Source organism: Candoia aspera, chromosome 1, assembly GCF_035149785.1.
Source record: "Candoia aspera isolate rCanAsp1 chromosome 1, rCanAsp1.hap2, whole genome shotgun sequence".
NCBI classification, from domain to species: Eukaryota; Metazoa; Chordata; class Lepidosauria; order Squamata; family Boidae; genus Candoia; species Candoia aspera.
Genome location: NC_086153.1, coordinates 223,710,806 through 223,844,183, shown reverse-complemented (window position 1 = coordinate 223,844,183; position 133,378 = coordinate 223,710,806). Strand labels below are relative to the sequence as shown.

The window sequence follows — 133,378 nt, the reverse complement described above, 5'->3', positions numbered from 1 at the left end:
AGTAAAACTTCCTTACAGCAGTACTATTTCAAGTTATCTAAAAACTAAAATTGCCATAGGGAAGTTACAGAAAGAGTCCTATTTTTTAAAAATACAATCTTTAAAACTGATGTTACCTTCTTTGGCCAATTAAATGATTTATTTTAAAAATATTAAGGGCATATCTGAAATGGCTCTCGGTTATCAGGCAGTAGAAAACATCACTAACTTAGCTCATCTGACTTAAAGAAAATACTAATAAACATAGCTTGTTCAGAGGGAGAAAGAAAATACATATGCTGAAAATATGCTCTGTGCTCCTTCACTTCAATCATGTTTTCACACAACCATTTTTTTCTGTATTCTGCAAATTGCAGCTACAATCATGCATGCTACAAGAAGCAGGGAAAAAATGGGCAAAGAAGTAATTGGAGCAGAAAGACAGGAATGCTATTTCCACATAGACTGTTTTTCATTGGCTCTCAGCTTTAACACAGCTATCATTCTGCTGGTCTTAACACCCTAAAGCTCAGTTGCTTTCAGATTTCTTGATCTAGGGATCTTTTACCAGTGTATCATCATTTGTTATCAGGAAGATGCTGTGTATAATATACTTGTCATAAAATTCCTATCCCCGTATGTCTGATATGGACAATGAAAGTAGGAATGCAGAAAACAAATGTATCTTGTGTCCACAATTAATATGGTATCTGCTAATATGGGGGGAAATATAGTAGCTTAATCTTTTCAGTTCCAGTGAAACTTGCACATCTTTTTCTAAAAATTTCACAGGTACATCCCTAGGCATCTTCATTTACATTCACAGTTCAGGAAGCTGCTTAAGAAATCATGACCATGTATCTATTTAAAACAAAACATGACTATTTGTTTTTAATTTTAAAAATCCTATAAAACATGTGTTTAGAATAAGCATAGATGTCTATCTTGGCTTTTGATTTTTTAGGAAAAGTGGGAACATATTTCTGTAAAATAACAATGATGTACAGGTAGTCCTTGGCTTACAACCATTTGTTCAGTGACTGTTCAACCGTACGACAGCTTTACAACTGGTTACAACTGATCCTCAGAGTTCTGTCCGTCCCAGAACCCCTGCGGTCATGTGATTGCAATCTGGGTGCTTGGCAACTGGCTCGCACTTACAACCAGTTGCAGTACCCCACAATCACATGATTGCCATTTGTGACCTTCCATGCCGGCTTCCCCAGAAAGTCAATGGGGAAGCTGGCAGGGAAGGCCGCAAGCCGCTGGGGTAAGTCTCCAGCACCCATGCAGCCTCCCCCAGCCCCTTGCACTGTGCTGGCCACTCACCCCGCCCCCCCACACACCCTCCCTGAGCCTCCCTGTGCCTCCCTCCCACCTTCATGCACCCCTTCGCTCCCTCCCCTACCTGGCAGCAACCACCCCAAACCACACTGCACTTGTACTGCACTGCTCCAGCCACCTGTGCATGCCCTCCCCCACCCGGCAGCAGCCATTTACCTGCCAGCTGGCCTGCTTGTGAGCCACCTGGGACTCACAACTTTCTGCTGGCTTCCGCACTGACTTTGGTTGTCAGTCCTTGCCTAATGATCCCTGCAATTCACTTAACGATGGCAATAGGTACTTCAGGGATGTTTATATGAATAAATGTAACTGTTACAACTCTAATGAGAAAGAGGTCTATAACCTCAAAAATGAACAGAACTCAAATCTGCAAGAACCAATAGTCTAGTATAGCCTTCCCCAACATACTTCTCTTTGGTCCTGTTGGGCCACAGTTCCCTGTTCATTGGTTGTGGTATGGCTGAGGATGATGTGACATTTAGTCAAACATCTGTAGAAGATCAGGTTGGATACAGGTGGTCTATAACTTCCTTATGCATTTGGAACTATTCAAACTAAGCTGCATGCAGCTATCAAAGCTAAGCTGGGACTTTTAAGGGTATGTGTCAATCCTTCGAGGTAGTCCAGACCAGGAAACCAAAATCACAAATGCTAATACTACTTTTATTGTAAGATTACAGTAACAGAATCTTGCAAGTCTGAAAGCACTTCCCCCCCTCCCCTGCCTTTATGTTCCAAAGAAGTAGGGAAGGTCAGTTCTGAGATGCTTTCTCAAATTACATTTCTGGTTTGGGCTCAGATTTAATTTATCAGACTGTTGTCTAGGCTGCAGCTCTCCCTCCTGTCTCTCAAGGTTATTCTCACAGCCCATTACAGTATACTATGGTGATCGTGCCAGATTGTGTGGGTGGGCTGATATATAGTATAACACCAGATAAAGAAAGGAAAGAGAGTGTTGCATTCAGTGATTGTCTAGGCTGCTCTCAGATCAGAGTAACCCAACAATAAGACCATCATTAGTCACCCAAATCAAAGCATCTTGTATGTGGGTAGGATGTGTATGATGATAACTCCTTAATTATACCATTTGTTCCACCTCATTGTCTCAAGCTGTCAGATTAATTGGTATGCCAGAGCTTGTGGACTGCTTTAGTTAACTGATTTGTTTTAGCAACTGATTTTTTTATAATGGTAAAAGTGAATTAATTCTTTATCGATCCATTTCAATTCCTGATAAGCAGCCCTCAACCAAACTATTTCCAAAACCCTTGATCACACCTCCAAACCAGATCAGAGGACCTCTTCCTACTTCTTGGTTTGAGTTTTGGCCCTTGCATCTCCTCATAGATTCCGTAGAAAACATTCCTGAGGTACAATGACATCTCAAGTAAGGCAAGCTTCTGAGATCCCTGTCAGAGCAACACACACACACACACACGACTAATTGAATACTTTCCCCCTCTAATGAGGGAATTTGGCTACATTCCTAGGTAAACATAATCCCTTTCCCCCCTTGAGATTAACAAGCCAGGAAGAGCTTTCAGGAGTCTTCCCAAGGGAAACAGATGAGACAGAGCCTACTCCAGATTAGCTGGAGTGAGAAATTTCCAGGATTCAGGAAAGAATCATGAGCAGACTTCTAAAATCAGTAAATTATCAGATTATGCTGAAAATTTTGATTTTATTTTGGATGTTCCTAAAACTTTGCCTGACTACTTTCATGGCAATTTTTCCCATGAGGCTCAATTTCCATCTTGGATGAGCTTTTTTTTTTCTTTTTGCATACACTTTACTATTTGTACATTTACTCTTTCTTCTCTAACCCCAACACCCATCTGTGCTTCTTTTTCCTGTTGTGTGCTTGTTGCGCTTGCAGTTTCCTTGCTTGCCAGAAATGCTTGAGGAAGAGATGCTCTTTGTCACACACAGTCAGATTACCTCAGCTCTTCCCTCTGTAGGAGATAGAAAAAACTTTGATCATTTTAACTCTCTAGGCATAAATTAGGCAGAAACTGCACACTGAGGTTGGGGAAAACAGTGGGACTCTTTCCATCTCCCCAACTGCCCAGGTTAAATTGTAGAATTCACAACAGAAAAGGAAGGTATAGGTAAAGAAAGCTGGGAATCTGCTTCAAGAAAAATGGCTATTTCTAAATAAATAAATACATACATACATACATACATAAATATGTTCTAGCCAAATGTGTTTTTGTTGCTTTTTTATTTCTGTGTTCTATGCTAAAGCCTCAGTGTCTTTATTTCTCTGTACAAGATAGTGGATTATGTTTTAATTTTTATTCATAGTTTAGGTTGTGTTCATAGTTTTTGTTTTAAAATCATTACATCATAGGTTCTTTGCAAAATACCCTAGGGATCTGTAATATTTTAACAGAGAAAATCTTGTTTTGTGGCAGACCAGCATTATCTTGTCATTTGCTTAGAAACTTACATTTTTCCCCCATTTTCTTTTCTTAACACAGCATTTTCTTCTGCAACTCTGAATGTGTGTGTTTTGAGTGTTTAAAATTAAAACAATTTTATATTGTTTTTCTTTTTTCTAATAAAGTTTGATTTTTTTCTCTTATGAGATTGGCATTTGTTTAAAAGAAAGGCTAAAACTTCATAGTGAGGGTTTTTTGTTTTGTTTTGTTTGCATTTTGATTTCATAATTGCTAGAAAGACAGCACAGGTTGTAGAAGCCATATTTCTTTCACACCCTGAGGTTCCTGGTTGGATGCCAAGTAAGATTTCCCCTGGAAGATTTGAGGTGGCAGTGGGAATTACCAAGATGCTACCCCAAAGCAGGAGGAAGGGCCAGGATGTAAAGATCTCCAGCTTTCTACCCTACAAGCCTACATGTCTGCTACACAGTGATACAAGTAGGATTAATTGGACAGAAGGGGAAAGCCACAATAAAAAAAAATTTTGGGGGGGGAAGGATATTGTTGTTTTACGCCTAGCACACAAGCAGATGTTTGACCTGGGGTGGCTACATGAGCATTTAAATTTTTTTTCTTCTTTTTTGCAGATTATTTTTAACAGAGAAATAAATCATATTTGCAACTTTGACAGGACAAGTAGGTTAGTGTTAGGGGACAGAGCTCTCTTGTATTCTCTGGAGAAGTGGGCATCTTTATCCAGCCAGCAGAAGAGATGTTGAGGGACAGCCTATTGGAGAAATCACATTAGAGGCCAGGGCAGCCAAGCCAGTCATCCCAAGGGAACTCATTGACCCAGCTGAGCAAAAGAATTTGAAAATCCAAGCCCACAGAGAATTTAAAAAACTGAAACCAGTACAAGAGAGAATTTGGAAAGCATTGGAACCGGAGAAAGAGAAAGGAGTGAACTTAGTTAGATCTCAAGAGGAAAAGCAGAGTGTCTTCTAGTGTGACAGTCCAACATTCCTAGTACTTCATTCTAAAAAAAGAGACAATATTATACCTCCTCTGTTGAGTCACACTTTGTTGAAATTCATTTTGTAAAATGAAGTATTCCAATTATTAGTAAACTCATTTTTAAGCCAGGAATTGCAGAGGCAACTTTATTAGGTAAACTCAAGATTGTAGTTGATAATTGGAATTTTCCTCTAATCCACTTCTGATATGTATGTTTTTATATGCCACACATTTTATATTTGTCTTATAATTTTAATTCAAAAAGCAGTTGATGGTGCTTTATAATCCTGGAGATTTTAGCTTCAGTTTTATGTTCCTGAAGACTAGAAGTCTTTAAATATTGATTCATTCATGAAAACATTGGCCTGGTTCACACATTACAGTACACTCAACCATAATGAATATGTTCTTCATCTTTCCAACTGAAGACCAAACCAATAGTATTATGGCTAAGCATAAACCAAGCTGCCATCAAAATGAAGATATTGTTGAACTGTACTGATTCTCACAAATTTTCATCATGATATGGTATATGGCGTTATAACAGCAAAAGTAATAAATACATACTAAAATGAAAGTGATGAATTATTCCACCAATTTGAACAGAGTAGATATACTCTATTGACTATACGTGAAAGCAGTTATACTGTAAAATGCTTGGTACGCAGTAGATTTGTATCTGTGGCTGGAATTTATTTAAAAGTACTCTCTCTCTCTGGTACGTACTTCAAATAGCATTGAATAGCCAACCGGCTCCCATTATTGATACATTCTTCCTATTAGTTATTTGTTACCTTCCTGATATTTGGTCTGCCAGAAGCTGCTACAATATTGCACAAAAATATTAAGTCTTGACAGGCTGGGAAAAGTGAATGGTTAACTCTAGCCATTGATTAGTGCTATTCCAGTTTTATCTGCTTGTAACCCTGACTGGGGAATTGTTTATGCAGCAGCCATTTCCAACAGCAATTCCCATAGAGCTAAATAATATGGAGGCAGACAATGATTGCTCTTTGTGTTTGCCATCACTTAGCCCAGAGCATGTCTGGCAATCCAGCATAGCTGTTTCATGAAAAACAAATAATCAACAAAACAGGAGACTGATTCACTCGGAATTAGAAGTTCCTAATCTAATATTTCACAATTTTGCTGGTACTTCCATTTCTACCTTCCTCATAGCAGTCCTGGAATGAGCTGTACTATTTGTCACTGAAGCAGATGACTCATGATTTTAGTTTTGCCAGTCTGCTTCTTTTCTTTTATCATAATACATTGCTCAGTTTTGAATTCACACCCTCACACTAGTTACTGGACAACGCCCCACAAAAACTAGATGCCTTGATAAAAAAAGCACCTTTTTGTTTTTACTGTATATTGAATGTTCATCAACATTTACCCCTACTAATATTTCAGTTGGGGTTAGGGGCATGTTGCTGGCATACTTCACATCCCAATGGTTCATTACTTATTTTCCAGAGCTTTCTCAAAATAATGTTATCAAACACACTGCACTGGCCATTTGAGTTCAAAGATTGTGCTGAGAACAGAAAATGTGGAATCTACAGGAGACAGCCCAGTATTAATAACTGAACAGATGCTACTCATAGAAGACTGGAGAACGAACAAATATTAAATTATGTCATGTTATAAAGTTTATTTATTTATTTATCTATCATATTTGTCACCGCCCATCTCTTCTCACTGGAGGGACTCTGGGTGGTTTACAACAGAATACTCAATAAAACAATAAATACATAAAGTGCATTATAAAATTACATATTGTTAATAATATAAATAAAAGTAAAATCCAGATGGCTGTATCTCATTCAGTCTTCGCGTGGAAGGGGTACTTCAAGGCACTAGCCAACCCCAGGCATGACTCTTCTCCTCCCTGCCCCAGGCCAGGTGGCGGAGCCAGGTCTTCAAGTTTCTCCGAAAGGCCAGGAGTGATGGGGCTAGCCTCACCTCTGGGGGCAAGATGTTCCAAAGGGCAGGCGCTACTGCAGAGAAGGCCTGCCTCCTGGACCCCGCCAGATGGAATTCTCTTCCCGATGGGGTCCTCAGCATGCCCTCTCTGCAAGATTGGGTGGGACGGGCTGATGAAACGGGGAAGAGGTGGTCCCTCAGGTAACCTGACCCCATACCAGTAGTAATTTGATTACTACTTATTTGTTCCTTTCCCTTCTTTTGGAATATAACACAGACATGTACAAACAGATCTTCTAAACTGATTCCTAACCTAAGAAGTTTCCTCACCAACAGATCTGAATGGTATCTCCTATCAACTTAAAAGATTCCTTTGATTTCCCTCCTTCAGTCTGGATATACCTCAAGTCAACAATTTACACAAACATTGTACCAAATACAAGGCACTAAAAGAGTCAGGACATAATGTCTCTGTGTGATATCATTGTGGCTCCTGACAGACCAACCTATGCCAAGCAGGTAACTCATTAATAACTGGAATCTCTTAATAATGGGTGTTAAGAAATAGGCCTTTCATTCTGAGGCTTGGTGAATTAATATTTCTCACTGCTGATGGATCAGCCAGAAACTTTAGTTCTTCATCTATTGTAGTTGCTGCTTTTTCACAAAAACAAATACAGAATGGATGCATGCACAAAATGATGGGCACGCATCATAAACATTAATATGATATACAAATTTTACAGTATTGTCATAGGAAAATAAAATTAAAAACCAGTTGTAATTACATACCTATTTCATTAATTGACCATGTATAATAAAGTAACTCAACTGAGTGTAAGATTTAAAATACCCCATAGACACCCTCCCTTCCTTTTTCCAAACAACAAATTGATGTAAATGTGCATCATTTCTCAGGGCTACCTATTTACAACTCTTGGAGATGTGCTCCTGCGTAATTACACTGGAAGCAACATCTTTACTTTCTCTAAGGCTTAAGCTTGGAATCCTGTATCAGCTTTCCTGTGAGCAAGTATTCGGTATTTTCCTTCTTATCAGTTGTGTTTGGAAAGACAGAATTGATACAGAAAGGATGTGGATTTCGAGCTTTTGTTGCATCAAGCTTTGATTTTGTTCTTATTAGGCATGATTTGTCGGGAAATTGCAGCCTTTTGGCATTCAGCCCAAAATTGTCATAACATAAATGGATGGGGTAACTTGAAATCTGGCTTTTTGGTCTCTCCACTTTAAACTATAGTATATAGTATATAATATAAACCTAAATTATCAAGATATTCCTATAAATATCTGGTCTCCATTTTATTGTATGTCATGGTGTGGAGATGCAGTTAACCCAACTGTTGTTATGGAGACTAGTGTTTTAACCAGTACAGTTTCTAGATGACAGTCTTCTTTTGCACTTTTCAAGTACATTGTCTTAGCTCTTTGGGTCTGTGTGTCTGTGTGACTGTGTGTATTGATATGCCTAATTTGGTAACCTTTCATTTTTACTAACTGCATTATTTTAGAAAGGGAAGGGTTATAAATGGAAGAAAGCTAAGCAGGGTTGCTTATGGTTAAGGCTTGGATCAACTGACAAGTTCAGAACTATAGGCTGGACTGGAAGTCAAAAATATATTTCAGAAGAAGGCAGTGGCAAATGATTTCCATATGATATCAAGAAAACTGTGCAGATGTGTCCATGAAATCACCAGGAGATGAACACTTTTGGAAGACTTTACTTTTATTTTTAATCAGGTGTCCTCCAGACATATTTATACTTTTTTCTTTATTGTCATAATGTTCTGCCTTTTCTCAGAGAATGCAAGGTGACTTTCTTGGGGGAGGAGGGAAATCTGCCCTATTTTATCCCCATAAGAAGAGAGTGACTGGCCTATATTAGCCCAATGTGCGCTGTGGCTAAGCAGGACAGGAACCAGAGTCTTTTCAGTCCTTTAAACATTCCTGTACACTGACAACTAGGACTCTCAGAATACCCATGCAGTAAAACAAAGACACTGGTTCAATGCATTGCTCTCTGGTGCTGATGGGTCCACATGCCATAAGTTGGCAAACAAAACTTAAAGCTGATTCCTGCTTTTAATCCTATTATGTTGATACTTGGTAAGCAGTTCAAAATTTCTGGAAATGGAGTGGCATACAAGCTGGAATAATTAATATGTGAGTAAATAAATTGCTAAATAAATAAATAAGAAAGAAAGCTGCCTCTTTGCTACAAGAGGACATCTTGTATCAGTGCCAGTATTCTACTAAAACAGATTTTTCTTTTAAATCTATTCAAACAAGTCTGATTCTCGGAGATTGCCTAGACAAGTGCCTGTAGTTTTCTTGGCAAGATTTTCAGCAGTGGTTTGCCCTTGCCTGCTTCCTAGGGCCGAGAGAGAGAGACTGGCCCAAGGACACCCAGCTGGCTTTGTGCCCAAGGTGGGACTAGAACTCCCAGTCTCATCATTTCTAGTCTGGTGCCTTAACCACTACACCACACTGGCTCTCACTAAAACAGATAGCATGTCCCTGAACAGCAGCTGATGAGAACACAAATAGGAGAATGGGAGTTTTGTAGGTTGGTTTCCCAGAGACCCTGGACTGGAGGCCACTGGGAGAGCAAAATGATGGATTAAATAGTCTTTTGACTAATGCAGAACAGCACTTCTGCTTTCTAACTTCCTCCACACTGTTACAGATTAGTAATGTATAGATTGGTCCAAACTAAGCCATAGCTTGTTAAACCATAATTTATTGAATCAATCACAATTGATAGTTGATACAAGACAGTGAGCTAGGGTAGGTAATCACTGACCTTCAAACTCCTGTTTTGTGGCCTTTGGAACCTAACTTAGGATAATGTGTTAACTTGGAAACACTCAAAGGCTGGTAAAAGACAATTGGATGACTTTCAATGCAAATAAAGTGCTATAGACTTTTTAACACCTTTTGATGAGGGCTTGAGTGTGAGGCAGCAACTTCATGACAAAAGCTATCCCACCCAGCATTCTACAATCTGGGTATGCTCCAGATGTGTGGGCTACATTCTCCAGCAGCATGACCACTGCTGGCAGTTTTGAAAGTTGAAGACTACACATCAAGATGGTACCAAGGAAGGGAGGTTGGCTTATTCCATAGTCATCCACAGCTAGCCACAGTGAGGAAAACATGTTGACACATGCACAAAGATTTCATGATCTGCCCTTTTGTGCCTGCATCCTGATGTCATAGCCTGTTTTGTCACTTGCTCCTTCTTGCCCTCCATTTGGCCTGTTTTCTCCCTGCATAAGCTACACCAGAACACAATAAAAAATAATGAATGGGCAGGATCTGGAACTGCCTATCTGGAGGAACCCAAGATCAATACATGTTTCCTTGAGATGAAATTTTTGCATTTCATTTCTGAGAGATTGTATTCAGTAAGACTGAGAAGCAGGGTTCTCTGTCTCTGCAAATGTAAAATGGCCTGGATTTCACCCACTTACCTGCTAAAAACCCTCACTGTGCTCATTGCGTTTTTTTCTGACTATACAGCCAGTTGGGTGTAGTGGTTAAGGCACCAGGCTAGAAACCAGGAGACTGTGAGTGCTAGTCCTGCCTTAGGCATGAAGCCAGCTGGGTGACCTTGGGCCAGTCACTCTCTCTCAGCCCTAGGAAGAAGGCAATGGCAAACCACTTCTGAAAAACCTTGTCAAGAAAACTGCAGGGACTTGTCCAGGCAGTCTCCAAGAATCAGACATGATTGAATGAATTAAAAAGAAAATACAGACTTACATGGGAGTTTAACTAGATGAAGTATAAGACTTACTGAGTAAACTTGCATAGGACTGGACTGCATGATTGACAAAAATAATGAAAAAGCAGCCCTCCAGATTTTCCAGGATGATGATTTTCCATAGTAGTGAATTTCACTAATGTTCTTCATTTCAAACTGAAATTAAACATTTGTACTTATTTTATGGGGAGCTGGGGGTGTTGATGACCGACAGGAAGCTCTGGCGTGGGCTGGTCCATGAAGTCACGAAGAGTCGGAAGAGACTAAATGAATAAACAACAACAACTTATTTTATAAGTACATTATTGTAATATATGTATACATTTTAAGAGTATGAATAATTAGGGAATATGCTGCAGCCAGTTGTTCGTTTTTTAAAAGCTAGATCAGAGCTTTTGAGGTGTAGAAGCTATGATGTGTAATTTCAGATTTTGTGAGAACTAGTGCTTAGGGTTAAATGACATTCTGTATTTTGTCAAACACTATATTTCAGGATCTGGTGCTGAAAACTGTTACTAGAGCTTGTCAAATAAAAGCTTTAAAGAAGTCCCTGATGTTTGCTGCCATCATCCTTTGCCTTCCGCTGTCCTTCCCATTTAGAACATTCTTGTGACAGATATTTGCCCCTGTATTTTGTTGGTTAAGTACCATACATTTTGACTACATCATAACTCTAGGTGATTGCCAGGAGTCAAAAATGACTTGATGGCACATAGTCAATCAACCAACCAACTGACATAACTCAAGATTTTTGTGATAATAATAAGTCTTTGGTTTTCGATAGGGGGCCCTGCCTATTCAGACCTCGTGTTCAGTCTGGGGTTCTCTTGGACTCACAGCTCCTGTTTGAAGAGCAGGTGGTAGCTGTGGCCAGGCGTGCTTTGCACGATTGTGTCTTGTGTGCCAGTTGCACCCTGTCCTGGACCCGGAAGCCCTGCTCATGGTTGTTCATGCCTTACTGTAGTCACTTCCCGACTGGACTGTTGCAACACACGATAGATAGATACAGAGATAGATAGATTCCTTAAATTCTTCTTAAAATTTAAGAATTTTTAAGATCTCTATTTTAAAAAAGCCTAATCATATGTCAATAGGTTTGTCAGTAGTCAGTCAGATCGTTGGAAAATTTTTAAATGATACCGGATCCTGATTCTCCGGTTGATTTTTTATCCCGTATCGACCATATCCCATTTCACAGACAGGAAGCTTCCTGCGCAGTCCTGCTCAAACTAGGGTGCTCTGTTCCTTTAAGACGCTGCCGTGCCTGTGTTGTACTGTCTCTTTAAAAGGCTGTATCCTCTTGGTCCTAAGCTTTTGAGAAGGGCTATGGCCATTGTTTCGGTCCTAGTCTTTCTTCCCTTCCTCTTAGTCTGATTAATTTTACCACCGTCGTACAGATTTTTTTTTAAAAAAAGGACGGCAAGATGGCTGAGATGGGCAAGGGAGTCACCGCAGGGAAAATAGCCAGCAACATGCAGAAGAAGCTGACCAGGGCCCAAGAGAAGGTAACGATGGGGCAGGCAGGGGCGAAAAATCCGGAAAAAATAACGGGGAAGGTTCTCGGAGGCTAATCCAACCCGAGCCTTTGCGGGGTCACTCCCTCACCCCCGAGCGAAAAAAAAATGGGGGGGGGGGTGCTGTTGCAATTGCTGTGATTAAGTGCTCTGTGAGAGAGGGGTGCAACGTAATGCACCATTCTCCAACCCCCCCGCCCCCCATATGCTTCCTTTCGTTGACATTGACAGCTCAGCCACGTTGTCTGTCTGTCTGCACGTTCCACCGCGTTATCCCCGTCTTTCCCGCGGGTGTTTTGCACTCGCTTTGCGGTCCTGGTGCTCGGCAGAGTGGGAAGGAGGAAATTTCCGTGGACGGAAAGCCCCTGCACCCGTGTTCGCAAAGCAAGCCGCCCCGACGGAGACTGGGGACTTCTCTCCAAATCAGTGTCGGGGAGGTTGCGACCAAATCGCAAGATGGAGGGGCCGGGAGCGTGATGGGAGTTGTAGTCTAACACATCTGGAAGGCACCAGGTTGGGGATATGAGGTGGATTTTGATGATTGCGATTACAGTATTGTCTTTTTCCGCCCCCTGTTAAATTCTCGGCAGAGGGGCGGAGCGGTGAAGGTTATTATAGGCACCCGCTTTTCTGCACGCTGTTGTATGGATCAAGAGATAATCCTGATCATCCGATCCCTCTTTTATTTTTTTAGCCCTGTTTTATTGCGCGCGGGGTCGGCAGCTGGGGAAGGCTCCGGCCCCCCTTCATCTTGGCTGCCGACAACCCCTGGCTGTGCCTCGCCTTTGGCGTCCAGCGCTCGGAGCGAGGCGAATCTTACGGAGAGAAGCCCGCGCGCTGCCTGAGGCAGGACAGCGACTATTTATGGCTGCTCCAGTCGAAGCGAGAGAATGAATGCGGGATCGTGTTTAGGACGGCGAGCTCAGCTACCGATTTTGGTCTAAATCTCAAACTAGTTAGCTGACGAGGCCTTGGCACGGGTTAGGAACGGGCTGGCCGGAGGAAAAAGGGCGTGTTTTGTGATTGGCCGCCGGTGTCGCCTCCAATACTTCCGAACTCTGCTTCTTGCACATGGGGCTGACCTGCAAGAGATCACCGATCTTTTGAGGGTTAAAAACGGATCGGCCGCGGCTAAAATTACGTCAGATGAAATGCGGGCGAGATTTCCCTTTCCCGTCCTCCTTCAGTAGAGGCGAGCTTGTCAGTCTCTTCCACCCCTCCCTCTCCTTCAAGGTAAAGAGGCTTCAGTTGCAAATTCTCCCTCGGGAATTTCGCCTGGAAGTGACTCTGGAGCGGCTTCTGCCGTAGGACTGCCGGCTCCACCCCCGGGGCTCTCTTCGCCCACACTAATCGCGTGTTAGTCCGGCTTCTCACGACCCTTCCTGGCTTTGAGACACGGGGACGGGGAAAGCTCCATTCCCTGTCCTTCTTAGGTGAAGGCTTTGACGCCTATGGGAAAAGCGAAGTATTCGGGGTGGCTGCCCGTAAAGCCGGCTCTTCTCTTCCCCCTCCGTTACCGTTTCTGCTTTTGGAGGTGCGGAGGTCAGGCCGCGAGAAGGGGCTTATTGTGAAAGGCGGCTTTCTGAAGAGGCTCTGCGGGGGCGGGCGAAGGTGGCTATGGGTGCCACCAGAAGCGCTCCTCCTGTGGCCGTGAAGAGGCTGTCTGCACAGGTCAGATGGAAGGACGGCAAACGTGCTGCATAACGCTTTGAAGAGGCGGAGAAATCGCTGCGCACAGTCCCGCGCTCTGTTTTGATCCGGATTGCTTGTTGTCTGTGGTTGAGTGGCAAGCTGTTTATTTTTCTGCTTCCTCGGATATGGCCGGAGACAGATGGTACTTCACCCCCCTCCCCCGACTCCCAGTAGCAGTAACAAGCTCCTAAACTGCCTTTCTTACACACCCTAGATTTTGCCCCTGTGGAAAGTAATTTAATACAGCATATTCAATAAGGGCAGAGTATGTATTTCACCACTGGAGCTCTCCCAGACCTTCAGGATTAATAAATGGGAGAATGTGATTTAATTCACCACCCTGCGTGTCTCTCTCTATGGCAGCCTTTCTCAGCTTTTTGACCCTGGAAGAACCTTTGAAATATTTTTCAGGCCTTGGGGAACCCCTGCACATTCAGGCTCAAATAATATGCCAGAAGTTACAAAATTATTATATTCGTTTCATGTGTAGGCCTGTATATATGTACTAACAGTGTTCTTAAACTGAAAATAAATAATGAAACTTACCTCTTTAATGTGAAGTTGCCCAAATTTGAAATAATTTTTTAAACAAATCATGATCTCCCAGGGAATCCCTAGTGACCTCTTTTGGAACCCTAGGGTTGCATGGAACCCTGGTTGAGAAACCTGGTCTATGGTACCAGCTGCTGCTGTATAGGCTAAGGACTGGGAGATCCATGTTCAAATGTGCAACTACAGTATCTGCAGAGTTCACTGGATGACTTGGAGCTATCTGTTTTTTGACTTCCCCAACTGCTGTGGTGAAGTGATAAACACTAAGCACTAATCCTGGAGTTGGTTGATCCTTATCCTGTTTTTGTTCCCAGTCATTTGACTGCCCTGGCAAAGCCTAATGGACACCTTGAAGCTGTCTCTGGATGGCAGAATAAGGGGCAGAATAAGGGGGCAGAATAAAGGGGGAAATCATTCCTTTAACACCTGCCTTGCATGGGTTGGGGATGAGATAAAGACAATATCATGGGGACATGGTAGAAAAAAGATATGACTGGGGTGTATTTGTGCAGTGTTTAGGTGCAGGGAGAAGAAAGGCCCTCTTCTCAGAGTAACTGGTTAAAAGTACAACAGAGGGAAGGCTCTTGTGCCCCACCAAGGAAAAAAAGTAAGATAATAGCTCTCTCTGTGAGCTATTGAGCAATGGAACAGCCTGCCTCCTGAAGTTGTGGGTACTCCATCATTGAAGGGTTTCAAGAAAAGACTGGATAGCCATTTGTCGAGAATGGTATGAGCATTCCTGCAGTGGGCAGGGGATTGGACTAGAAGACCTCTAGGGGTCCTTCCAACCTTGATTCTATGATCTAAAAATATATAATAGATAAACTATAATAGGTGAGGAGTTAAGTATTTGGATGCAGTTCTACATTTATATGACCCACAGGTTCAAGCACATCAGCCCCAGCGGAAGCGCATTTACAATGCTGAACACAGATGGTTCTTTAAATCACCTGGTCCAACTGGTTTGCAGCAGAAGCTGGCTGCAAGAAAACGTTGATTGGCTAGTGCCAATCAACCTTTTTCAATTGAAGATTGTCTTCATTCTTGTGCAGTGGGTAAGGATTTGGTTGCAAAAGCCAGATGAAGCTAATCAAAAGCAGGGATGGGGCAAAGGGAGGAAGCTAGCATAAGCTGGATCAAAAAAGGGCAGAAGATGTTCACTTCTTTCTTATTAAAAAGAATACTGAAGACTACAATTTATTATTTTATTTTTATCCCGCCTTTATTTATTTATTTAATAAATAACTCAAGGCAGTAATACTCCTTCCTCCTCCTATTTTCCTCACAACAGCAGCCCTGTGAGGTAAGTTAGGCTGAGAGAAAGTGACTGGCCCAAGGTCACCCAGCCGGCTTTCATGCCTCAGGCAGGACTAGAACTCACAGACTCCTGGTTTCTAGCCCAGCACCTTAACCACAAGACCAAACTGGCTATTCTTATACTATCTGTACGATACTATCTGTACACTAGTTTGGGGAATCCGAGGTAAGCTGGAGGCATTGATTTCTTAACTAAATCAATAGTCGCAGCCTGCATATTACTTTTTGCATCCTTATGCAGGATGTAAAGAGTGAAACACACACACAGTGGTTTCGTAGAATGGAGGCTGTAGTCTGAATGTAGAACTACTGAGTCATAACTGTTTCGGGTATTAATCTAGTGTGATTTTCTTTTCTTTTGGGTGTTCCATCACACCACCCCCATCCCCTAGGCACCAGTAATGTGTTCAGTGTGTGACCCTGCAAGGCTTCTTGGGGCCTGCTGAGGATGGCCAGTGTTTCCTTCCTGGAGGTTTTCCCTGGTCTGGGAAGGCGATAACAGGAACTTTCTTAATTTCACTGTGCAAATGTTCAGATGGTGAGGAACTGATTTCATCACTGGAGAAAGACCTTTGCCAAATTTCCATCCATGATTTCATGCCTCACTTCCATTCTCTGACTGCAATGGGGACAGGACTCCAAACATGGATGAAGAGAAAATGTATGTTCATAGGAATCTGGGGGAGGGAGGGGGGAGGGAGGGCCAGGGGGAAGTGGTGACACATGTGTCATGACCTCATTGTGCAAATGACATAAACCACATCATTTATGCAATGATATTGTGACATGCATTATATCATCATAGCTTGTGTTGGACTCCTATTTGTATATTTGGACTTTTGCAAGGGAGTGATCTGTGTAAGTGCTAATTGTCAAACAGTTGTCCTTGCAGATAGCTGGCAGTTCCAGCACACCTGCTTGTCCTGCAGAGGAGTTTTGCATATCCACCCTCAGCAGATGGGCTAATCCAGTATATGGGAAGCTAAATATTAGGAGAAAGGTTCTATTACTGCGTCTTCTAGTCCAAGATGATTAAACTGAACCGTGTTTCTAAATGAGGCAGGTCTATTTACAGCAGAAGTCTTTGCCTGTGTGGTGAGTTGCTCCACACTGCCCAAAGTCATTTTACCCTTAAAAAATATGGCACAACTCTACGATTGGTTTCTGGTGGTAGATAAATCACATAAACAAACAAATTTTACTGCTCCATTGCTGTTTTGCAGTAAATAGTCCTTAATTTGTCTCTTCTTCCTACCTTGAGAATAGAACTCGTTAGTTTAGCTAAGGGGTTGTTACCATCATTTAAACTTGAATCCTATATGTCTTTTTGATATGTCCCTTAGCCCCAACTCTGGACTGGGCTGCCTCTTCTCACACCCACAGAACTCTTCCCCTGCCTGCTTCCCGCAGTCTCCCACAAGTCTATACTTATAAACCCTCCATATATTGCTGAAGTACAGTTCCCTGTATCCTTTACCTTTGGAAAAGAGGGGTGGGCGGGACTTCTGGGAAATGTAATTTAACAACAGCTGGAGGGCCATAGATTGTCTGGCCCTATTGTCAGCAGTATAGGGGTGTTGGAAATTACAGTTACATTGTGAAAGGTATATACCAGGCATCTTGTATGGAAACAGTTAGGGTCTGGATGGTATAGAACAGGCTGAGGTTGAATCCTGGCAAGATGGATTGTTTGTACATCTGGTTGTCTGTCAGTTCTGGTGTTGTCTCTTGATAAGGTGATACTGCCCCTGAAAGAGCAGGTTCATGACTTGGGGGTCCTCCTGGACTCACAGCTAATGAGCTGGAGGTGCCTAATTCTGGCTGATGTGCCAATTGCAGCCCTACCTGGAGATTTTGCAACAGTGATGCATTCTCTCATCATTGTTCACTTGAACTACTGCAATGTGCTCTGCATGGAGCTGCCTTTGAAGATCACTCATAACCTTCAATTGGTCAGAAATATAGTGTCCCAGTTATTGGTTGCAATGATCACATTACTTTGGTACTTTGGGTCCTGCAATATCTTCCTCTGGCTTCTGGGTGAAATCCAAAGTGTTGGTTATTACCTATAAAACCCTATGTGGCCTGGCATGAAGATAGCTGCAGGATTGCCTTCTGCAGCCAGAATTAACCCACCCAACTTGTATGTCTTGGGAGAAACAGCTGGTGATTTCTTACTTTGCAGAGTAGTGGGGGCTGAAGTGTGCAGGTGTTGCTTTTCAGTGATGGTGCCTATGTTATGGAAATCAGGCTTGCTCCCATATTGTTAACTTTCTGAAAGTTAATTAAAATTGAAGTGTTTTGGAGGCTTTATGGAGACTCAGATGATGCCCTTGATCGATTGATTATTGGTAGTTTGATTATTATTACTGTTCTCATGGCTTATTGAATTGTTTTTATTTTGTACCCTGAATGTTTTAAAATGTAATGGCAGCAGTTATTTATGCTCTTACTTGTTGTAAACCACCAAGAGACTGGCTGATTGTGGTGGATATTAATTTAATAAAACCGACCAAATAAATATTTCAGAAGAAGACAACAGCAAACAATTTCCATTTTGTAGTGAAGAAAATGTGTTCACGCAGTTACTGGAAGTTGTGCTTGACTCAAGAGTATCTTTACTTTTTAAGTAATCTTATGTCCTCCAGATGTTTTGGACTACAATTACAGTCTCTGGCCATTGGTCATGCTGGCAGGGTCTGATGAAAGTTGATCCAAAACATCTGCTTTAAACTCTTTACTGTTTAAAGATTTATAGAGTCTTATTCTGGGACTCACCCTCCATAAAATATATTGCAAAGTAAGGAAATAATTTTATTATAGAAATACATTGTTGGCTTGCTTTTCAGAAGCTGAAATATTTAAGGATCAATCTGCAACTTGTTCACGGGGCTTAGATGGGGATCCCGCTGGTTCCTCACAAAGATATTACTTAGGTTCATACCTATTTAATGTGAATAATGCCTTAGCACTAGTTACTTCTACACCATAACCTAGTGTCTTCTAGACTGATTGGGATCCCATTGGTATTGCTGGCTGGGATTTCTGGAAGATGTAGTCCTAGTACATATGGAGACACCAGACTGGGGAAGGCTACTTTAGATTATGAACAAGTCCTTGGAATGCTGTCACTGGTTATTGTGAAATGATTTTGTAAAAGTTTTAAGAACTTTGCTTTTGGCAAGCTTTCCACAAAAACAAAGTTAAAGATGTATTTGTGCATTTTCCCCTTTTCAGCCTGTAGAGAATTCAGATACAGGGCTGCCTACCTAACTAAGGGGTAATTGAGCCTGATGTACAATTTTCTATATATCTTTACAGGTTAAGATAATGGACCTAGGATAAAACATAAATATTCCAGGTGTGCTTTTAGGATAATGGTGTTCAAACATTATTATTGTTAAAGAACATACCAATTAAATCACCTGCAAGGAATTCTGTATGCATCTACTTTGGATATTGTCATAGATATCTGCAGCAAACAGATTACATCAAAATTGTGACATTTGGAGGTATATGTGATATCATGATGCATACTCTGCTCTTGCATACTTGCTTGCTGATGTCTGATGCTTCTTTTTTCACTTGTCCCTGCTATGGATGCCAGTTGATACTGCAGAGTTCTAGTGCATGTTGCACAGCAGAGGAAGGCAGAATATAACACAGGGTTTTCTGAATATTTCTTGCTGAATAGGAATGCACAGGAACAGTTATAGGGCCTTTTGTGTGCTGTTACATCATCTGAGACTGGACTTTGAAGATGCAATATATATCCCAACAAGTTCAAGTCTAGCGATTGAGGGAGGGTGAAGAATTTTTGTCTACCATGCTTATCTCCTTAAAAAGGAACTCCAATTTCCATCTGTGCACAGTTTGAAAACCACAGCTATAGGAGCGTTTGGGCTTTCCATAACATTGTAAAGTTCACGAAAAAACTGTGGACTTAATTCTGAAAGATGATTGTATTAAACAGAAATTTGAAATAAATAAATTATAATGTGGTCTTGAAATGGGATAATGAAGTCATCTAGTGTAGTTCACAGTAACTACGTCAAAATTACTGACAGGTGGTTGAATTTTTTAGTCATCTGTGTAACAGATGCTGGAGATTTCTGCTATATTTATCCAGAAGGCAAATGTTCATTTCTGTAATTCATAGATGGTCAGTCAGGAGTCTTGTGGGAACCCAAGGCTGCTTGGAATGGATGCCTGTAATTTGGTGGCAATGAGATATATGAAATGGTGAGAGATGGAATATAAAAAATGGTATTTGATATTACAAATTGAATCTCTTGCTCCTGATTTCATGCTTTGGTTCCAGAGCGTAAAGGAAAGACGCCTGTGAGAGTTGAAGGATCTCCTGGAACAGTGTGGGATGAGAGGGAATGGACAGGTTTGCAGTAAGATAAAAAAAACCCCACACCTTCTTCAGATGAGAGCATTTACTGAGTCTCTCGGTACCTTCCAGAAAGGGATTCCTTCTGTGCATAAACAGTCAATCCTGAATTCGGTGTCTGGGTATTTGTGATCCTCTTGAAAAAAGCAAGACATGAAGTAAATAGTGGTTGGGTGTAGTGCAACAGTTCCTCATAAATTCTTACAGTTCTGCCTTATATCAAATCAGACTATTGGTCTATCTGCCATTATAATCTACAGCAGCTTTACCCAACCTTTAGATATGCTAGACTTTTGAGAATGCCGTTTGACAACTAGAATTCCCAGCCAGTATTGCCATCAGTATAAGAATTCAGGGAATTATAGTTTAACACACTTGGAGGGCATCAAATTGGGAAGACTGATATAGTCTGTACATATTTGGTATACAGCAAGAATCTGATGGATGAAGCTAATTTGGATATATGACTTTTATATCTGAAGTGTCTTTTTTCTATTTGCCAGTCATATGTTATTTTAAAAAAGGCTATTGATGATCTCTCACCTTTATTTATTTATTTATTTATTTATTGAATTTTATCACTGCCCATCCCCCCCCAAAGAGGGACTCTGGGCAGTTTACAAAAAACAAAATTTAAAATTCAATACCGTTATAAAACAATAAATATAACTATAATTATAAATATAAGTAAAAGATATAAAATATGATAGGATCCAGATGGCTAAGATTGTATCTCAGTTAGTGAGTATAAAGGGCCATAAGTTGGTTAAGCTTTAAGTTGGTTTTGTACCTCCCAAGGAAATTCTTGACTGACTTTGAATAGTCTCGTGTTCTATTTCATGATGTTATATTACAGTAAATTTTGTGTCTGCTCAGAATAACTATTGGTGTCCTGAATTAATGTTACCACAAATTAGCAGTCTCAGGCAGAAGTTTTTTTCTGCCACATAATAGATAGGTTTGGTCCTTATATTGACATTACATTTAGTTTTTTTTCTTGGTGTTGTTTATCAGTTAGGTTAGTGCAACTTTATTTAAAATCTTTGTGCAAGAGTCTTCTGAAATTTGTGTTGGATGTGTAAAACCAAATGTGTACATAAATGCTTTCTTTTACACTTAATTGCAAGTCAATATTTTTGGTATGGAATAGTGTTTTTATAAGATAATGGAATTTGCATATAGAACTGCTTTTTCCAGACCCATTAGAGTGAAGGAAATAATAGGTTCGGCATTATCATATGCTTCCACCTCTGAATATGTTTATTCATGCTGGAAGGTGTGGGTAGCACTAGTAACCCATATTTTGGAAGGCACAAGGTTCCCTCTGCATGTATGAAGTAACATTTTTTTCATTTTGTAAGTGAGGGTTCCATGGATACTGTAAGAAATAAACCGTACAACATTACTATGTTTGGAGGAGCTGTCTAATAATGATTTCATTATTCTTATATTTTCATATTACCTTTAAAAGTTGAGAGGAATAAACAGTGAATAAAACCTGTTCCACTTAAAGACATCATAAGGACTTTTTAAAAAAAAACAGTGATCTATCTGGAACAAAGTCTTTTTCTTCCTATCACTTCTCATGATAGTGTCTCTTGCACAATTGCCGTAACGTCTGTCGCACTTTCTCCAGATATTTGCCTCTTAAAAAAAAACTTTGTGCTAGCACAGTGTTTCTCAAGCTCGGCAATTTGAAGATGTGCAGACGTCAACTCCCAGAATTCCCTAGCCAGTACACTGGCTGGGGAATTCTGGGAGTTGGCGTCCGCACATCTTCAAGTTGTCGAGCTTCAGAAACACTGTGCTAGATGATTCAGTAGATTTAGTTTTGCACCTGTGAAAGATTTTGTTTTCTGCAGAGAACTCTGAGCATGATGGGATGGGATGAGATGGGGTGAGAATCTAGGTCTGTTCAACTTTTTTTTTTTAGTTCCAGAGGGACTAATAGAAGAATGCTGTCATCTGTATCATTCTGTGGAATTCTAGAAAGATTAGTAATGAGCAGGGCTAAACCTGCCTTGAGGCAGAAACCTGTCTTAGGCATTAGGCAGTGGCGGTCACGCTAGCTCTTTCTATCTGTTGAAAGAAGTTTGGGTACCACATGGTCTGGCCTATGTTCCCTAAATTAGCCTGCTGGGGTCCTGTTTGGTGAAAGCACCATGCCTTTCTCAGCGTAGAAGTTTTGAATAAAATCAGTTGATTATAGGAAGGCATTCTGCCTCTCAGTTGATGAATCATTAGCCTTATTTTCAAAAGAGAAGTTGGGGCTTCTGTTACTACAATAATTTATAAAACAAGAAAATGGTCCTTCTGTCTCTCTTAAGAGAAAAATTGAGCTGAATTGCACATCCACCCACTGCTCTGATTTGTATTGCTCTTTGTAAGGCATCAACTCTAGCAACTAAATGTGTGGAATTAAGAATTTTAACAATTCACAGGACTTGGTCTGAATCAGGAAGCAGAAGAATAATTGAATACTGTTTTATAGCTCAGTATCATGATTCAGAAAAGTGTATGGTCAGAGCAGAAGCCATTTATCAAATACAGAATTACACTTTATATAAGAGAAGAGCAAGAAATAAATTGCCAGCTGTATGTAGGGATTTTGGATATACTAAAATAGTCCATGGTGATGTCAGTAGAGCAAAGGGAATTGAAAGTTCAAGTGGGCTGCTTATTGTACAAAAACAAGGGGAGGAATTGTTAATCTTATCTCAAATCTTCAAAAAACGTCATTGTTAAGGGAGGATATGTTTTATATGCTGGTTTCTATTTGTTTGCTATGATATATAAGTGAATTATAATATTTTACTTAATATATAAGTGAAAATGGAGCCAGAAGTGTTTACAGAAGAGAATAGCAAGAAAGAAATGTATTTAATGAGTTTTGGCAATAGAAACATGTCCTTAACTGGGAAAAATGATTTCTCCCCCTCAAATATATTGCCTTTGTGATATTTTTATAACTGGACCACTCAGGAAAAAAAGAGGAAGATTTCCAACTTCAGAAATGTTTATAATCTATGAGTTTAATGCTGTAGTGATTGAGTTTTCTTTCTAGCTGCCATTTGCTATCCTGATGCAAAACCGAGAGACTGATAGAAACTGGCCTTCCTGCACAAAAGTGGGGAGCAGCCTGTTAAATAGGGTAAGAAAGAGAAACAGGTGCAGAAGAATATTTATTTATTTATTTATTGTATTTATATGGCTGCCCATCTCATGTGATGTGACACTGGGCGGCATACAAATATAGTATTATTTATTTGATTTGATTTAGGTACTGCCCTGGGCTTGCTCTTAAAATACAGAGGTCACAGGAAGTATTTCCTTATTTATTTATTTGATTTGCACCTGGCACAACAGAAGACTCTCAGAGATTCATAGCACATAAAAAAGCATCAATGTTATTAAAGAATGATCAAATTATCAAATAAAAAGGCAAGTTTAGCCTATCCAAGTGGTTACTAGTAAGATGTGATCCTGCAAAGGGTCTGTGAAATAACCCACTTTTTAACAGCTCACAATGTGGGAGTCAACTGAGTCTCTGGGAGAATGTTCCATGGTGCTGGCACCCCCCCTTTTCTTCAAGTTGTTGGATTCTAGTGAGTTTGCCTAATCAGTTTCATTCTACCTTTTTGAGTGAAGCCTGACAGGGAGGTATGTAAAATAAGCGTTTTGAATTCTGTCCCATTCTGTTACTCAGAACAGATTCCTGGGATCAGAATTATTTAATTTTTATTATAAATATTTTGTATCTGAATCTGGGTAATGAATCTTTTATGAGTTCTAATAAATAACAAAATAGTTCCCACAAGTCTGAAGATAGACCACCTTCATGTAGAAAGAGATCTGACGTACTGCATCCTGGTCATGCACTTGCATCTTGTTTTCATAATCCTATTGAGACTTTTAATCTAAAGATTCCAGAACCTTTGGTTGCCTGAGGATATAGCAGTCTCTTAACCGATGTCATGTGTTACGTTACTCTTTATGCCTGAACTTTGTCTCTAGGCTGCATTCTCAACAGTGCAGATCTAAGCTCCAGAGTCATTGTATGTAGATGATCCTTCTTAGATGTCCTTCCTAGTTGTGTCCAGAAACCATGAATTATAAATGTGTCCAAAGAAATGGCAAATATTAAATAAATTTGTGTATGTATGTGTGTGTGTGTGTATACAAATATATTGTGTATACAGTATACGTACACACAGAAATATTTATATAAATACATTGCACTTACTCTTTCTGTATATTGTATTTTGTGTAATTATTTGTCACCTTTCCCTTTTGTTTCTTATCTTTGTATAACTCTTTGCAGTTATTTTGTTCGTAGTTACAAATATCTAAACTTTTAAAAAAAAATTACTATTTATATGCAAGTTGACTCTTGCTATTTTCTAATAGTGAGATTTTTAGTGGCTTAGCTTTCAATAGAATTAACATTAGAACTCTATCAGAACCTCACTTTAGTATTCAAAAAAATCAGAGTTCTTTTTTGGAAATTATCGGTAGTAGTCAATATTTTTTGTTTGTTTGTGTTGGTAAAGTGCTGTTTCATTTTTAATTGATGAATTTTATTGTTTATTGTTGTATTTTAAAGATAACCATAGCTATTGGAATGGGGTGATATATATACACAATCGTTATATCTTGACAGTGAATTATTACAGTCAGCAAAGTATCTCAAGTACACTAATTTTAGAACTATAAAAGTCTTAGAGTTCTGTAGCTTGCAGATATTTAACACAACAATAATCTGATTGTGATCCCTATTTATTTATGTATTTTAGAATTTTATAAGGCCACCCATGTCTCTAAAGACTCTGGGTGGTGTACAGTAGAATATAATTAAAACAACAGCAAAAACCCCACCCAAACTCCAGGAGAAAAGCAATCATTAGAAGACAGACACACTGCCTACTCTTCTGAACACAGCCATGGTGGGGGCCAGACGTATTTCGAGGGGGATGGTGTTTCAGTGGGCAAGTGCTGCAGCAGGGAAGGGATACTTCCTAGATCCCATCAGGTGACACTGCTTAATGGATGGGACTTGGAGCACGCCAAATCTGCCTGATAGTCCAGGCCAGGCAGAAGCCACAGAAGACAGATGGTCCTTTAATTAACCAGCTCCTGTGCCATGAAGGGCTTGGCACAGGATAGGCAATCGGCACCTTGAATTGCATTCAGAAGCCTATTGGTAATCTCTCTATACAGTAAGATTTGGTAAAAAGGACTGTCAATGGAAAATGTGAATTTGGGTCATGGGAAACCTAGACTTCAGTATTAGTTTACAATGAGCAAATCAGATTACAATGGGTCAACAACATCTCTTTTTGAATGCCATGGAGAAGTGAGTTGCTATTGAGTATAGAAGAAAATAAAATAAATGAAGAAATCTCTTCAGACCAGCAAAAAATAATTTCAGAGAGAGAGTTGCTAGAAATGACACCACATGCTTTGACTTCTCCTGAGAAAAATGGATTTAAAGGCAGAACACTCATTATTTTTAAAATCTGTTCCCAATAAATATGTTTGAAGATATTAAACTGAACAAGCATTTGGATAATATTCCTATAAAACTAATGAACTTTAAAAAAAGTCAAACAGGGAGCAGTTGGAGCCCACAAAGCAGGACTATTTAATAACAATACACTTGACAATTCTGAAACAACCTGCTCCTTCTCTCTTACTGTATTTACCACATTGCTGTGTTTGCTCAAATATAAGGCACATATTTTAAATACTGTGGATAGTATGTTCATTGTCATGAACACTGCCTCACATAAAGGAACTTCAGTGCAGATCCTGTCTTCTTTTCTTACATGCTATAAAACAGGTATGTACTTAACATTAAAAAAATCCATTTAAGTTTTAAATTAAAGTAGTGACACCTAGACTGACCATTCTTTTTTGGAAAAAAACATGTCAGAAAATAGATGAGCTGTTAACAAATTAATATTGCTCTGTTTCTTTTAAGGCTTATCATGAATCTTAAGAGCTGTGGTGAAACAAAAATATTTTTTTATTCCTTATATTTGAAGATGCTCTCAGTTCTTCCTGGGCTTCACAGCTCAATGGAACATAATAACATCTGTTATTGAGAATACAGTGCTGAAGTTCTCTGTGGCAGCTTAATGTTAACCCTACAGTATTCTGCAGAACTGTCCATGAAGGAGAAACAGTGCTGATTCCCTCCTATTGTCCTGTCTTTACTTTATATTTTTGGCAAATTTGGAAGACTTTTCCCCCCTTAGAAATGTTGTTAATGTTAATTGCTAGAGTTGGAATTTTGATTTTAAGCTGAGAACCCTAATGCACATGTTTTTATATGCACAGTAGGCACACCTAGGTCTTTCCCCATCCTTGAATTGGCAGAAAATTATACCAGAATGAACTGGTATAATTGTTGATCCCTGTCCAGCCCCTATATGTTTCTTCTAACTTGCTGCTGAAAGTTGATGCCCTGTTTTAGAAGTACTAGGCATGACAGTCAAAGTGGTTGACTGGTTCCTTGGGCTTTTCTGCTCTGTATCTTCTGTACATCGCCCGCCAGAGAACAAACCCTCACCAATTATAACACTGCAGCAGGAATGGGGCAAGCCTGGTGGCAGAACTTTATCCATCTTCTCTTGACCCCTTTCTATGCTGCTGCTACTGCTCTTTCCCCCACCCCATTGTATAGGTGAATAAAGTTAAGATCAAAAAATTGGAGCCATGAAGGGAGTTGAGTCATAATGAGCATTTTTATTGAGAATCTCTCTCCTCTTCCTTTCTTTTCTTGTATATGGAATAAATGCTGACTTCCAGATTCTCTGTGTTCTGGTCAGGACGGAGCGGGCGAGAGGGTTGGTCCCATCGTCCCACTCTTTTGCTGTTACAGCCTGGAGCAAAAGTGGTAAGGTCCATAGAGTTAAAGCGCTTTCTTTACCGGACTGCAGAACACAGCATTTTAGTGCTATTACTGTACACAGTTCTGACAGACCACCAAGAGGGGGCTGCTATGTCCTATCTTCTAAAGAAACAGCAGAATGGTAGCAGATGAACCTGAGAAGGGAACAGAGAAGGGAGGATGTGTCTACGTCAGCCTGAAATGGCTAATGAATGTCATTCAGATCCCACCAGGTCACTTGACGTTGCCTCTGATGTAATGGATGGCAGAGCGTAACAGATTTTACGCATCTTGTGGTTACCTTTGGTTGATATCAGCCTAAGGGAGGAAACACTACTTTTACACCAGTACAGCAGAGGACGTAGGCAACATCATGAAGACACTGCAGGAAAAAGATGCATGTTTGTACTTTGGTTATGTGCAAGAAGAGAAAGGCCCATTACCTGCAGTTTCATACTTAACTGAGAAAATTCATTCTAAATAATTGCATATCATAAGATACCCTATTCTACCCTCTGTGCATTGCTGTAACTGTGGGACAGACTGTTGCTGAGTAAATGAATGCATCACATGGAATCTTCAGAAGTGAATAATATTAGGGTGGAGAACGCTCATACAAAGCTGTTGATGAAAAGCAACAGCCCTGATTCATCTATGAAATATTTTAAAGGAGAGAGGACTGAAATTTTGTCAGTAATAAGACAGTTATTCAAAGGACCTTGAGATGGTTGAGAAAAGGTCTCCATGACCAGGAATTTAAAAGGAAAATATTATGTAATTTAAAAACAGTACAGTAAAATGCAGCAATCTAAAAGTGCAACTGTACAAAAACCAGTGCAATAGAAATATAAATGTAAATGCCAAAGCCAATTTTAAATAAATACAGTAAAATAAAATTTAAATAATCCAAATAATAAATGAGGAATTAGAACCATCAACTTTTCTCTATCCATTACATGTATGATTTTATGTGCCTCTATTACATCTTTCCTTTTTCTTCAAGCTAAAAAATCCTAATGTCTGTGATATTTCCATTTTTTTGTGGTTGCTCTTTCTTTTTTTTTAAATATATATAATTTTTATTAAAAAAGTTTTTCCACAGAGTAAAAACAATACAAATTTTAAGTTAAATATAAGAGAAATAGAGAAAAGTAATAAAAAATTAAAAAGAAATAAAAACAGAAAAGAGATAGAGAAGAAGGAAAATGAAAAAAAGAATAATAAAGAAGTGGTTTCCAATCTTCTTAACAGCAGTTATAAGTACATTTATATTTTACCCTTCTTCTCTAAAGTTACATCAAAATTACCTTCTTACCATAATCTACTCTTTCTAATCATCAAATCCATAAATCACCAGTTCATTTTTTTCTTTTTTAAACAAAAAATCCACTCACTAATAATAATTGATCCTTCTCTAAGCAAACACGCTTGGCTATCTCTGCTAGTTCCATCATCTTCACCAACTATTCCTCCGTTGAGGGTATTTCAGAATCTTTCCATTTTTGTGCAAGTAGTTGTCTCGCAGCAGTGATCATATATAAAATAACCTTCCATGGCTTTTTTCTAGTTGTATGTCTGTGCACACAACTAGACTTTTATGTCTTTGCTCTAACCTTCTAATACTTTTCTTTACCTTTTCTTGCATCTTCTGCAACTTTACAATATCCTTTTTATAATGTGGTAACCTGAATTATACATAGTATCTTAAGCTGAGCTCACCTTAGAGCTATACAAGGGCAGCATTATATTTTATTTTTATATATGTTAGATTTATATCACATTTTCCTTCAGGAGCTCAGTGCTCTTTCCTGCTATTTTTCCCACAACAGTAAGGTTCAGCTGAGAGAGGATGAGTGTCCCAAAGTCAGCCAGTGAGTTTCTGTGTCTGAGAGTGGACTTTAACTTGGGTCTCAGCTCCTAGCCCAATACCTCAACCACTACAACACTCTAATTCTCAGTTTTATATCAATAGATTTATCCAAATTTTCTTTCCTAATGATTCCAAGTATGGAGTTTGACTTCTTATGCTTTACAACTCAGTATTTTAATGCTTTTTATTTTTTTCCATCCCCGTGGAATGTTGGAATGAAATTATGTAAAGGGGTATGGGATTCTGTCAATCTGTCCAGCTCTCTGTTTGCCAGCACAGTAACGCTCTGAAAACTGAACAGAATGGGACCATATATTAATATGGTTAATATTAATATTAATTAATAAATATATTAATTGTGTGGGGGAAGAAGCCAGCTAAAGACACACTGAGTTTGAGAAAGACATGCTAGATCTGTCTTCTGTGGAGAAGAGTCCTGAAAAACTTCTACAGTGCATCCCTATGGGAGAGACAGTGGCTTGGAATATTGCCATCATGCCTCTTTCCTGGTCATGTGTCACACAGCACAGCATGTACAGCCCACGCTGTCCTTCCTAGTGCATACATAGTCATAAACACATATAAACGCAACATGACAGGAGAGCAGAAAAATGTACACACACAGGTACTAAACTTCATTACCCAGAAAAAAATAGTGGTGCTTCCTATAGCCCCTGCTGGTAAAGGGATTGGAAAGAATTCCAGAATCCATGTTCTGCATGCTTTTGCTACCTTGTTTTAAACAGTCATGTGGGGTTGACATTTTCATTGAGCTGTCTAATATAACTTCAGGATCCCTTTCCTGATCACTCATTGCCAGCTGAATTCCCATTAATGTATATATGCGAAGCTTGGACATTTGGTGCCAATGTGTATCACTTTGCACTTGCTTAGAGTGAACTGTATTGTACATTTTAAGGCCAAGTTGCCTACTTTGGAAAAATCCTTTTAGAGCAGTTCAGAATCTCTTTGATTTGACTCCTGGAAAAATGTGGTAGCATCAACAAATTCTACTCACTTTGTTGATGCTCAACTTTAAGTCCAGATTGTTTGTAAATGAATTAAACACATGGGATCCAACACTGTGTGGAACCCCACTTAACATTGCTCTGCAATATGAAAATATTCCATTCCATTTCTACTTTCTGCTTCTGTACTTTAGTTTGGAGTTGACTGAGGGTCACTCCTGTTCTGCCTAGACTCTTATTTTCTGTTCCAATTCTGCCTCTTTGCACTTGTGACTATCTCACTCTGAAGCTCTGAAGAATCAAACAGGATTATGTGTATATATAATTTGCAAAGAGATAAAGGATTTAATGGACTGTTCTTCTTCCCCTAAAAGCAGGGATGTGGAGTCTGTGCAAGCTGCACTATTTTTTGCTTGTAGTGCTCTTGCTAGGGTTACAGCTAGCTATAGATAGTGTTTCACTAAGCCATGTTAAATGCTACCCAAATGCCAGAGACTTACAATGTTGTGGAGTTACAGGGCATGGAATGTGACATTGATGCAAGCTGAATTAAATGATGCTATTTTGGCCCCGTTGGTTAAAACGGTTAATATTCTAGTTTCCTGATTATCTGTGGAGTTGGCTTCAGCTTCTGAAAACCTTTGAAAGCCTGAATAGGATATATGTTGGGGATAACTTTTTCTTCCAAGTTTGCTACTGGATCTTACCCTATTTTGAATTAATGATTATTATTTCATATTGGTCCTTGCTTTGAACCTTTGTCCTTCTAAAGCTTCATTAGATATAATGGTTGTTAATTGTTAATAAATATGTAACTATAAATAGAATCAAGCTTGAAGTAGGAGTCCTCCTTCTATTAAGCAGCCTGACATGGATAAAATAAGCAAGTGAAGATTTCCTGGGAAAGAGAAACATAGGAGGAAGTGGGAGAAATTTGGAACATTGGAATGGGAGAGTATCCAAAACTCCTCTCATTTGCTAAATTTGTAGGTATTAGGATGTTAACTAAAGATGTCCCACCAGGATGGTCATCATGCACAACAGACACAAGGCATACTTCTGTGCTGCAAAAGTCTGGATGACTACAATATGGCAGCAAAGAATTAGAGATAATTATTACTTTGCTGTCATCTAATGTCCTTTGGATTTTTGCAACTGGGCCTGGTAATCAAAATGCCATTCGTTGAAACAGTTTCAGAAGGTGGCAGAACAGTTATGAAAATACACTTACAAATCCCTTCCTTACCCTCTGAATACACTGGACAGACCACCTATTTAAATACCAGATTATGGATCACCATTTCATTAAGGTCTTGATGTCTGATCTCAGTCTTTTACATTTCTCCTCTATTTTCTTTTCCTTGGTTGTCTTGTCTTCTTTGTAAACCTGAGGACAGAGTCTGCCTCATTTTCTTTAAACTGATGTAAAACGATTTGGAAGTTAGTAACTGTCTAAAAAATTGGATAAAATTACAATTAATAATAAAATGTCTGCAGGCTGGGTGTCCACTGTCCACACTGCTGGAAATGGAATACTGAAATAAATACCAATTTCTTCAGATTTTTTTTTAAATATAAATTTTATAGAATTAAAAAAGTGTGATTGATAACTATTTGCAACAAACATATGTAGGAACTATTATAGAAAAAAACTACATTGTTAAAACAACTAAGTAAAGCTAATTAAATAAAAAAGAAAAAAAGAAAAAAGAATATAAAAATTTTAAAAAGAAAGAAAAATTCAACCAAAAATTCCAATAATGATGATAATAATAATAATAATAATACAGAGCAGTTAAACTTTCATTATTTCATTACTTGTCTTTAGTATAAAACTTCAGTATGTGTATACAAAGCATTACAAATACACTTTAAATAATAAATTAAACCTAGACATATGGAATTCTATGGTCTGATCTTGTCTCTCCATCAAATAAAGCTGAGAATTGGCAGATTCCATTAAGCCAAAGTTTAGAATCTGGTACACAAACTTCCTTCCAGGAATACTTGATAACTTTTGTAATAGTCTAGGCATGTTATAATCAAAGTTGTTCATAAATTGACAAATTCCAGATGTTCAGAATATAATTTAGCCACACATTAATATTGTTAGAGCTTAAGTTCCTTCCAAAAACTTTTCTTACCTCAGAAAAGTAATATTTTCTTCCACTGCAGTTCAGTGATTCATATATAGTAAATTTTTGCATATTTTTTAAACCATGGGATGCTAAGAAATTATATATTAAACACTGAATCCCTGACCTGTGTTAATCTGTTTCATTTATGTTTGTTAAGCACTTCTGCGGAGTCTAATCATGTGGCACAAACCCAGTGCATACGGTTAACCAGATCTATATATATCCAGGCACCATAATAATAGTGGGAAGATATATGGTCAATTATTTCAAATATAGTAATTGTCTACATCATCAGACTTGCAAGACTGATATCAGCCCTTCAAGGTAGACCAGTCTAGGAAACCAAAGTCAAGCAGGCAAATGCTACTTTTATTTTAAGGTTATAATAACAGAATCTTGCAAGTCTGAATGTGCTTCCCCCCTCCCTCCCTTTATCTTTGTGAGAACTAAGGAGGGTCTTGTCTGGAATGCTTTCACAGATTACAGTTCTGCACTGGACTCAGATTTCTTTTATCTGACTGTTGTCTTGGTAGTGGCTCTTGCTCCTGTTCCTCAAGGCCATTCCTTCTACCCATTATCAACAGTTGGATAAGATATTGCAGTTCCTGATGCTATTAAATAAATACAATATCTAGATCAAATACTTTGTGGCATCTATATGAAGCCAAGCCATGAATCATGTTTTACAAACTACAAAGGGTGGGCTTATACAACATACTAAGGCAAAACCAAATAGGCCCCACTTTAGCTTAGTGGGATGTGTAAACCTAGTCATTGTGTCCTGGTTGAATGGATGCAAGAATTATATTACTCATCCCATTGTAATCACTTAGTGCTATCTTAAAGACATCACAATCATCTTTATACTGTATATGTGACAATTGCTGTATTATCTTAGGGCATTTTCTCTGTTCAGGAGAATTAGATGTGGGAATGGTATGGGATACCTATGCATTGGACCAGGTCTGAATGTGGCACAAGGGGAAGCTGGCCAACAATTCTGCTATTGGGCTAAAAAGTTATGAGGACTCAGCTGCATATCAGAACATAATAGATGCTAAACCAAATTATTTATTAATTAAGTAACCCTTATATAAAGTGTTGTTCAGATTTGTCTTTATGGGAAAATATTAACCTATGACTTGAGGTACGTAACTTCTGCCTTCTGAGATGTTGAACAAAAGGCCTGCTCAGTAGAACAAAAGTTCAGATTTGGGTTGCCAAGTGAAACAGGGGAGATAACTGACTTATTTTTCTGAGAGAATTAAGGTTTTTGTCATAAGACCAAATATTTATCCTGATGAGTATTATTTATTATTATTTAAATTTATTATAGCTGCCCAACTCCAATGGACTCTGGGTAGCATATAAAATGGAAAAAAAAATCCATAAATAGATAAAACCTAAAACCACATAGACAGCCTGGACTAAAACAATTTTAAAATGATACAAATCAAACAAAACAAACAGGGATCTCAAAAATATCGTAATACATTAACCTCAGACCTGGTTTTAAGAGCTTTCGAGAACACTGGAACACTGGAACACTAATTCTGGCCTGAGATAATAGAAGGAACAGCATAGCATGGGGCAGAAAGCTATCCCAGAATCATAGAGTTGGAAGGGGCCATTCAGCCCAATCTGTTGCTTGGTGGATGAATCCAAATTATAGCATCTTTGACAGATGGTTACCTAGCCTCTGCTTAAATCCATCCAGCAAAGAAGAATCAGTAGTGTTCTATGTTCTGCTGTTAATCTTAGGAACACTTCCTAAAATTCAACTGGAATCTGCTTTTCTGTAACTTAAATCCATTATTTTCTCTCTTGAACTCTGAAATAATAGAGCTTGACCCTACCTAGATTCCATTTTAAGGGAAATCTCCCACAACAGGTTAATCTTCTGTAGGTTTTATACTTACTGCTTGACAGTCTTACTAGTCTTCTACGTGTCATTTGAAAAATGGTATCATATCATATCATATCATATCATATCATATCATATCATATCATATCATATCATATCATATCATATCATGTCATTTAGTTTTCTCAAGGCTAAACATGCCCAGTCCTTCACTCTCTCTTTATAGGACTTAGTTTCTAGTTTCTGATCATGCTTCTTGCCATTCTCTCAATCTGTTCCAGTGTAAAGTCCCACAAAGTTGACAACTAGAAGGACAAACTACATGGATTGCAAAATGGCATCTTTAATGCTACTCTGGGGTAAAAACATAATCTTGAAAACTGTAAGAGACAACTCGCAACAGGCTTAGGGTGAATTAATTAAGGTGGCATCTCTGGAACATTTCCTTCCCACAGCTCTTACATCTTGGCTGTGTTACCTTTTCTCATCTGAAGTGCACTCTTCCTTCTCTGCTTTGAGGCTGGATCTCTCACATCCAGTTTCTCTGAAACCTTCTCGATGTGTGGTTCCCAGAAGTCAACACAGTACATGAGGAACTGGATTACTTTCTGTAATTAGCACCAGCATTTCTTATAGGTCATTTTTCTCTTTGTGAACCTGCATTCAGTACCTTATGGTGTGATATGGTATGGAATATAGAAATATTTTCTTCTCTATTATGTCTCAGTTCACATACTTCCCCCCTTCTTAATGGCCTCCTATAGCACCAACGTGATGGCAGAATATTTAGTGAATTGCAAGTTCAGTTTATCTCAGATGTCAGGCTGGTAGGATGGGATTTAGTTACTTTTAATGGAGATACACATGCTGCATGTAACTCTGCTCCTGTCACCTTCTTAAAGTTTAATTAGAGATAAGGATGCTAGACAGATCTTATGATTCTTTTTCAGGTTTTATCACAAATTGACTGGCATGTAAGATGAATGATTGAATGAATATCTTTATTATGGTCTTTGACCAGCCTTTACAATAAAAGAAAATAGTTTAATCCAACAATTCATTGTCAGGAAAAAGGAAAACAATAAAACAATGAAACAATATGTCTAATTAAAAGGTTTGTGGAATTGTATACCTTGATAAAAATATTTGGCCACCTGGTATGTGAGTGTAGAGTCAGCATCCCTTAAAAAGAAATAAATATAAAATCTGTCAGTATCACCCTCTAATTGGGGAGATCAGAGCACGTCTTGGGGCATCGTAAAAAGGACCCCGTAGGAGGACATGTGCAAGGGTTTCTACGTCCCTGGATCCACAAGGGAAAAGTCTCTGTGAATAAAGAGTCCCATGACTTCCCAGTGCTGAAGGGAGGGCATCAAAGCAGGCTCTGGAAATGGCCCATCTACAGTATATTTGCTTAAAGAGAGATTGTATAGATACCCTGCAGAAGGGGGTTTGCAGCTATCTAGAATCTGACCATAGAATTTGGGAGCACTGGTAATATCATTTGGGCGATCAATATCCCTAATTCTTTCTTTTACTATTGATTTGGCCTTCTCCAGGGTTAATTGGCCTAAATATTCAGGAGCGAGGACAAGACTGCAAAAGTTATTTTGTTCAAGTATGGTGCCAGTGAGATTGGTAGCTGTCTGACAACAGCAGAGGTATCAGGCCTGTAGGTCGAACATGGTTTTGAGTCCTGAAGTTAGAATCCTGATCCAAGCCTGAGCCTTAATACTTGGCACGTTAGCTTCAAGCCTCAAAACTGCATTGAGGGTGCATTTTGGGGTACCAAACAAAGACCTAAGGAAATTTGATTGGATAGTTTCATAAACCCTTAGGTCTGTGTATGGGCCAAGTTTTATTCCATATAGTAGTTGGGCAACTGTTGTGGCCATGAACAGTTTAATTGCTGCTGGGATATTAATTTGCCCCCTGTTGCCTGTAAAATTTTATTATTGCTTGTGAGCTCTTTTGGGCAGTAGGAGTGGCATAATTTACCTGGGCTGTTAATTTCCTAGAGGCCTGAAATACTATACCCAGGTATTTAAAACTTTTAACTTGTTCTAATTGGGAATGTTACATTTGAAATGATAATTGGCCCTAAAACTATGCATGATAGCTCCTTTCTAGGTGCACAGGAACTGTGGGGCTAGTTGGCTGCTCTGGGCAACAGCATTTCCCTTTTGGCAGCTGGTTTCTGTTGCTTTCCAAATGCAGTGTTTCGTGAGTCCTCCTTCCCTCCCCCTTTGTTGGCTGTTAATAGGCATCTTCTCTGCACAGAGGGCTGACGTGCGCACATACGTTGCTCCTCCGTGTATTCAGGGTAGATTCAGGCTGGTCACTTGCATCATGAGTGACCTGCTTTATTAAGACCTTACCAGGTAAACAGTAGTATTTGTGGGAGCTGTCTGCGGGTGAGGCTAGGAGGCCACCCTTGGAAAAGCATTTGGGCCGACTGTAAGATGAGAAGCACAACTTCTCACCTTAATATAGCACCAGTTGGCATATTTCACGGGTAATGTGGACTAACTGAGGAGAGGAGGAGTCTGGCTTAGAAGAGATACCTGGCCAGCAGATTTCAGTTTGCTTTTCTGTAGCATATTCAGTAACACAGAAAGGATGTTGATGAAAGCCCCCCCACCCCGCCCCTAAAAGCTACAGTATTTTCTCTTAAAGTCCATCTTCCAGTAAAGGCTCTTCCTCTGACAGCTTAATTGTGACTCATGCTTTGCTGCTTCATTCTGAGAGCATTTGTCTACTCTTCGGGACATGGCAGAAAATAGAAAGGGACATGTCCGTATGTAAATTCATTAACTTCAAATTGCGATGGATATAGGAAAGAAAAAAAGAAGAAGGAGTGAAGCAGAGTTCCTTTGTTGTACTGAATACTATTAATCCATTTACTTTGCATTCATTACATTTATATTCCCCTTTTCCTCCAGTAGCTCCAGGCAGTATACTGATGCTCCCGCATCCATTTTATCCTCACATCAACAATGTTAAGGGGTGGGAGTGACTCGCCCAAAGTCACCTACAGAGCTTCCATGATTGAGCATGGACTTGAATTTGAATTTCTCTGGGTAGGCAATAATTTTGATAATGTATATGACTCAAAAAAGCACTTCCCCCTCATGGTAGATCCATTATATTATGTGCAATTCAACATGACTTAATGGAATCAAAGAATTATGGCTGCATATATAGTCCAAGGAAGAGTTGTTACGTGTTCAGACAGAGATTGTGTGACTTCAGCCCATATATTATGAAGTGCAAGCTCAAGAACACATGAGCAAAGTTGCCACAAAGACCCAAGGTGCTTTCCTGTTATATCCCAGCTAGATACATTTGGTCGAAATTGCCAGCTCCAGGTTTCCTCACAAAACGTTTGATTTTTCTTCTTTTCAGCTACTGAAATTCATCTGTCATGTGATCCGCACAGTAATTCCTGCATAGTCTGACTCAGTTTGAGAGGTGATACTTTGGATGCTCAACAGTTGTGAGCAAAGAATCTGTATAACTTGTCCAGTGCAGCATGTGGAGTTATGTCTATTCAGCTTCAGTGTCTGAAGGACTTCCCTATGTTTAGCTTCCAGCCCTTTGCTTGCTTTTCCTGCCCAATTTTGGTGTTAATAGCAGTAGCATCCTTCTGTGCTGGAGAAAACCTAGAAATTAATTACGTTAAAACAAAGCTCCTAGTTTTCAGTAAAAAGCCATTTGAACTTTCTTGTAATTGGCAAATCAATGATAAAATTGCTGAGCAAGTTAAAGACTTAAAATAGCTAAGTACAGTATTCACTTCCAACCATCTGCTTCTTGGAATCTCCATATAAGTGAACTTTCATCAAGTGCTCAAAGAGCTTCAGTAAGATCATTAGATTTGCAAGCTATAAAGGCAATAATTATGGGCCTGCGGTAGTCAAAAGATACTAAGTTAGCTGTGATATGGTGCTCAACTATGTGTGTACAAGGACACTTCTGCCTTGGAAATAATTCAGTCTAACTTTTTGAAGGCCATTCACCATGTCCCTTAATCAACTGCAAATTCTTTGTTGGATTCTCTGTTGGAACTTGGCTGTGTCTTCCTTAAGGCCTGTCTGAGATTTTAGTATCTTAAAATTGTGGCTAAAGCAGACATTCTAGAGTGAGTCCTTGGCCTAGCTTACACTTGTCGAAAGTTGCAACTCATCTTTGAAAAAGCAAATGGACTTATTGTGGGCTATCCCCTTACCTATATGCTCTGAGTTCAGAAAAAGCTCTGGCAGATCATAAGTGGAAAATTTTGGACTTTGATATAAAAAAAAATCAAGAGTTTCGCATTTCCACTACTGCGAGCTCACATGTGCTCCTTTTTACACACCTAGATATTTTTCATCATATTATTCATGTCTCACATAGAAATGTATTCACATTGGTCACTACGGGTAGATTTCACAGTATTTCTTATCAGGATTGTCTCTGTGTGTGTGCAGGGAACAAAGCTGAGTCTATGGCACACATGTTGTTAGACTGCCCCATATATCACACCTGGCATTGTGATCTTATTGATCTACTTATTAGCAACCTTCCCACCTATCACACTTAGCAGTTACAGATCAGCTGCTGCACTGTCACTGTACTGAAACATCTAAGAAGGTTGCAAAATTCCTAACTGTAGGTATAGCCGTTAAAAACCAGTGTGTGTATTCTACATCCAGCTCAGTCTGTTTTTTTTTTTCCTCTTCATCTCTCTTTCTCAACTGTTGACTGCCTCATTCCAGGTCCTCCCACCAATTTGTGTGTACAATCCTAATACTTTTCATAACATTTTACTCCTTGCCACATTTTACTCACTCTTTGCATTGAGTTTTGTTGTGCTCCAAAGGCTGCTGCTTGTAATTACTTCTTGTAACTATTTATTTAAAATTATTTAAATTCTACTTTTTTTTTCATCTCCTATGGTCTTTGGACATTTCTGAAATTTTAAAAGTTAAACTAATTTTGGTGTTTTAATTTTTTGATTCTGCACAGTCTGTTCCCTTTTTTTGGGTGACAACATTTTCAGCATGGTAGGTGGAGTTTGGGTGTGGGTCCATTACATTCCACATAAGAGTAGTTATGTTTGTTCAGGTCAGCTTAGGTCACTTTCTTGTTGTAGAGCATCCTGCAGTTCTTAATCAACTATGCAAATTTAAGTGAGTCATTTTTTTCTGGCCTTACTGGGTCAATTTGTCTACAGCAATTGTCCCCAACCTGGGGCCCTGTAGTGGTATTAGACTTCAACTCCCATCATCTTTTGTTAGCATGTGGAGGGTGGTGTTGGTGAAGTTGTACATCAGTGTGGAACACTTAACTTGCAGATAGAGGGGACCAATTTCCATCCTGGCATGTAGTGTTAAGTGGATAGAGAACAGGTGATGGGAAAGCATTCTGCCTTTGATCTAGAGAATGCACCTGGGCTGTGAGATTTTGTCCAACCTGCTTGCTTCTTGATACTTTGGCCTATCATTGGTACCTCTAGCCATTAGCCATGTTAGCTTGGAGACTTACAGTTTTAAACAGAAAAGGCATTCTGTCTGACTGATAAAATAGGGACCTATGAATTAGGTATGCTTATATATATTTATGCAGATTTCACAAGAGAAATATGAGTTAAGGCTTCCTGAAACACACACAGACATACTGATAGATCTTGCAATGCTGCTTCACAGAAATACCAAATGACTAAGCAGTTTATGTCTCCTTGTTCCCTAATTTAGCTCCAGCTTCCTAAGCAACTGAAGTTACATAAAAGGTACATTTTGTTTTTGCTTTCTTCCACTGCAAAGAAACTAATCAATAAAATGATAAAGCAGAATGAAGAACACTCTTCCTTTTTCTTGATTTTCATATCTCCTAATTTGGAAGATTCAGACACTGCATGTGCTATAGAAATGGTATTAAAAAGAGGTGCCTGGATTCCTTGTAATAGGCTAAATATTGGAAATTTGTTTTGGTCATAGTTATACACTAGACAACCCATAACCTGCTGGGTCATCGTTTCAGAGATATTTCCTAATCAGATTCCTCAATGCCTTCAACAGTGGCAAAGCTTCTAATGTACTACCTTCACTGGAAAAGTTCTTAAAAATCCAGGGAGATATTCAGAGATGTTTGTGCCTTGAAAATAGCCCATGTCATTCATATTGAACTGTGTAGCACAGTCAAACATTAGGAGTTGACCTCAGGAAATGTTTTATGACATTTTGTATTATGATAATTTTTATGTCATAAAATGTTTTATAAAAATTGCCAATTTTCAATCCACAGGAATAGTGGGTCCCGGATTTTGGACACATTCTGCAAGTTAGCCCATTTGAGGTACCTTGGTTCAAAAATTGTTGCCCTACGATGCACCATTTTGCCCAGTTAAAGGTTACAGACAGACAAACAGGCAAGTTTTAATAGCATATAGATTGCAGTCAAGATGAATTGGCTTTCTGGATTGGCAGCTGATGTTGCCAATACTAGAAAATATGGCAAGATTCTGCGTTGTCAGATTGTGAGTTGAGAAAGGAAGTGTTAGCTTTTGGAGTGTTTTACTTTATTCCTAAATTCATTCATTACTTCTTTTATATGAGTAAAATATGAAGAAGAACTTCACATCTGTTCAGCAGACTTAAGTATTTGTTACATCTTTGCTACTACTAAAAAGTGCTAAATGAGCTCTAATCACACCAAGATTATGGGCAAATGTCAACTTTGCCTCTTAAGAATATTAGAGTTTGGAATTTGCATTGAAAGGATTGGATCATTGTTACTGGTAGTAGAGAAGCCATGTTAGGATTTGGGGTGACTTCAGACAATCACTCATACTTCTGTGCCATCTAGCCCTCTGCCTATACTGTTCTTGGGAAAAAGGTAGACCAATGGACATGCGCTAATGGCTGTTGCCCCACCTCCCCTTTTCTTCCTAGATGGAAGAAAGAGATACATGGTCTCTAATGAAAGTGTACTGTTAATTCACCAACACAGCATAGGCCTTGGAAAATGCCCAGTCAGAAAGTCCCTGGATACTTTCACTGACCAAAGTCTCTAAGTATTCAGGCGCTAGAGCTCTTTTGAAGCACATGAACAGTAAGAGATACATTAGTCCTGTAGTTGCCAGCCAGGATGAAGCTTCTGTGAGAGTCAGGGCTGCTATAAATACCAGGAACCTGGCCTTTTGCCTTTGCCTGATGTGTGGCATTCTTTACGAGCCTAAGATGAAAAAAGTAACCTTTAGATCCGGGCTTGGTGCCCCAAATCCAAATCCTGAGAGCCGCTTTAGAATAGTGGTTAAGGTGCTGGACTAGGAGTCGGGAGACTTGAGTTCTAGTCCTGCCTTAGGCATGGGAGCCAGCTGGGTGACTTTAGGCTAGTCATTCCCTCTCAGTGCTAGGAAGAAGGCAAGGGCAAGTCACTTTTGAAAAAGCTGCTTAGAAAACTGCATGGACTTGTCCAAGTAGTTGCCAGGAGTCAAATCTGACTCGAAGTCAATATATAAAATAAATTCCTAATCCTGGCCTGGCAATGCAAATCATTGTGGTCACTGTTGTTACAAAAATTGCGATATTCCAAATACTGATTTGGAAGCAGTATTGTGTAGTGTTCCTGTAGAATTCCCCCCCACTTTTTTTTTTTTTGTCTTGGCAACTCTGCAGTGGAGGAGGAACTGGAGATCTGACTGCTCAGTATAAATTAAAAAGAAGAAAGTAACATTTTCAATGAATGATGCAAGCACTGTGCAATGTTTAGAGACAATATACAATATAGAAATTAAACACAATATTCACATACAAGATGTGAAATGTGTACAAGTTGGACAATATAAAAAGATCTGCTTCTTAAATATTTTTCATCAAATCGATAGGTAGCTGACCAAACTTTAACGAAGGAAGTAAACCCCAAAAACAAAATAGTATTTTGCATTAGGATTATTTTTGGTCAGCCGGGCACATTGGGAATTTTGGAACTGCCTGCTGTGGGAAGAGAAACTTGCCCATTCACAAAATGACTATCATGAACGGCATTGTTGATCACAAAACGCGCACAGTTATCAGAAGGCAAATTGTGACATAAAAATTCATCTGGAAAACGGTGCTTTGTTTTGTAGAATATCAGCTTCCTCTTTTAATTAAAAAAAGAGAGATTTACAGTTTTAAAAAAACATTATATGTCCATGGATACAACACTGAGAATATCAGGTTTAAATGTTATTTGCCTAATTATAACTCTGGAAGACAAGAATTAAACTGCAAAGGTACAACATGATCCATGCAAAAAGAACAGATAGCTTTATCTATAACAAGATCTGAGATGGGGGCAGAGAAAGGTTTGACATAGACATTACTCCTAGTTACAGTGGGCAAATGAATTGGCATTCATTTGTGCATCTTGCGTAGGTGTAATGCCTGGGTTCCTGGGGCGTTTAGTTGCTCAGAAGGTGGTGGCTAGTAATACCTTTTTTCTTGTTAAAAAGGCCATTTTCAAAACTTCTGGGATCAAAGGGGGAATTGCCCATCACTGACTATCTCATTACTAGCAGACTTACGACTCATTTTCTTTCTACATGCCTGAACTATCTACACTGAACAAGCTTGTTTGAGGCACTGGACTGTATGATTTTTTATTGTTATACTGTAGATACTTAATTTATCATTTCAGGGAATTATGAACATCCATATTATTTTCACTTGGGCTTTGAATTTAATCTTTTAACAACAGTGACACTTGGAATTTACTAGTACTGTGTAATCCTCTGCATTTGTTGGAAATGCCCAGCCAGGTACCTTTTTAAAAAAGTTGTCCTCATTCTTAGCGGATAAATCCCCAATCATGAACCACTGTGTTTTGCAAATGCACATTCTTATAGTTTGTACTTTTGAATGCTTTCCATGTTGTATTATTCATATTTGCAAAGTCATTGGTCAGCAGCTTTTTTCCTGAACTTTCCCAGAATCCTTTGGTTCTTGCCTGTTGGCAAACACAGCTTGCACATTTTCAACACTTTTGTTCACAAGAACATCTATTTTTAATTTGTTCCCCCCAAACAACAGCTGAAATTACCAATGGGCCAATTTTGGGTTTAAGAGTCCAAATCCACTAGCACTAAAAGCACTCTTAGGGTTATTTTGATTTAGGGTATTTTGATTTAGAAGCTGTGTTCCATTGATGTCAGTGGTATTTACTCCTTGTAAGTATATTTAGAGTTGCAGCTTTAGGTTTATGGAATTGAGTTTTAGTCCTTCAAATCCATAGGTCTTTTCTGTTGTTAGCTCAGTTTTCCACCCTTAAAGCATATTTGATATCTGCAGGTCTGTAATATGGGGTGTCTTAACATGTGTGCATCCATGAACAACATCTGGGACTGGGTGTGGGAAGGTTTGCAGATGGTCTTGTGGTATTGATGATTGCAGGAACTGGGACTGCTGAGAATAGACACTTGGCTCTAAAGGCAACAGCTGACAATGGTGTCTGATATAGCAGTGCATTTCTGCTGTGCCTTTGACTGACAGAGACACATCTCCATGGTCGTCCTTGCAGTAGCTTAGACCCCATGACATTTATGCTCAGAACTATTTTCTCCAACCCAATTTTAGATACTGATAGTGTTTAAGAAATTAACGTTAAGAAATAATGGACTAAGACAAAGATAAATCTCTGTGAACTTGATATTGGAGCCAAATGTAATTTTGTAATGCAATATTGACAGCAATATATTTACTTTTTATAGTCTGTAGCTAGACTATAACTTTTGAATTTTAAATGTAATAAGTCTTTTCCCCTTGTCTGTTCTAAACAGATTATTCTATAATGTTACCTGATACAGTCCATGGTTTTTCAAGTAATATAGTCAATAAGTAAGTATCAAGAGACATCAATTTTTTGGCCACATGGCCCAGTTTTGTAAAAGTGATCTGATACATTTGGAAAATTCCTAGCACTCAGGCGTTCCTTTTTGTTAGAATATACTATACCCTGAAATTGAAAGAATATTGCCTGCAGCCCAAATACTGAGATGTTAGAAGCCAATGAGTGCTCAAAAGCAAGTCAACCAGTGCCCAAAATGAGTAAATCAAGAGTGTTCTCTTAATGGAAGAAAATTGACAGCTACATTGGGAACGGATGGTAGTGTTTAAATAACATCATGTTCTTCATAAAGGTTTACGCTGTGTGCCACTCAGCTCTTGAGAAATGTCTATTTGCACATCCTCTTCTGGTTGTATATGGGATTTACACCCAGTATTGGATGACAGCATATACTGGATTCCTGCCAAAGAGTGCCCAGGACATTCAGATGACTTTTAGGTGTACTTTTCTCAGCTGAGAGCCATTCCTGTCTTGAATGACAGTCTGGGAACAGTAGTGGGTAGGAGAGAGAGGGACAAAAAGTTAGATTTGATTTCCTTTCATTTACACTTAAATTTATTTAAATATAGTTATCTAGAGTTAATATAATTACTTTCCCAGTCATGTAGTTAATTGTTTTTCTCTTTCTGTCACATTCAAAATTAAAATTTGGTAAGAACTTTTGGAGCTATCTGGGGCTCAGTTGTGCTCCCTTGCTTTAATACAAGATATCTGACAATAAAGACTGAAATGTGACTTTAGCCTGATACTGATATGATCAAGCTTTTCCCTTTTTCAGAAGGAAAGACTGCAGGATTTGCTTGCAGTTTGTAGGCATGATGGGAATGCATATGGGTGACCTCCCCCACATATTCAGTGGTCTTCTTTAATTAAAAGTGCAATGAAACATTTTATTTTGATGCGGAGCTGGTAGAACCGTTTTTTCCCATTTTTTATTAAGAACATTATTCAATTTCAACATATATAGTTACAATACAATATAAAAAATGTAGAAAAGCAAGGAAAGATAGTTAAAGAACAAAGAAGAAACTATAAAAGAAATGAAACGAAAGATGGTTTCCCATTTCTTCCATGCAGGTTTAAATACAATTTGACATGTAATCTCTTACCCGTAATTAGACCATATTAATATTGTTCCTTTCAAAGCAAGTCACTAAAACCCACAATTAAGGCTTCATTTTTTCCATCACACACAGGTAGTCTAAAAGTGGTTGCCAAGTGGTGATGAATCTGGAGACAGTATTCTTTCTTATTAAAGCTGTTAGATGGAAGTCAGAGAAGACATAACCCAGCAACCAGACGTATACTTTGCAAGTCTAAGATCCCAGACCCTCTCTTTATCATTAAAAGAATCTCTGGCATCAGCTGTGGAAGAAGATCATCTCCCAAAAAATTGTCGCTATTCAACTAAGCCTACATAGGCCTAGATGAACTGATGTAATGTTTTGATGTAAATTAGTAACTTTGATGTTAGAAATGAGAATGGACAAATGTAATGCTTAATTTTCACATACTGTAGGATACCCTGGGCAAACCTCGTGTTGAAGAGAGGAAAACAAGACTTTAAAAGTAAGTTAGTAAAATGATGAAGCCAAAGATTAGCAGTGAAACTGTGTCCCGTCTGTCTTCAGACCTCATTACAGTTTCTGAAGTTGTCAATTAAATGAAATAAGTCGTCAGGCAACTTTAACTGTTGACCATATGTTTTATTTCCTGGTTATTGCATCAAGGTAGACACCACTGTTTCCTTTCATTCAGAGGATATCACTTTAGTCATTGTTTCCTAATGCCAAGATGCGGTTAGGAAGCTGCTACAATTCATAAGCAAGAATAAATGGAATTACCTGTGCAAACGCTTCTGTGAGAGTCAGAGGTCACAATTGGTAACACTGCAGCAGCTCATATTGCAGACTGACAAATCTTCCCCTCTGACTCCCAGGTATAATACATGTTGTTTCCAAATGCTATGCTCTTTCTTTTCTGTTTCTTATATAAGAACTTTAAACATACCTAAAGACATTCTGTGCTGCCAAATGATGTCCATCAGTACAAGGTAGCATTTGTAACTTGATGTTAGACTTGGAGGAGGAGAATTCAAGTTCATTTCAGGGCAGCACAATGCTACATCACTATTTATTTTGTTATTCTGGCAAATCCACAAGCTGGATATATTTTTGTTAATGCAAATTGGCTCTAGTCCCAAGTTACAAGAAATCCTTTGAAGCTAATCTGTGTTCCCACTTTCAAGTCTCAGATTTTCTTTTCTCATTTTTAGATCTGGATATTCTATACGTCCAGAATTCTGTAACCTCCCAAAGTAAAGGCTGGACACATTCCTGATAGCTCTAGAACAGAGGTCGTTTGGCTTATTATCAGGGAGTTGCAGAAGAGAAAGATTGCTTTCCTTCCATACAATAACAAATCTTGGTTTGTGACAAGGAAGAATAAACCTGAACCTTATTCTTATAAGCTTCTCCTTAATTTCCTCTGTGGGTGACAATAAGAATAAAAGCTCCTCCTTATAATTAACAGCAAATTTAGTTTGCTATCTAATACGAATTTGTCAGTCTATAGCTTGCTTGATCTATGCTTTATTCATAAACCAGGACTTCAACTTCTAGTTTCAGCTTCATTGGGACTATTGGTTTCTAGGTAAATAATGGTTTGAATACACAGTATTTAAACAGGTCTAGACACAATGAGTGTGCTTACACATGCACTGCAGACATCACAACAAATCATTGCCAGCAGCAATTTGCAAATCCTCCTCTCTAGATGGTATCTTATCTCTGACTTTGTAGTGGATGACAGTTGGTCATATATCTCAAAATAACAACAGCCCAGGTACGTGGTGTCATAAACAGATGGACTCATTGCATGTAGGTTGTGCAAAGGCCAGTGTTTTCCCCAGTCTCTATTTTTCTAAACATGATTTATTGAATGAAGAGATTGAATAGTACCTCCATTCTGTGGCCATTCAACTCTGTGTCTGGAGGCTACAACTTGTGAGAATGCTGCCTGGGTTTGGACAAAATGCTGAGCCATAGCATGCATAAATACATCTAAAATAGGCTGTGTTTCAGATTGTGGTTAAGGTTCTGATTCAGATTCTGGACTTCATATTTTTATCCTTCACGTCTAAGAGTAGAAAGAATGCAAGTCTAACTCAGCAAGTTCACAGTTTAGCCAGTGAATCTCCAATCTATAGTATACCTCCTGAACTGCCAGTAGCATTGACGCTAGGTGGGGAACTTCCTATTGTTGCGTTAAAGTTGAAGACAGGCCACTACGTATCTTTAGGATTTTCAAATAAATGTTCCAATCTCTCTCCAAGAAATTACGATGGAGCAACGTCCTGCTCCTCTTTGTCAATTCCTTTTTTGCCTATTCATGTGCATACACTATGCACATTTTAAAATGTTTAATATCTATATCTCTTAAGATTCCTACTCCCAAAACAGTTGTGAGTATCCTTAGTGTTTGCACAGCCGTCTTCTGCTTACACAAATGTAAATACTTCTTTCTCTATTGTTTCTCTAGCATGCCTTAAAAACCACAACTGTAATGAATGTACCCAATGATGTGGTACAGATAAAGAGCAGCCCTGCTAGAAATATCTCAGCAGAGCTCCTATTGAGCTGCAGTGGCAAAAGCTTTCCATTGTGCATCCCTGCAGCCCATCTGGCAATGACAGCTCCTGTCCTCTTATATGTAATATATTCAGCATCTGTCGCCACCCTTCGAATCCAGAACTGAGCAAATAAGGCTCCATATCCAAGCTTGGTAATCGAGCTCTTTCCCAGGGCTGACAAAAATAAAACTTGCTGAGCTTTAAATCGGTTCTGTGTTATCTGAGAACCTGAAGCATTTATAGAGAGTAGAAGTGGGTGATTCCGTAACTGGATCTGCTAAAACAAGGCAGGCAAGGAAAAGCTATTGCTGGATATTTCATATATTTCTTGGCGAAAAGTCAGTATTGAAAATATTGATTCAGAGCTATATATGTCTGGTTAAGCTGATTCTCAAAATGATTGCAGGATTATTTAAGTTTTAATAGGAATGCTGTAATAGTGGTAGATATAGCTCATCTGACCAAGGAGTCACTCTGCGCTTGAAAACCCTTAACCCTCTATGGATAATTCAAGCTCCTATCGGTAAAAGTCTTTCCTATCATTATTTCAATACTGATTTCACACACACTTAAGGAACTCTGTATTCCCAGTGTTGGATTGGGACTGGGATGGTGCTTTTGCCAAATCTATGCACTTGTAAGTGAAACTAAGTGGTCATGAAATCTTTATTGTCTGTGGGCAAGTTGTAAACAAAACAAAACAAAGGCAAGTTCTGGGGCCATTCAAAATTATGGGGCCGATGAAGATGGTAGTTGAGAGGGTGTTTTGGAAAAGTCACACTTATGTCTGTTTCCTGATGTAATTATTTTAGAATGTTATTTCAAGTCGTCACACTTCTGGACACTGTTCATTCTTGTAGGCAGCAACCTTATGTGTACTTCAGACAAGCCTGAAAGGGGAGTATGTTTTGGGTTTCTGTACGAAGTTAGACAACATTAGTGTGACTGGATACATAAAAGTTGTTTGGACAGCTGTCATAGCTTCATTAACTTCAATACTCCCCCCCCCCCCCAGGTGTTGTGATTTGATACATTTTAGTGACTGCATATTAGGGCTATGCATACTTCAAAAAGGATTCAGAAGTGGGTTAGACCTTGCGCAAGTATAGCATCTCTCTGCTATTCATTAAAGCGGCCTGAGTTTTTTTCAGGCTTCTGTATGAGCTTGAAAAAAAGATGGCACCTCCATAGAAGTCGCATGAGTTGGGCATATGAGTCTCCAAGCTTCATGGTATTTTATTCTAAGATCATGTTTCAGGCTGGGGAGAATACCGGTTAGGCTCTTAAGCACACTCTACTTTGTTCTACTGAGGGGGGAGTTTGGCTTCCTTGATAGTTTTTGCATTGGGGTGCTTGACAATGGGTGCACAGAATAATTCAGCTGAAGGCTACCTGCATGTCAACTATGCAAGAAAACAGAACAGGAAGCATCAGAGCCCCCCTATAATCTTCTCCTGTCCAGTCCCTCCATAGTTAAACTTTATAAATAGATGCAATGTGAACAGCCCTGGTAACTGAGGCTTCCCCAAGGGACTGACATTGGTTCAGAGAAATGTCAATGCCTAATTTAGAAAACCAATTGGACATAGGAATGAAGGCTTAAACAGTCTCTCCCCCCGCCCTTCCTTCTGATGATTCCATGTGCCCAGAGGTGGAAAAACAAGCCATTTTGATTGGATACTCTTCAGCCCAGCTATCACAAGGAAACCTGTTTAAGAGACCATAAGTAAAGAAGAAATCGATTTCTAATGAAATAGTTCATGTTGATAAAGCTGAGATTCCTCTTCCTAAGAAGGGCCAGTTTGGAATAAAAAAAAATGTTGAATTCTGACTTTTTGCTCTGCACCTGGAAAAAGTCATGTACTCATAGAAGGAGTTCTGTGAGTACAGCTATCCTTCCATTAGCAAAAGTTCCTTTTGTGATGAGAAAACAATTCATCTTCTATTCAGTATTTCACAGGCCTGAAATATATCCCACATCATGTTTTGTGGGCGTTACTGCATGTTTGCCCGCCTTCATAATATCCAATTAAGTAAACCTAGAACATAAAGAAGAGCCACCTTGAATCAGACCAAAGGCTGCTTTAGATTAAAGTTTATTACAGAAGAAGCTTTGTGTTCCAGAATCTTTTCAGCAGGATCCATGAAATGGACTTCTGCCACAATATGTTTGTTAGAATAAAATTTGGATGAAATCTTATAATTACAGTCAGTGGGACTTCAGTTAGTCTACTCCAAGTAAACAAAGTTTATACAATGCCACATAACTTTATTGTTTTCACCAAAATGGAGTGAATTAGCTATTTATTTACTTATTTGTTTAAAACCATTGCAATTGTGCCACTCTTGGTGGTTTATAAGGAAAATGCTTTTTTATAAGCTGTCTCCAGGAACCTGATTATCCTCCTCTCTAACTGTATGAAGGATTTTCTCCACACATCCAGGAATTTAGTTCGTTCAGAGTTTCTGGCCACATGGAGAGTTCAGGTGATTCATGAAAAGACTTACTCAGATACTGTTCTGAGTACATATGGAGATTGGCTAGGCGTTATGTTCCTCCAGCCTTAGGTCAATACCCGGATATCAGTATGACCCTGAGTGAAGCCTTTGATCTTCATGACTTCTGATGTAAACTGACCTAATCTGGATCTCCCACCATATGTTGTCAAGATAGCTAAAAAGGGAACTGGTTGATCCCTCCTCCACACTTCATCTATGTAATCTCAGTGATTACAGAAACTCCTGTCAGAAGATGCTGTGGTTTACTCTTTTGAGACCAAACCAGTAAAATTACAATTTCCGATAATGATAATCTGCTTTTGCTACTGAAAAGCAGAAGCACAATGAGGAATTTGGCATTATTAAAGTGTTAGGCATTGTAAATTCTCTACATAACCATTCAGAAATCACTTCCACTGAATTAAGCAAAGCTCTGTATTGTGACATAGATTGAGGGTCATATCCAAAATTATGATGGGAGTCTTTTTTAAAAAATTGCCTCTATATACTTGGCTCTTGGGCTTGCAGACAGCCTCAAACCTAACAGAAAGACTACCCTTCACTGTAAGCCCTAAATAAAGCACAGCAAAATTCCTATTCCTGCTATTTCTTACAGCAATATTTTTTCATGAGTTTCTTCTTATACTTCTGTAGTACTCAAAAATATACCTTACAATCAAGAATGCATTTTTTTCAGCAGGGCAGTGTAAAATATAAGTATTGAATGGCAGAAGATTGCTGTTCTTCAAGAGCACATTATTAAGCGGTTATGATTTGGAAAACCCCAGCAATTCCAAAAGACTGCAGCAAGTGCTTGACCTCTGCTATCTCCTGTTGGCTCTGGAACCAAGGTTCCAGCTTCTTGCCTTAAGAGGGAATTTGATCAAGGCATTGCTTAAAATGGTTTTGTTTTCATTTTAGGTACGTTCTTGCTTAGTGGTATGTCATTTTCCTGATAAGGACACATATGTCCCAGAAGTACAACAAGCTAGACGGTCCCACCATCCTACTGACAAACATCCTGAGTAGGCTAGGGCACTATTATTACTTAATAGTACTAGGTAATTGGTAAAAATTCTGTGCCTCTCTACCTCTCAGAGCTGTTTTGGGATGGTAAGGCTAAGTTTATTTTGCTGCAGTTTTTCAGCTCTTGGCTTTTTTAATGCAGCCATCCACAAGGCTTAACTGGTCTCCCTTGTACGCCTGGAATGGTATACTTCTGTGCTGATCCTGCAACACAACTAGGAGTCCAACTTAATACTCTGAATATGGAATCAAAACTGATGAGTCCAGTATGCATTCTTGGGCCAAACCTGACTTTTACGTTGTACGTAATTGGAGGTTCTTTAAGTCTCTTGACAATGAATGAATGGATACCAGGTTAAACACAGGTGTTGGCCCAAATGCTTCTTGCTTTAAAGAATGTAGGGTGGGGAGCTGTTGCAGAGTTACACATGCCACTTTCCTGATGCCAAACTTTCTCTGCTGAACTCTGTGGCACTGTATTTCACTATACCATTATGACTCTCCTGCCTCTAATTAACTAACTAAAACAAGCAACAGCCCTGACATAAGCAAGTCCTACTCAAAAGTGATCAAACCTCACCAGTATTGCCCTATCCACCCTGGTACCCCACTTGAGCTAGTGATCAGGAGGTCCTTCTTACCAGAAAGAGTTCTATAGAGTTTCTGCTAGAATTTGTTTAGCTAGCCTTGCTTAGAGTGGGAGAGAGAAAGGGAGGCTCAGCTTTACTGTGTGAGTGAGTCTGAAGTAATGGGTTTGCTGTTAGACTAGTTCTTGATAACATAGTATATTATATAAGCAACAGTGGTAACATACATGTGCCTTAGACATTTGTTTTAAAAAATGATACACAAAACAGCACATGCATCATTCCCAGAAGAGGTTAACATTGACAATGGTCCCTGCCAACAGACCAGACCAAAAAAATAAGATCAGAAAAGCAAGTGGTTGGTGGGTGATGGACTCTTCAATATTTAGCAAGAGCTTGCTTTTTAAACAGGTTTTGAAAATTGTTATTCTTATGTTGGAGCAACACAGTTTCTGTGCTGGTTTAGTACGAATGTCAGCAAATTGCTAGACAATTTATGCTACCCTTTCCATATCCTTGAAATCTCTGCCATGTAAAAAGTGCAAGGGGAATAGCTTAAAACTTTATTGAGATGAAATTCTTGATGACATCTAGCTGAAACCTGGAAAAATCTTTGTCCTGTAAAACACCGTCCCTACTGTTTCCATCCTGAAAATGTCTGCCGTCCCTATTACTATTACTGCCATCCCTTATCTACCCCAAAATGAAGGGGTAATAAGTGTTTTAATGCTTTTCCATTATAGTCTCTGGACTGTTCAATTGGATTTTGAACTAAACCTTGAATCAGTTTAAATCAGATCTCAAAACACAAACTCAGATTGAATCATGGCCTCCAAGTCTTCAGTTTAAATCAAATTAAGATTGCTTTGCACAGGCCAGAGGCCACATTCTGAAAAAAAAGGATGGTCAATTAGTGTTTATTAATTAAAATTACTTGCATAATCCACCTGATTTATAAAATTAACTGGTTCCTATCTGCATGTACATACACAAACCATTCTTGATCACGTCCACGCATATCTACACATGTACTTGCACACTGACATACCTCTCCCCCCCTTCCAACATATATAGCAAAATAGGAAGAAAAAGAAAACAGGAAGGAGATAGGGGAGTGAAGAGGCAACTGTACTGGGCAAGAAAGAGAAAAGGAAGGAATAAACAAGACAGAGAAAACAAGAAGTAGTTGATAGGGAGAAGCAAAGCAAAGGAAAAGAAAGACAAATCATTTGTTGGGAGCTCAACAGCTGACTGAGCTGGGCTAGGCAAGCCAAATGTATTACTTACACATTACTTACTCTGCCTTAAGTCCCACTGAGTTCAGTGGCTGTTACTCCCAATCCCTAAGTACGCTTAGGACTTCTAGTTCTGTGTAGTCCCCATGAAATCGTATAACCATCTACTCCTTTAATGGGGAACAGGATGAGAGTATGCTAGCCTAGTCTTATCTGCCCCCCTCCCAGTTGTCCCTTCATTCCCAGTGTTAATTATTTGGGAGAAAACCCTACCTTTTTCCTTTGTTAAATAGGTTCTTTTAACCTGGCTGAATGTCAGTAAAGCATCTCAATTCACAGTCTATTGATTTTGCTTCCTTGGTCCAGTTCAAGGATTGTAGTGGTGAATTTCAGGTATCATGGATAATAATCTTAGATGGGTCAATGTTCTGGACAGAAGTGCCTGGCTCTGTGGAGGTCTCATCCAAAATAATGCGCTGGCAAACAATAATCCAGCATATTAGAAAACTGAAATTCTATTTCAGCCATAGCTATAGAATTATTTAAAATTTTATGATTTGGTACAGTTCACATGTAACTTTAAATATACACTGGTGATATGTCAAGCCCTTTAACAGTATCCAAGAAAGCTAGATTTTCACAAAGACTTATTAGGCTACACTACAGAACTTTGGAATCTGGATATGTGTGTATTTTAGTCCCCTTTTTATCAGTGATTGCATTTGAGTAGTTCTCCTTGATGCCTTTAATCTTTGTAATCTCTCTTGATTTAGGGAGAAACTGAGATACAAACAGAATATATCTTCTTGTTCTGCAATGTTCTTCAAACATCCATTCTCATTCCCAGGCTCAGAGGATTTTACTACATTTTGTCTGAGCAGTGAAGAGAAAGAATGTCAGGAGAGGGGTATTGTCCTGCTTGCAAGCACCATAAATGCACATGGTTGGCTGCTGTGCAAAACAAAAAACTGGACTAAGATGGGCTTTGGCCTGATCCAGCTGGTCTGTTGTCATGTTGTTGGGGTCAGTTTCCAGCCTGTGTGTTGTTGCTGATCTTTATAATTAAACTGTTGAGCTTCACTGTGGGAAAATAAAGGTAAAAGGACAACTTCAATAGAATACATGCAACCAGATCAAAGCTTCATCCCTGTTTGCTGCATACATGTGATCTTCCCTTTTTCCTTCTTCCAGGCAGCAAATTCCTTTATCCTTTGCCCCTTAAGCCAACACCTAGAGATACATTGATTGTGTAAGGTTCTTTTCAACCCAATCTTTGCATAGGCAGATCTGCTCCATTAATACCTGTATGCAACCTGAAATTCCAGCCCATGTAATGTCTTAGATTTTTTCTGATGTCATAGAGTATGTATGACGGCGCTTTGCTGGGAGGAGAGAGAGGGCAGAACCAAGTTGCTGCAGAAGGTGTAATATCTGACATTTGTACTCCTTCAGGGAATGGGTGTTATCCTGTGGGCTCACTGTTAATTAAAGGGAAATAGGCATATTACTGATGTTGAACATTTCTATTCCCATCCGTTGCTTCAGCTAAAACATTCATGCTGAGTCCCTGTCTAAATCCAGTTTTTGATTTAAATACACATGTGTGTGTCGGATGGTTGGCTGAATTATTCAGTTGTTTTTTGTTTTGGGTTGAGTCCCACTGCAATTCCCGAAGGCTGGGAGCTGCCTGTTGTTAACATCTAACAGCATCTTCCTATCTGCTTTGATGCATTTGTATGTTTCCTGACTCAATCTTCATTGGAACTGTAAGGCTGTGTCTGAATACTGTATGTTGTGCAACTGGTCCCTTTTATGCTTTTCAGAATTAGGCTCTTCTAGAGATTTTAAATTTTAGGAAAGTATCTCCTGTAGGAGAATTTTTCACACTGAAAATTTAGTCATGGTGATCACTGGAGTATTCTTAGTAGTTTAATGCTTGCAAGGGGTTTGATGTTATCAAAGATGCAGGACATTTTGAAAAGCAAGTTTTCTCTTGCTGTCTACTTTTTAGTCACTTTCATGGAAGCCATTTCAAATATCTCCTACTTGACACAAATCTTTTCAGCACATGTAAACTATATATCTTGTGCATGTTGTTTATTCGTTCAGTCGCTTCCGACTCTTTGTGACTTCATGGACCAGCCCACGCCAGAGCTTCCTGTCAGTCGTCAACATGCCCAGCTCCCCCAGGGACGAGTCCGTCACCTCTAGAATATCATCCATCCACCTTGCCCTTGGTCGGCCCCTCTTCCTTTTGCCCTCCACTCTCCCTAGCATCAGCATCTTCTCCAGGGTGTCCTGTCTTCCCATTATGTGGCCAAAGTATTTCAGCCTTTAATATCATTCCCTCAAGTGAGCAGTCTGGCTTTATTTCCTGGAGTATGGACTGGTTTGATCTTCTTGCAGTCCAAGGCACTCTCAGAATTTTCCTCCAACACCACAGTTCAAAAGCATCGATCTTCCTTCTTTCAGCCTTCTTTATGGTCCAGCTCTTGCAGCCATATGTTACTACGGGGAACACCATTGCTTTAACTATGCGGACCTTTGTTGTCAGTGTGATGTCTCTGCTCTTAACTATTTTATCCAGATTTGTCATTGCTCTTCTCCCAAGGATTAAGCGTCTTCTGATTTCCTGACTGCAGTCAGCATCTGCAGTCATCTTCGCACCTAGAAATACAAAGTCTTTCGCTGCTTCTACATAGCCAGACTCATATCCAGTTACTATCAATATATATTCTGATCTCTGTAATCATGCAGTTTCCCCCTAGGATTCAGGTAAATTAGCATTGCAAAACCTGATTTAAAATAAATACTAGCTCAAATTTGCAGGTAAACTTAAACATTTATTTATTTGTGTATTATATTTTTATCTTCTCATTCTTCCTCCAAGTATGTACAGTACCTCAGGCTAGTGTACATAATTTTTGATTTACCTATTCATCTCAATCTCTTTCCCCATCTCCTTTTCAAATATCCTGGGAGATGCATTTAGCTGAGAAAGAGAGAAAGAGATGAGGAGAAACTTCCTCAAAGCCTCCCAGTGATATGCTGTGGAATAATGATTTAAATCTGTGTCTCTCCAAATGCTCAAGATTGTATTTGCATGACATGCTTACCCGTGGTTAACTTAACTATTTTAACCTGATTTTTTTGAGTTTATAGAATAAGCTAAAATGTGGTTGTTTTATATAAAGACGTATCACATACATCTGATTAATTCTAGACCAAGTAAAACATTATGTTCAATGTGGTTTTGCATTTAAGGGACTTTTTCAAAATGAAAATAGCTACTTGGGTGCTGTAGGGAAAGGGGAAATACAGTTAATTAAGATCATAGTAAGCAGGGAAGGGGACTTTAATCTTTTCAGCGATTTGCTCCTTCCAGGCTTCTATTTGGCAATAGAAGGAAAGCTTCTATTGGTGTCAAAGAGAACTTTTCCCAATGGGAATTGCAGCTTTGCAAGATCAGGTTTTTTTAGGACTATAGCAAAGGAGGAAAAAATTAGCTTGAATTAGCCTGCTGGAATTCAGGCAAAGGCTGATCTGTGCTTCAGATTCAGTTCCAAAAAGATGCTTCAGAGCACATGGGAAACAATGTTCTGCAACTTTTTAAAGCAACTGCTTCTTTTTCTGAGAATCACATGGCAGCTGCAGAAGGTAGCTATGCAATCTCAGGAAATGATGCTACAGCTTTAGATAGATGGCTGCAGACAGATGATATATTTGTGCTCTCATGTGCTTTGAAAAACTTTTTCTGAGTTATATCAAAAGTATTATACAGCCCTAATAATTGTGCTTTGCATTATAACAAGTACAATTATTTTATCATAGTTTGGCATTCTTGACTGTAAATTAATTCCAACAAGTATGTGCTTTCAAAGTTCTGATACTGCAGATGTGTAATGTTATTGTGTGGTTTGTGAATCCAACTGAAGTTTATAACAATCAGAGCTTAAACAAATAATCTGAGCTGTGATAAGTTATTTCTGGACTATTCCACAAATGTTTTCAACTAGTATCTTGCATTTTCTGTGTATACTATTTTTGCTGGGGAACCCTTTCAGATATTACAACATAGTCAGAATACTTGCTTGGGTTAAATGAACTTTTACCTAGTTTGAAAAACCATCATTTTACAAATACATAATTCGTTAAAAGAATCATTAGAGTATGTATTTTCTTTTTCCAGTTGAGGATATTATCCAGGAACTCAGAACTATGCAACTACTAATACTAAATGCTCAACAAAGGCTTTGGACTTTATTTTTAATGATATTCCACAGCTCTGTGCTCTGATGGGAAAAAGTCCAATTGGGCATTACTTTGGCATTCTTGGAATTTGTATATTATGGATTAATCTAGATTATTCAAAAGACCCATTTTGAATTATTTACATGTATTAAACCACTGAGTGTGGCCTTGGAAAAAGAGAGCACAGAAAACAAGCAAACAGTGTTGATACAGGTTGTCTGTTTTTTCCCCATGATCATAATACATAAACATGACATTCTAAGAACCTTTTCCTATCAGAATTGGCTTGGTTTAACTATGAAACCGAACAGTAGTTTCATTTGACCCATGTTATAAGAGAGAATGTATAGATATCTAGCTAATTGATCCAAGTTGATGAGTTTCTAAAAGGATGCCAGAAGTTGGCACAGTCTGCTGGCTCACATTTGGCATACAGTTGGAATTTGTTTCTATGAGCAGGGTTTGGTGTCTGGCCTACATTTCATGATCTCAAAAAGGCAAACGCCAAGCAGGATCAGACTTCTTTAGTTCTGGGATGGGAGGCCATCAGGACATCCCAGGTTTATAGATAAATTTGTGAAGCCAAAAACACATCCTGGAAGAAGACAGTAGCAAACCAATCAGAAATTGTTACCGAGATAATATGAATCCATCATGTATACTGTACTCTGAAACCTGCCAAAGAATAGAATGCAAGGTGGAGAACAATAAAGAGAATAAAATTCAAAACAAATAGATTGACACTGCACTTATTATACTTTTTAATTAAATGTGATTAAAATAGAGGTTAAACTTTGGGTGAAACCCAGTTTAAAATTGGGTTCTTCAAGGAAAATGCAAGTAAGAGAAACATTTGCTTTCAAAAGAGAGCTGAAGTTACAATTTAGGACAGAAACTGCACACTTTGTGCTTATGGTAGGAAGTCTGGAAGAGTAATGAAAAAGGAGAAGTCAACTGGGACTCTATCAATAAGCTCAGGAAAGACTGCCAAACGGTAACAGAATCCCAGGGTGTGAAGAATGGTTTCTGAAGAGGATGATGCTTAACTAGCCACCCACTCAGTCATTAAATACCAGCTTTAAGTGATACTCTTGTGCACTTGGATAAAATGAAACTCTGAAAACCAAGCTTTCTGTGATGCATGCTTCAGGATTACAGAGTCAGCTGTTCGCACATATGTGTGTAGGACTGAATTAAAACTTGTAGTGTAAATTGATTAGGAATTTTGATTTGTCTCTAATTATGTAATCTTTGAATCATCAATCTGTACTAGAATGGGAGGTAGGAGTTTCTTAACAGAAATGAGAGCTTGTAAGAAATGGATCATTCCTTGACCCCTTTCATGTACAATGCAAAAAGCTGGTTTCATCCTCTCTGGTAATTATCAATGCTAGGGTAAATGAGTACACTTTTATATCCACTTTTTTTTTAACCACTTCCCTATGCACTCTTGTTCTGTTCCGTATGGCAGTTTCTCAGGCCCCATAACTTTATTCCTTATTCTAATATTTGGGGGAAACATATTTTCTAAGGAAACTTCCAAATCAAGAGGAATAGAAATGAGCAAGTTCTTCTGTACTCTTTTTTGCATGAGAATGGAAGAAATCAGTAGCATGGTCTCTAATCTGCAATAATTTGTTTGCAATAAAACATGCCATAGTTTATTGCTTCTGAATACAGCCAAGCATACTTTTTCTATGGTACCATACCAATAGTTTGATGGAATAGTTGTATGTATCCACTGTCTTCGGATTGTTTTACATTTTGCTTGTTACACACACACACACACACACACACACTTACTTTATTGTTAAATGTAAACTCGACAAGTGGTCACAGCTGGTCCCAACCGTTATATGACTTACATGATGCATGATAATGCATTACTTGTTGAATTAACCAGTATTGGCTTTTGGAGTGCATGTAAAATAGATTATATGTTCACCTAAAAAAATATGTAATGTATAAAGCAGTCATCAGTGTATTTGGGGGTGGGTGGGTGAGGCAATAAAAGCCAATAACAGACACTGTGGCTACTGTTGCTTGTGTCTGTGCAGTCACTCAAGCCAGCCAGCCAGCCCTGAGTTAGCTTTTGTAGGCCACCCGCCATGGTGGCAGCACACTTGACTCCATACAAAGAACACTAATAGGAAATGGCTGATAAATGAAGTGTCTTGATTAAATTTTACTTTGCCTCAAATGGTGTGTGAACTGCATTGTTAAAAAGGGTCTCTCACTGCTAAGAGAGCCTGGCTTATTGCCAGGGTTATTCTGGTCCTTCCTGATGACAGAATGATGTCCATATGATAGGAGTCTCCTGAGGCTATTTCTAATCCTAGACAGAACTGTATTCAGTTCTTGTAAATCTAAGGGTGATAACGCTGTGCTCTGCATATGAACTTAATTCTTCTGTATTTCACAAAACAACCGTTTTGTAGGGAAAGATGCCCTGAAGTTTTTGCGGAGGAATCACTGTTGTATTGCAGAACATTGCTTTCCCATTCTTTTGACTTTTCAGTGCCATGCCTCTCTAATTAAGTTTGAGTAAATAAATTTAATTTGAAACCTGTAGCCCAAGCATTTCCCCCTTTGTGTTATAGGATGCAGAGATGAAGAAAAACCGATTGCCTTCCAGATGTTGCTGCATTAAAGCTCCCAGTGTTCTTCACTATCAGTCAGCAGGCTGGCTTCTGAAAGCAACATCTGAAGGGCCACCTGTTCTCTCCTGCTGTGGAATTTTGATGGATAAAACGAGTACGTTCTGCCCCATTGCTCTTATTGGCAATTTTCCCTTTCCCTTTAGCCGAGGATGAAGTTGGTTAAGAAAAATGCTAAACTTCTGCATTTAAAAGCAGGTTTTTCACCAACCTCTTTGAAAGGATGAGCTCAGAAGTGTGCTGAAGAGACCTCCCTCATCCTTTGAAGTTGTCTTATGCTGAATTGGGCCTTTCCATCATCTTCCCCAGGGCTCTCTTTTTCTTGTGGTGATGGCTGTCCAATCTGGCTGAAATCTTGAACTGGCCTTGGCACTGACTGTACTTGGAGCATCTGCTCTATAACTGAGTGAAACTGAAAATGCACTGCTTCCCACTTCCCATTCCTACTTTTTCTGTTATTTCTGTTTAAAGTGTATGATTGTGTGGTTTTAAAGACTCTTTTCTTGCTTCTTTTTTTTCATGTGCATTTCATAGGTCCTCCAGAAACTTGGCAAAGCTGATGAAACAAAAGATGAGCAGTTTGAACAGTGTGTGCAAAACTTTAACAAACAGCTGGTGAGTGAGTTTTAAGGATTTATTCATTTAGTTGTTCACTTATTCTTTTAGTTTATGATCTGCCTTTCTGCTTAAATGAATGCTAGCTACATAATTTTAAAAGCTCTGAACATTCTCCCATTCTTGATGACTGTTTTTTTAAGTTAATGGAGTAAGGAATAGGTTTTATTTTCAAAAAAGGGTGGGGCAAGATAACAACACTAGGAAGATGTAGTAATGCATATTCATCCATTAATTTTTTAAGTACTCTCACTATTTGGATGAACAAATGTATTATTACTATTATTACTATTCTTATTTATTAAATTTGTATGCTGCCTGACTCTGGGCAGCTCACAAGTAAAAATGTTTTTAAAAAAGCAATAAGAGACAAAAGGGAAAGAATAAAAGATGGCAAAGATGATAAGAACCAGACAGGAATGAAAAAGAAACAAAGCCACACAACTCAGGGGGCTTCACCAACCCTCGCCAAAGGCCTCAGCAAAGAGTATAAATGTATTCCATATTAATTCAGTTAAAGGTTATGAAAAATGTAACACAGTGACTAGGAACCCTAGCAGCCTTCTTCTCCTTCCTGGATCTTAACTGGTATCAAACTAATGCCAGACTGTCAGGAATGGGCTTGGGGTACAGTACTTAGGTTTCAGCCTGCTTACCTTGGTATAAGATTTTCAAGGAGTATTTGGCAAAATTTAGAGACATTGATTGATTGCTGTAACCATCCGTCCCTTCCTGTAAATAGCATAAAATATTTCAAAATTGCAGATAGCCTCTTCTTTTAAACCTCTGTGTACTTTGATGACTTCTTTAATTTGAAACAATGAAACCACTGTAACTATTAAGTTGTTTTAAAATGAGTAATAACTTATCTATCGGGGCTGCTAAATGCAAAACCCACGGTCAGAGGCAATATCCCCAAACACTAGTTGCACCAATCAGGAACTTGTGTGTGTACAAGAAAAGTAATTTGGCAATTTTGAGCAAAAACAAACAAAAAAGTCTTGTAGGTTAGGTCACCTTCTTGCTTAGTTCTAAACATCATACAAACTGATTCACTGAGGGCGGGATACAATTTTTGAAAGTTATGTGTTTTCAGCATACATTAAAGCAAAAAGCAGTTTGCCTTATAACGTACTGAAATGACAAGCTGTGTGGAGGAGTTCATCTTGCTGCTTGTTTTGATTACAGGTACTCCTTGCTTAATGACCATTTGTTTAATGACAATTCAGAGATATGCTGAGGCCAAAAAAAAGGTTAGACCTGAAGTTATGACTGTCGCACCACCCCTGCAGTCACGTGATTGCAACCTGGGCACTTGGCAACTGGCTTGCATTTAAGACTGGTTGCAGTGTCCTGCAGTCACAAGATCACAATTTGAGACCTTCCCAGCTGGCTTCTGACAAGCCAATACAATAGGGAACCATTGATTTGCTTAATGACCATGGTAAAAATGATAGTAAAATTGGGTCCAGCCACATGATGCCTTGCTTAACAACTGCATTGCTCAGTGACCAAAATTCTGGCCCCAATTGCGGTCATTAAGCAAGGACTACCTGTGCAAGCATAAAGTAGAGGAGTTCCTCAGTATTGTGTGATCAAGTGCCTCCATTAAGATAATTTTAAGCACAAATTCACAACATAGCATGGGCATGGCAGAGTGGGCAAATAATGTAATTTCAGCTAATGCCCTACAGCAATGGACATAATAGCTAGGTGAAGAATTGCTTCTGTTCAGTTGAATAAGCAGTTGTATGGTTGGTACATGGGCAATAATTCTGAGACGTATCTATCAGTGCCACAAATGAGGAAATACACTTCAGAATTTATTGTTTAAAATATTCATAATAAATGAAAACCAGCACAGCTGCGTGGACTAGTTTTAGGGAAAGCAGGTTATTTTTTTGGACCCACAGCAGCAAATGAAGAGGTTATCCTATTCCCCATATTGCATTTGTGATCCTGATTAAATTTCAGTGAAAAAACAAATGTACGCAGTGCCAAACTACTTAAAATAACATTTTCTTTGGTCCTTTGTTTGGCTTTTTGAATTCGTTATGGAACATATTTTAATGTGGAAACTCAGAATGTCTATTAGCATTGACACTGATTTCCTATACATCTTTTGTGCACAAAATTTATATATCTAAAGGGCAGATTTTGTTTCAAAAACCAACATTTCCTCATTGTCAGCAGGGCACCTAAATACGGTAATAAATATTGACTCTCCAGATACTTCACACCATGATCAGGAACTTGCTTACAGAAGAAGTTCACAGACATAACACAGCTTTATTGAACACCAGATAAAAATCATATATGTGCAAAGTTTGTATGAGTCTTTTTGCCCCACATTTTGAATTCTAAGCTTTCTTCTGTATTTTCAAGTCAACAGGAAGTTAGTCATAGGACCATTTCTGGACTTGAGATTGGCAGAGACTTGCTTAGGGTTTACAAAACTGTTCTGTCTTGCCTGAGAATCACTGATTTCCATCTTGCCAGTTTCAGCCCTTACACAGTATAAGTTTAGACCGTAAATTGAAAGGTCTTTCAGAAAACAGGATTCTTGGGGATTTTAGAGAGTCGTGTGTTTTTGTAAAGAAACACACAATTTCCTCTCTTCTCTCCCCATTATAGCATTCCATGTTTTATAACTATTTCTACTTGATAAATAAATTGGTACTTGGATTGGCATCATGGATTCCCATGATTTCCATTGCATCTTAAAAATTTCCCATGGACTCCTCTTCATGGATTTAAAATAAAAATATTTTTAAAATAAAATGAATGAAAACTTACAAATTTGCCAGCTAATATAAGCTCAAGTGATAATAACAACAGCTTATAAGATATTTTAGAAAAACATTGCAATTTCTTTAGAAGTCAGTGTTCTTGGGTGGATTCTCATGAGAATTCAGCATTCTTGCTCAGGAACATGTGAGATCAGGGTTACATTGCTGAAATCTCACAGGATTTGGTGATATCACAAGATCTTTTTTTTCCCCCTTTGGGAAAAATGTTTGATGCCAGAAAAATAAGTTGACCCTTGTATTAGAATAACAGCCTATTTGCCAATGTTAATTAAATACAGAAATAGCCTCTTTAAAAAAAGGCTTCACAACAGCAATCATATTTACTACTTATACAAAATAGATTTGTTTTGCTAAACAGTTACATTTACTTGGGACAAACATAATTTTCCTATGGACGAGCAATAGACATTTTAAAAGTAAAAATGAATAGGAGCATCTAGAGATCTACACTGTCTAACTGGTTGCCTCACGTAGAAGGAAGGATGGTGTGGTGACCAATATCTGCCACTGCAGCTTTGCATTTCCTCTTTATTGCTAGCTTGTTACTGCTGCTCTCTGGGTAGTCATGTGGGACCCTCTGGCTGTAGGGCTTTTAATTTTGTTGAGACTACCTACCTCACTGTTCATTATCCTGCCTGCTTTTGGATTATATTTGGGTCTGAGAAACCAGACTTGTGGTAGTCTATACCCATAATCATGGGATTCAAGTTAGGGAAATTTAAGTGCCAAAGGAAGTTGATCTTATGAAGCCAGAGACCTTTCTCTATTCAAGCTGGTGTCCCAGGAAGGATGGAATTGGCATCTAGGCATCTGTTAAAGAATGGACTGATTGTTTGTTGTGTTGCTGGGAAGACAAACAGACAGCTGTCTTTGCTTTGCCCTGAGCTAAGACTCTGTTTTTGTACAGTCAAAGTGGGCACAAGGTCTGCTGTGAAATGGAAGGGATATAAAATTAGCTGTCACACTCATGCACTACACTGTCAACTTTTTCTTATTCCTGAATGGGAAGGGAATCTTATTCTAAATACCTTGTATGTCCATTCAGAGATCTATGGGCATGCTTTCTTTCATCCTGCAAAAGGCACGAGATGTACCTCCCTAGTAGCTTAGAGGCTGACCTTGATATGTGTCATGTATGCCAAACATGGCTTGATTTTTTTGGCAGAGGCTCTGACATTCCAGTAATCTGAGGCACCTCTGGAGGTTGATGAACAGCACAACTGGGGCTAAGCAGAAGTCTTTCTCCTTCACTGATCTGTCCTTTGTACAGTTCCTCAGAATAATTTCTGCTTTTTACCAGGATAGATTAAAATATAAAAAAATAAAAACACAGCTAGAAGCACGCTCCCATTCACTCTTCCTATCATTTAAAAGAAAAAGCCACAACCCAGAACTGTCAAAGCAACAACAATGTTTTAATGTTTCCATTGTAAACAGCTCTCAGATATCCATTATGAACAGAAAGGTATACATGTTTAAAACAAAATAAAAAGGGATGTAGCACTGTTTTAGGGGATAGAAACATATATAAAGTATACGGAATACTTTAAATGTTCAGTATGTGTATACACACACAGCATATGAAATGCGCTTGGAAGGGAATGCTTACTGTATTGGCTAATCTTTGCATTGCTCACTGCGCTTGCTGATTTAACCAGAATATTTTTTTTCCATTATTCCTTCAACAAATGGTTACATTTGGAGCTGCTTAACTTCTTCAGCTGTAGTGGGAATCATTCTTGGTCTGTTGTCAGAGAACAGTTGCGCTGCATTTTCAGAAATTCCCACTTGTGGATATTGCTGTCTGGGAAAGTGTTGATGTTAAGAATAATTCCCAAGAAATTCTTTTGATATATCTAGGAAACTGCAATTAAATACAGAGCCTTCTGCCCCAGACAGCATCCATTTCAGCAAAGGAGAGGAAAAGGAACAAAATGCTGTGAATGATCTTGCAAAGCCCTTTAATGATAGTTAGGTTAACTTATGTAGACTAACATATTCTCTACTTATTTATTTTGATCTGAGTAAGAGCTTGTCTGTTCTCTCCTGACAGACTATTCTTCCTATTCACTTTATCTCCCATCTGTTTTATGGTATCCACTGAAGTTCTTTTAGGTATACAGAAATAATGAGCCTCAAATTCAGTGAGTTTCTCAAAAACTCAAAAAGCAAATTGTGAACTGGACGTGAAATACTCATCTGTCACATCTCTAAATAGCAAATGGACAGTGTTGGCATTAAATATACAACCTTATCTTTCCTGTTCCTTTCTGTCCTTTGTAAACACTGGGTTATAGCATTAAACATTTCATGAGGCTCAAGCCTTAATGGATGAATAATGTCAGAAAGATAGTCTTTCCTGGATTCTTATGTGCCTGAGGTCAAAGAGAAGTCCAGCTGTTCCTGATCTGTCAGGCTAAGATGTCTATCCCCCATATACTCCTAAGTTTGCAGAATAAGCTTAGCGTGTGGCTATATGTATATTTAGATTTAACTTTTCCAAACCACCTTTAATCAGACCAAAGACTGACTTACTATAGCATCCTGTTTCCCATAATGGTCAACCAGATGATTAGGGAAAGGGCACATGTAGAGTGCAGAAGAACTCTCCTGCTCATTTCACAACATTTGGATTTCAGAAGTATACTAATTTTAATGATGATTAGTAGTACATATAGACAAATCCTTTATCCTCTGTTAATCTAATTCCCATGATAATGTCCTGTGGTAGTGAATTCCATAATTTATGTGCTGTGTTAACAAAGTGCTTCTTTTCCTTTTTCTGTATATCCCATCATGCAGCTTCATTAAGTGACTCTGGATTCTAGCTCTGTGAGGGAAGGAAAAAAATATTCCTTTAGTCACTTTTTCTATGAGAGGAAAAATGCTGTGCATCTCTATCATGACCCCTTTTACTCATCTATATGACTATCTCTTATCTCATTGTAGCATTATAGCTTATACATTAGCCTTAGCTGGTAAAAGTGCTTCATGTTACAGTGGATACTTGTGCCAACAAAGGTAGATCTGGAACTGCTCCTGATCTGTGGGCTTTTAAAAACAATGACTCCAAATCAGATTGAACATCACTCAGCTAGATCCCCAACTTGACTTCTGTTTCTTAGTCCACAACCAGTGTGTTACCAGAGTCAGGCCCTTTTTCAGCACTTCCACTGAAATATTGATGGCCTCCCTGATTTTCAGCATTAAGTTTTGGCTGGGCTGCTTCTTCAAAACAGGAAAAATGAAGGAAAGAGACACATTTCAGAGTTCAACAGCTTTCAGGTTGAAAATATTTCAAAGTAACTCCAATCAATGTACAATTGTTATCTAAATAAATTATACTTTTCAATTTTTACAACAAATATACTTTTATAAGCAAACCAAGCTATACGTAATTCAAATTATAAATACTTAAGTTATTTTAACACTCCAATCAGCCTCAGAATTAAGTACTGTGTTTGATTTTTTTCCCTAAGTATTTATTTCCCTACCCCCACAAACTTCAGCAAAGGATTGTTACCTTGTCGTGGTGCTGGAGCTTGAGCACCTCAATGATGCCATGAGCTAAACCATGAAGGGCCACCCAAGACGGGAAGGTCATGACAGAGAGGTCAGACTAAATGCAATCCCTGGGGAAGATAATGGCAACCCACCCCAGTATTCTTGCCGTGAAAACTAAATGGATCAGTACAACCAGAGATATGTCGGTATACCATCGGAAGATGAGACCCCCAGGTCGGAAGATGGTCAAAATGCTACTGGGGAGGAACAGAGGATGAGTTCAACTAGCCCCTGACATGATGACGCAGCTAGCTCAAAGCCGAAAGGACGGCTAGCGGCCGACGGTGCTGGTGGTGAACAGCGAATCCGATGTTCTAAGGATCAACACACCATTGGAACCTGGAATGTAAGATCTATGAGCCAGGGCAAATTGGATGTGGTTATTGGTGAGATGTCAAGATTAAAGATAGACATTCTGGGCATCAGTGAACTGAAATGGACTGGAATGGGCCACTTCACATCAAATGACCACCAGATCTACTACTGTGGACAAGAGGACCACAGAAGAAATGGAGTAGCCTTCATAATTAATAGTAAAGTGGCTAAAGCAGTGCTTGGATACAATCCCAAAAACGACAGAATGATCTCAATTCAAATTCAGGGCAAGCCATCTAACATCACAGTGATCCAAATATACGCCCCAACCACAGATGCTGAAGAAGCTGAAGTAGAGCGGTTCTGTGAGGATCTGCAGCACCTACTGGACAACGCACCTAAAAGAGGCATTATTTTCATCACGGGAGACCAGAATGCTAAGGTGGGCAGTCAAATGACATCTGGAATTACAGGTAAGCATGGCCTGGGAGAACAAAATGAAGCAGGACATAGGCTGATAGAATTTTGCCAAGACAACTCACTCTGCATAACAAACACTCTCTTCCAACAACCTAAGAGACGGCTTTATACATGGACTTCACCAGACGGACAACATCGAAATCAGATTGACTACATCCTTTGCAGCCAAAGGTGGCGGACATCTATACAGTCGGTAAAAACAAGACCTGGAGCTGACTGTAGTTCAGATCACAAACTTCTTATTGCACAATTTAGGATCAGACTAAAGAGATTAGGGAAGACCCACAGATCAGCTAGATATGAGCTCACTAATATTCCTAAGGAATATGCAGTGGAGGTGAAGAATAGATTTAAGGGACTGGACTTAGTAGATAGGGTCCCGGAAGGACTATGGACAGAAGTTCGCAACATTGTTCAGGAGGTGGCAACAAAATACATCCCAAAGAAAGAGAAAACCAAGAAGGCAAAGTGGCTGTCTGCAGAGACACTAGAAGTAGCCCAAGAAAGAAGGAAAGCAAAAGGCAACAGTGATAGGGGGAGATATGCCCAATTAAATGCCAAATTCCAGAGGTTAGCCAGAAGAGATAAGGAATTATTTTTAAACAAGCAATGCATAGAAGTGGAAGAAGACAATAGAATAGGAAGGACAAGAGACCTCTTCCAGAAAAGTAGAAACATGGGAGGTAAATTCCAGGCCAAAATGGGTATGATCAAAAACAAAGATGGCAAGGACCTAACAGAAGAAGAAGAGATCAAGAAAAGGTGGCAAGAATATACAGAAGACCTGTATAGGAAGGATAACAATATCGGGGATAGCTTTGACGGTGTGGTCAGTGAGCTAGAGCCAGACATCCTGAAGAGTGAGGTTGAGTGGGCCTTAAGAAGCATTGCTAATAACAAGGCAGCAGGAGACGACGGCATCCCAGCTGAACTGTTCAAAATCTTGCAAGATGGTGCTGTCAAGGTAATGCATGCTATATGCCAGCAAATTTGGAAAACACAAGAATGGCCATCAGATTGGAAAAAATCAACTTATATCCCCATACCAAAAAAGGGAAACACTAAAGAATGTTCAAACTATCGAACAGTGGTGCTCATTTCACATGCCAGTAAGGTAATGCTCAAGATCCTGCAAGGTAGACTTCAGCAATTCATGGAGCGAGAATTGCCAGATGCGCAAGCTGGGTTTAGAAAAGGCAGAGGAACTAGGGACCAAATTGCCAATATCCGATGGATAATGGAAGAAGCCAGGGAGTTTCAGAAAAACATCTATTTCTGTTTTATTGACTATTCTAAAGCCTTTGACTGTGTGGACCATAACAAATTGTGGCAAGTTCTTAGTGGTACGGGGATACCAAGTCATCTTGTCTGCCTCCTGAAGAATCTGTATAACGACCAGGTAGCAACAGTAAGAACAGACCACGGAACAACGGACTGGTTTAAGATTGGGAAAGGAGTACGGCAGGGCTGTATACTCTCACCCTACCTATTCAACTTGTACGCAGAACACATCATGCAACATGCTGGGCTTGAGGAATCCAAGGCTGGAGTTAAAATCGCTGGAAGAAACATTAACAATATGCAGATGATACCACTTTGATGGCTGAAAGCGAAGAGGAACTGAGGAGCCTTATGATGAAGGTGAAAGAAGAAAGTGCAAAAGCTGGCTTGCAGCTAAACCTGAAAAAGACCAAGATTATGGCAACCAGCTTGATTGATAACTGGCAAATAGAGGGAGAAAATGTAGAAGCAGTAAAAGACTTTGTCTTTCTAGGTGCGAAGATGACTGCAGATGCTGACTGCAGTCAGGAAATCAGAAGACGCTTAATCCTTGGGAGAAGAGCAATGACAAATCTCGATAAAATAGTTAAGAGCAGAGACATCACACTGACAACAAAGGTCCACATAGTTAAAGCAATGGTGTTCCCTGTAGTAACATATGGCTGCGAGAGCTGGACCATAAGGTAGGCTGAGAGAAGGAAGATAGATGCTTTTGAACTGTGGTGTTGGAGGAAAATTCTGAGAGTGCCTTGGACTGCAAGAAGATCAAACCAGTCCATCCTCCAGAAAATAAAGCCAGACTGCTCACTTGAGGGAATGATATTAAAGGCAAAACTGAAATATGTTGGCCACAGAATGAGAAGACAGGACACCCTGGAGAAGATGCTGATGCTAGGGAGAGTGGAAGGCAAAAGGAAGAGGGGCTGACCACGGGCAAGATGGATAGATGATATTCTAGAGGTGATGGATTCGTCCCTGGGGGTGCTGGGGGTGTTGACGACAGACAGGAAGCTCTGGCGTGGGCTGGTCCATGAAGTCACGAAGAGTTGGAAGCGACTAAACGAATAAACAACAACCCCCACAAAATAACAGCAAGCCCTATTATTATTTCCACCATTGCTTCAACATTTCTAAAGTATTTTGGGAGCTTGTATTGGCACCTATGGTGATTCTGTGGAAAAATCTGTTTCTATTCAAATTTCTGTTGACATTACGGCCTCGTTGACATAGAAAGCAGCACAACCTCCAGTCTACCCCACCTTGTCATTCTAGAAACTTCATATTCAGAAAGAGTTTGCAACTCTTTCTAAAACTAAGCTAAAATTGAATGAAAAAAGATTATCCCACTCATTTTATAAGGTGTTTTCAGTACATTTGAATGCTGGGTCCCTATCAGTGTAAAAATGTTTAAAATTTTCCTGTTGCCACATCAAGAAATGGAAAACTACAGTGGAAAAGTATACCATTAGTTTGTTAATAGTTTATATTTTTTGAAGGGCAGAATTGAGCCTCAATAACATTGATATTAAGAACATGAGAAACTTAGTTGTAATTCTGGGTCCATTACAAGTTGTATATCATAAAGGCTGAAACTATGCATATGACTTGGAAATAAATCCCTCAGGCAAGTTGAATTTATTCTGAAATGAGTGTAGGGCTTCAGTCTTAACTTCCACAATCACCAAATAATTGATTTTGACTGTTTTTTTCCAATTTATCTTTGAATTCATGGAGTTTATGAAACAGAATGCAGTGTTGGTAGCAAATACTGCTTTAACCAATTTCCTTTCTGGTAAGCAAGCTTTGCTACATCAGCAGCAGAATTGGTGGACAACATATCAAAAACATAAAGTATAACTCTTGCATAATAGAAACTCTATTATAACTTCTTCTTTGTTTTAAAAGTGCAAGATAATATGAAGAGGCAAACACTTTTAGAGTAAGAATTGAGGAGGGCCATGACAGGAAACATATTCAGAGTCTGGTACCTCCTGAAACAGATGTTGTATAAGCTTCCTGTCTTTAAACTCCCCCTTTATGAAGATGAAAGGAAAGAGGAAATTCAGTCTTTGGTGCAAGCAGATGCTGCTGAATACATGCTTCTCTTTCCTGCTGCCAGTGTCCTTCCTTTTGAAAAGTCACAGCTGTTCCTATGGCCATAGAACATTCCATCCAGCTTTTGTTGATGTTAGCTGGGAAGGGACACCCTGTATGTGATCATCTCTTTTCTTTCCTTTTGTTCTTTTCTTTCTCTTTGAAGATGCACACTCTGAGGACTAAATTATCCCATATGCAGAGGTTTTGCATTATTGGAATTGTGCTAGAGATATTGGTGGTGGACTTTGAGAATTAAAATTTTAAGAAGGAGGATCAGTCCAGAAATGACCCGTATTCCAATTGTAATTCAGAGGTTCTTCCTTGACTGTCAACCCTTGATGGAGACCATATTTCAAGACATCGAGGTTGCAATTTTCAAAAGCCTTGCTCTCAAGAAGAGAAGTGCTCTGCTGAGCTGATGTATCGATATAGGAAACTTGGAGATTAGGTCACCTGATTCCAACATTGGTCATTAGATTGAAACAAATTTATTATTCAAAATGAAGAGGTTTCTTTAGTAATATTGATGTTAGGTATTCTTTGAATGTCTTCATATTTGCTAAATAGTCTCTGGATATTTGATAGCCTATAATATTTGATTTTTAATTATTTCTTACAAATGATAATTACTGTATTTATTACTATTTAGTATTTCTAAATAGTAAGTTCTATGCACATAATTGTACTTAGTAGCTGACACTATGATAGATGGAGTTCCTGCATGATAACATAGAATATCAACTATGATGTTATGTAATTCCAGATAATGTGACAATTTGTAGCTTATGAAAGTTTTGATAAACATCAGATCCAATTTAAGAAGAGATGTCAGTGAATCTAGGGCTTCATCCCTGAACGTACTTACTTTGAATTAAGTAACATTCAGTAGACAACTGTAAAATTGCAGTATGAAGTATTTACCTTTTGAAACAAAATTTCATATTCTAAATATATTTTTATTATTTTAATTTAAATATTAAAATTTTGAATATTTCAGAAAATTTGTTCATGCATGCTGCTTTGCTAAAATGAAAATAGAAGCTATTGTGGCTTAGACTGCAGAAGAAAGTTGCATCACTAACCTAAACTTTTTTATTAAGTCCCAGTTGCACAACCTGATTAGTTGAGATTGTGTTTTTCTGCTGCAACAGAAGTTTGATTTATTTATTCACTTTAAACTTTTTTCTTTGTCTGCTGAACTCTCCAAACCAGCTAAAAATACTCACTATTGAACAGATGTAAACAAAAGGAACAGATAAAATCAATAAGCCAGTAGATAATGCAATGAAGGGAGAAGTAGAGTTCAAAATATTTTTCAGCTTTTCAAATGTATAGCTGGGCTCTGATAGTATTCCTTCTTCAGTTTTTTTTAGAACAAATTACTTCTGCTTTATTCAAATTGCACAACATTATTATTTTTTTAGATTTTTTTTTATCCTGCCTTTATTATTTTTATAAACAACTCAAGGCAGCAAACATACCTAATACTCCTTCCTCTCTCCTATTTTCCTTACAACAACCCTGTGAGGTAAGTTGGGTTGAGAGAGAGGGACTGGCCCAAAGTCCTCCCGTCGGCTTTCATGCCAAAGGCAGGACTAGAACTCACAGTCCCCTGGTTACTAGCCTGGTGCCTTAACCATTAGGTAGAGCCTTAAATCAGAACTTAAACTTTGTTTTATGAGTCTGAGAACTTTATTGGAATAGGCATTCATTACAAATAGGCATCTACAACTCAACATATGTTGCTGAATTCTCTCTTAGCAGCCCAGTCAATATGGCCTGTGGTGAAAGGTGCTGGAGGTTGTGGTCCAGGAACATCTTGAAGGCCATGGATTCTTACTCCTGCCCTAACTGGCGTAGTTCCAGACTGTTCGAAAGACTGTTCCTCTTATTTGAAACTTTCTGCTTCATTTCCATAGAAGTCTGCTACTAACAATAATGACAAAAAAAAAATCAGAATGTGTTCTGGTAACACAAGGCAAACTATGTTTTCATACTTGCATTCTGACATCACACTGGATGTAAATATAGAATTTATGAGGTTTGCATCATTATGTTACAATGCATGTTTTGTCACTTCCCTTCCATGTCCCTCATGGACATCCCTACCTGTTTCCTTTTGCCTTCAGATTGAATTTGCTTAATACAGGCTTGAACTTATATCTGTACCACTCATGCTGCAGAAGTCCATACCTGACTAGTCTGATCTCTTTGTGTTTTTATATAAAATATGAAATCTTTCTTCTGTGCAAGACAATTTGTTAACTCCCTGTTTTAAATAGTTCTAATGTTCTCTACTTACTGTAAATCTGAGGAAGATAGTATATGCAGATATAAGCAATATGGAATTATATGGGGAACTGAATGAGGAGATCATTTGATAGATTAAATTAAAAGTTTTGAAAAATAAAAGCAATAGTTAATTGGGGGCCTAAAGGAAATAAATATGGCTTTCTAGAGATAAATGTTCTACAAAGAGGATGCCACAACTCAAATCTTGGCTAATATGGTGAGTTGCCTCTACAGCTAACCTTAGAGACCAGACAGGTTCATTTAAGAGAAAAACTATTCTGGCCTCCCTTTTTAGAATTTTAAAGATGAAAACCAACACTTGGAACATGGTATCAAAACAAACTATTGCAACCTGCTATTGTAATAGCTTACTCACTGATTCAGTTCACTTGGTATTTTTTTTTTTAGTCAGAAGGAACCAAGCTACAGAAGGATCTCCGGACATACCTGACTTCAATTAAAGGTAATACTTAGAATAATAGTATTTTTGTTTTTCCATAATTTTCTGTGAAGTAAATTCCATCAACCATTATTAAGGCTTGTCTTGCCTTGTCTTGTTTATTACTGCTAGGTGATAGTATCTGCATTAACTTTAGGTAAAGGTAAAGGTTTCCCTTGACATTAAGCCCAGTCGTGTCCGACTCTAGGGGGCGGTGCTCATCTCCATTTCAAAGCCGAAGAGCCGACATTTGTCCATAGACACTTCCGTGGTCATGTGGCCGGCATGACTACACGGAATGCCGTTACCTGCCCGCCGAAGGGGTACCTATTCATCTACTCACATTTGCATGTTTTCGAACTGCTAGGTTGGCAGGAGCTGGGACTAGCAACGGGAGCTCACCTCGTCACGCGGATTCGAACCGCCGACCTTCCAATCGGCAAGCTCAGCAGCTCAGTGGTTTAACCCATAGCGCCACCGCGTCCCAAAGCGTTAACTTTAGAAAGCTATAATTATGGAGCTAAGTAGCTGTTGAAATTTAGTGGTCAACAAAAATTTAGGACAGGGGCAAATGCTATTTATTTGTAGCATAACATGGAAAAGTTACAATTGCAAAGGGATGTGCTACAGGCAGATTCTACTAGTATTTTATAAATGCTTGAAGTTCTGTTTTGTGTCATAAGTTAGGATGGTGAGAGGATAATCAAGGTTGGGGGAGATACCATCATGGCTCCTGGTACTCTACAAGGTCCTATGACAGTGCAGAAAAAATGGCCACCAGGCTTGAAAGCTTGGAACTTTGGAGTGGGAAGTTTTGTCTAGTTAATAACAAGTAAATTACATATTTTATAATTTTCAGTTTCCAAGAAGCAGGAGAGAATTTTATAAGAAATCAAAGTGCAAATCTCCTCTTTCTGATGGGACCCACTCCACTCCTTTTAATTTTGTTCTTACTCCCTTAAAAAAATCCCCACACAACTTGGCCCAGACTAATTATACCAATATACAGCATTTCCTAATTTAATCTTTCATTAAAATGTGGAGGAACAGACAGAAAGAAATAATATTTTTTTTAATTTCAGCCATATTTTTGAAAATTCTTCATAAATTATATTATGTTTGGAAGTGACAAATTAGACATTTTAAAAAGAAACTTGATTTTACTTGTTTATTAAGGAAAGAAATTAAAGAAAGAATATTAAACCACAAGGCAGTTCATGTATGTAGGGTTCCCTTTTGTTCATCCTTTTTTTTTTCTTGTCTGGAAAACAAATATTACCAAGAGTTCGGGATGAGTCCTTGATAAATGAGCAAGGTGGGGTTTTTTCTTTTTTCTTTTTGTGAGTGGGAGAATAATTATTTGGGTACTACTGTGTTAATTCTTTTCTATTTCAAAGCAATGCATGAAGCCTCCAGGAAACTTGCAGAGTGTTTGCAAGAAGTATATGAACCGGATTGGCCAGGAAGGGATGACACTAACAAAATAGTAGAGGTGAGGTTTGGATAAGCATTATAAATGTATTGTGATCAATGTTCTGTGGAGCCAGCAAGTTTTATATGGTTTGTAACATAGTTATTTGGTTTGCTACATTGTTGAACCATAGTTTAGTATGACACAAATAAATGTGCTTGTATCTCAGACTTGCACACTCCATCTTCCTTTGATAACTGTCACAAGGAGAAGAATAGAAGCCATCACTTCCTCTTGATTCTGCAATTTGTTTAGAAAGGATTAATTTACTGAAAGATGCCATGATCATATGACATGATTTAATCCTGCTTTGTTTAATGAACCATGGTTTAAATTAATTACAGCTTGTCTTTGTTGTGTAGAATAACCTTTGTGGTTAGAAGATGGTGTTTCCAATCTCTTCCTTGTGCCTATAGCAGCAAAGCAGGAATGGGGGAGTATTCAAACCAAAATCTTGAGCTCACTAGTTCTTGCAATGCTTAACTATGGTTTTGTGTTATGCACAAATTGGGCCAGTGTGTTCTATGATACAAAATATCCTTTGTGTGATTCTAAAAATTCCACATGAGAACAAGAAGCAATTAACAATAGCAAGCTTCACAGCTGGCCAGTATACAACCAGACCCATAGAATTGTACTGATCTTGAGTATCTACAAATATGTAATATTTTCTAACTTAATGTGATCGTGGGGCACCTGCCGATGTAGCTGCTTAGAGAAAAACAGTGGTGAATTGATGGAATCCATATATCTCATAAAGTTCAAACTATATCAGGAACAGAAAAAAGGCATAGAAATATTTGTCATATAGCAAATATTCCAAGTAAATCTTTTCTGCCTTGAATTTCTGCATGGTAGGTTGAAATTCAACAGTTAGAGTTTTCCTTGCTGTACAGAAGTTTCATTAAAGTAGTATCTTTGTCCAAATCTTGTAAATAATTGTAGCTTTTAAAGTTGTCTAGAAAAAATACATGACAGTTGTAGGAATAGATCCCAGTGCTGTTATACATACAGATACTAAAAACGGAAGCTTCAGACATGACCAAGATTTGTGTTATAGATTCACTTATTAAGCGAGGGATGAAATGTATCTCACTGTTACTGTACATTTGCTAATATAGATGAATTTGAGCTGCATAATGCATAAAATAACCCTTGGAAACAACTCTTCCCACATTGCTCTTACTCTGTTCCAGAACAATGATCTGCTTTGGATAGACTTTCATCAGAAACTGGTAGATCAAGCACTGCTCACTATGGACACCTATCTTGGCCAGTTCCCAGACATAAAGGTGCGGGTCTCACTTTCAGTCAATCAATCAATCAATCAATCAACAGTAGTCCTAACAGATGGTAAAACTTATCAAAGACAACGTTTGTTTTAGGTGAAATAGAGTAATGGAAGTAGCTTGATTTATTTGAAATATAAAACTTACTAAAACCATAAAATATATATCACATCAGAAACTGTTATTCAGTATGATGAAAAAACCCTTCTCCCAGATTCTGAGTGGATGGTAAGTACTGTTTGGCTGTACACTATCCATTCTCTCAACATGCACAACTATTTTCTTTCCTATAGTTTTTTTCTTTCATTTTTTTTTTTTAGTAATACAGTTTTTGAAATTGAAGTTTGGTTTTTGCTGTGGAAAACAGGAGCTAGTTTTTATTGTTTTGTGGCCTTAAGCTAATGAAAAATTAGCATGATTTCGATATGATCTGTTGAGTTCTTTTTTTCCTGTTTCATCTCTCAGAGCTCCCAAAGCAAAAATGCATCAGTGACAATGACATACTTCTTTTTAACTAATTAATTAATTAAGGAGAAAAATACTTCAAAATTTAGAGCAAAGGAAATAATACGAAGTGGTTTTCTAAGTGAATTATATTTTATATACCTGAATGAGGTTTTGTTTAGGGCAGAAAGCTGCTGTTCTGTATTTCTTCTCCTCCTCCCTTCTTCCTCAACAAAGCAGAACTGCAAGGGGAAACCATTCTTGTTCTTTTCAGTCCTTCACTGCATCTATATATGGAGACTTATAGCTAACAGGGAGAACTGCAGTTCAATCCTGAGATTTTTCTCAGCTTTCTTTTCTCCAGCGCAACAAGGCAATGTGTTTGCCATACGGCAATACTTGTAATTTAGTTCCTACACGGAAACGGTCACCTTGACTCGGTGTTAGAGAAATCATTTAATTTTCTGCTGTATCCTAGAAGAATAGCAAAACTAACCTTCCCTTTTCTTGCAATTAATCCATTTTATGAAGGCAGTTATATATTTTTAATACTTATTTTCAGGTAACCACTTCAGTGCTGTTTAGTTTCATAAGCAGTCACCCACATATATAACTGCTGGCTTGGCTAGCAGCTTGCAGTGACTCTTCAGCAATGGTAGCTTAGATTAGGAGAACTATTTTGTTGAAATTGGCAACAGGTGATAGCAGTGAGATTCTGTGAGGCAGAATGCTTCTCCAGTTTGGAGCTCACCTCTACTTTTTTTGTTTTTTTGAGTTACCATATCTGGGCTGCAAAAATCTGTATGACCGCTAATTTTCAGCAAAGTGATACATAAAATTAGAGGCTTTTTGTATCAGAAACCCATTGCTCCCCAATTGTTCTGAGAGGAGGGCTTTTGGGCTCTGCCTGCCCCACCCTACCCCAGTGACCAGTTGGGGATTTTTTTTCCTCACTGTGAAAAGCAAATTCAATGAGGACAGAAGGGAGGTGGGCAGGAAGAGTCCAGGTGGCTTCCTGTGAATCTTTGTGCCCTTTCATTAGCTAGTTGGAGGCAGTGCTACCTGGGTCAGTGGAAGGATCAAGTGCAGCACTGAGGACTCTCATGTAATGGCCCAAAACAGCTGCCGAGGGTTTGAGGATCAAGGCTGGTCGTGGCTGAGTTGAAATGCCCAAAGAGAGAGAGAAATACTTGCATAAAAGTATTCAAGGTAGTAGGGTTAGTGGATCATTTTGGGGAAATGGGAAAGCTGGAAGATGAAATTGTACAAAGTCACTGCATCTCACTCCAACCTCTCTCACAAGGCTGCTCTGAAGATAAAAAAGATAACTCATTGCTGTGCTTCAACCTTCCACTCAGCCAGCTAGTATTCCATCCAACTAGCTGGTAGAAAGACACACACACAAAATGCCAACTCTCTCCTTTGGTTTCCATTGGTGCATTTGCCAATTGGGGGTGGGTGGGTGGGTGGGTGGGTGGGTGGGTGGGAGGTTGTGGGGGGTGCTGTGCATCAGAAATTTCAGCATATAGTAAAGCAGTCACATATACATTGAGAGAAAAAGGTTGAAATAATTATTTACATTGGTCTTAAACAGGTTTAAGAATCCTGACTATAAGACAGTTGCTTTTTGGTAGCATAATTGGGAGAATGCATGTACATTGGACTGTAAAAGTTGTTCATTTGTGGCTCTGGTGTTCAGTATTCAGTTCATGTCTTTCATGTTCTTTCTACATCCCCTTTCAGTCTCGCATTGCTAAACGGGGAAGGAAACTTGTAGACTATGACAGTGCCAGGCACCATTATGAATCTCTTCAAACTGCAAAGAAGAAAGATGAAGCTAAAATTGCCAAGGTAAAGAGCCCTTGTAAGAGGTGGTATGGCTAGTTTTTCTCTTTTTGTTGTTAACCAAGGAATTTAAGGTATTTGTACTGCTCTATATTTTTTTTCCTAAATGTAAAAGCATTGATTTTCAGTTGAAGAAAAATATGTGTTTCATTGCCTGGATAATGCTTTTTTGTTTTAGTATTCTACAAAACAATCAGCTTTTTGTTGTTAGGAGTCCAGAAAGCAACTTTCAGAATTCCTGACAAACATGATTTTATCTTAAAATGAAAAACAATGCAAAAACTATTATTTACAGCTGAGATGGAAAATCAGTAGGTGTGTGTCAGTGCTAAAAGGAGAGAACTAAATGAGGAAACAAGAAGTCTTACAGCTAGGTGGTGATGAAAATCAGTCCAGAAAGTGCTCTTTCCATAAGTATTCCTTTTCTCCTGAATTAATGAAGCATTTAGGGCAGCTTGAAGATGTGTGGACTTCAACTCTCAGAATTTCCCATTCAGAGTTTCTGGCTGATCCAGCCTTTTCTGATGGGACTATTTGCGTCATGGGGAAAAGTGATTTTGCTAGGGCAGATTGTCCAGGCTTTTTCAGGTGAGAGGCACCTGCCTCTTTGGACAGAGGTAACTGCTGTACATTTCTATCTGCAACCATTGCTAAGAATGCTGATGACACAAGTCATGGATATCAGCTGGAGTGATTTTGTGAACTTTGGATTAAGCATCTTCTCAATCAAGCTCTGTGAATATTGTTCCTTTTGCTCTGAAAAATCTAAACATATCACTAATGGGGGAATACTCTTCAATTCATGTAGCTCTATGTGGCCCTCATCCGCATTCTAAATGACCTGCTGTAAAATCCTGTGGATGTTTAAGGAAGTGCCATTGCATTTGATGCAACTTACTCCCACCTTAGCCTTAGAGAGTTGTCAACTGTCACAATGGAGATGGACATGAAGAAAGAAGACTAATGCTTTTTCTTCCTGAAGGAGAAAAGGGACCTAGATCTGACTTGTCAAGTGTGATGGGATATAATTTTGCTTTGTTCATCTCTCTCAGTACAACATCAGAGAAAACCCAACTGTATTATTATGGGAAATCTTTCCCCTCAATCCTCTTTAATTGGTTTACCAAAAGTTTAGTTGTGTAGAATAGTGTTAAAGTAAGATATATTTTGAGTTATAGTAATACTAATTCATTATGCTAAGATGCTCACTAATAATTAATCTGTGTCCTGAATGTGAACTCTGAGCTTAATGGTACACTAGCAGAAATTTATCTTCAATTTGAAAATCAATTCTAAAGCAGCCTGATATTATTTAAAAATCATGAAAATAATTTTAATTCATTTATTGGAACTTCTGGACAAAAAATAGTGTGACATATTGTTTAAAAGATTGAAATGTTAGGATTCAACAAAGCTGCATGGCTATATACTAAAATCTTCAGAAAATTAAAATTGTTTCAATGAGCAGAATAGTTTTGTTTCTAATTATTTCTCAGAAACAACTGTGTATGAAGAAACGGCTTGTGCTGGTAATAGTGAGTGAGCACAGAGATGTAGTAATAAGTAATTCTCTTCAGATTATGCAGGACCCAACTGTAAAAGCATATTTCCTTTTGCCTTTCTCCACAATGTACATGTATTGCTGTATTTTCGTAATAAACCCTTTTCATACTTTAACATAATCAGAGAGATGTGGGGGCAAAGTTCCTGGCTCCATATGTGTGGCCCCGATCCTGGCTCCTACATTTCTACCTTTCCAGCTTGAGTTTGGAATTCTGAGGCGAGGAACATTATGCATATAGAACTGCATGTCCAGCATTCCAAGATCTGGACATGGCTAGCATGGATGAGTCTTAAGTTTCCCTGTATCAGGCCTTCATGCAGAAACATGGATCTGAGACTAGGAATAGCTATATGACCTGAGCTAGACCTTCTAGTCACTTTAAGGCAGGGGTCCACAAACTCTTCAGCTCACTGACCCCTTCATGAAGTTTCAGATTGTTCACTAAACATTTATTATATGAAAATCATTTAATAAATACTACTTTAACTAATAGTACTATGAATAATAATAATAATAATAACAACAACAACAACCATAACATTGACCCCTTGGAGAGTCCCATCAAATCTTGGGTGTCAATAGTGACCACTTTGGAGAACCCTGCTTTAAGGCAAGTAACACATGTTGCTATTGTACTGTGTTCTTCTGACCTATGGAAGATGTTACAGGGAGCTATTTAATAATTAAGAAACCATTTCCCATCAGGCATGTCCATGCCTGTCATACTGTTAAAAGGACAAGAACCAGTTCAAGGAGCAGGCTTTTCCAGCCATTTTATAAACTGATGTTAAAATGCTACAAAATGTGAATAATCTGCATGGCTGCAACAAATGATGTTGTCTTTTAATCTTGGCTCCTCTTGAAGTTGCTTATGACTTACGGAAGGAGACGAAGTAAGGTTGGAAACTGTTGCCATCTAAATGACTAACAATTTCTTCTCTGTTGCTCTCTGCAGCTGGAGTGTTCGTAAGCTCTGCTGGCTCTGGGGTTCATTGATCATTCTGTGGACCATTAATTACTGCTAGACTTGGCATGTCATATAGGATTCACCCTTGACTTATCACTTAATACTGACTTTCTGTTTTTTTGTCGGGGGTTGTTGGTTCATCCCGGCATTTATTATTTCATTTTTCTTTAAAAAAGAGTAATTCTCAAAAGGTGTCTGTTTTCTTCTTGTTTTTGTTTTGAAACTGCTCTTGCCCAGCCTGTCTCGTTGCTTGAGAAAGCTGCGCCTCAGTGGTGCCAAGGGAAGCTACAAGCGCATCTCGTAGCTCAGACTAACCTGCTGCGGAATCAGGTGATGTCCCAGCCTCTCTTGCTGTCTAACCCTGCATGTGCTGTGTCTGGCTGAAGCCCTCTCCTATGCTTATTCCCCAGGCAGCGTTCACTCTAACCTCCCACAGAAGTATTCTTTTCTCTGGGGAGAACATTGACTTAAAATTTAGACTTCTTGAAGCCAAAACAAGTTTGAAAAAGTGATGTAATTTTTCTGATTTTGTGTACCATTTGATTAATATATGACACAATGTCCTCATCAGCAATTAAATGTACCGGTGACCAGTGAGAAGATAGGATAGAAGGTGGAGAACTGGTTCCAGTAGTTTCTGTTTAATTTCTGTGTCTCTATTGTGTGGCAGAGAGCCCGTTTGGTGTAGTGGTGAAGGCATCATGTTAGAAACCAGGAGACCGAGAGTTCTAGTCCCGCCATGAAGCCGGTTGGGTGACCTTGGGCCAGTCACTCTGTCTCAGCCCTAAAAAGCAGGCAATGGCAAACCACTTCTGAAAACATTGCCAAGAAAACTGCAGGGACTTGTCTAGGCAATCTCCAAGGACACAACTGAATGGATTAAAAAAAATATGTGGCAACTGGTATTGCTTATTTAGAAGTAGTATTTGGCTAGGAATTTATAGTTCCTGAATCATGATCCAATATTTATGGATTCTGAGATCTATACATGATAAAGAGGGGAGACAAGTGTATATCTGCATATCATACAGTAGCCTCTTCTTGTTATGTATTTAGATTCTCATACTCCTTTTATATAGGACTGAGTATCAAAGGCTTTATAGCAAGGCTTACTATTTTTAATAACTCACCAGTACCTAAAGTCCTTCACTCTCATTCAAATTTCAGACTGGTTGACCATGGTTCTTGGTCAACAGTTACTCTTCTCCTTCATTAAAATCCAGCTGTTAAATCCCAGGATCCATTTCATGTGGAAGCCCCAGAAATGATACTGTTGTTCTATTGCCATATCCCTTTCCCTAACTTCACTCTTTTACTGTAACTGTATAACAAGCAAGGAGAAAAGAATCCTTTTGTTGTTGAGTTGCCAGAACTGTGTGGGCTTCCTTGTGATTCTTAAGTTCTGTTTGTACATGATATTTCATAGATTAGCTTTTTATAAAATCCAGATTTTTAAAAAATGGGTTGAGAGCAAGCTTTAAGACAGTTTTTACAATTTTTAATGCTTGTTCTGCTTTATGATTAGAAATGTCTCTGGACAATGTAATCCTTTTTTCCTAAAATAATTTGAAGAAGATGGGGTGCCAGTAAATAAGATCCTGCCAAGAATTCTGAACATCCAAAAGCCTTATGGGAAACAATTTTCTAATAAGTGAATAAGAGTTATCAGATGTCTGTATGCCATGAGGAACAGAAATAAGGACCACCTTAGTGTATTGTGTTTTAACAATGGACACACTTGGGAACTAAGAAAGCTAAATGAAGCAAAGAATTAAATAAAAGAGAAAAAAGAGCAAATAGTGGAGGATCATAATTTATTGTCCTGAATGAAAGGAACCTATTTCCTTTTTTGTGGCTTCCCTGAACTGGTCAGTGAGTAAGTTTTATTCTTGTGCTGGCTACTTAAAACCCAGCTTCTCAAATTCCAGATGGTTTGGACTACTATCACCCCTGACCATTGACTTTTTAAATTTGGACTGATGAGAGTTTTGGGTGGTCTGTATCTGGACTGAAACATGTGTTTGGTCCAGATGTGTGTTCCAGCATTTCTGGGGGGAAAGAGTGGGACAAAACCCAAACATAATCAGTGGCTACTAAGGGAAGGTAGGAAAAATATGTTACTGGGAATATTGGGGAGAGGTGCGGGTGAGTTGGTTAGATTTGCAGCTCTTGAAGCCAAGGAAATTGGTGGTGGCGGCTAAGGGAAGATAGAAAAAAGAACATGGTAGAAAGATTAGGAAACTAGTGGGCCACTTGAATGTGCTGTGCTTGAAACCAATTAGCTTCAAATATGGCATAGCCAAGTGGCCTGCCTACCCTCCAATCTTCACAGGATCTTCCCTCCTCTACTTCCTCTTAGCCACTGCTAATGTCCTTGGAGTAGTCCACCCGGAATGGTTCATCAGAACTTTTGGATTTCAAGTTCAAAACTTTTCTGGTTTGTGCACACCCTAGTATGTGGTTCTTTTTGTAGGTGAGCTAACTTTTAATTCCTTGGTTCCTGCCATAATCTCTTGTCTTTTATCAGATAGGCAGTAAATAACATGGAAGTAGATTTACATTTTTCTATCAGAAAGATGAGGGGAGGTGTCTCAAGAGGGTAGAAATAAATTACTACTCTAGCAGTGTTCTCTTCTGGAATATATTCAATTGCTTAAGACAGCAAATTCCTGCCTTCCTACAACCCCATTGAAATGCTGACTAAAAGCACTACAGATGCTTGCTTTGTAAAACTGGCCCAGAATCAACTATGTATAAAGAAACTCTTTTTCTTTATGTTCATGAATCAGATGGGCAGCCGTTTCATCTTGCTTTTGGAATTCCTCCATGAGGATGAAAATAGATCATATTTGAATCTAGTATTTAAAAAAAATTCAAATTAAAATTTTAAAATCTGCAGAAATTGGCACTGGAAATTTCAAGTGAATCCAGATGACATAGATAGTTAAGTAGCTTTTAGGGGTGATTTTGTTAGCAAACTATATAGAGGTGGTATAATGCTAAAACACCAACTAATATGATTAGTATCTTAAAAGATTAAAAATTACTTGGATATAAAAGGTCTAGGAAATGCAGATCACTAACATTGCTTGTTCTACAGAGACCTCACCCCCCAATGTATCCATTAATTTCTGAATTATATTTCATAAGTAAAAAAAGGTGGATTAAAAGAACTATTGTGATCCAGTGAATAGTGCTTGTTTCTGGAATTGAAATGCTTGCTTGCTTATTTATTGTAGGGTTTATATATCACTTCAGTCCAAATAGCTTTGAGCAATACATATCAGAGCAACACTAACACTTTACCGATGCAAATGTTAATAAAGTTGACACATCAAATAGAAGCAATGATATAAGAACGTAATAGTTATATAAGCAATTTTTTATTTTTTTATTATTTATTCAATTTGTACAGTTGCCCATCTCAGCAAATGACCGTGGGTGGGAAACAATCTTAAAATAAATTAAAAACAAATTCTCAGTTTGTTGAGTTGAAATAAATATTCAGTTGATTTAAAATCAACCATATCAGCTGTTTCCAAAATGTATCTCTTTTTCAGGAATATTTTGAAGTGATCCTTGTTTATTGGTCAAATTCCATTTCTGCCATTTCCATACAATTTCTCAGCTGTTGTAAAAACAGAATGTAGAAAGAAGCCATGAGATTTGTGTAGCAAGGTAGAATTTGTGCATGATACTCCTGGTCAGATTTGTTTTCTATTCCCTTTTTGACTGTTCAGTTTAGTTACTATCTTTGATCATTGCTTTGTATAACTATAGCAGAGCGTATCTCAATATTTTTATATTTTATATTTATATTATTATTATTAATTACCCTTAAGATGAAGAGACAAATAATTGTCATAATAACTATTTGTTGAGGAGGATTGCCAAACTGATTCCCATGGGAAACCATAGTATTGTAATTGGATTTAAGAGCCTCTTATAATTTGTTTATAGAGTGAACGTTGCCTTGGGTATTTCTTTCTCACAATATTGGAGCAAGAGATTGCTTTTTCAGTTCCTTGAGCATGAATAATTCTGTCCGCCAAGAATGGAAAAGTAGACTAGCTCAGTAGTGAGATTCCAAGTAATAATGTAATATGCAGTTTATATGCTTCAACCCCTGACTTTGCTATTAAATTCTGACCACTGCTTAATTCAGCCATTCATCAATATCAAATCATGTGACACCCTCCCTCCATGCTTTAAAAAAAAGCCCAATCAGGCACTAAGCTACCGTTAGAGTATATATCTTCACTAGGAAAACGTATTTCTGCTTTAACTAAAGATTCTGACTTGTGTTGCACATATTAGCATCTTACATAGGGTGACTGAAGTCTTCTTAGAATTTCTTTTCAAGGACAGAGGGCTCCTTGACTTACGTGCATTCTAAGGTACAGTTATTATAGTGATATATAAGTAATCTATAAGTTGTCCTTAGGGACCTCTTGGCATTCCTGCCATTTTATTGGTATATAAACAGTTTCTGTTTTTTTCTTGCTGAATTGGTAAGAGTCCAGCTTCACTATTTACCCATATTATGGTAGACTATATATGATATAAAATGAAGCTTCTGTATATTTACTGGTTAAATATTCTATTTCATTAGTGTCTAGATACATATGTACCTACCGTTATTACTTCGTTAGGCTCTTTAAAACTTGGTGCTAGCCCTAACCACCTGGGGAGTATCAACCATTTACTTATATAAGTTTTACTTTGAACTGAATATTGCACAATTGCATTTCCATGGAATTCCAGAAGTCTGTGTATATGTCATAACTCTTACTGGTATGTAGACTGCCATTTCCCACATTTTTGTAGATGTGTTCTGAGAATGAACTAGAGTAATGTGCCTTTTGGAACTCCTAGTATTAGCCACATAAGCAGTTTCCATTCCTGCAGCTACACATGGAATTCTCACCTTTATTGGGGAGAGATGGCCATGGGGAAGTAGAAGGGCATTGCAGAACATTTCTGTCTGCTCAGGTTGCCAGCTCATATTACAGTAAATGTTTTCCAGATCATCATTGTACTACACAGAGATACTGTACTACTGTGCTACTCCTGAGCAGGCCTTGCTTTTAAACATTAAGTCAGGTAACCCAACCTTGTAGTGGTTCTGCTGTGAAGTTCTTCAACATGGTAAAGCAGGAGTCTTGCTCATGAAAACCCTTATTTTACAAATACAGTTTCAGTTATGTTAAGTCCATGGCATAGAATAACATTTAAGACATTCAAAACAATATGAGAGAGATATGAAAGAACATGAAAGCAATATATAAACTTTGTTTCTTCAATATCTATATATTCCATCCAAAACTCTCAAAGAGCATTGGGCTTCCCTATAGGGTGTCATTAAGAGTTCCTTGTATCAGACCCAGGGCATTTTTTCATTTAATTTTTATTATGGAAGACTCTTGAAACATATGGAACATACATGAACATATATAAACTCTCTCCTGAATTATATATATGGTTATATATGGGCTTGTTGATATCCCACCTCTTTTCTTCAGGCTGAAGAAGAATTAGTAAAAGCCCAGAAAGTATTTGAGGAGATGAACATTGATCTTCAGGAAGAACTGCCTTCACTATGGAATAGGTGAGCACTGGAAAAATGCTCTTTATTCTACCTATATATTTCTGGGAAGGAGAGGGGGGTCTCAGCGGAGGAATTAACAAAATCTTGATTGGTTCTTGCTCCAAGGAAGCTCAACTAAAGTATTCTGTCCATGCTATTCTGTTTCTTTTGCTAAGTGGAAATCACATGTTCCAGTCTACAAAAGAGGAATGAAGGAAATGAAAGCTGATTAACAAGTGGGGTAAAGCTGAAGGGAAAGCATCTGCCTGTATCTCCATTGACTTGTACTGTTTCATTTTCTAGCCGTGTTGGTTTCTATGTCAACACATTCCAGAATATTGCTGGCTTAGAAGAGAATTTTCATAAGGAAATGAGCAAGGTAAAGTTTCGAGGTGTTCTTCTTCCTATTGGTATGCCACACAGTTTCTCCTTCCTACTTTTTCTTATTATAAGGCAATTGTGTTAGCTGATGATGCTCAGGGATGCTGATACAGTTCTTTTTAATGTTTGATGTGTCTTTTTAACTAATAGCACTATTACTAATAGCAAAGTTGTACAGAGGTTTCACATTATTTACATTGATCACAGACCTGTGTGTGCTTTCCCATAGCTCATGGGAGCAATTTAAATAAAAAAGTGCTAGAACCAGACCACAGTAATGTTATGCTTATCAACTGTGCTGTACATTCTTCCAACACCATAGCAGTTTATCAGATGAAAACTTGGACAGGCTGTTTCTCTGGGGTAATTAGAGGTGATCCCGTTTCTCTCATTTTTCCTTGGGCAAAAGTGATGCCAGAAGATATCTGCATTTCATTAGAGTCAGAGAGATCCACTGACCACTGAGGCGCAGGGCTGCCAGCATAGATGAACTCCTTTCCTCAGGGCAAACACTGGTTTGGCCTGATGTCTATTTTAATGACAGACTGGGGTTCCATAGCAACCCAGGTGGGCAAGGTTGGCTGGCGATGGGCAGAGAGAGAAGAAGGCCGGCATTAAGTCCCAGTGAGAAACAAAGAGTCTGTATTGATGGAAGGGCCTGGAGCAGTTCAAATATGTGAAGCTGAGCCAGAGGAGGAGAAACTGAGAAAATGAAGAAACGTGAACTGAACTGTTTTTCGCTTTTTATTGTGTGTGCGTCAGTCACAGATTTTGCTCATATGGCATCTGTTTCAAAAAATGCCCCAGAGTACCTAGTGCTTTCAGTTTACTTTACTGTGATATGAAGGTGATATAAATGAACGGCATAATCCTTCACTTAGCAAAGTACCCTCTTCTTGGGATCCTCAGTGTACTTGTACGTTTCTGATAGGCTCTTTGTTATACTGACCTGTAATTTTTTTCCCCTTGTTTTGAACTTTTGTTTATTTATTGTCTCAGTTAAACCAAAACCTGAGTGATGTCCTTGTGACTCTAGAGAAAGAACATGCAACATGCACCTATCCCATTAAAGCTCAGCCAAGGTTAGTACGTGTAAACCAATGTCTATTTTTCAAGAAGAATGGAAACATCTTTTATTGTCAAAAGCTCGGCAGCACTATGTCCATCTATCTTATTCTGTGACTAGTGTCTTCTGATTACACTGATCATAACTTAGATTAAGTGTTTCTCTTTCCTTCCATCCTGGCCTCCCAGGAAACATCTCCCCAGTACTTTTCATGGTTAAATGTGCCATTTCCCTATCTGCCTCAAAACAAGGCACAGATCGAATTGTACATTAAAATGTGTGTGTGTATGTGTCTGCATGCATTTATTTAAACACATTTAAACAATATAACTACTTGAATAGCAGGAAAAAGGAAGAAATGTTGGAAAAGTGTAGGAAATGCTATATTTTCTTATGAATGGACTCTTCAGTCTTCAGCTATGGTATTTTTATCCCTAGACTGGCCCTCAGAAATTTAGCAATTGAAGCTTTTATGGAGATACAGTGATGGGAAAAGTACATTTCAGTACTTTTGGGCTAATGTTTAACTCACCAGAACTGATTCTGTTATAAAGCGGTCTTCTTGGCATAATATTCTGGTTTCCATATCTTTTTGTACGTCAGCGTTAAGTATGTCTAATAGAACTAATCACATATTCTTTTTCCATTTATCCTTGTCTCCATTTCCCTTCCCTTCCTCTGTTGTTTCCCTCTGTCAATTTTTAGATTGTAAGCTCCTTGGGGCAGGGACTTGTTCTCTTGTACTGTGTAAAATGCCATGCACATTGATGGTGCTATATAAATAATAATAAATAATAATAAACCTTATTCTCAGCTCTGGGGCTAAAGGCTGGCCCTTTGAGCTCCTTGACTCTGTTACTTATGATTTCTATTCTTAAGGGTCACAGCTCCATATCAGACACCTTTTAGCACAATTCCATAAAAAGAAATTAGGTTTACACAACAATAAATATATCTAGGATGGCATCTATAAGGTTGAATATATTAGTAAACAAGTCAGTGCAATTCTGGCATACAATTATATGCAGTGGCCACATTTAGATGATCATGTGTTTATCTGAACTGGAAAGCAGATCTACTGTATATACACTACACACATAAAGAATAATACTATAGAAGATTCATCACAATATTATATTAGTATTTTTGCTATACGATAAGGGTGCTTTTGAAATACCATAGGAAATTCAAGCAAAGCTGGTGAATGTCCTTTGATCTCCCCCCCCCCAGTATTTTAAGGTAATTATTGATGACTTTACTATTTACTGATGACTTTACTATTAAATTCAATATTTTTTTTATCAGTACTGTGAAATTCTGTGTGAAGGAATTCACTACAGATATATCTGATGAAGCCAATTCCAATTAGAGACAAGGAAAGGAAGAGGGCATGCAATCTGCCAAGATTATGAATATACAATATTTTCCCCAACCCTCAGCTCATACAGTTAAGAGGAAAGTAGGACTCACTTTTTGGAACAGATGGTTTCTGACTTTCATCCAAATATGCGAATGATGAAGCATTTTGGGAAGTCAGATTCCCAACTGCTCTGAGTCCTAGTTGCCGTATTCGCATTGATGAGATGAAATGTGCCAAGCCATCATTAGGGAAAGATTACTATGGCCTGACTGTACTTCTTTTGGAAAGCAAATGGAAGTTAACATGGTTCCTTATTTATGTGAAACTACTCCTGCACACACAGCAGAACAAAGGGAAGATGAATCTGGAAATTGAATTGGCATCGGAAAATCTAGCAGTTCCTGTATTCTTGGCAATGAGTTGAACACTTTAGGTTTTCCAAAGAGAGAGAGCATAATTTAGACCCTCTATAAACACAATTCCACCCAACACTAAATAAAACAGATCTGTGATAAAATAATGGAAAAAGATACAAGAAGAATGAAGAAAGAATGGGAGAGACTGAACAAATAAATGGAGTCAACAGTAATACTCTTATTTTATATAATAAGTTAAGATCTCCCCAAATAATACAGCAACAAGCAGAGAGAAAGAAGAGCACTGAACTGATTGATGAAGATCTGTAAACACTAACCTGGTAGTAAGCAACCAGTGGGGCTTGACTTTTGAGTAAATATGCATACGATTGCTCTCTTAAATGGATAGGAACCATGACAAGAATAATTACTTTGTTCCCTTTAAGTGAAATTTTCTTTATCCATTCTACTTGGATTAATGTAATTTCAATACTGTGATTATTTCAGTGCTATAGATTCCTTTCTATTGATACCTCATCTGAAAGGAGTTACGCCATGCTTGAACCAAGTATTTGTTTTGTTCTTTCTATGAAGTCTGTCTGAATAGCACTGGGTTAGGCATAACAGTAGAGTTGAAGCCAAAAATAAGGTTTCAGATAAAAATGCAAAATTAAAGTCCCCCGTTGGGGGAGATGGGCGGTGATACAAATTTAAGTAAATAAATAAATAAAGTGGAAACTAGGCACTATTGTATCAATTATATTTACAAGCCAAAAGTATTTCATAAAATACCTTATCTGTGTACTTTGGAAATAGCGATAGAAATAGAGGTGGAAAAAACTGTATATCACTGATAGCTTAGAAAGGGCAAGAAGGCCCATCATAAGAAAGATATTATGTGATGGTGTGAGGATACCAGTACCCCAACAGATCTGACATCTATTTTCAGCTGACATAATCCAATGTACCACAGTAGTTCAAACAATTGGGGGAGATGGGCGGTGATATAAATTTAATAAATAAATAAATAAAATAAATTTATGCTTTGTGGGAATTGATTTTTCAGGACACCCTCACCCATTCTGTACCATAATTTGGGATCTTAATGTCAAATTAGTGTCTGGTTGGGCTTGTGGATGGTATTAAGAAAATATGTAATTGACCTAATCCATGTGGCTACGGGGCTTCTGAGATCACATTAGTGCTGTAACATGATCCCACTGGAAAACGATTCCCATGTTGCTAATGTAATGTTTAAAGAAGATCAGTTTTCTCAAATTACAAGCAGACACTTTTCAAGGCTCGCAGTGTTCATTGATCTTGTGATAGACCTGGCAACATTAGTTGCCAAAACTCAGCCCTCTGCTGGAACTATTGGGTACTTCTTCTTAGCCCTCTTCCAATCATCAACATTTCTTTTCCAATACAACTTTGATGTAATCTGAGGAAAGTGGTGACAAGTATCCTGCTCTTCCTCTTTCCTCTTCCCATCCACTGGGCACTGCCATAGCACTTAATGGATGTATTTTTTAGTTGAAAATGTCCAGTGTGCATACCTGTTACCATGCTAAGATGACACACTGGGACACATGAACGAATATCTTCACAGTAATTGCATTAGCTCATGCACGGAATCTTCACCTTTCTTTCTCATTGGTTGAGCCGTGTTGTAATGGAGATCACTTACGTGTGCCGTCCTCAACAGAAAGAAAACTAAACTCTTCTCCAGGCTGAGGAAAACGATGAGCAGGTACCAGAATGGCAAAGTGCATTCTCCACATGGTCTGATTTGGATGACAAAGGCAAAAGCCAGGCTGCATTCTAACAGCATAGTGCATTGGTAGCTTGATGACTATAGGGGTTTTTCCTTTTTTTCTTTGCATGACTTAAACCACTTTGTCTCAGAATTGTTTGAGTTTGCCTTTGTGTGTGTCTGAATAATCCAAATACTTTATTGTTTGTTTTAATCTCACCATCCCCCTTTTATACATTTTCAGTGGAAGATCTGTGGAATTTATGATGAAAGTCTTTATGTTTCCTAATACATTCCTCAAGAATAGCTGTAATACTTTGTGCTCTGTACCTAGAGATAAATGCTTATCAGGACAACCAGATAACCTAACTCTGTTTGCTTTAGTGGGTTATGATATTGTACCCTTCCAAATGAGGAAAGGGTGTTGCTTTTCCTTTAATGTTTCAGACTGAATTGGGCCCCTATTTTACACATACTATACAGAGCTAGTAGGAATACCAAGTTAGATTTGAACTAAGGCCTGTTAAGGAACTAAAGATACTACTTCACTAGAAATCTATGTATCATTTGTTGTAAATTTCTGCTTGATATTTGTAAGGCTTCTGTGATCTCTTTGCAAGAGCTTAAGTTAATATGATGTAGCAATAGACATAAACAGTGCTGAAGGAGGATGATAGACTTTTGCAGTTCGAGTAACTACGGAGAAAATTTCAGTATTTTTTTGAGGAATATGGAACTTGATATATATATATAAGTAGAGTTTTTGTTTGTTTCAGAGCAATTGTTATATAGCTGGACATTTTGGTCACATTTCCTCATATAGCATCCTATGTCTTCCACAACAAAAGTGGTAAATTATAATAGTGCTCCTGTTCTTTCTCCATATTCTGCTGGCTTGCCTCCCAGAAAATATTTGAGTTTTGAAGCTAGCTGCCCTGTTATGACTGTGTGACCCACGTTCCCTTTTAAAAATAGGAAACTTCTGAAATATTTGCAATCCAATATTTATGAGGAAAGAGAAGGAGGAAAATTAGCTCTTTACTCCATCAAATTCTGAGTAAAGAGCCCTTATGACTCCTGTTGTTCCTTTGTGAAAGTCATTTGGAAAGTAACTTTTTTTCTTCCTTTGCTTTTTGTGACTTGATCACAAATCATGATTTCTATCCTGAAGAGATTAGTATCAGTTGCATAGAGGGAAAAAAAACCTCCCTAGAAAGAATATGGACTTCAAAGGAGAGAAAAAACTAAACAGCTTCTTGGAGTACATGGTGTCTTATTACAAACTATTGTAATACATGTTTTCTATACTAACTGGCTTGCTGAATAAATATGCATGATGGCTGCTATTACTAAGTGACTTTGAGTAACGAGAGTTCTCAATTGTTTCATTTCCACCAACTCTCTGTCTTTTGATAAGATTTGAGTCTAAGGAGGCACAATAAAAGACAGAAGATAGACATGGTTGAGGTGTGATTTGGTGGCTTACCTTTGATTATTTGCATCTTCATCTTCCAGATGATTCTCCAGCGGTCAATGGGTTATAGTTAGAACCTCTTAGAACCAAGAACCACATATGTTTACCTAAGCATAAATCATACGGAATTTAGGACAATTTATTTCCCAGTGCAAATTCGCAATAGAGATGATCTGAATTTTTTTAAAAAAAATTCTATTGCTATATATCAGTAGTTTCGATTTTTTTTGTTTTAAACCCTAACATTTGAATATTTAGTTGACAAAATGTAGTGTGGAAAGCAAGCTTTCATCACTTTTTTTGTTAGTCTGGTCCATTTTTCAACCTTTTGCTTTGCATTGTTTAAATAAGAAATCAGCTGCCTCATCCCTCTAAGCCACATGGCTATCCAGTGACATTCATGATTAAAAGATCAAAGTACTGATTGTATAACACAGAACACTGTGCAGGATCACCAAAAAAAAATACTCAGGAGATTAAAATTTCTATTCTTCCTTGGATCTCAGAGATCTGCTTATTTCTAATGCACTGTATAATAAATCTTAGGGAATATTCAAGAGCTCAGCTATATTGTAGACAAACTTTGACACCGCAGGCATTGCAGTTTAGACCAGAGCATGGAGATGTTGGTTTTTGTTACCCCTTTTTAAAAAAGCAAAAACAAAGTTCTTTCTTTTCCTCTATATTGCAGTTCAAATCAGTACCCCTCCCCTATCTGTTGTTTGGCAGTGGAATGGAAAATCTCTTTGGTAGCTTCCTGTGACAAATTATGCCTATTATTATTGGAGGGAGGGAACTTCTGCTGGAATTGCATTGGATCTCCCTATGTCCCTCAGTGGTTGTTGTTTACTGCTTAAAATATTTCTATACATACAGGCATTGCCAAGCTATATGTTAGGCATCACACCGTTTGGTTCTAAGAGTTTCCATCACTAGCACTGCTCATCCCTTAAACTAGCTATATGCTGTATGCTTTGGGAGTTAGGCCTTGGCAGTGTTTCAGCTTTACATTATTTTTCTCTTCTTTTGATATGGAACACACATGCACTTTACTACACATTAAAGTAATATCAGCAGATACTGTATATTCCAAACAACGCAAGTGAAAGAAGCATTTCAGCATATTCCAAGAAATATAAAAGCCTACTCAGATATCAAGTCTGTAATGCTTTCTCTTGCTTCCTTACAGTGACAGCACAAAAGCAAACAAACCTCCTTCATCTCCACCTGATGGGACTCCCATCACCAGTCCTGAGATCAAGGCCGTCAACCATGAACCAGAGCCATCCACTTTGGAAACTCCTGGGGGAGGCATTCCCAAGTCTCCTTCTCAGGTAGTGAGAGCAGCTGCTGTACTTTCCTTGGGGATTTACATATTTCTATTACATATTTACATATTTCTGTTACATAGGATACTTTGGCTGCATCTCTAGATCAATTACTTTTTTCATTCAGGTTCTTTAATAGCTTTAGGCAAGCTGCACTATTTCTCTTTTTCTTTAAAGTTGTAATTTCTTAATCCAGTGTTCTGTTTAGAAACAAGCTGGTTTGTATAATGTAATTGATGTAATACATAGTTCATAAGAGCAAGAAAAGACATGGCTAAATAAGATGTCTTGGCATGTATAAACTCTGAGTAAACTAGTCAACGGCAACATCAGCAGGGTACTAGAATGAAAACATTTTGGAGTAAGCCTTCTGAGCTATTTTCAGAGACATCGGTAATGAACTGGAGATTGCTTTTAGACTAGAAGAGATTTTCCAGTAGGAGTAATACATAGTCTTCACTTTGCAAATTGTTTAATGGCTTTATAAAAGGCAAGGCACAGCCATTAAAAAATATTTTATTTATTTATTTATTTATTTATTTATTTATTTATTTATTAAACACATTTATATGGCCGCCCAACTCACACATAGTGACTCTGGGTGGCTTACAAGATTAAAAACCAATAAAACACTTGACATACTACCAAATGTGAAGCCAATTTTTTTAGAATTCTACCCTCTGTCTGGAAATGACATCATACATACATATTTGGATCAACAGGGTGAACAATATTTGCAGCACTCTTTCTGATGAGATTTCCCCCTCCATCTATTAATGGGGCAATGGAAACATGCTGCTTTGTTTATTTGACTCTGTTGGACTGAAACAACTGTCATTTGGACAAGAAGTTGGATCATAAGCCCCCATGTTCATGCCATCAATTTGCTTATAAGAACAGAAACACTACTGGGGCCTAGCGGCTGTCAAGCAGCAATTTTGGCTTTAATAATACTATCATAAGAAGTATGTCTTATTTGAGATGCATCTTGCTGAATGTTTTGTTTCAGCAAAACAAAACTAATAGAATGCCATGGGGCCAGCCATTGTGTGAGTAGTTTTCATTTGGATAAACTTGCTGAGATAATGCCGATAGGATACATAACATACACACACACTGCACCTACATTTTTATATATGTGCAACGTTTTCAGTATTTTCTCTTTACAGATATATGCATGTATATATATATGTCTAAAGGCATGTTCTAACCAATCTTGAAAACTTCTTTGGTTGCTTTTTAAATATTTATTTACTTTCTTTTTTTACTCTAACAATATTGCTATTGAGGTGGCTTCCTGGAGTTCTAAATAAGAAGTCACTTGGCTAAACTTGAATAGAAATTATTTCCATAGTTCAGGACATTTTTGTGATCATTAATGTAATAAGCTACCTAATTTGTAAATGAGTTATCTGAGTTTTAATATAATGTACTGAAAGGGTATCTGGACATACACAAATACTACATTGTACTTGATAACTAGATTCCTACTCTGGTGGTTTTTGTTTAAATGAGCAAACAATTCAGAGCCATCATCAGGGGTGTAAGGTTAGCATGCTTAGGCAAATGTCAAGCTCTTGAGGATATGTGCTATTGACTGCAAATTTACTGTGACAGAGCAGCAATATCTGCTGCTTGCCTTCTTTTTCCAGATAATTGTGGGATTGTAATCTTTTTGGAAAGGCTTCCTCAACGCATTGCAGCTTGTTTTTATTTCTTCTTCCGTTCTGGGTAGAGATAGAAGAGCAGGCAGCAATAGTTGTGGCCCCATTGTCATGAACAGCTCCTTGTCTTCTAAAATTGTACAGGTGCTGAGAAGGAAGAATCACTGTGGGGGACACCAGAATGCATAAGGCGTAGATCTTCTCAGATTAATCTTTAGCATGGCCTTTCAGCCAGAAGACTGCTCAGTGTCCTACACTTTGAGCTGGGCTTGATTTGGCTGTATCCGTTGTAGAATTTTGCCATTTATCTTCATGCTGAGAAATTATTTTCAGATCCTTCCAAGAATTTAGAGAAAGCTAATAATGAAGGTTTTAGACATTTCATAAATTGTATAAAATGACGAGGTATCTTGTTTGACATAATTGTATTGTTTTTCCATAGAAAATACCCATCAGCTAACAAAAGTCAGATTCATTATAATAAATATCTAGTGTATTCACGAACACAATAATGCAGAATACTAATTCATAAGGGAGAATTGATAATTCAGCTAATCTATTTCTATCCTTCCCTACCAATGTTGTAGGATCTTCTACGTTCAGCAATTTTGCCTGCGTTGTACATACCCATTTTCTTCTCAGTTTTGGACTTAGATTAAGTAGGCTTTTGAAATACCACGGCATCCTGCAAACTCTGTGAATAGAAGTAGCAGTAAGAGTAGCATAGACACCATCAGCAAGGCTTCTGTCATACCATCTTCAACTGTCTGAAAAATCATTGTTCTTTCCAGTCCTCTCCCACCCCCACCTCCCAAAAGAAAGAACACCTAAGAAGCATTCTTGCTCCCAGGACAAGGGGCTACTCACACCATCGCACAAGGAGAAAGCATATGTGGTACACACTGCCCTCAGCTGGTCCTTCTCTGTCGATGCATTGTTATCACTCACTATGCTTAACAACAGAGGCAAAATCAAGAGACCTTAAAATAATCCTGTAAAAGGATTAATTTCAGTCTCTTCATAAAATTGTTGTATGATTAAGGCATCTACAAATCATGGAATCCCTTAGTAAACACAATAAGGGGTACTTCTAATTGACCCTTTTAGCATAGTGGTACAATTTGTACCTGCAGTAAATTGTACATTCAACGTTAGGAGGAAAAAATGAACCTTGGTATAAGATTTTCAAGGCGTATTTGGCAAAATTTAGAGACATTGATAGAATGCTCTAATCACCCTTCCCCTCCTGTAAATATAAGAAAATCTTATACAATTGCAGATAGCCTCTTCTTTTAAAACTCTGTGTACTTTGATGAATTATTTAATTTGAAATTAAAAAAAAAAGCTTTCTCTCCCAGTTCTTCTTGCTAGAATACAATATCTGTCACCATAACAGAATCCGACCGAGCGATTTCTGCTCAGTTATTGCAAGGATGCATCATTCAAACATAAAACAATATTGTTATGAGAGAAAAAAAATTGCAAAAGTTCAGACAAATTAATCCCCTCCCAAAAGGCTGGTATGGAACAGACTATGTGCCATTTAATGGAATATGTACAAAACTTGGATTTTTAAAAAATTACAAGTAGAACCTTTAATAGTTCCAAAGTTCTGGAGATGGAATATAACAAAGAACCAAATAATATAGCAGACTGTAGGGTTTGGCGTGAAAAACCAAAGTCTAAATTAATATAGAAGAGAAATAAAGCTTTTTGAACCCTAAGAACAATTATTAAGAGCACTATACGAATGCTAGATAAACCACTTCTGAGATATATTTATTTTTTTATCCTGCCTTCATTATTTTTTTTATAAATAACTCAAGGTGGCGAACATTCCTAATACTCCTTCCTCCTCCTATTTTCCCCACAACAACAACCCTGTGAATATCTATTTATTTATATTTCTACATTTCTGTTCACTCATGGTACAAGTATTCTCTCCAACCTAACAGAGCAGCCCTGGATTAACTATAAGCAAAATAAGCAGATGTTTAGGGCACCAAGGGAAGGGGGGCAGCACAGAGTTTTACCCCCTAGCTATGATGCCCTTAACTCTTTTACTGCCACACTCAAGTCATTTTTTTTGTAATTGTCCTTTTCTTCCATATCTGACTTTAATTTGCATTGTTAAAAAAAACTTTTTCTTTGGCATGGCGAGTGACTAAAGTTTAAAAGTTTGGTTTGAAGGTGTCATCAGAGATCACATTTGTTTCCTTCCCATGGCTTCCATCAAGGGGCACAATTTTTGGGCTGTGTTTAGGGCATCAATTGGCCTTAATCTGGTCCTGCAACAGAGTGGTTGAAACTGGCCATGAAATGTGGAATTCCAAAAGGGAAATCTTTTCACTGGGTCAGTTATTACCCTGCCAGACCTATCACATAGATGTGGAAGAAATAATAAACATGGGAATGAGAATGATTTCACCATCCCACTGATGTTAATTAAGGTGAAACTGCTTCAATTTAATTTTCATACAGTAGCATTAAGGGACTTTAGAGACTCTTACATTCTTTTCCCCTTTTTGTAAAGTACTTCAGGTGCCTGTTCTAAAGAAAAGCATGTAGCTGCTTGCAGAAAAGATAACAAAACAGCCTCAGCAGACAACCAGAGGACACGAATGCTCCCAGAAGACGAATACAGTGTAGTATCACATCCAAGAATGTAAATCTCTGATAAGCATGGAAAGTGATGAACTGGAAAATGAAAAATGTAATACTGTATTATAAAATAGTTCTATATAAGAAGAAACAGATTTGATCTCTAAGCTAGGGAATTTAAAAATCCTTGTTAACAGCAGTTTCTATAGAAGCAGAACCAACTATAAATGTTTGTGACAATGGCCAATATAAATATCCAAAAATCCATGGGTGAAGTGCCCTTTCATTACAATGATTTTAAACTGATTGAAACAAAGAATAATGACAATGCATTGTTATCTACCCAAGATGCTCAAATGAAAACATTTGAAATGCAAAAATTAGCATGTTTGGAGAATGAAGCTTACACAGATAATTAAGTTCTTATGGGATCAGATAGCAATTTCCGTAAGAACTATTACATTAAATAGGTCTTCTCCTGAAATGGCCTCCTGCAAAGTATGAGCTGACCCCATTGGTTTATAGCTGGCTCTGCCAGGTAATGAAGAGTAAAATCTATCAACATGCACTGACCTAAATATAATTTTAGCTGAAGATATGATCCTACAGCAAGTGGAAAACAAGACTTCTCCTTTGCAATGAACATCTGTGGTGTAGCCTTGAGAGCAATATAGCTGAAAACCTAATGGGCAGAATTAATATGATGCTGCAATTCAGTCACTGCAGTGCTCTTAAGCAGAGAGCAAAGAAGGCAGCAAATTTTAAAGAGGAAGGAAGTCTGTTACAACAAATGTTCTTATCTGATTTAAATATGAAAGGGAGGCAGGAAATTTGCTGAAGCTGGTCATGGAAGATACGTTAGTCGACCAGGTATTTTCTGTGATACAAGAAACAACTGGAATCATTGCCCCAAGGTGCTTCTTCACTACAAAACTGATTAGGTCTGGAAAGGTCAGGATGAGATGCAACTGGTCTTTTGGAACACTGCTGACTGGCATTTCAAGTCAGGACCTTTCCTTTAGAACTTGATTTGTAAATGTGACGTCATATTGCTTGCAGATGAATAGGGTAAAAGAAGAATTAGAGTAGCATTAGAGTGTCAAAATATTATCTTTAAACAGATCTCAGTGAGATCAGAGATCGAGTCAGGAGTGGATGAATCATTTTTATTTCCAATCAGCTCCAAACCATAAACACTATTGCATCATCTTGCAATCCTTTAGCCTTGACCACAGAAATAACCATGGAGCGATATAGTTATACAGTAATTAATGTTTGTTTTCTCACTGTGACTGCTAACTTAAGTAAATGATTTATGGAATAAAAAGAACCACCCACCTAGGAGAAAAGAAGATCCATGGTGGAATCAGCCATGCTGTTCTAAAAATAAAAAGATTAGTTATGGTGGATGACATTTGGCACAGATGAAGGCACAGAACCAACAAACCTTCCAAACATACCCCCACCGGTGGTATCCAATAGCTATTAAGCACCCATACTAGCAGAGCTCATCTCCACCCTGGCCCCAACGCCTGGGAGAACAGCCAGGTCTTCAGCGCCTTCCAAATCTCTGGGGGGATGTTGTTCCACAGGGCAGGTGCATCTTGTTGGGGATCCAACAAGATGACATTGTTTAATAAAAGGGACCCGGAGCATACCCTCTCTGCTAGATATGGTGGGGTGGGCAGAAACTATAGGAGAAAGGCACTCCTGCAAGTAGCCTGGCCCTATGCCATTAAGGGCTTTATAGGTGATGACTAGCACCTTGAATTGCACCCAGAAGCCTACTGGGAGCCCATGCAGCCTGCGGAGCAGCGGTGTTACATGGATGTAATGAGAAATGCCAAAAACTGCCTGTACTGCTGCATTCTGGACAAGCTGCAGCTTCTGATTGCTCTTCAAGGGCAGCTCCATGTAGAATGCATTACAGTAATCCAAATGGGAGGTGACTGAGGCAAGGTCACCATAAGCAAGGCCTCCCAGTCCAGGTAAGGGTGCAGTTGGTGCACAAGACAAACCTATGCAAAAGCCCCCCTGGCTACGGCAGCCACTGGCTCTTCAAGCAGAAGCCAAGAGTCCAGGAGGACCCCCAGATGGTGCACCAACTCTGGCTGGGGAAGTGCACCCCCATGCAGAGTTGAAGATGGAAAACCTTCAGAACCAGGGGCCTTAAAACCCACAGTGACTCTGTCTTGCCAGGGTTGAGCTGAAGTCTGTTCACTCTCATCCAGACCCTCACAGCCTCCAGGGACTAGGAAAGGACCTTGACAGCATCACTTGATTGGCTGAGGGAAGAGATGTGCAACTGGGTATCATCAACATACTGATGATACCACACCCCATGACCTCAGTCAGTGTCTTCATGTAGATGTTAAATAGGAGTGGGGAAAAGGTAGAGCCCTCAGGCACCCCAAAAAATAGGGGCCTCAGGTTCAACCTCTCCCCCCACCCCCGCACCAGCACTGACTGGAACCGACCCTGGAGAAAGGAGGAGAAACACCGTAACACGGTGCTCCTACTCCTAACCCCCTGAGCTGGCCCAGAAGGATACCATGATGATGATATCGAAGACTGCTGAGAGATCAAGGAGGGCCAGGATGGATGCACTACATATTACCTTATTATCCATTTTATAAAGGACTTCAAAAAGTTTAATACAATTGTTGCACATAACCCAGGTAGGTTAGAGACAGAATATATAAATATAGTACTGGGTGATCAGTTTATATGTCTGTATCAAAGGCAGTCATGAAATTTTGTTCAATCATCACCGATTCTTGAAAAATTCTGAAAAATAATATTCTCTTATTTATTTTTGGGATTTACTATTTATCTTTCAAATCATTGTTTTTTCTTCTATTTACAAATGTGTTTTTTACTTTTAAGGTTGATCTTTGACGATAAATAAAACTGAATAAGTTAAAAAAAAAAGAATGCAGTCAAATTTAGAACAAGCTTAACATGTTCTAAGAACTGCCAAAAAGCAACTGTGCAAGTTGTGTGTTGTGTGAGTTGTCCTTTTGCCCTTCCTATGACCTGGCACACAACTGACCAACTGTAGAAGTTCATCAGTGACTAGTGGCTTATTCTTATCAAAGTCTCTATCTAGGCATATTTGCTTACTTAGCGCAGGGTAGATTTGTATATCATTTTGATGGAGAAACATTTTCAGAACAGTCAAACAACTAATTACCATGGAAAATCAACTTACTGCTCTGACATTCTACCTAGAACTGAGACTCATCCCAACTAATTTAGAAACCTAAGACTGTGAAGAGATCTGAGAAGGGAAGTTATAGTACAGAAGAGAAAATCAGTATGTAATAGATCCTGTTGATGTGATCCTGTGTGGCCTATGCTATCAAAAGAAATGAAAATCCTTAATGTAAAATGTGTAGGAGAACAGGGATTCCCAAACCAGCTTAATTTTTTCTGTGGCTATCTGTGATGTCATGATTCCAAAAGAATCAGACCTAATTTCTATTAGTTAACACTGAGTAATGTTTAAGCTACCCATTGGCATTATTACTATCCCATTATATTGATAAAGATTGGGTTTTACATTATTGGGAGTCTCGTGTATTGGAATCAGTCAAAGCTGGTTGGAAACCCTTTTCTCTATGGAGATAGATATTGCTGCAAAATTGGTATCCTTGGCTTCACAGCATGTAAAAAATAGTAATGCAGAATTTCCCACATTGTTGCTCCAGAAAGTTGCACAGACTCTAAATATGTGTGCATGACATATCTTATGCATATTAATTATGTTACGCTTCTCCTCTGCAGAAGGGAAACCTGCCCACGACTGAAGTGTAATTAATGATGCAAAGCTTTTTGGAAGAGTGTGATTGTTTTCCCTTCTTCCCATGTGTTTTTGTTCTGACCCTCTTTGTAGGTGTGTGTATAAGTGTGTAATTGTTTTTACTTTGCTAACCTGGTTCCTGTCTCTGGTTTTTTGGGTGTCGCTGTTTGTTCCGTCGCCATGTGTTCCCTTGCATGCAGTTGAGGAAGGGTCCTCCTGTGCCGCCACCTCCAAAACTCACTCCATCCAAGGAGATGAAGCAGGAGAACATCATCAACCTGTTTGATGACAATTTTGTCCCAGAGATCAGTGTGACAACCCCCTCACAGGTTAGCTTCTCCTTCTTCCCTGCCCTTTCTTGTCCTTTCTTCTATCTGTTTCCCCTTCATTTCCCCCACTTTTTCCTTACTAGAGGTGTCAGGCCAAGAAAACTGTTCAGGGGGTCAGCAGTCAAAGAGATCTGAATTGGGCCAAAGGATAATGAGTTTGAACCCCAAAGAATTGGTTTGGAACCTTGATCTGAAATAGAATGGAGAAGAAAGCATATTGTACAGAGGGCACCTGCTGTCTTCCTTGGTGTCCTTCAACATGATCTCTGAGCTAAATAGGAGAAGGGGGGGGGGGAGTGGAATGGCAAAAGGCATAGAAAACACTGTGCCTAAGAGCACAGATTTTTAAGCCTCCCTCCCATCAAATGATCCCAGCACTCTAGCCACTCTATAAGCAGGAGTTCTCATACAATCTGCTGGAACCCCCAGGAGGCTGGGAACAGCTTGAGCACATACCTTTTTTTAATCTGACCAGACTTGCCCAGACAAAATCAGAGCATTGTCAAAACTCACTCTGGGCTTTGCTCCTCATTTGCCCACACAAAGTTGCAGTGGACAGGTACAGGATGGCAATGGCTGATTAATTAAAGTATAATTATTAAGAGTGCTATATTTATTTCTTCCCCAAAGGAAATCATTATTATTGTTTATGATGAGGGTCACACAAATTCATTTATCATTTTATGGAGGTATGGTACCACAATGTTGGAGAATCCCTGATACAATTGAAGGCCTACTTTTCTGGACATTTAACTCCTCTGTCTAAAAGAATGGAGCTGAATAGCATGAATTGGAGCCCCAAATATTTATTTATTTATTTATATTTATTTATCACATTTCTTCACTGCCCATCTCAGCAAGTGACTCTGGGCGGTTTACAATCAAATATGGGCTTCCACCTGCTTGATTTCCTTTAAATGGCAGTGCTGGTGAGATCATTTTGTGCTGTCCTTTTAAAAATATATTCTCAATTAATATATGTGCAGGGGCTGTGCCTTTTTAAAGGCTTGTGCAACAGTAATCTGAAGTTTCATTGTGTTTTTAACTGCCTACCTTGCTTTTCTCCAGGTCAAGTGCGGGTTGGCTTGTCCTTCTTTTTCATTTACGTGATAAATGTCCTCTCCACCAGTGGTTTTAGGAGCTTTGGGATGATACTGAGAGAGGTCATTCCCTGGTCCAATGATTTGCATTTAATTATTTGTACAAATTGCTAGCATTCACCAGCCCTTCAGAATCCCATGATCTCCCAAGCTAATCTCTGAAAACAAATTTGCTGGGGGCTGAGAGACTTACTTGACATATAGGTGAACCTTTTTTTTCTCCAGAGATGATTCAACTCTAGACGTTATGATGAGATTAAAAAGCAGTCTGACCAGTTTTCTGGCTCCATTCTCATAACTTTTGCCATCGTCATCACCATCATTGTGATAATTTTTTTTTTTTTAATATTCATAAAAACCATTCAATGGCACCTCTAGAATGTATGTTTCCTGACTCCGTTCTTCCTTCCCTACCTCAGCATGGTGGCCTGCGGCTTTTACCTCTTCCTCCTGTTCGACGACTGAAACTTTGCGTGAAGGGCCTGAAATTGGGAGAAAAGGCAAGTGTAGGCCTCAGGTTACCAATGTGATGGGACCACCCCACAGAGGCGTACGGATACTGCACATAGCGTTTAACAGCTTGATGGATTAGAATTAGTTTTTCCCTCTGGGATAGAAAGTGAGATGCGAAATGGCTATTTGGCAAGCGTTAGTTCTCAGTTAGTACTAGTCAAGAGTAATGTGGAAGCATCCTGAGATGAGTTAACACTGGCAATGAGCATCGGATAAGATACAGAGACCCTTCAGACTCAGTTGGGAATCCACAGAAGAAAGGAAAAGTGACCAGGGCAACTTCTAATTATCTCTTAGTTGGGCCTTCACCCATATTTGAACAAACAAAGGGAAAAAGAATTACTTACGTCCCAACAATTCTTTTGTAATATAAGATAGAAGACAATGGCAGCAGCTGTACACAAGCATGATCAGAAGTTTATCATTTATATTTGTCTGGATTATATAATAAAACTGCCCAGTATTTGGAAGAATGCTTGTAAAGCAAGGATAAGTTGGGCTGTGCCCTCCAGGTGTTTTTAACTTTAACTCCCATAAAATCCAGTTACCTGTCCCATGGAAAAAGTTTATGGGAGTGCTGGTCAAAAACGCCACCAAGAATCTGTCACTGATGGGTGATACGGTTAGTTCAAATTCTAAATAAATAGTGAACAGGTGTACAGGAGAGAAAGAGAGAATCCACCATATCGCACTCTTTGGCCTCAGGTAGCAGATTTTGGATCCTCTGATTTAACAGTTTGTTTTTTTAATGAGATGGAGCAAATAGATATCATTTAATTTTCCTGCTAGTTCCAAAATGTCCTTAGTCAGTATTGCAAATCAGAATAACTTGAGCCTAGATACACTTAATGTGATCCCGCAAACTGCTAGTGAAGGACTGCATGGTTGAAAGAACCTTCTATGTAAGGCATCAGAATCAAGCTTTTCATTGTCTTTTTTAATTGGGAAGAACTTTATTAGTGAGATAATGAGGCATGTTCATTCATATGAACATACCTAACATTTGTGCTACCCTCTATAGACTGAAGTGTTACTGCTGGGATATTGGCTGATTGTCTCAACAAAATTTAGGCCTTACAGAAGCTTAGAAGATTCTGTTCTCTATCTAAAAAACTCCCTTTCTGAAACTGCTGTAAGCTTAGTGGTTGGCAAAAGTTTTAGATATTGTGTCTGCCTCTTTTTCTTTTGTGGACAAAATAGCTTTTGAAGTTATGGGGATTTAGAGTGGGGAAAAGACGTCAGGAAAAAAAAAACTTCTGGGATGCTTTTCTCCAGTCCATAAGTAGATGCAGCTGTACAAAGATGCTAATCCATTGCACTTCAAGACTCTCATATATGGTTGGAGTAAATATGTCAGGTCAAGTGTCGTCCTCAGTGACAGAGAGAAGACAGATTTATGGCTGTGAATTAAACATACAAGCAAGCAGTGCTATTTTAGTTTTGAGGCTAAATATAGACAATTCAAACCTTATGTTTTTTTTTTTTTGATAGAACTGCCTCCACATAGGAATTCCAATTATCAAACTTGTATATGCTTTAATGTTTGAGAAAGCCGTGGGCCACTGAGCAGTCTCCCATCCTTGTCTGTATTTATCCTTTTCCTGTAGCATGCCTCAAGCATTTTTTATGCCATGTTTTGTATTGTACATGTCTGTGTAAAACACTTGCATAAACAGAGCATTCTGACTGGGACAGGTTCAGAGTACAGGATACCTGAACTGGAGAGTATTTTAAAAAGCAGCTTGAATTTTCAGCCGACAAATTTGTTTCTAGAACAGCAACTTGGGGCAGGGGTGGGGGGAGGGATAGGTATAGACACGTTTCTATTTTTAGTGGGGTCAATTATTTAGGAAGATAGAGAGAATTATCAAGGAGGAAGACTCTTCAACATCTGGTGCAAGTGACAGGTAAGATTCCAGCATGGCTATGACCTCATTTTAAAATTTTATTTCATGTACATGAAGCTCAAAAAACAGACCTTATTTCCAAGGAAACCTTTGTCAGAACTCTTTAAGTGGAAAATACTGGTTAACTATGAATGTTTAATACTTATATTGTGGAGTTGAAAGAACAGGAACCATCTCTGTTGAATTCATCAATGGATTTTTTTTTTTTTTATAAAGGAAGTAAAAATTAAGAAATTACAGTGATATGCAATATAATAAGCTAGATATTTTTGCCTGAAATATGCATATACAGTACCAGATTGCTTTAGTTTAGAAATACCAGATATCCATTAGCTGATATGTTTATATTTTCACCAGATTTTCCTTTGAGAAATCTTTTTGCTGTCACAACCCAGTTTAATAAGAAAAATTCATTAGGTTTAGCAGGGCCAGAAGATCAAGTTTTAATGTCAAGGAAATTACTTAAACAGTAGAGATTTGGTGAAATCCATTGATAAAATTTCTGTTTCTCATCCAGTAGGAATTAGGAAGTTATTCAGTGTTTTTAATGACATTAGGCAATATTATGAATATGCTGTTTAATAATGCCAGTTGGTAAGATTATATGATCTGCTTGATAATAAGAGAATGCTAGTGTTTCTGTCTTGCCTGGATGCAATACAGTGTATCTTGAATGCTTATGGTAGACCATAATTTATTATTATTGAAAAATAACAGCCTAGTAAGCAAAATGCTATAAGGTGGCACAGAAACAGAGAAATAAATTACCAGAGATAGGTTCTAAAGAAAGAAAAAGCTGGTGGTACAGAAACGTTGTGAGACTAAATTAGAGGTTTTCACTGAAAGTGCTATCCAGACCAGTTTTTAAAAGATAACCAGAGATGTGGTATCAATACAGCAGTTGTGCTGGAAATTGTAGACCCACCACAGAATTTGAGGCAGTGAATTTTGAGAGAGCCAGAGTCCTTGTTTGGATGGATGGAACTTGAAATTGATCTGTTAATGAGCTGCCTGGGACAGTGAATGGGCTTTATAAAATGTTAATACTTGAATTTCATGACCTACTGTTTGCAGATGTGTTAAGCACATTATGACCAATAGGCATATATAAATATACATTTTATTCATAATCTTTTGCACCTTCAGTTTTCAGATAACATCTTCCTCATACCTTCTATCTTTTTTAACTGTCTAACCAGCCGTACTGATTTTTTTCCTTTAATGCTGCCAAGTTTGATGCCCCTGGGTCCTTCCAAGAGGGAGCCAGCCTATTGGATCTGGATTTTGATCCCATTAAACCAAATAACAGCCTTGTAGGGAAGTCGCCCACGCCTGCTACCCAGGTTGGTTTACCACTGTCATTCCTTAACTCCATGAATTATTAGGCAATAAAGACCTCATTGGTTCTTATGGGGAGGAATGTGTGGTGTGACAGATGAACTCTTGGAACCAAGTGTGGTCACTAAACAAGGACTACCTGTACTCTAGAATCGTCACATAACGAAAGAGTGTCAAATTCCCTTCAGATTGCTTTATGCAGTAAGCTCTGTGAAACTCTCAGCATGTTCCAGTCACTGCATGGTGAGATATACTGTATGTTAGTATCCATCTTATCTGCCATCTTCCCTCTTTTGAGCACTAAATTAACTCAACTACTGAAATGATTGATTGATCATGGGCCAATAAGCCAGTGTCGACTGTTACTGATCACATGGAACCATTATCTCCAGGGGGAACTGTTCCCAACCTGGTCCTTCAGGTCTTAACTACTGAAATGGACAATCCAAAATAATCAACCGTATTACTTAGCTTCGGTGTATGATACTTTACTGAACAGTTTGTGGCCATTTGGTATGTTTGCACTTTTTATGTTGTTTGAAATAATGAAGTCTTAATGCATTTTTTCCCCATTGCTCTTTGCTATGCTTAGTCCTTGCCTTGGGATTTATGGGAGGTAAGAGTTCTGTTAATGCAGCTTTCATTGCAAAATTATGATGTAACACTTGGTGTTTGCAAATGTTACTTTGTACCAGTATTGTGGAAGGACTGTCATGTGTGTCTTGAGCCTCTATTCTCATTGAGGGTAGAGCAGTCTGGCTGGGGAATTCTGGGAGTTGAAGTCCACACAGCTTAAAGTTGCAAAGGTTGAGAAACACTGATTTGCAGTAATATCCAGGAAGTCTGATTTTCTTTATGACTTATGTACAGACTACAGTGTTTCTTTGTTCACATTTAGTTCTCTATATTCTAGCAAGGTTTTGATTTTAAGGAGAAAGGACAACTGGAGATAATCCTGTAGGCCAAGTGCCTTTTTAAAAACAGAGTCAGCAATATAATGAGATACCACTTGAAATGACAGAAATACTTATTTCAGGAGCTTATTTTTGGAGGGGGTTGGGGCTGAGGCAAGGAGGTGCTGCTTTTCTGTGGCAGGGCCAACATGGTGAAAGAGCCTCCCTGGGGAGATCAGACTGGCTCCCTCTTTGTTGCTTTTCCGCAAGCTTCTAAAGAACTAGCTGCTTTGGAGGGCCTGCCCCTGATTTCAGTTGTTGTTGCCATCTGTTATTCTCTTTCTATTTTTGTAGTATTGTATTTGTAATTTTTATATGGGGTTTGTTTTATATTATATTTTTTACGTGAGCCACTGAGAGTCATTTTTGTTTGCACCGGCATGCAAATGGGTTTAATAAATAAATATAGCACTGCCTATATTACTAACATTGCATGCCCTCCCCCCTCCCCCACCTGTCAAACAATTTCACACTTTTGCTAAAGGATTGGCTGCATACATAATATTGCACTGCCTTTCCTCTATTAATTGTCCAAAAATATAAAGCAGTTGGCTCTTACCTGCCCAGCGCATCTAATTACTCTGGAACATTTTCACTGTCTGCTGTCGTCTCACAGTGTTCTTTATCTTCCCGCACCCATTACTTTCTCTCCCCGCTGCCCAATTTCTGTTTCCTTCTTTCCTTCAAATTTTATATATCAGCCTGAAAAAACTCCCTCTAGCAGTGTGCAATCTGTGGATCAGTTTCCTGCCGATAATCCTAGCAATAGTGCATTTGTGGTAGACTGGCCAGATCAGCCCACTCAGGTTATCAGCCAAGTAAGTAGAAATGTGTTCAACTAACAAATATTCAAAAATGTCCTGCTTGATTGCTGTGCTCTACCCCAGGACTTACCTGGTTGCCTGTTTTCTCTGGCCTTCTTTACTCAGCACTCTTCATTTCCAATGAAATTAAGAGTTTAACTCCTATTACATGTATCTGGTGGGCAGGGGGGTGGGGACTAGTGTAATAAAAGCTCTAATTTGATGTGGAGTCTCTTGTAATTGTTTATAACAATCTTTAGGGATGGCCTGCCTTCTGAAGTTTTAAAGTTGTACCCAGAACATTTGAAAAATGCCAGCTGTGTTCATAGGTGTCAAGAAAATTCTTGATTGCAAATATGTTTTGTACCAAGATTTATACGCCACTCTTCTTCAGACAACTCAGAGTAGTTTCAGCAAATGCTAATTTGTTCTAGAAAATGGTTTTGTACTAGAGATCATTTTGTTTTGTTTTGTTTCATTACGCATGAAATAAGATCAGAAGTAACTGGAGAATAGGGTTGGGTGACCATCTTCATTTTACCTAGCTTGCTTATCTTCAAAGTGCATAAAATATTTTTTGGGTGCTGTATTTAAAGAAGCATACAAGGGAGCATACAATTGTGGGTTGTATGGTAATATGCAGCAGATCTGGAATATATAAGCTGTAAACCCTGATTTACTGGACCTTGATTTATTGGACTTAAGATTTAAGTGACAACATTTCTTGGATCCAAAGGATCCTAACAATTAGCACCATCCAGTATCTACTCCACTGCTTACCTATGTCACTCTCTTCACTGTCTCTGCAAGCTCCTCTGACTCATGGATTGGCCTGCTCCCGAAGACTAGGTGAACATTCTGGCTCCTGTGCTCCTAGGCCCAGTTCCCCAGTGTTCATGTGTCCTCTTGGTTGCACTTTGTCTTCAACATGCTGATCTGACAGGCTTTTGGTTGTCACAGTCCCCTTTGACTGTAGCTGTGCTGCTCAAACACTCACAACCCAAGTTGCCCCTTCCTCCTCAAATTTTTGGTTCTCCAGTCATTCTCCATTTAGCAGTCGTTTGGCTTTAACAGACACCCCTTTCCCCTATTAGTCCATTAAATCAAGGGTTTGATGAAGAATAAACCTATGCTCTTCTAGCAATATTCCATTCCTTAGAAAAAAGAATATGAAGACTATACTGTACAAAGAAAAAGAGTTTCTACTGTTCTTTATCTACAATGTTCACAGAACATAACTTCCATCTGTTATATTTTTGGTATTATTATTATTATTATTATTATCTATCCTGATACCAGAATCAAGTTCTTTGAAGTCAGTAATTAGCAAGAAAAGAATACAAAACTTGCTGGGTCATAAATACAAGTTTAGCTTGGTGTTTAACCTAAGTTAAAATTTAGTTAAATTCTGTTTTGCACCCAAAAACAATAAAAATATAAAGGAGATTTTGAAGGAGAGGGAGTTAGTGTATACATGATTGATTGATTGATTGATAGATATGAAATAAATAAAATAAACTCTGATCCTGCCAAACAAGAGGATACCATTATGAATCTGAAGCATAAAAGAGATCCTGTTAGTGCATCGGCATGTGCAATTGTGTGTGTATGTGTGCGTGTGCAAATTTCCACTGAGTTCATCCTCAGGGATAACATCTGATAACTGCTAATATATTTGCTAACCCCAAAACTGCAGATATTGTATTTGTACAGGCAGTGATTTCATTCTGTTATCTCTTTAGTAAGGTTTGCATGGCCAAGCTAGGTGGCAGCAGCTTAGTTTTCATCTTGGAAAACTAAGTGAGTCAGACCTGGTTGCCTCTTGTTGGGAGACAAAAGGCTAGACTAGGAAGGAACCCAATACCCAGAAAGCAACGACAAACTTCTTTTGTACTGTTTCCCAACAAGTCACAGACTTGTCCCCAAATTCACCAGAAGCCAACTCAGACTTTATGGAGACTTTTTATTTTAAATTTGCACGGACATCCATCTCATTTACTCTATGCTAAGAAAAAAAAATCCAAAATCCATAGTTGGGTGATACCCTTTTTTAATTTTCAGAAATTTTTTCCCTCGTGGCTATAACACAACACTGTGTGATATGTGATAGTAATGTATAGCATACTAATTAATATACTATAGTAAGTAACCCATACTAATGTATAGTATAGAATATCCCATTGTCCTGATTTATGTAGCTTCAGAAATTACATTTCTTTTTAGAAATACTCATGTTTTTCAGAAGATCAATATTTTATATTTTGTCTGGAGGTTATATAGTTTCTTTTGTTTTTGTTTTAAAGGCAACTAATGGAGGAGTTTATGCATGGTGTATAAAAAGTGGGCAGAGTAGTATTTTTTTCTCATAATACTGAAGTTGTGACTCAGGTTCTGGACCACCACCAGCAAAAAATACTTCTTTCTGCAACAATGAATTTAATTTTTTGAATTAATGGCTTTAAAAAAGAGATGGGGCAAATTTGTGGAGGATGTCTTAAAGGGCTTCTCATGATGGTAGTATGGAAATTGCAGTTGAAGACAGGTTTATTGCCTATATGCTATAATTAAGGTCTTCTCAAAAGTATCTACTTGGCTACTAGGAAATTTATAAGCTTCTTATAAAAGCTTGGCTTTATAATTTAATGTCCCATTACCACATCTCTAGCCTCACCTTTGTGGATCTTGGGTAGGTGCTGAAAATAGAAAAATAAAAATCTAAACAGTGCCCCCCCACCGCACTTGTTTTGGGTAACAGTAGTAAATCTGATAACCTGTTTTCAGTGTGGTCTATTATCATATTCATATTTTCAGTCTGGATGACTTTTTCTTGAATTAAGAATTTTGCTCCTTGGCTGGCTCATAACAGATAATGACAATGCACACATATGGGAGGGGAGCTCTGTTTTATGGCCACATCAACATTTTCCCCATCTGCTGCTAACTCTGCTCATGTTCATATGGTGTCATTTTCTTCCTGGCTGATTATTTATTTTTTAAACTGTTGCAGATAAAAAAAATCAGCTCAGTGTCTTTGTTATTAGTTAACTACTGTACCCTGTTTCCCCAAAGGGACAGCTTTTGTTGTTGAAAGAAAACTTATTGCCAAATTAAAATTAATCGTAATTCCTGTTTAGTTTGAGTTTTTAGCTTTAGTTTTGTCAGCCACATTTAAATATTTTACTTAAGAGAACAGCAAAGAACTATAAAATAGGTATGGTAGGTTTCACATGGATAGGGACAATAATGGTGGGTGGGGGAAAAACCCCTGACATTTGGCAACTGTGTGGAAATCAGGAAATCCTGGACATGCTCTTAACTTATGTGCTGATGAGAGGGCAAGCAGTGGGAAGGTGTGGAGGTGACTGCCAAGAACATTTTTAGATGGGAAGGTGTAAAACTTCTCTTGCTTCAAGCAATGTTGTAAGGGAGACGTACCATCTCAATTGGTTGGCTTTCATACAAATAGTCAAATCATGCTTCTGCTTTCCCTTCCACAATGAGAGAAATAGTACAGGAGCACCTGGAAAGATGAACTTCCTTTAAACCTTACGTAGGAAGATATCAGAGGACAGATGAGCTTGACCCACACAAGGCAACCCTCGGAATTTAATAAAAAGCTAACATTCTAGCTAGGACTGTTTACTCCTCAGGAAGGTGATGCAACATGGACCTGCCATTACAGTACATGGATTGGGGGTGTACTGATACCAAACAGCTTGCAGTGAGGATGTGGCTATTCCTCTAAGACAGGGTTTCTCAACCTTGGCAACTTGAAGACGTGTGGACTTCAACTCCCAGAATTCCCCAGCCAGGGGAATTCTGGGAGTTGAAGTCCACACGTCTTCAAGTTGCCAAGGCTGAGAAACCCTGCTCTAAGAGATCAACCTGTTCAGCTTTGACCCACAGAGATCCATGGTTCAGATAAGCCCTAAAAACAGCAGGTCACGGCAAGTCTCTGCAAAGGCGTGGGCTTGGTCAGGCGCTTTGAGATCCAGGAGTTTAACTGGCTTTTGTATTGCAGTCTACAGAAGCCACTCCTGCTGAGGCTGAGGGAGCTGGCAAAGAAGGAGCAGCTGGAGCTGAAGCAGCAGCTAAAACCGAAACTGATCCAGGATCTGCCTCAGTAAGACCATAGGCAAGGGAGAGGGAGGCGGGGTTTCATTCTCCCCTGACAGTTGCTCATGTTTAGTGCAAGCAGCTGAAACGTTTAGCTCTTCGAGCAGTGCCATGTGGACTTACTCCCTGATTGGAGGTGCTATTGATTTGGACTGTGGAACAAAGCCCATTTGTCAGTCATAGCTGGTCTTCTCTTAAATAAGATCCCTTGATACAAACAGCTAAATATACTCCTGCAGCATTTGCAATTCATCTCCATTAGGAAGAATATATCTGCTTTTCTATTCAGTCCCAGTTAATCATCTTGGAACTTTTATGCATGCCCAACAGCTGGAGCTACATTAAAAAAAAAACTTTTCCCCACTGTTGAAGTTAGCTTTCATTTGCTCAGCGTATCTAGTTACACTAAGAAATCTGGCCCAAGGCAAGACATTTGTTACCCTTACAAAATCACAAAGAGCTGTTACTATTGGGAATGATATTGATGCTGAGGACACAGAGGTTAGATGTATCTGTGATAAATACAAATACTAATTTTAGATTTAAAAAAAAAGGGAGGATATTGACCAGAATTTCTGCCTATTACTACAAACCTAAATGCCTTGTAGTAGAATCTATTTACTCCATTAATCTTTATGCATACCAATTTCCCTCTAAGATTTATTGGCTTTTGTGGTTTCCTTTTCATCCTTTCATAAATCATTCTCTTTACCTCAGCCACACCTCATACCTAAATCCTAACCTCCTCAAAGTACTGACACTTAATGAATTTTTGAATGAAGGATTCATGTCCGGAAATGATTACAGGGATGATTTGCACTGGTCCTCTATGTTCTTTTCTCAGCTGGGCCTAACCTTAGTCTCTTTAACCCTGTTTTATTTCCTTCAGAGTTCTCTGCCCACTGTAGTTGTGGAGACTTTCCCAGCTGCCGTCAATGGAACAGATGAGAGTGGAGCCCTCTCCGAGAGGCCTGACATGCCACCAGGGTTCCTCTTCAAGGTAAATGCCTGTGGTAGAGATGCACCTGAATATTGATCTGTGCCATCCTGCCACCCCAGAACGCATTTCATGTTATGTGTTTTGAATAACTGAAGCCGTAAAATGGAGAATGGATTCACTTGAGTAAGCCCTTGGTGAAAGCTCAGTGCGCAATTTTATATGAGTTTAGTTTGGATGCAGGAAACTCACCAGTGTCAAGTGTAATGCTGCTAAATTAATATCTATTGTAAGATGAAAGGAGGTAAATAGAGTGGACTATTTTGGATATAATCTGTTACTGAATTTATAATATCTAAAATTTTATTTTATTATTTTATTTCGTTATTAAATTTATATAGCTGCCTGCCCATCTCACTGCTGTGACTCTGGGTGGCTTGTAAAGTTAAAAATCCAAGAAATAAAAAACAACAACCAAAAAATAACTGCAAAAAATCATTAAAAACAATAGAACTATTGAAAACATAAAAAACATTACCTGTAGGACAGCACCATTCATTTTTCTAGAAGTACAATCATTATGTACCATAGAGCTTTCCTGAATACTTAACAAATTAAGGAGCAGCCGAGCAGAGAAAAGACCATGGTGTGCTATGTAAGGGGTCATCTGTACTAGATATGTATAGATATGAAACAAGATCTCCCCTAAGCCTTACTGGAACCATTACTCCTGTGTAGGTACAAGCCATGCATGACTACGCAGCTACTGACAGTGATGAATTGCAGCTGAAGGCTGGAGATGTTGTGCTGGTGATTCCATTTGACAATCCAGAGGAGCAGGTATGGAGATAATGTAGCAGGTGTGTTTCATAACTCAGATGGTTTGGTAAGCCCAGCATTGGTCCAGTTTCAAGAAGACTTCAGTTCAAATCTGCATTCTGCAATGAAGCCTATTATGTGACCTTCAGTGAGTCAAACATTTCAGTTTAACCTCATGAGAGACAAGATAATTAGTAAATCTCTACTCTTTCAAACAGTAGTTTTTTTTTCTTTAAAATGATGGAACATTTTCCTAAGCGTATCCAAGTGTTGCATGAGACGAATGTGATTTGATAGAGACCTACAGTATGAGGACATGAATATTGAATATTGAGTTTCCTAACGCAAATAGAGGTTATCCTTGGGTAGTGTTACTCTTTAAATTGTACAATATATAACCACCAGTCTGTAGCTATTTGATTTACCTAATCAGGACAGGAAAAGGAAATCAGAACACAACAGTGGAGAGTCTCATTGCCCTTGCTACCAGCAGAATATTTTTCTAAGTATTAAAAAGGACCCCTTAATTACCAGATCCTAAAAACTTCAGTTAACTTATCCACAACTGTACTCTCTGTTGTTCTCTGATTTCGTAATAATTGCTTTTCATCCCTCTCTCTGCCCTGCAAATGCCTAAAAACGGAGATGGAAGTTATCAGTACAGTATTTTTTTCTCTCTTCTTCGTGCCAGTAGATGGCACTGTGTTCTTATAAAGAAAACAAGTCTTTATTGCATTCATTCATTTCTGTAAAGAGAGTGAGCTGAGGATGGAAATATTTCTTAGCCAACAGTAAATTCCATCCATCCATCCATCAAATTTATATAGCCACCGATCTCATGAAAAGTTTTGTTTACCTTGCAATTTTTCCCCCTGTGATCTCATTGTAAACAGTGCTGTATCGAACATTAAAAAGGGTGCCTTACCTGTAGAAGGCTTGATGTAGATTTAGAGGCTTTCCTCCAGTTCTCTGTGTGGCTGGGCATACACAGTCACTTCTGTTCGTTGGCATTCCCAGCAGAAATGTGGTGCCTTCCCTGCGTCAACAGGTGCAGGCAACCAGGGAAAGCCTTTGAAGCAGTTGAGCCTTATGAAGGATGTGGCTGCTTTAATGCTTTTAGAAGGGGTGCTTAGCTTATGTCAATGTGCCCTGTGAAGTGTTCGTAAGTTTATTATGGTCATAGACCAGGACTGTAAAATAGATAAGCATATCCAGTAAAAGCATAAACATCAATAATAATACATTTTAAAAGGAGTAAAAAATATAAAAACTTGCAAATAAATGCTAAACAAAACTTTACTATTGAGCCATAAGCATGAATCACACAATCACACCAATCAGTAGCAAGATAGTGCAAGTCCTGAAAAGCAGTACTTTCCAAAGTGCTCCTTTTGTCCAACTCTAGTAATCGCATTCTCCCAACTTGTCTTTAGCTGGGGAAAGAATTTTGCATGATGGTGGATATTCCCTTTCTCCATAGTAGTGTATGTTTAAGTTCCCATTGTAGTGTTGTTTCCCAGAGCCCTGGCCACGGGCTTTCATCCTGACCTTGAGACAGGAGGACACTAGAAAATTGCTGTCCTTTTGCCACATCTCAAAAACGAAAATAATAAAGTTGCTGCTCGTGTGCAGTGTGTGGGGAGAAGGGGGGAAATGGTTGTTGCTGCTGGCAAGAAGTAAGGAGTACTAAAAGGAAGTCTTCCTCACCTTCACCCCCCTCTCACCCCAGTGTGGATCCCTCCCTAGCTGCCACCTGGCCTCAGCTACATGTGTGGTGACAGGGGAGTGAGAAGGGAAGTGGATTCTACCCCTCTCTGCTGACTCCCTCTTCTCTCCCCACCCCTCTGCCCCAGCATGGATCTCTTGCTGCTTCTCACCATGGTGATCTCTCTCCTGTACCAATGCTTGCTGGACAGCATTTCTGCCCCCCCCCCCAGCTGTCATGGGAGTGGCCGGAGTTTTTCTCCAGAAACCATGGAGGTAAAATCAGGGAACGCTATGGAGAGAGGCACTGCGGTTTGCTGGTAGGAATATCAACCTTGGGGAATACCTTGCATGAGGTTTGTATTCCTACTGGAGCCAAATAAGGGAAAATTGGCTGCTGGGGAAGGCTGTTTTTTTTCTCTCTTTTTCTCTCCAGCAACCAAAGCAGAAATGTTCCTGGAGTACAGAACTCTAAGGCTGGATGGGAGGAGGCAGTTCTGAGCCGGCCAATTGATCACCAGCCTATTTCAGCCTTCTCCTCCATGCATTTATGTATCAATGTCTAGAGAAGGGTCTGCACTGCTTTCTCACTTTGCCACCGGATCTCTCTGATCCATTCTCAACCTGCCAAAGCCACTAGTTGGCCCTGAGATGGAGGCTCCAATATAAGGACATGTCCACAATGACTGGCAGGCAGGCCAGAGCCTGGACAAAGGAGCTGTGTAGATATTTGGGACTATTTCACTTGGGAAAAAAAGGTGACTTAAGGGAAAGATAAAGAAATAGAAAATCATGCATGCCATGGAAAAGGAGACAGGGAGTTTTTCCTCTATCTTTCAAAATGCTAGGGCTAAGAATGAAACTACTGGAGAGATTTGGAACAGACAAAAGAAAGCATTTCTCCATACAGGACATAATTAACCTGTGGACTTCATTGCCACAAGATGTGGTGATGTCCACTAACTTGGATAGCTTTAAAAGAGCATTAGATAAATTTGTGGAAGACAGTTCTATCCAGGGCCATTGATCCTGAAGACTCAGTGTCCCTCTAGGTTGGGAGTGCCCTGCCTCCAAATACCAGTTGCAGGAACAACTGTGGGAAAGGACTATGTCTGTCCCACACTTCCTGCTTGCAAGCACCCCGGAGGGATAAGAAGGAACACAAGGGCTATTCATAACTGCAGTGATTAATGATAATAATTTTATCACCAATAAGTAACTTTATTGCTTGATTTATAGTTCTGTTTCAATGACCTTAGAGACAAATAATGCCCAGGTGTTCGTTGTACTAACGTTTTCTCTTCTTCTTCTTCTGTCTCTGCCAGGATGAAGGATGGCTGATGGGTGTGAAAGAATCTGATTGGCTTCAGCACAAAGAATTTGACCAATGCCGGGGAGTTTTCCCAGAGAATTTCACTGAGCGCGTGCAGTGAGCTGTTGCAGCTCTGTAGACAGCTTCTCTTCCACAAGGAAGCAAGAGGTGTTTTCTCCCCCTCCTCCTCAGGAAGGTCTAAAAAAAAGTAATTGGAAGAATGTTTTTTTAAAGCAGCATAAAGGTTGGATTCTTCATAGAAAACAATGTTTTAGAAGTACACTGAATCAAAGTATTATCAAAGATATAGATAATAAAGAAAGACAGGTTGGAAAAAATCCTTTTTCTGTTTGAGTTGAATAAGGTCAATTCAGAAGGTTGTCACTGAGTGGTGGAGCGATGTCGTGTGAAATAGGATGTGCTCAGCATCGTAAGGTGTGGATATGAGCAGTTGTGTTGTCCTGAAACTACACAATAAAGCTTATCTTGTGGGAAGGCACAGTCAACCTGTCTTGTGGCTGAACTTGTTTCTGTGGCACTCCCTGCAAATTATACAAACCTGCTGCCCCAAGTCCAGCGCTTGTCCTGTGTTGGAAGAAATACTAGTTTACAGTGTTCTCAAATTGTGTGTGTGTGTGTGTGTTCTCCTTTTGAAAAATCTAACCAAAATTCATACATTTAAATGGAAAAAATAATTACTTGTCATTGCATGTTGGAAAGAAAGTAAGCCTGCTCCTTGAAAGGTATGGTTTAAGGATGACATTGGTACCTGCATTTTTGTCCTATGAGAAACAACCACATGGGAAAAGTATAAACATAGCTTTATTACTATTGTTTTCATAATCTTTTACTGATTTGTTAAGCTGAGCTTTGAATGGGTAGGTGCTGGCTCCAAATTCTGCGGTATCTGATAGGAAGAGATGAAGAAGATGAAAGATACATATAATTACACCAATGGAGCTGATTCTGCTATGATTTAGAGGTCACGTGGGGAGGTGATGGGGTGACTGCTGCATTTGTGTACCTTCTAGCTTTGTTTGCATTGCTCTGCATTCTAAACAATTATCCCCCGGTAACCTTGCTCTTAGGATATATTTATCTGGTGTTTAAAAATTACAATGGGTAGAAATTCTAGGGCAACCATCTCTCAGCCAGTCACTAGATGGCTGCACAGAGTTAAGAGTTTTCTTTATATTGTTGCTACCATATAGTGGTTGTCTAGAGGTTAGTAGCCCAAATATGATAGCCTCACTCTTAAAGCACTGCACTATAAAAATGCCAGTTTGGAAATAATACTCCTTTGCACATTTTAAAAAAATATCAGAAGGGTGCATGATGAATTTGTGAAGAACAGAGAGGGTCAACCTTTGGATTCAAAGTTCTTTTTTGTGGCTACTGGGATCCTCAGGATTGAACTATAAATTCGTTGGGATTTTCTCCAACCATAACAATATGATTTTTCCACAAATGTTTTTGCAGAAAAGCAAACATTAATACACCTATAAATTACTTGTGTAATGGTTGCCTATTCTAAAACACCATCAGACTCATGAGTAGGAATTCAAAGATATCTGATTTATTAAAGAATAGTATGCAGGATCACAGAGAAAGCTGAGAATGGTAAAAGCGTGCCAAATGCAAACTAAAAACCCTTGGTGCAAATGAGATCCCTCCCCCCATAGAATCTTCCCAAGTCCACAATCCCAGGTGCTCCTAACGGTTTCTGATGGTCTGCGGGAAAAGTCCTTGAGCAGAGAAAATAACCCAAACACATTCCATTGTACTGATTTCACACACAGAGCTTGGTACAAGGTCTCGCAGCAGCTCCCTCCCAAATAGAAACACGCGTCAGCGCCATGGCATGTGAAACGTTACGATGTATAAACTGATAGCTGCAGCTGCTGAGCTCTTCAGATTTTTTTTCATGGCTAGGCTCATTTGTTTCTCCTTTCACTTTTTTCAATCTTTTTTTTTGGCTTCAGAGGATTTTTCTAAGTCATACTACCACTTCTTGCGTTGGAATGCATAGAAAATTCTTCCATCGGATAATCTTATAAAATGTAAGGTAGCTTTAAGGAAGCATGATAAGCCAATTTTCACTGTTTGGAAAAATCAGTCTAGGTTTCTAATAGTCTGTAAAATCACATGTTGTGTGTGAGCGTAAGCAAGTACAACAGCTCTTGATGATAGATACACAGGGGATCTTTCTTCTTATAATCAGTAACAGGCCCTGGTTCAAATTGTGCACTGCAGGTGTAAAGCATCATCCAGAGCCATTGCACAGTCGAGTACATGCATACAATCAGGAGGAGGGTGCACCAGTGTATTGTTGCTCACACAGTCAAAGCCATTTCATCTGTCTATTGCAGACTACCTTTAGTCTTTATAACAAGGTTTCAAAAATCCTTATCTCTGACTCAGTAGGATTTCTAATTTTGGTGGGGTTTTTTGGTTAGCTTTAATACATTCTCAGATTTTGTGTTCCATTATTTAAATTCCACTGCCATTTCTTAAAACTACCTTTCTGCAAAACTGCAGTTTACTCCATGATAGATACTAGCGGCTACTGCTGTGTCCTTGCATCATCCATAACTTGGCATGAAAAAGTATTTTTATGCATTTGTAAACAAATTTGTGCTCCTAAATAAAACATGGGGTGTTTTTAAAGGAATATCAACTAGAGATATGTTTATGCAATAAGGAAGGTCTCTGTGCAATATCTATTTTTATAAAAGAAAAAATGTCCTGTGGAATTTGAGGAAAAAATGATGAGAAATTCTCTAGCTTCTAGTACATAGAACTTTTAGTTGATCTCTAACTCATTTTCTCTATTCTTGATGTGTATTTTTTTTGGACAAATGCTAGGAAAACATGTGGTCAACTTTTCTTTCTTTTAAGGAAAAACTGCTATCCAGTACTGTATTATGTTCTTATTGATTCTGTATCTGATGCTGTGATATAGCTCCTGGCCTTTAAAAGAATGATTGATAAGCTTGTAGTTCTGAGGTCTCATTCATTTCTTTTTCAGTTGCTGTGGATCTGTTTCAGTTTGCTTCTGAAGAAATCTGCTCAGTAAAAAGGGAATAATTCAGTGGAAATAAAAAACAATCCAACAATCCAATACAAGGGTGTAAAAAAAAAACCTTGGCAATGCATAGCAAACAACTTCCATTTTATAAAGGAATGTGCTTATATTATGGTCTTGGCAATTAACTGGCTGGATCTATTATTAAAATCTTTACTAGAAAAATAGATTGGTCAACAGATATCTTGTAATATGAGTGCTTATTAAACTGTATGGCAAGCCCTGTCTTGTATTCTCTGAGTGAAAGCTATCCTAAGATGATGGATACTATGACTCATTTGTCATTTAAAAACAAAGTGTACTTCTTGCTATAGAAATATTGAATTGGATTCAGTAGAAATCTCCTCTGGATAAAAAGCTGCTTTCTGACATTGGTTCTCCCACCCCACCCTTTGTAGTTCTCTCTGTCCACTGAAAATCTGCTGTAATGGGGAAGCATAAAACTCTTCTTTTGAGTAGAACTTGGCTTGACGATATTTCAGATAGTAGAATAGAAACTCTTGTTCCAACCCATTGTTTGCAATTAGAATTTTACTGACTCAGGTTGTAGCCGTAGAGTGTAGAGATCTGAATATATGATGATGAAAAAAGATTTGATCAATTTAATGTTTATTGTTGGTATGCTTGCTTAAATTTGGCAGTGTATTTACAGCATGGTTACTCAAAAGCAAGTCTGTGTGTATAGGATTGTAGTCTTTGGCATATTCTGCAATGTGCCAGACATATTGGGCCCTAACAGTTTTTGAGAAGCCAATAAATCATTAGATTTTTAAAAAGCGTATTATATCTCCCTGAAAAACAAGGGGTGTGGCTGGGTTACGTTTATATAGCCATGGCTTGATTCATTATGATTCAAGCCTCAAATTCCAAAGTGCAAATAACTCTTTCAGGAATATCAAAATGCATTTCATATGGGAGGCATTTCAAAAAATAGGATTTGCTTGCTTTTTCTGCATAGGCCACTTCATCAAATTACATACAGAAAGCTCTGCAGCTGCTAGCTAAGTAAAATCTTAATTTCAGAAATCAAATCATTTGGACTTGAAAGTTCAGTTGAAAAAAAGACAGAATACCAGGTATTCTGTTAAGAAAGACATAGAGACTGCTCATGTAGAAATTCTGTTCTAAGATTAAAGCTGCATTTTCTGGCTCAACTAACATACAGCAGGCTCCCTGGTGGAGTTCAGTGTGCTGATTTCAATATAAAATTGTGTTACAGCTGTATAAAAGCACCTCCATGGAGAACCCATCAAGTGTGATATATTGTGTGAAAAGTTTGGACTACACAGTTTGGAAACATGCACTAAACTTTAATGCTGTGAAAAAGACGCACTTTGTGCTGGTGAAAAGTTACTTAAAAAATCTTGCCAAGCAACAGTCCATAGACTAATGGATCCCTGTGTTAATATATACCCAAGAATTTAGTACTAGTTCTTGGTTTCATAGGTGTAAGAAGAGACTTATACCAGATATGACCAATTTCCATGTTTATATAAGTCCTTACTCATCTGTTCCAAGTGAGCAGTATAATAATAGAAGACCCACTGTTGGGTTCACCATGTGTCCCAAAGCTCTGCGGGGACAGAATACAGTCTAAGAAAGTGTTGGTCTTTGGAATTCTAAGAGCTATCCCAATGTTGAACATCAGAACACATCACATGTCACATTCTTTCTGGATGCTTGGAAGAGATGAGGTCCCCTTTTCCCAAGCTATTTAAGGGAAAAAGTAAACACTCCCACCATAATGAAGTGGAATGTGTAAAGTTACCAAATATTAGATAAGTTTCCCATGGAGAAGATAAATGTTAAAATGGAGTTTAGACTGCAGTGTGGCATATGAATAAGTAGGGTGTGCTATTGCTGCTTTGCTAGCTCAAACTGGCCAGACACAACCTGGTAGATTGTTATAAGGAATAACTATATTCACCAGAATATCTATTCAATGAGATTTCCTGGCCAGCAAGTTTCATTCTACCTCCCTTCCCCAATCCCTAATCTTTTACTTTTCTATGTTATACCCCCTCAAACACTGCTAACATTTAACATGTAATAGCTAAATCTTTTCTATTCTCATTTGTTTGTTGAGACCCCCTCCCCGCAAGCTTATTAATCAAGTAAATCTGCACTATTAAGGAAAAAACCTTATACATGAAAAATAAAAATAACACTTTGATATCTACTACCTATGTAATCTTTTTGCTTGGAGATACAGCTGATTCTTGCTCTATTCCTCATGGATCCAATAGTTCTCTAACTCAATTTGACTCTGTCCTGTTATTTGACCCTGTAACTTATTATCACATGACACTTGGGATGATATTTCTGTCTTACCAAAAAACAAAACCTAGTGTATTGAGAACTGTGATTGCCACTTTAGTGACCTATATTTCATGAATTTATTTATCCCTAATATTCAAAATACATAATTTTGTGTCATCCTGCTTCCTTGTGTACTGTTCTTTTTTTTAATACACCCTTTAAAATTTTGAAAAATGTGTTTTTTCCCCCTAGAGTCATATCCTTTGACGCTGGGCCTAAGCCATGCATACCTTTATAAACCATGATGAGTGCTTTGAAATGGCTTTAGAAGGAAGCCACCAATCGGTTAACATGGGAAATTTTGTAGGACTTTTGAGAGTCACAACTCACTATCCTTGCTGGTGGTCTAGCATTCTGGGTAAGCTGCAGGGGCTGTCTTTAATGCCCCCCCCCCAAGCATGTTATAATAACCTAACCTTGAGGTTACCAGGATATGAGGTAAGGAAGCCATGTGTCATGAGTAAGGATGGCGAGCAGGGGGCTCCCATCCAGACTGTCAAGCGCATGCGTAGCACTGAGGAACTGTTCAGCCATTCAAAGAGACACAGATCGGGACCGCCTTAACCCTTGGGGGTTATATGTCTGGGTTGTTCCCACGCTTCTTCAGTTTGTTAGGATTCCTGTTAAGTACTAGTAATAAATATTAGAGACCAGTTCATTGTCTCAGTGTGTTTCCTGGTAGTTAGGACATCATGTCTCTCTATCCATATAAGAGATGAATGCAACTGTTTTGCCAGTGAAAAGTGATAAAAGGACTCAGTGCCACCAATGTTATAGAATTATTTAGCATTAATGCTGGATCCAGGAGGCCCCCCAGACTTCAAACCTAATCATTAACAGGGAGTGCAGTTCCATCAAGAATATGTTGATCAACTAAATTGTGGAATCCATCAGTTCACTTTTATTTTCATCTTATTCTCCAGCATCTTGTCCTTTATAGCCTGGAGAAACTCTGAAGCTTTGGAGATGTACAGCTGAGTATCATGAGTCTACTGATAGTAATCTGCTCCAAATTTGCAAAGAATTCTTCCTAGCATCTTCATTTAAATATTAAATGACATGAAAGGTAATATATGCCTCATGGCCCTCCCTGGGAAAATTACCAAGGACTTAAGTAGAAGTATCCCAGTACTACTTTCTGGTAGCACCCAGAGAGCAACTCTAATCCTCTGCTGTCCAGAAGTGAAAGCATCCCAAAAGCAGATGTATGATCAGAATGGTCCTCCCCACTGACTCTCTTGTGGTATAAACCAGGCTGCTGAAGGCCACCTCTATGCCAAATTCATGTCTAAACTCAACCTGGAAAGGATTGAGATGATTCATTTCATGTAGGCCCTCCTGGAGTTAGAATGCCACTTATTTCTCCACTAACTTGGCTAAAAATGGACTATTGGATACTGGTCAATAGTTATCATAGTAATCCACTGATCAGGAGAATATCCTATTCCATTTCTGTAGCAGCTCTCCTACTTGGCTTCATTCTTCTATGGTTCCACTTGAAACCTTAGATTTCCATAGTCAACAAGCACAGCAGAAAGGCTGTTGACTCCACTAGCTGTATAGTTAACAGGCCGGATTTAATCCACAACTTGCGATCTTGGAGAAAATATTCACAAAGTGTACAGGGCCAATAACAAGATATGGACTGCAGAGATCAACACTGGAATGAAATTGTATAGAGAGGGGAAGCAATCTTTAGATAATTAATTAGCCTGAGTGAATATAGTCCATCAATCAGTTTATTCCACACTCAGCATATAACAAACTAGAGATTCTTTCCAACCCCTTTACCAAAAGGGGCTATATGAGGTATCTGTTGAGTCACTTGCTTTGTGAGATGGGTAGCTATATAAGTTAGACAAATAAATAAATAATAAATAAATAAATACAGTCTGTTTTTTCTTCAGTGTAACAAAGCAAAATGTAGCCTCTCTTCATTTGTTTGTGTGCACTTTCTCCCCTGGGATTAATCAGAGCAGGAGCATATGTGTGGTTTATGTGAGAGCACATGAGGATCTAATTAGAGCGGGTGCGTATTGTGTTGCATCTACGCATATGCATGTGTTTCTGCTCATCCCTATGTTGCATCTGTGTGTCCTTGTGTACATGCGTGCACATGCTTTAGTCTTCCACCCCAAAAAGGGAGGGGGGCTTAGAATGGAGGAGTTGGTAGCATTCCATGCTGATATCCACCTGCCTTTCTCATAGAAATGCACTGAAACAATTCTTTTCTTCGTAGTCCCAGGCCAGATCTGGACCACTTTCATTTTTTTGCCAGTTTCTCTGCCCACACCTGTTTTGCCAAGTGTCTAGGGGCTAGCCAGGTGCCGGGTAATTGGTTCTTTTGGAATCCAGAGACAATGAAGTAAGGAGGTGTTAAGTTTTACTGTGAACTTTAGCAGGCAGATTAAAAATTACACATAAAAGTATAACATACCAAGCCAGATGATAACAAATCTTATTTCAGCTGTCAGGAGCCCCAGTGAATGACAGCGGAGAGTCTCCAATGTCAATTTGGCACAGCACTCAGAGCTAAGTCTGTGCCCGTGCTCAAAACTCAAGAGGCAATCTTAAGATTTTTATCAAAGTCTGGCACTAAAACCTCATGACCCTGTTTCTGTGGTGCCAAGACTGCAGGATCCAACTTGACTAGGTGGTGTACCTGCTCATCATGTGAATGAACAAAATCCTGGGATGTGTGGGAACTATACCGATAAGCCAGTGCCACCCTAAACAATCTTGAGGCCTTCCCACAACTGTGTGAAGATCCCACCCCCTTTTAAGCAAGAGTGAAAAACAAGCAGGTTAAAGATAGCTCAGAATGAATGTGCTCTAAACTTCTTAACATGAAGGAGAAATTAAAAGATGTCACTTAAACTCCTCGAAATACAATGCTCTTCCATGTTGCCACTACAGCATCAAGTGTGGTCCCATTCAAAGAGTTATCCTGAAGCTGGACAGCCAGCCAGCCAGCCAGCCAATCCCAATCCCCTTTACATAATTTCTTTCCAACATTCCACTGGAAACAATAAAAAGGTCTGACAAATCTGCTGACAGGAAATGCCACATGTTGTTCTTCTGTAAACCCCAATGTATCATGCCCTAGAACATGGCAAGTGAACTCACAGTCTAATTCCTAGGATTGCAATGTTGTTGAACACGTCAAACTTTAATGGGCTCTGTATGCAAGAAAAGTCACAAAACAGCAACTGCTATTAGTCTAACCAATGTTCTCTCCATCTCCAATGCTGCAGTGCTGATGCCTTCTTGGTACCGAACGTCCTTGGCAGCAGTAACAGAAGGACACTCGGTGGGGCCATAAATTAATGATGCTGCAGATAAGGGGCCAGCAGCTTCATCTCAGGATGGCGGGTAGTTGAAATCAAATGCACGGCAGCTTCTGCTGAAGCAGGGTCCTTTTCTTCTTCATTAGTAAGCTGAATGAAACCTAGGTGTGATTGGCAATCAGTCTGTCCTGGGTCTTGTACTGTCCGTTCAATTTGCAAAGCTATAAACTCCAGCAGAAAGCACAACTTAGCAAGCATCCAGGATTCATTAGCCTACTGCTGATAGCTAAAGATCAAACTCCTTGGATTATTTTTTGCTAATGAGGGACTACACACTTTGGTTGGGTCATGAACCAAACCAGTTCGTGAAAAGCAAGAGTACATTAAGCCAACAAGATGGTACAGAGTTGCTGAATTACGGGAGGAGGATATGCATTTTCTTTTATTTCAAATCACAAGGGAGGGGGAACTGAGTGGAATAGCTAGAATCATCCTCCCTGTTACAACACACCCAATATTTCCCACAATCAAGCCAACTGAAATTGGAAGTTGTCTCTGTCCATTTGGCTTATCTCTCTCAGGTGGAAACAAAGGTAGTTACATAGTACTGTCTCTACATCTGATACATGCTCACCTTCTCCCTTTCTTCATAGTTATTTGGGCAACCAAGCTAGAGAAACCAGACTAGGAAAGAGAGCTTTGTTATCCTACATTTGAAATAGCAGGTCTGACAAACAGCCTTAGTGTATTTCTTGAAGCTGTACGAACCCTGGAGACAAAGCTCCAGGGTGGCCAGAGGACAAAAGACAAGTGATTATGCTTCTGGTAGTTGTACAAAAATAAGACATTTTAGTAAATGCAATTTAACAAGAACATCACCCTCTTCTATCTCCTATGCTTGTTAAAAATAGAGGAACATGGTGGCTCTTCACACCCAGTCATTCTAATCTCTACATACACCGGAAACTTCTCTCAGTTCTGAATTGTTCTAATTTCAACCATAGTATTCGATGCATATTTGCATTAGCTGGAGCACTGACATCCTTATGCTGTAATTAAGCAAAGAAATGACTTTCTGAAAAAGACCATCAGGGCTTTACAACTGAGCAAGGGAGGGGGGTTCTCTTCTCCATCACCAATGCATTAATACTGCAGCAAGCAGAGACATAGATTGCCATGCAAGAACTTGGCCACAATTCCATCCTTGCCTGCATCTCGCTATCTTCTACAAATCTCTGTTGGAACTTCCTTAATCAATACAGGAAGATCAGGGACTGAGAAGAACGGAGTTCGAGGGGGAAGGCTAGCTGAACTCTATCCATATTGCAATTCTCTGCCTCAAGTGAAAAAGAGCATCAACCATCTTTTTTGGTAAATGTTTTAAAGAGCCTAGATGCAAGTAGGTTACCAAATACTTGTGAACAATTGTGGCCTCTCAACTGTACTGCCTTCAGTAAATAAAAATGTTGGTGTCAGACTGGCTGCATTTTTCTGTGGAAAAACATTATTCCTAAATATTCCTAACATAGTGCACTTTCCAATTCCTCCAAAATATTTTGAAGTTGGCTATGTGATCATCTAGCAACCACGGAATGCTGAGAACAGGCAGGAGCCAGTCAGAGCTGCTCCTACCAACCAGTAGGAAAGTGCAAACCCTGCTATTCAATCAGGGGCTGGCCCTTGAGCGATGAAAATTCCTGGAGTAATCTGTGTCTTTGCATAGACTCCACTTACAAAAGAGGAAACATAAATTGCCATCCTGCTCCCCTCCTCCAATTTTTGGTACATGCTATGTGCATTCATCAATTTTTCCAAACAATCTCAGCTGTTGAAAAGAGAGCTGTCTGGCTATCAAAAGATCATTCGTCCTGCATATAAATTGCTACTGAAAGCTGCAATGAACATAAAATAAGGTCATTTTGCAGCTGCTGTGCTTTCCCCAACAGCTGCAACCATGGACATGAGGTTGTCTCTGTGCAGGTGCAAGGTGAAAGAGAAATTCAGGCACTTAAGGAAGGAAACTTAGGCTGAATAGGGTTTAAAACAGAGAGGTTTAGCCTTATAATCAAGCAGAGAGTGGGACAATAAGATTTTGAAAATAAAATACTGTTTTGGTTATGTAAAGCTCCTGACTTGAGCACTGAAGCAATTGCTGACAAGAAAATACTCCTATGGTTGAGAAAAATAGCTTGATGAGTGCACTGAAGCAGTTTTTGAGGATGACATTAAAGAGTGAAAACTAAATATATAATTGGGTTAGGGTTAGGGTTCCCAAAGGGCTATAGTTTCTGGTACTCTTGGCCAGCTGTTGATGATATATTTCCATCTCACCGCCAATGACTCCACTAGATGCAAGAGCTATCTATTCAGCAAGCTGAAGAGCTCAGTTGCTCTCACACTCCCAAGTTGAAGGCATCTACCAAGCCCATCCACCAGCTGCTTCCACAGAGCTCTCCAGCAGTGGTGGCACAAAGACTGTCTCAACCTAACTGGAAGAGATGGTTGAAATATATTTCTTTTCTCTGCCTGAGGTGGCAAAACCTCTGGGTGTAGCCCAGAATAAGGAGGGTGTACTGAATGATTTAGTTGAGCCACCCAGCTGACTTCTGGTTGCTTACTCAAAGAGCAAACTTTTTATTCGAGAGCCCTTACTTCCTGACATCTGCAAGGTTGCTTTTAGCTCCAGCCACTTTCAAACTTGTAAGAAGAAAATGGAGGTGCCTCATTGTCCTTGAAATATGTGAAAAAACTAAGTTTTTCCAATTCTCCCAACATCTCAAAGAAACAGACATTTTCTATTTGTTACCATCAATGTAGTTTAAAGATAAAGACAGGTTGCTAATTAAACGTTTATTGTTAAGATCTTTATACAGTATATTATACATTATAAGCCATCCCATCCATTAAATAAACCATTTAGCTCCATAAACCTGCATTACTGTCTGTTATTAGGTTAATCAGCATTCATATCCAGCCACACTGTATTTCCACCTAATTGCCTCAACTTAAACTTGTTTCACATTTTTATTTAATTAAACCCAACCAGCCACCAGAATTGAATTAATTAGGATTAAATTGGAGGATATGATCGCACCCTTTTAAATCCATAGGCAAAGTATTTAAGTCCTCACTTTTAAAGCAAAAGTGGTTATTGTTCCTTTTCTATGCGTAAGAGTAATCTGTAGTTACAGGATATGATACTGAAATATTACATGCAAATAAAGTTGAATGCTATTTTAAATATTTGGGGGTGGGTGACAACTAGAATGAAACATTTTTCTGAGTTATACCCAGAATGCATGAGTGTGATTCTGTCATGAGTACCGTTGAGCTGAAGGCATCAGCACAACGGCACACATGACAATACCTAGGAAGCAGAGGAAGGGATTTAAGATAAGCAAAGCACGCACAACAACAGACACAGACCCCGAGGAGAAGGGAATGACCCCGGCCGGATGACCCAGCCATCAGGACACAAAAGAGGAAGAAGGAAAGACAAAGACAGGGCGGATCACGAGGCACACCTGAAGCTGTCAGCAAAGCGCAACGGAGATCGCCCAGCTGACAGCAATCACCAGCCGGAGAAAGAAACCGATTAGGGGCGCAGCCCGGGGCACCAGCAGGGGCCCTGCAACCCTTCACCTACCGGCACGGAAGCATGCAGGACTAGGGGGGGATGACGCAACCCAAAGTGGGGGGGGGCGCTGACCGGCGCGGGCTATTTAAACCCCGCACCGGCGCGCTCCCTTCACTCTCAGCTTTTTTCTCGTCTAGCACTACGCTGAAATAAACCTGAACCTGCTCTTCCCTGAATCAGTGTCTGTGTTTCACTCAGTGGTAGGCAGTGCATGACAGATTCATAGCTAGTGCATCTATAAAAGACCTCAAGAATACGAGCAATTGAACTTCCCTAATGTGGTGTAGGGAAAGCTTCCTTCTGGTTTGCTTCTCCTAGTGGAAGACAAATATAATCTTAAAGTACCAATTCCATGAATTGCTGGACCAGACAATAGTTACTCTGAGTGGGAGTAATATTAGTGCTACTATGTACTCTTCCAAGGTACTGTATGCAGTGGCATTAACAAAGAAAATAACTTGGTATTACTGCACTACATACATCTCTAAGACATTATTAAGAAAATAAAGAGATAGATGGAAATAGCAGATCAGTCAAGATCTCAGAACTCTCTTCTCTCCATTTGAACAGTTATAATGGAACTACTCTGGGCTTAGAGGTGGTTGTATAGATTTCATGACACTTGGAACCACAAACTAGCAAATCACATTTACCCTAGCATCTTATGTGACCCCAGGCCTTGTGATTAGTTTATAGTTCAGTGTGTCATGGAAACGTATGTAGTTGTATTGATTTTTCATAGTAAATTTTATTAGGTTTCAAGAGAGGAATAAAACCTACAAAAAACAAAAAAAACTACAAAGAAAAAAAAACTAAAAAAGTCTGGAAACACAAGAGAAATCCCCCCCCCCAAATTTACAAAAGGTGTGGCTGCCGACTTTTAACAGCAAGGATATACAAACATTTCCATAATCAATCTCTTATTCTATATTCAACAAAACACCACTTTATAAATCATTACACTTTAACACATAATAAAAATCACTAAGTATAGTTACTCCTCCCCCTTATATTAAAATAACTGCCCAGAGTACCCCTTTTGAGGGAGATGGGCAGTGATAAAAATTTGAAAAATAAATAAATAAAAATAAAGGAAAAAAGTTCATATACACCCCCTAAACATCTTTCTCCCCTCCAAAAGATAAAACATATTTAATTATTCCCTTCCTACCACTATTCTACACATTTCTGTCTACTATAATAAGAATCAAATTAAAAAGCACATAAGTTGTCTGCCATTATACTTAACAGTACAATTTTAATAACCCCAATCTTAATAAACCCAAAAAACAAAGACAATTCAAAACAGTAATTCCATATCTGTAAAAGGGAATAACATCAATCAAATCCTTAAAGCAAACCAGTTAAACTTCCTTTAACGCTAATACAACAGTTTTAATAATTTTAATCTTAATAAACCCAAGAAACAAAGCCAATTCAAAACAGTAAACCCAGATCTTTAAAGGCAAGTAGCATCAAGCAAATCCTTAAAGCAAACCAGATGAACATTCTTCAACCCTAATCCCACTTCAGAATAAACCAGAACAGTTACATATCCCCACAATGTGCACAGAGCTTTCCTCTTGAAAGAATCAAACAGCCCAACTGCCCCCCCTCAAAGATTCCACGTTCTTTTCATGGCATGCCACCAGGATATCAATTTTACTTATGGCTTGCAGATCACTCTCTCCCTTAGATTTCTCCAACTCCATTATCCAATCTTCGTCTAGCATCTCGATAAAAATCCCAATCTCAGGCTTAAGAAAAACCCTTTCTATCACTCTTAAATTCCTCAACTTCAGCCACCACATCCCCAACCTGATGGCACATTTTAGATCTCATATTTTCCAGAATGTCCTGGATATCTTGCATAAATGCTTGATAGAAGTCAGGAGAAATCTGTTTAAAATCCTGGTGAAAGTCAGAAAGAATCTGTTTGAAATCCTCCATGTTTCATGCAGTAGATTATGGCACCCCCTAGGAGCTTAACCAGTGAAAGTCGATATGGAAAAGTTCCAAAGTGTGTTTACATAAAGTGAGAGTGAGATAGCAGACAATTCTCAAGGGAAAGTGCAAACAGAAAGCTGAAGGTTCAAATCAACTGATTCAGCATGTAGGAAAATGGTAATATCTTCAAATTTAATACAAAAATAATAACAGGAAGGCAATTGTTTAGTCTCAATCTTTGGAATTTCCTTAGGAAGGAAAATGAACTCCAAAAGTTAAAAGAATTCTTTTTAAAAAAAAATAATCTTAAAAATAACGTTAAGCACCAAGAGAACCAGCTTCTCCATGCTGTAGAAAGCCTCTCTTGGGGTGCATATATTTAAAAAAAAACAAATTGGTGATTTAGAAATGGGGTGGCTGGTCTTAGTGTCCCTTTAAGGCTACAGCACAGCTTGGAAAGTGATGACGTCCCTGCCTCCCAGCTGGCTCTGACCAGTCGAATGCAAAACACTGTGTGCGATCTTCTGGCTAAAAGCAGCTGTCCTGAGGACAGATGGGGTGATTCCAGGTATTCCCCTTGATCTGGAGAATGTTTCTGGGTTTCAGGAAAACATACCTGAGCCGGAAAAAAATTACCATGTTATCAGCTCTGCCTGCTGAACCAGTGGGCACAGCTGTTCAGTCTGCCATTCGCACCAGAAACCGTATGTAGTTGTATTGAGTAAACCATGGCTAAGTTAATTATAGGCATGTTATAGACTGTAGTGGCTGTGCCTGCAAACTGCTGTAACATCATTGGAAATTATGTCCATTGTAATGGAATGAATTTACTCTGCTTGCTATCTTGATACTAATATTGGGTTTATAGTGTGTACCATAATACCTTGACTTATTTTTAAAATTCCAGGCTTTTCAGCAGAATATGTGAACAATATCTGCTAGATTTTCTCTATTAGATATCATTGTACATGACAACATTAATAATAAACTGAAATAAATTATATCATCATGCAACTCTTGGTTGGAAATATTTTTTGCTCATAACT

The 133,378-nt window shown here is 38.7% G+C and overlaps 1 protein-coding gene across 12 annotated transcripts; it reads left to right on the top strand.

Annotated features, from left to right (window-relative positions):
- Positions 1-11,728: 11,728 nt before the first annotated feature.
- On the top strand, positions 11,729-118,563 carry BIN1 (bridging integrator 1). Of its 12 annotated transcripts, XM_063288818.1 has the most exons (20): positions 11,729-11,930; positions 59,916-59,996; positions 73,244-73,298; positions 74,672-74,766; positions 75,942-76,037; positions 78,222-78,329; positions 81,092-81,184; positions 86,377-86,462; positions 86,745-86,820; positions 87,822-87,904; positions 91,310-91,354; positions 94,021-94,165; positions 102,427-102,555; positions 107,308-107,418; positions 108,006-108,029; positions 109,068-109,184; positions 113,191-113,292; positions 114,175-114,285; positions 114,961-115,062; positions 118,071-118,563. In XM_063288818.1, exons 1-20 carry the CDS (start codon positions 11,850-11,852, stop codon positions 118,176-118,178), a joined length of 1,848 nt encoding a protein of 615 aa, XP_063144888.1. In that variant the 5' UTR covers positions 11,729-11,849; the 3' UTR covers positions 118,179-118,563. The 12 variants fall into 12 exon arrangements, with proteins under 12 accessions (XP_063144888.1, XP_063144890.1, XP_063144892.1 ...); XM_063288820.1 differs by lacking the exon at positions 91,310-91,354 and having other exon boundaries at positions 11,730-11,930; XM_063288822.1 differs by lacking the exon at positions 107,308-107,418 and having other exon boundaries at positions 11,730-11,930.
- Positions 118,564-133,378: the final 14,815 nt, after the last annotated feature.

Excerpts from the sequence above, each read along its gene's own strand:
- BIN1 (XM_063288818.1), top strand. The coding sequence starts at position 11,850 with ATGGCTGAGATGGGCAAGGGAGTCACCGCAGGGAAAATAGCCAGCAAC. Across the intron at positions 87,905-91,309 it reads CCCATTAAAGCTCAGCCAAG|AAAGAAAACTAAACTCTTCT; the intron begins GTTAGTACGTGT and ends CGTCCTCAACAG. Across the intron at positions 113,293-114,174 it reads CTGATCCAGGATCTGCCTCA|AGTTCTCTGCCCACTGTAGT; the intron begins GTAAGACCATAG and ends TATTTCCTTCAG.